This window comes from Lynx canadensis, chromosome D4, assembly GCF_007474595.2.
Source record: "Lynx canadensis isolate LIC74 chromosome D4, mLynCan4.pri.v2, whole genome shotgun sequence".
Classification (NCBI taxonomy): domain Eukaryota; kingdom Metazoa; phylum Chordata; class Mammalia; order Carnivora; family Felidae; genus Lynx; species Lynx canadensis.
Genome location: NC_044315.2, coordinates 1,853,565 through 1,997,743, shown reverse-complemented (window position 1 = coordinate 1,997,743; position 144,179 = coordinate 1,853,565). Strand labels below are relative to the sequence as shown.

At 40.2% G+C, this 144,179-nt stretch overlaps 2 protein-coding genes and 1 pseudogene across 14 annotated transcripts; all 3 read right to left on the bottom strand.

The window, feature by feature from the left end:
* Positions 1 to 859: 859 nt before the first annotated feature.
* On the bottom strand, positions 860 to 1,393 carry LOC115499193 (60S ribosomal protein L21-like). The gene has a single exon (XM_032595660.1). The coding sequence runs from the start codon at positions 1,374 to 1,376 to the stop codon at positions 894 to 896; it is 483 nt and encodes a 160-aa protein (XP_032451551.1). The 5' UTR covers positions 1,377 to 1,393; the 3' UTR covers positions 860 to 893.
* A 27,053-nt stretch (positions 1,394 to 28,446) lies between these two features.
* Positions 28,447 to 84,296, bottom strand: ZNF169 (zinc finger protein 169). 13 transcript variants are annotated; one of them, XM_030292926.2, is made up of 8 exons: positions 67,933 to 68,031; positions 66,567 to 66,653; positions 66,291 to 66,485; positions 56,138 to 56,277; positions 44,210 to 44,407; positions 43,788 to 43,914; positions 43,214 to 43,309; positions 28,447 to 30,165 (listed from the first exon to the last, which is right to left on the bottom strand). In XM_030292926.2, the coding sequence occupies exons 5-8, from the start codon at positions 44,267 to 44,269 to the stop codon at positions 28,649 to 28,651; spliced, it is 1,800 nt and encodes a 599-aa protein (XP_030148786.1). In that variant the 5' UTR covers positions 44,270 to 44,407; positions 56,138 to 56,277; positions 66,291 to 66,485; positions 66,567 to 66,653; positions 67,933 to 68,031; the 3' UTR covers positions 28,447 to 28,648. The 13 variants fall into 13 exon arrangements, with proteins under 13 accessions (XP_030148786.1, XP_030148787.1, XP_030148791.1 ...); XM_030292927.1 differs by having other exon boundaries at positions 44,210 to 44,356; XM_030292931.2 differs by having other exon boundaries at positions 28,447 to 30,162; positions 44,210 to 44,356.
* Positions 44,593 to 46,883, bottom strand: LOC115499190 (annotated as a pseudogene).
* Positions 84,297 to 144,179: the final 59,883 nt, after the last annotated feature.

Below are 144,179 nucleotides of genomic sequence, written 5' to 3'. Positions count from 1 at the left end.
CTTACCAGATACACTCTAGTTCCATCAGCGTTGTTGCAGGTGTCCAGATTTGATTCTTTTTCATCGCTGAGTAATACTCCATTGTGTGTATGTGTATATACGCATCTTCCATATCCAGCAGTCAGTGGACATTTGGGCTCTTTCCATAATTTGGCTGTTGTTGATAATGCAGCTATAAACATTGGGGTGCGTGTGCCCCTTTGAATCAGCATTTTTGTATCCTTTGGATAAATACTTAGTAGTGCAATTGCTGGGTTGTAGGGTAGTTCTGTTTTTAATTTTTTGAGGAGCCTCCATACTGTTTTCCAGTTTGCTTTCCCATCCACAGTGCAAAAGTGTTCTCCTCTTTCTGCATCCTCACCAACATCTGTTGTTTCCTGAGTTAATTTTAGCCGTTCTGACAGGTGTGAGGTGGTATCTTGGGTTATCTTGGTTATCTTGGGTGGTATCTTGGGTTCTGCTTTTTGGGTGTTGAGTTTTATAAATTCTTTACATGTGTTGGATGCTACTCCTGTATTGGATATGTCATTTGCAAATATCTTCTTTTTTTTCATATGTTAACGTTTATTTTTGAGACAGCACAAGCAGGGGAGGGCAGAGAGAGAGGGAAACACAGAATCCAAAGCAGGATCCGGGCTCTGAGCTGTCAGCACAGAGCCTGACGCGGGGCTCAAACTCATGGACTGCAAGATCATGACCTGACCCAAAGTCGGATGCTTAACTGAGTCATCCGGGTGCCTCAAAACCCACAAAATTTGAATAAAGCCATCCCCCAGTGAATTCGGATATAAAGTTTGCTTTAAATACTTCTTTGGGGAAGACAATACCATGCTGCTACTCAATTGAAAGAAACACTTTTACAGTCTTGAAGTCTTTTATTTTTTTTACATTTATCATGCCATGAATTCATAGGGAATGGGTTCCAACAGCTCAGGTTCCTTTCCATTGGTTCTCACAAAGTGTGCTTCTCTGGGTGGGGCAGGGTGGCGCTTCAGTTGAACCCAAGTACCTTTCTCCTTGGCTTCCTTCTTTTTCTGATCATTTTCCTTCACACACTTCAGGAAGCTGTCTCGGCTCTTTGAGTGCTTAATGTGCTCGATATGTACATTAATTCTCTTAGCAAGAATCTTGCCCTTAACTTGTTTGTTTACAACAGTGCCAACAGCATGCTGGGTAACATTGTAGACTCTTCCAGTTTTGCCATGGTAACATTTGTGGGGCATTCCTTTTTGAACAGTGCCCATTCCCTTGATGTCCACAATATCACCTTTCTTGTAGATTCGCATGTATGTTGCCAAAGGAACACCTCCATGTTTTCTAAAAGGCCTAGAGAACATATCGCCAGTACCTCTCCTCTTTCCCTTTGTGTTGGTCATTTTGGCGAATTACTGGAAGATGGCGGTTCCGGCCGAAAAGCAAATATCTTCTATTCTAAAGGTTGTCTTTTAGTTTTGTTGGTTTTTTTCCTTCACTGTGCTGAAGATTTTCATTTTGATATAGTTCCAGTAGTTTACTTTTGCTTTTATTTCCCTTTCCTCAAGAGGCATATCTAGAAAGAAGCTGCTATGGCCTATGTCAAAGAAAATACTGCCTATATTCTCTTCTAGGATTTTTAAGGTTTCAGGTCTCACATTTAGGTCTTTAATCCATTTTGAAATCATTTCTATGTATGGTGTAAGAAGATGGTCCAGTTACGTTCTTTTGCATGTTGAGCCCAGTTTTCCCAACACTGTTTGTTGAAGAGACTGTGTTTTCTTATTGGATGTTCCTTGTTGCTTTGTCAAAGATTAATCGGCCGTATAGTTGTGGGTTTATTTCTGGGTTTATGTGTCTCTTTTTATGCCAGTACCATACTGTTTTGATTACTATAGCTTTTTGATAGAACTTAAAGTCCAGATTGGCAATGCCCTCCAGCTTTGCTTTTATTTTTCAAGATTGGTTTGACTGTTCAGGGTGTTTTGTGGTTCGATACAAATTTTAGGACTGTTTGTTCTAGTCCCGTAAAAAATGCTATTAGTATTTTGATAGGGACTGCATTAAATGTATAGATTGCTTTGAGTAGTATGGACATTTTAACAGTATTTGCAGATGACATGATGCTGCATACAGAAAATCCTAAAGACGCCACTGAAAAACTGCTACAGCTGATAAATGAATTCAGTAAATTTGCAGGATACAGAATAAACGTGCAAAAATCTGTTGCATGTCTATACACCAACTGTGGGAGATGCAGGAGAGAAGCATCAAAGGAAAAGACTTCAAAAGGGAAGGGCTGGGGGCACCTGGGTGGCGCAGTCGGTTAAGCGTCCGACTTCAGCCAGGTCACGATCTCGCGGTCTGTGGGTTTGAGCCCCGCGTCAGACTCTGGGCTGATGGCTCGGAGCCTGGAGCCTGTTTCCGATTCTGTGTCTCCCTCTCTCTCTGCCCCTCCCCCGTTCATGCTCTGTCTCTGTCTGTCCCAAAAATAAATAAACGTTGAAAAAAAAAAATTTAAAAAAAAAAAAAAAAAAAGGGAAGGGCTGGAGAAGGTGCAAGGCCTTAGGACATGTTTACACAGCTGACCACGGCTGCGACTAGTAAGGAACGCCTAAAGCCATTAACATTGTCCAAGGCCAGATCCTCCTTCACAGCTGACACTTCCTAGTGTTATAGAAACCAATTAACTCGAAATTCAACCTTGAAAAACTAAACCATTAGATTAACACACTTGCTTAGCTGACTTTATGCACGTAGTCCTTATCGATTATCCTAATAAAAAGAAGCTTCATTGTGGAGTCAGGGCCTCATTCCGACTTGAGTATGAGGACCTTCACTTAACTGCACTTTGTTTGCAGACTCATCTTTTGCAACTCCGGCCATACTCCCCCTCAACGACCAACAAGGAAGCATCAGAAAGAGAAATTAAGAAAACAGTCCCATTGACAGTTGTAGCCAAACTAATAAGATACCTAGGAGTAAATCTTACCAAAGAGGTGAAACACCTGTACTTTCACCTGTACTGTGAAAACTATAAAACACTGATGAAATAAATTGAAGATGACACAAAAAATGGAAAGACATTCTGTGCTCATGGATTGGAAGAAAAATATTGTTAAAATGCACTGACTGATTTTTTAGGGACTCTTGGGTGGCTTAGTCGATTGGGCATCTGACTTTGGCTCAGGTCATGATCTCGCAGCTCATGAGTTCGAACCCTGCATTGGACTCTGAGCTGGCGGTTGGGAGCCTGGAGCCTGCTTCAGATTCTGTGACTCCTCTCTCTGCCCCTACCCCACTCGTTCTGTGTCTCTTTCTCTCTCTCTCTCTCCTTCACATTCTGTGACTCCGTCTCTCTCTGCCCCTGTCCCTCTCATTCTCTCTCTCTCTCAAAAATAAATAAGCATTAAAATTTTTTTTAATGTCTTGACTAATTTTTTTACAGAAATACTTATTTTTACTTCCTTTGTGTTTTCCTGACTCCATACTGTCATTTTTGTTGTTTGCTTTCTACTCAGAGTTCCCTTTAATATTTCTTGAAGGGCTGGTTTAGTGGTCATGAACTCCTTTAGTTTTTGTTTGGCTGGGAAACTCTATCTTTCCTTCTGTTCTGAGTGATAGCCTTCCTAGATAGAGTATTCTTGGCTACAATTTTTTCCCATTCACACGTTGAGTATATCATGCGACTCCCTTCTTGCTTGGAAAGTTTCTGTTGAAAAATCCCCTAATAGCCTTATGAGGGTTCTCTTGTTTGTTACTGTCTACTTTTGTATTGCTGTTTTAAAATATCTGTTTTTATCACTATATTTTGACAATTGTATATCTTGGAGCAAATCTGCTTTTGTTGATTTTGTTGGGGGTTCCCTGTGCCTCCTGCATCTGGATATGTTTCCTTTCCCAGATTAGGGAAGTGTTCAGCTTTATTTCTTCAAATACATTTTCTGTCCCCTTACTTTCTTCTAGGATGCCTATAATGTGAATATTACTATGCTTGATGGAGTCACTGAGTTCCCTGAGTGCCTTCTTGTTTTGCATAAGTCTTTTTTTCTCCCTTTTGTTCAGTTTGATTACTTTTTGTTACTCTTCTAGGTCATTATGTTCCCCTGCTTCTTCCAGCCTGCCATTCATTCTATTAAGTGTGTTTCTCATTTGTTTATTGAACAATTTATCTCTCTGTTACTCCTTATCTCTGTGTTAAGGGTCTCACTCATGTCTTCCACTCTTTTCTCAAGCCCAGTAAGTATCCTTATGATCACTGCTTTAAATACTCCCATCAGGCATGTTACTTATATTTGTTTTGCTTAGGTCTTCAGCTGTGGCCTTGTCCTGTTGCTTCATTTGGGATAAATTCCTCTGTCTCCTCATTTTGCTTATGTCTCTGTGCCTGTTTCTGTTTGTTAGGCAAGTCAGCTGAGTCTCCTGTTCTTGACGGGAATGGCCTTATGAAGAAGAGGTGCTGTAGTGCCCTGCAGTATAGTGTCACCTGTTCCCCAGGACCTGGTGCTTCCGGGAGTGCCTCTAAGGTATGCTGTTTGCGCTATGCTGTTGAGTACGGGCTGCTTTATTCTTTGGGCCAGTTACTTGCAGAGCTCTCTTTGCCTGCTGTGGGCAGTGTTTGGTTCCTGGCTTGAATGTGGCGAGTTTTAACTGGGTGCTCCCTGGTCTGCTTGTGGAATGAGCCCTGTTGCCACTGCCATGGGAACCAAGACTCTGCAAACCTCCTGATTGGGAGATACATGTGAGCAGGGGTTTGGGCAGGTCTTCATGAGGAGGGGGCCTGCCAAGCTGGGAATGAGGCTGTTGACTGGGAAGAGTGGTTCTATCAGAGGGTGTGGGGGTGGGACTTGGTGTAAACAAGTTAGGTTGTGAGTGCTGATACTGCACTGGTTCCTACAGTTTGCCCTGTGCTTTTGCTAAGGGGTAGAGGAGGGAAGTGGCTCTGGCCAGTTCCTTTGTTCCCAGAATGTTCCATGAATGCTGCCTCTCTGAGATGTGCTCTAAAATGAGCACATAACCTCCCCACTGTGTGCCCCAGGCACTCTTCAGATTCCTGGTTTTTTTTCTTTTTCTCTTTTAGTTATTTAAATTCAAGTATTGGCATACAATGTAGGCTTGGTATCAGGAATAGAATCCAGTGATCCCTCACTTGTGTATGACACCCAGTGATCATCACAAACAAGTGTCTTCCTTAATACCATTCACCCATTTAGCTCATCCTCCACCTCCCCTTCAACAACCCTCAGTCTGTTCTCTGTACTTAGAGTCTCTTATGGTTTGTCTCCCCACCCCGCCCCGTTTTTATCTTATTTTTCCTTCCCTTCCCCTATGTTCATCTGTTGTGTTTCTTAAAGTCCACATAGGAGTGAAATCATAGATATTTGTCTTTTTCTGCCTGACTTATTTTGCTTAGCATAATACACTCTAGTTCCATCCACATTATTGGAAATGGAAGGTTTCATTCTCTTTGATTGCCAAGTAGTATTCCATTGTGCGTATATGTGTACGTATATGTATGTAGGTATGTGTGTATACGTACATATACACCACATTGTCTTTATCCATTCATCAGTTGATAGACATTGGGGCTCTTCCCATAATTTGGCTATTGTTGATAGTGCTGTTATAAACATTGTGGGTGCATGTGCCCCTTTGAATCGGCACTTTTGTACCCTTTGGGTAAATACGTAATACTGCAATTTCTGGATTGTAGGATAGTTGTATTTTTAATTTTTTGAGAAACCTCCATACTGTTTTCCAGAGTGGCTGCACCGGTTTGCATTCTTACCAACAGGGAAAAGTGTTCCCCTTTTTCTGTGTCCTCACCAATATTGGTGGTTTCCTGAGTTGTTAATTTTAGCCATCTGACAGGTGTGTGGTGGTATCTCATTGTGATTTTGATTTGTATTTCCCCAATTATGAGTGATGTTGAGCATCTTTTCGTGTGTCTGTTAGCAATCTGGACGTCTTCTTTGGAAAAGTGTTCATGTCTTCTGCCCATTTCTTCACTGCATTATTTGTTTTTTGGGTGTTGAGTTCTTTATAAATTCTTTATAAATTTTGAAAACTAACCCTTTATCTGAGATGTGATTTGCATATATCTTCTCCCATTCCATAGCTGCCTTTTAGTTTTGTTGATTGTTTCCTTTGCTGTGCAGAAGCCTTTTATCTTGATGAGGTCCCAATTGTTCATTTTTGCTTTTGCTTCCCTTGCCTCTGGAGACATGTCTAGTAAGAATTTCCTGCGGCCATAATCGAAGAGGATGCTGTCTATTTTCTCCTGTAGGATTTTGATTGTTTCCGGTCTCACATTTAGGTTTTTCATCCATTTTGAATTTATCTTTGTGTATAGTGTAAGAAAGTGCTCCAGTTTCAGTTGTCTGAATGTTGCTGTCCGGTTTTCCCAGCACCATTTGTTGAAGAGAGTGTCTTTTTCCCATTGGATCTTCTTTCTTGCTTTGTTGAGGATTAGTTGGCCATATGTCTGTGGGTCCATTTCTGGGTTTTCTGTTTTGGTCCATTGATCTATGTGTTTGTTTTTGTGTCCATACCATACTGTCTTGATGATTATAGATTTGTAATACAGGTAGAAGTCTGGAATTGTGATGCCTCCAGCTTTGGTTTTCATTTTCATCATAACTTTGGCTATTTGGGGTCTTTTCTGGTTCCATATAAGTTTTAGGACTGTTCTAGCTCTGTGAAGAATGCTGGTGGTATTTTGATAGGGATTGTGTTGAATGTGTAGATTGGTTTGGATAGTATCGACATTTTAACAGTATTTGTTCTTTATGAGTATGGAATGCTTTTCCATTTCTTTGTGTCTTCAATTTCTTTCATAAGCTTTCTATAGTTTTCAGTATACAGACCTTTTACCTCTTTGATTAGGTTTACTCCTAGGTATCTTACGGGTTTTGGTGCAATTGTAGATGGGATTGATTCCTCAATTTCTCTTTCTATTGCTTCATTGTTGATGTATAGAAATGCAACTGCTTTCTGTATGTTGATTTTATATTTTGTGACTTTGCTAAATTCACATATCATTTCTACCAGTTTTTTGGTGGAATCTTTTGGGTTTTCCATAGTGTCATGTCATCTGAGAAGAGCGAGAGTTTGACTTACTCCTTGCCAGTTTGGATGACTTTTATTTATTTTTGTTTGATTGCTGAGACTAGGACTTTCAGTATGATACTGACAACAGTGGTGGGAGTGGCCATCCCTGTTGTGTTCCTGATTTTACAGGGAAGGCTGTCAGTTTTTCCGCATTGAGGATGATATTAGCTGTGGGCCTTTCATATGTGGCTTTTATGATCTTAAGGTATGTTCCTTCTATCCCTACATTCTTGAGGCTTTTTATCAAGAAAGGATGATGGGGGTGCCTGGGTGGCTCAGTCTGTTAAGCATCTGACTTTGGCTCAGGTCATGATATAACAGTTCATGAGTTCGAGCCCCACGTTGGGCTCTGTGCTGACAGCACAGAGCTTAGAGCCTACTTCAGATTCTGTGTCTCCCTCTCTCTCTACCCCTCCCTCACTCACACTCTTGTCTCTCTCTCTCTCTAAGATAAATAAACATTAAAAAAATAAAAATAAATAAAAATTTTTTAAAAAGATGATGATAAAGAGGTCGGAAGAAATTTATTTTTTTAATTTACATCCACGTCAGTTAGCATATAGTGCAACAATGATTTCAGGAGTAGATTCCCTAATGCCCCTAATGCATTTATCCCATCCCCTCCCACACCCCCTCCAGTAACTGTTCTCCATATTTAAGAGTCTCTTATGTTTTTGTCCCCCTCCCTGTTTTTATATTATTTTTGCTGCCCTTCCCTTCTGTTCATCTGTTTTGTGTCTTAAAGTCCTCATATGAGTGAAGTCATATGATATTTGTCTTTCTCTGACTGAGTAATTTCGCTTAGCATAATACCCTCTAGTTCCATCCACATAGTTGCGAATGGCAAGATTTCATTCTTTCTGATTGCTGAATGATACTCCATTATATATATATATATACCAAATCTTCTTTATCCATTCATCCATTGTTGGACATTGGGCTCTTTCCATACTTTGGCTCTTGTTGATAGTGCTGCTATGAACATGGGGGTGCAGGTGCCCCTTCAAAACAGCATACCTGTACCTGTTGGATAAATACCAAGTAGTGCAATTGCTGGGTCATAGGGTAGTTCTATTTTTAATTTTTTGAGGAACCTCCATACTGTTTTCCAGAGTGGGTACACCAGTTTGCATTCCCACCAGCAGTGCAGAAGAGATCCTCTTTCTTTGCATCCTTGCCAACATCCTGTTGTTGCCTGAGTTGTTAATGTTAGCCATTCTGACAGGTGTGAGGTGGTATCTCATTGTGGTTTTGATTTGTGTTTCCCTGATGATGAGTGATGCTGAGCATTTTTTCATGTATCGGTTGGCCATCTGGATGTCTTCTTTGGAGAAGTGTGTGTTCATGTCTTCTGCCCATTTCTTCACTGGATTATTTGTTTTTTGGGTGTTGAGTCTGATAATTTCTTTATAGATTTTGGATATTAACCTTTTATCTGATATGTCATTTGCAAATATCTTCTCCCATTCCATTGGTTGCCATTTAGTTTTGCTGATCGTTTCCTTTGCTGTGCAGAAGCTTTTTATTTTGATGAGGTCCCAGTAGTTCATTTTTGCTTTTGTTTCCCTCGCCTCCAGAGACGTGTTGAGTAAGAAGTTGCTGCGGCCAAGGTCAAAGAGATTTTTGACTGCTTTCTCCTCAAGGGTTTTGATGGCTTCCTGTCTTACCTTTAGGTCGTCATCCATTTTGAGTTTATTTTTGTGTATGGTGTAAGAAAGACGTCCAGGTTCATTTTTCTGCATGTCACTGTCCAGTTTTCTCAGCACCACTTGCTGAAGAGACTGTCTTTATTCCATTGGATATTCTTTCCTGCTTTGTCAAAGATTGGTTGGCCATATGTTTGTGGGTCCATTTCTGGGTTCTGTCTTCTGTTCCATTGATCTGAGTGTCTGTTCTTGTGCCAGTACCATACTGTCTTGGTGATTACAGCTTTGTAATACAGTGTGAAGTCCGTTTATCGTCATTGTCTTGAACTCTCTGTTGGGTAAGTCACTTATCTCCCATTTCATTAAGTCAGTTTCTAGAGATTTATCTCATTGCTTTGTTTGGAACATATTCCCATTTCTTCACTTGACTGTCGGTGTGTGTTTTGTCTCACAGTTGAGTGATTGGCCTTGTGCAGGAGAAGCTCATCAGTCAACCTGGCCTGAGCTCCTCTGGTCTCTTAAACCTTTGTGATTGTTCCAGGTCCTGTCTTTGTTCTTGGTGGCTTCCTGTGGTTGAGGGTATGCCAAGAGCCATCAGTTTCCCAAAGGCATGGGAAATTGCCACTTGCCTGTCAGGTTCCCGGTAAACTATTAGTTGCCTACCCCTTCCAGCTCCCTTAGGCTAGTTGGAAGGCCAGTCATCAAGCAGCAAGTGGGAAAGTCAGGACATTGAATATACAATCTAGCCTCTGTTGGGGAGAAACCACGAGATGGGTTTTTTGCTTACATATTCTGTACTGAAACAAGGGAAATTATGCATTGCTGTGAATACTTTTGCACCCAAATACAACCTCCACCTTTTTTTCAATTGTCCCAGGGACTACCACATTTCATCATTACATAGAGATGGTGATTTGGGCTCCAGTCCCTGGAATGGCAGCTGAAAGAGTTGTGATGCTAGATATATGGACAAGCTCCTTTCAGGAAAAAACCTGCAGATTTGATTTTACTGTTTAAAGTGTCCCCTCCCTGTGCTTTATCAGGGTATCAGGAGGATCCCAGTCAGCTACCACATGTAGGCTAATTAGAAGCCAGAATCTTAGGCAGCATCTAGGCAGATATGCACTCCTATTTCTTCCAGGTGGTAACTGGGAAATGGGCATTTTTACCTACACCCACTGTGCTGAATCTGGGTGCACAGATACAGGAAATCCTTGTAAGCCCATTTAAAAAATGCTGGTTTGCTATAATCCCATGAGACTCATCAGTGCATGCCCTATTGGCTTTCAGAGATAGTTGCTTTGATCCTTCACCCCTCAAGTGGAAGTTATAAAATTTGGGCTATTAGGTGGGTAGGCAAGCTGCTTTCAAGGATATGCAGGTGACTTAGTTATATTGTTTCAGCAAGCTGGAAAAAGAGGGCAGGAGAAGAGCCCCCTGGCTCTTCTGGGCTCCAGAGAAGATCACAGTCAGCTCTAAAATTCAAGTTGATTAGAAGCTGAATATTCAGGAAGCAACTGGGAATGTATGCAGGGCAGTCTTCTTCAGTGAAAACTTGGGAGATAGAGATTTTTGTCTGCTCTCTCTGTGCTGAGCCCAAAGGGATAGCTAGGGGGAGTGTTCATGTACCTGGCAACAGCTGCTTCCCTGTTTGCTATACTTCAGTGGAACTTGTGAATCCAAGACCCACCGGCTCTCAGTGCTAGGTAATTTAGATAGATCTATGTCCCTCAGGTGGCATTCTCAAAAGTTGGGGCACTAGACACGTGGTCTAAACCCTTGTCTCCTCAGGGAGAAATAGGAGTTGGGGGTTCCGTACTGATTAAAAAGCAATAGGCCAAGGTAGGGTTATGGTAAGAGTGTGTCACAGCCTTTCCTATCCAATTTGATGTGGGTATTTTCTTTGTCACCTAGTATGTAGGAGTTACTCAACTAATTTATGGGTTTCTCTTTGAAGGAATTAACCTTTGTGTAGTTGTATATTTAGTTCATCTATAGAAGATTCAGGAGCTTCTTGGGGTGCCTGGGTGGCGCAGTCGGTTAAGCGTCCGACTTCAGCCAGGTCACGATCTCGCGGTCCGGGAGTTCGAGCCCCGCGTCGGGCTCTGTGCTGATGGCTCGGAGCCTGGAGCCTGTTTCCGATTCTGTGTCTCCCTCTCTCTCTGCCCCTCCCCCGTTCATGCTCTGTCTCTCTCTGTCCCCAAAAAAATAAATAAACGTTGAAAAAAAAAAAAGATTCAGGAGCTTCTTATGTCACCATCTTGGTGATATATACCTATTGATTTTTTGAAAAAGGCAACTCTTGGTTTCATTGTCTGCTTTTCTGTTCTTTATATCTGTGCATATTCTTTATCTGTGTTTATTATTGTCATATACTAGTTTTGAGTTTAGTTTATTCTACTTTCTTAAGGTGAAATATCAGTTTGATCATAATGTGTCTCAACGTGGGTCTCTGACTTTATCTTATTTGGGCTTTGTTTAACTTGTATTTTTATATCTATGTATTTACAAAACTAGGGAAGTTTTTGTTTTCTTCAGATAAGCTCTCTGGCTCTTTCTCTCACTCTTTTTATTCTTTCTGGACTCACATAATACATATATTAGTTTGTAAGATGGATAACCATAATTCACTTAGATTCTGTTTACATTTCTCTATTCTTTTTCCCTTTTTACTCTGAGAATTGATCACTTCACATCACTGTCTTCAAGTTTGTTGATGCTTTCCTCTGCCTGTTCAAATCTGTGTTTTAACCCCTTTTATGAAATTTTCAATTTAGTTACAGTTTTTAGTTCTAGGCTTCTGGTTAGTTCTTTTTCATAAAGTCTTTTTGTTGATATTCTCATTTTGCTCATATCTTACTGGTTTTCTTTAGTTCATTATTTGTGTTCTCCTGTTCCTTGAGCATATTTAAGATAGTTGTTTTAAAGTGTTCCTCTAGTCAGTCCAAAGCCTGTATTTCTTTAGGAATGAGATTTATTGTGTTTATTTGGGCTTCATTTTCTTCTTTCTTTCTAGTTTTGTGAGCATTGTCAAAACCTGGATATTTGAAAACCAGCCACCTCACCTAGTCTTTACAGACTAGATAGATACATATACAGAGGAAAACCTTCACTATCATCTAGCGTAAAGACTTGAGTTCTTCTCAGCTTCCTTCTGAGGATGTGTCTTCCCTCAGCCTGTGTATATTCTTTCCTTCTCAATTATTCTGCATCCACAGCTGGTTCTAAAAGTCTTAATTTCCCTAAGAATCTCTGCTGGATTCTTGAGCCCTAGATGTTGTATCTACCACTAATCTCTGACCTCCAGGTGTGTGCAAATCTTAAGTTCTCATAAAGTTTTCATGTGCCATGGCATCCATCACTGCTTTCACCGCCACTAATCTGCTAAAATATCATGTCATTTCTGTCTCAGCTCCAAGTCATGTGAGACACAAATTAGTGTCTCAGACAGCTTCTGACAAGTCAAACATTGCAGTCAAGCAGCACTCTTTTCTGCCAAGGGTGAAACAGTATTGGTTGGCATCACCCTACTGCACCATATCTCACCAGAATGAGCTAGGACAAGAGGGAGCAAAAATAATGTGAAATTTCCTGTCCTCTTGAGTGTGGCTCTCTCTTGAATGGGTGTTCACTTGGTTGCTTCAGATCATTGACTGATCTCTGGAGCTCCCACAAAGCTATTTTACTCAGTCGTTATCTACTTGATGTTTTCTGTGGGAACAAAGGCCTGGAGATTCCTTGTTTGTCATCTTGCTTATGTCACTCCTTTCCATTAAAAAATATTAGCTTTATATATACAGTTTGATTCATTTGGACCTGCAAACATGGTATCATCACTTGAGTCAAAGTAATAGCCCTATACAATAGGTCCTAAAGTAAACTTGTGTGTCTGTTTGGTGTTAAGAACACTTAACATGAGATCTAGCCTCTAAAATTTTTTGAAGTTCATGATACATACTGTTAACTGTATACATCATGTTGTGTAGGAAATCTGTAGAGCTTATTCATGTATTGTAACAGAAACTTTATTTCCACTATTGTATGGTCTGTTTCTCTGAATTTAACTATTTTAGTTAAGTATCTTATGTAAGTGGAATCACATAGTATTCCTGTGTGACTGGCATATTTCGTTTATCATAATGTCCTCCAGTTTCATCCATGTTGCCACAAATGGCAAAATTTGCTCCTCTTTTAAGGATGAATAATATTCCACTGTGTATATACCACATTTTGTTTACTGTTGAGAGATACATGGGTGTTCATTTGGTTCACTTGGTTGCTGCACATCTCTGAATCGTTTCTAGGGCTCCCACAAAGCTGTTTTTACTGTGTCCTTTAGTAACTTGATGTTGGCATGGGGATACAAGGCCTAGAACTTCATACTGTTGTTTTCTGAATGCTTTCTAAAATTTGTATTTTTTAAATTTTCAGACAACATTTAAGATTCAAACCTTTGACAAAAGTGTATTGAACACCTGGTCACCCTGAATTTTGCTTTCTGTAAGTATTTCACTGAGAATATCCAGTGGTGATATTTTGAATGTACGTATTTCCACATCATGCCACAGACTGCTAGTGCCTTTTCATTCATTTGTTCATTCATTTATGTATTTATAGCATGAGCAGGGGAGGGGCAGAGAGACTGGGAGAGAAAATCCCAAGCAGGCTGCATGGTCAGTGCAGAGCCCAACATGGGGCTTGATTCCATAACCCTGGGATCACAACTGAAGCCAAAACTGAGTTGGACACTCAACCAACTGAGCTCCACAGGTGCCCTGTTTGTGCCTTTTTAAAATGACTAAAAACAGAATAGTTGAGTCCATTCATGTTAGGTTATCAATTCCAGAACCCCAGAAACCAGTTCAGATTGACCTTTTGTTAAACTGGAAAATAAAATGAAATTTAGTGGTTGCTCTGGTGCTGGAGAAAGGGAAGGAAATAAAACCATGAAGTCAAAGCTTTAAATTCCCAGTTAGAACTACACATAAGTGACCTGAAATTATCTATCTCTGCCCTAAAAGAAATGTTTATCTCCTGTAGCCAAAGAGCTGACATTTCTGAAAACAAAACCCAGAGTCTCATTCTGAATTACTGTGCAGGTTGAGTTTCTCACTTTGTATGGTGTGTTCTGTTAAAATGTGGACATTTATTGAGGAGGAATGGATCCCTGAAAATTGGAGTGAAAACATACAGAAAGATTCTGATGAAGCTAGAGGCATTGAACCCCTATATTACACTGACTCTTTTCTGCTAGTAGAAATAGCCATTCTGTCACCATCTGAGATTAATCCTGCTTTGCATGAATAAACTGTAATGTCTTTCTCTAAGGAAGTTATCTCACAAGATACTGCTGATTTTTTTCACAATTCACCCCCACCACTGTCCTTGTTTATGGACTTGAATTAGACTTCAGTTTCAGCAGGCCACAGGGTGAGGTCAAAAATGTGACTCGGAGGAGGGGGATACTACACTCCAAAAAACTGTATGGGTGTTTCATTATATACAGACATAAGTTTAGGAGTATGTTGGAAATTTTATTAATGGTGTAGGATAATGGTAGAAGGAACATAACGTTGTATCAGGCCTAATGTATTGGTAAAGGCCCACTAAGAGATTTTAAACTCAGTTATTGAGTGGATAGACAGGGCTCTAACAATTTGGTTGGTTGGTTGGTTGGTTGGCTGCAACATGGAACAAAAGGTGGCCTGTGCTAAATGAGGTTGAAATGCCAGAGCTTTCTTGATATACTGTAAAGTATTCATAGATTTAGGGAGATTGTTTAGGGAGGATGTCAGGATTTATCATGGTCTCACCTCAGGAGGGACCAGAGGGCCCAACTTTCACTACAGCTGTTAAGAAAGAAATCTGTGAGCACGTCCCGAGAATCCTTGGAGAGCATCATGGTCATTCTTCTCTGTAGGTCAGAAATTACAGTGGGAACTGTAGCCACTGAATTGGGATCCTTTAACTTTAGTTTAAATTGTGGTAAGGGCACATGATGTAAACTCTATCCAGTTAATATATTTCTAAGTATACATCGCAATATTCTTAACTAAAAGTACAATTTGTACATATTTTTAGGACTTTTTCACCTTGCATAACTAAAACATTATGCTTGTTGAGCAGTAACAATATGTCTGTATATATCTTCCTACCTCCATACTCATTCAAAGAACATTCTGCTTCCTTCATCTGTAAGCCTCACTGGTTTGTGTACTTCATGTAAGGAGAATTGTAAAGTATTTGTCCTGTAACTGACTTATTTTGTCATATTTTTGCATATAGCAGGATTTGCTTATTTTTTAAGCTGAATGGTATTCCATTGTATATGTACTTTTTCTTAATTTATTCATCAGTGGATGTTTAGATTGCTTCCACATTTAGGCTATTGTGAATAATGCTGCAATGAACATAGAAGTGCAAATATCACTTTGCTGTCTTGATTTTAATTCTTTTGGATAAATACGCACAAGTAGGATTGCTGGATCATATGATAGTTCCATTTTTAACTTTTTGAGCGGCTTCCATGCTGTTTTCTGTATTGGCAGAACCACTTTACAGTTTCACCAACAGTGCACAGGTGTTCCAGTTTGTCCACATTCAAGTCAAGACTTATCTTTGAACTTTTTAAAAAATAATGGCCATCCTAACAGGGACGAAATGATCCTATTGTGGTTTTGATTTGCAGTTTCCTGTTGATTAGTGATGTTGCACCACAGTTTCATATACCTCTTAGCCATTTGTATGTCTTCTTTGGAGAAATATCTATTAAAATCCTTTGCCCATTTCTAAATTGGGGTATTTGACTTTTTGCTATTGAGAGTTGTAGTTTCTTCTATATTTTGGATATTAATCCCTTACCAGATAGATTATTTGCAAATATTTTCTCCCAGTCTGTCAGTTTGCCTTTTCATTATGTTGTTTCTTTTGCTGTGCAGAATCTTTTTTTATTTTGATGTAATACATTTGTCTATTTTTGCTTTTGTTACTCTGCTTTAGGTTTCATATTCAAGAACTCACTGCCAAGACTGATGTTATGAAACTTTCCTTGTGTTTTCTTCTAGTAGTTTTACAGTTTCAGATCTTAATGTTTTTCAAGTCTTTAGTCCATTTAGAGTTGATTTTTGTGTATGTGTAAAATTAGGGTTCAACTTTGTTCTTTTGTACGTGAATATACAGTTTTTCCAACACCATTTATTAAGGAGACTATGCCTTTCCAATTGTATGTTCTTGGCACCTTTGTTAAAGATCTGTTTATTGTATATGCATGGGTTTCTTTCTGGGTTCTCTATTCTGTTACATTGGCCTATGTCTGTCTTTTAGCCAGTACTGTTATGTTTTAATTGCTGTAGCATTGTAATATATTTTGAAATCAGGGATTTTGATGTCTTGTGCTTTATTTTTCTAAAGATTGTGTTCGCCCTTTGGGGTCCTTTGTGGTTCCATATGAATTTTAGGATCATATGTTTTACTTCTGTAAAAAAAAAAAAAAAAAAAAAAGTTCGTATTTTGGTAAGGTTGCATTGAATCTGTAAATTGCCCTGGCTAGTGTGGACATCTTAACAATATTAAGTTCTGTTGTCCATGAAAACAGCACGTATTTCCATGTATCAGTGTTGTCTTTAATTCCTTTCATTAGATTTTTTATACTTTCTAGTTTATAAAGCTTTCACCTCTTTGGTTAAATTTAACCTTAAGTACTTTTTTGTTCTTTTTGATGCTGTTGTAAATGGGATTCTTTTCTTAATTTTCCTTTCCTATATTTCATTGTTAGTGTATGGAAACATAATTGATTTTTGTATGTTGATTTTGTGTCCTTCAACTTTATTGTTTCTAAGAGTTTGCGGACTCTACAAACAGATAATTTCACTTCTTCCTGATTTGGGTGCTTTTTATTTTAATTTATCTGGCTGAGACTTCCAGAATTATGTTGAATAAAAGTGGCAAGAGTGGGCATTTTACCTTCTTCCTGATCTTAAAGATTACAAAGCTTTTAGTTTTTCACCACTGAGTATGGTTAGCTGTGGGCTTTTCATATATGGCCTTTATTATATTGAATTAATTTTCTTCTATTTCTGTCTTGTTGACAGTTCTTGTCATGGAAGGATGTTGAATTTTTTAAAGTCCTTTTTCTGCATCTGTTGAGACAATTGTATGTTTTTTTGTTCTTTCATTCTGTTAATGTGGTGTGTGTATCACACTGATTGATTTATATATGTTGAACTATCCTTGCATCCCTGGGATAAACTCCACTTAGTCATGGCATATAGTGCTTTCAACAACCATTTAATGTGCAGCTTGCTAGTGTTTCATTGAGTTTTTTTTTATATCTGTATACATTAGGGGTATTGGCCTGTAATTTTTTTCTTGTAGTGTCTTTGTCTACTTTTGATATCAATGTCATGCTAGCCTCATAAAATTAGTTTGGAAGACTTCCCTGCGTTTAATATTTTGCAGGAGTTTGCTATGGTCTACATGTGTTCCCTGCCACACCCCATTCACATATTGAAAACTTAATGGCCAATCTGATGGAATTAGTAGGTGGGGACTTAAGATGCTTGGGTTATGAGGGCAGAGCCATCATGAATGGGATTAGTGCCTTTAGAGAAAAAAAGACTCCAGACATACCTGTAGCTCCTTCAATGTGAGAACACGATGAAAAGGAACTAGCTTTGAACCAGAGAGAGGGCCCTCATTCAACTATGCTGACACCATGATCTCAGATGTTCAGCCTCCAGAACTTTGAGCAATAAATTTCCTTCATTTATAAGTGACTAAGTCAGTGCTATTTTGTTATAGCAGTGCAAATGGCCTAAGAAAGCTTGAAAAGGATTGTTGTTAATTCTTCTTCAATTGTTTGGTAGAATTCATCTGTGAAGCCATCTGGTCCTGGGGTTTTCTTTGTTGAGATGATTTTGATTACTAATTCAATCTCTTTATTGGTTATAGGTCTGCTGACGTTTCCTATTTTTTATTTAGTGTTTGTAGGTTGTATGTTTCTAGGAATTTATCTGTTCCTTCTAGGTTATCCAGTTTCTTGGCATATTGGCATATAATTGTTCATAATAGTCCCTTATAATCCTTTTTATTTCTGTGGAATCTGTTTTAATGTCTACTCTTTCATTCCTATTTGATTTATTGGAGTCTTAGTGTTTCTCAGCTTTTTGGCTAAGATCAAGTGATCTTATTGGATCTTATTGGATCACTTATTGGATTTATTGGAGTGTTTTCACTCACACTTGCAAGCTGTTTGTTGGTTTTCTGTCTAGATGTTCTATCCATTGTTGAGAGTATTGAAGTCCCTTACTATTGCTATGTTGCTGTTGTCTCCCTTCTGTTACATCATAATTGCTTTGTGCATTTATGTACTCTGATGTTAGGTGAACTTAGGTTTATAATTGGTTATATGTTCCTGGAGAATTGATTCATTTATGGTTATACAATGTCCTTTTTTGTCATTTGTGACAGTTTTTGACTTAAATTCTATTTTGTCTGATTTAAGTATTCCTACCGTGCTTATCTTTTGGTTGCCTTCATCGTGGAATACTTTTTCCATCTCTTCACTTTGAGCCTGAGTGTGCCTCTTAAATCTAAAGTGAATTTATTGCAGACAGCATGTAATTGGGTCTTGTGTTTTGTCTTATCCATTCAGCTGCTCTTTTGACTTGGGACTTCAAATCCATTTACATTTTAGTTAATTATTGGTTAGGAAGAACTTAGGATTGCTGTTTTGCTAATTGGCTAATTGTTTTTCTGTCTTGTAACTCCTTTGTCCCTCTTTTCCTCTCTTGCTGTCTTCCTTTGTGTTTCACTTTTTGTAGTCAACATGCTTTGATTCCTTTTCTTTAAGCTGATAACAGAACTTCAGTTGTGTGCAAAATATGTATACATTTACTTCTCTTCCTACACAGTGTTATTGACATCAAAATTTACACCTTTTATATTGTGAATCTCTTAACATATTTATATATTTTTATATGTCTATTACTTCTATACTAGAATTAAGTGATTTTCTCATCATTATTACAGTATTTCAGTAGTCCATATTTTTCTACATATTTACCTTGACCAGTGAGTACAATACTTTTATTTGCTCTCCTGTTGCTGTTTAGCATGCTTTCATTTCACCTTAAAGAATTCCCTTTAGCATATCTTGTAAGGAAGGCTAGTGGTGATGAACAACTTCAGCTTCTGTTTATCTGGGAAAATCCTGATCTCTCCTTTGCTTTTAAAGGATAGTTTTGCGGGGTGCCTGGGTGGCTCAGTCGGTTGAGCGTCCGACTTCAGCTCAGGTCATGATCTCGCAGTTTGTGAGTTCGAGCCCCGTTTTGGGCTCTGTGCTGACAGCTCTGAGCCTGGAGCCTGCTTCAGATTCAGTGTCTCCTCCTCTCTGCCTCTCCCCTGCTCATGCTCTGTCTTTATCTCTCAATAATAAATAAAAATGTTAAAAAAAAAAATAAAGGATAATTTTGCTACATACAGTGTTCTTAGTTGGCAGTTTTTTTCTTTTAGTGCTTTGACTATATTGTCCCACTACCTTCTGGACTGCAAGGTTTCTACTGAGAAATCTCAAATTTTATGGGAGGTCCTGTACATGAAAGGTTGCTTTCTTCTTGTTGCTTTTGAAATTCTTTGGTTTTGGCTTTTGACAATTTGATTATAATGCTTCTTGCTGTGGACTTCTTTGGATTCCTCTTACTTGAGTCTGTTAAGTTTCCTGGAAATGGATGTCCATTTCCTTCCCTAGACTTGGGGAAATTGGGGCCATAAGTTTTTTTTTTTTTATTAAATTCAATATTCTGTGCTTGACAATATTCTGTGCCTTGACATTTGAAGCCATCAGGACCTCATATAGTATACTGGCAAGGTCTCCTCTCCACTCTTGTCCTGTCAAACAACCTTCCTTATCATAAAGACTAGGCATAGTGCGTTATTCATGAGAAGTAGGTTTCAGTTCCTTGACAGTCCATAGAATTACTCAAACAAAACAATAACACAGTCCTGTGGAAACCAGAACACTGTACAGTTTGTCTCCCATCATGGCAGGATCAGTGCTTTGTTCCTAGTGGAGTAGACACTTAGTCTATTAGATATGGTTTTGCATTCCCTGCATACACTGCTTTTGCCAAAACTATCATCTGTGGATTTACAGAATGTTTTATCTACCATCATGGTATTCCATACAGCATTGCTTCTGGTCAGGGAACTCACTTCACAGCAAATGAAGAGTGAATGGGCTAACACATGGAATTCACTGGTCTTACCATTTCCCCACCATCCCGAAGCAGTTGCCTTGATAGAACAATTAATTGGCCTCTTAAAAACTCATTTATAGTGCCAGGCTAGATGGCAATACTTTGCAGGGTCAGTACAGTGTGCTCCCAGAAGCTATATATGCTGTAAATCTGCCTTCAGTATATAGTGATGTTTCTCCCACAGCCAGGATTCACTGGTCCAGGAATCAAGGGGTGGAAGTGAAAGTAGTTCTGCTCACTATTAGCCATAGAGATTTGTCAAAAATTTTGCTTCTACTAGGAAACAGCAGTAATTCTACTGACCTGGAAATTGCTACTTTCAGATCCTCATGCCTCTCAATAGGCAAAAAAGGAGGACAGCATACTGGGTGGGGTGATTGATCCTGATTATTAAGGAGAAATTGGGCTGCTACTACACAATAGAGTTAAGGAAGAAAGGGTCCAGAACAGAGGAGATACCCTAAGACATAAAGGTGTGATTCAAGACATAAAGATGTCATTCATCCTGTGATTAAAGTCCATGGAAAATTATAATTCAGCTAGAACTAATGGCCCATTCAAAAATGAAAGTTTGGGTCACTTCATTTGGCAAAGAAAATACGGAATGGGTAGGGGAATAAGGTAGGTGTAAATACCAGATTCAGCCACATGACCAGTGAACTCCATATAACCAAAAAGGAACTACCACTTCCCTGCAAAGGAGTTGTATCATGTTAGGCAGAATGACTTTGTTGTTGTTTTTATTTAGAGATTAAGTATGGTTTAAGGAGATGTATATAGGTGTTGACAAGGGGTGGGCTGTGATAGATAGTTCTATGTGTTAACTTGGCTACACTGTAGTACCTAGTTATTTAATCAAACACAAATCTAGGTATTTGTGTGAAGGCATTTTGTGGATGGTAATTAACATCTACCATCAGTTGACTTTAAGTAGAGATTACTCTTTGAAAGTGTGGCTGAGCCTCATCCAGTGATTTCAAGGCCATACCAGCAAAAACCAAGGTTTCTCAGGTAAGTTATGTCCTAAGCATCATTTTTGTTTGTTTTTGCTTGTGTTCCCCTCTGGGAATCATGAGTTTGTTTTCTGTATCTGAGTCTATCTCTGTTTCTGTTGTTGTTCATTTGTGCCCCCCAAGCATACCTCTCACTGGGTTTTCAGCCTCCTGGCTTGTCCTACAGATTCAGAACTGCTACCCGTGAATCATATGAGCCAATTCCTTAAAAAACACACATAAATCTATTGGTTCCGTTACTCTGGAGAATCCTAATACACTGAAGTTTTTTTTGTTTTCTGTTTCATTTAGTTTCTATTATCTTTCATGTTTTCTATGTTCTTTTTCCTTGAGCATTTACCTGTTATTTTTCTGACTTTCTGAGGGAAATGCTCATTTCCTCCAAATATTAGTGTCTAATGATGTCATCTTGGCTATTGATATCCCTTTAACATTTTAGTTCTCTGATATATATTGGGTTTAGTGTTACTCAGTTACAAACATTATTAGATTTACACTATGATTTCATTTCTGATGTGTTAATTAATAGAATTTTGTTTTCTAAGAGGTTTTTTATTATTTGTAATTTTATCGTATTTTGGTCTAAGAAAATGTTGTAAGGTCAGCTCCAATGTTTTGATTTTGGATTTTTGTTCATGTTTTATTTGATGATTTCCATTTTTCAACGTAAGTTTTGTATCAAACTGTATGATTTTCTAGAATTTCTGTGTTGGGGAGTGGGTATATACGTTAGCACAGTGTGTCCTATTCCAGGGAACCTGATGTTTTATTTAAGGGGAAAAACCCCTAAAGTTTTTACTTTACAATTTGTTATAGAAGAGCTAAAGTTAGCAATGGGAGGTTTCTAATATTTGTTGATTTCCCTCTATACCTTGAACATTCTACATGTTGTCTCACTTATTTCTTAAACAAAAAACCTAAATGGTAGATGTTATTATGACCAGTTTCAAGGGTGACAAATAATTGTCCTGTGGACAGAATAAATGTGAGTCGTGTGCTTGGCCTCCAATATCCTGGAGTCCTGTGACCGTTTGTGCCACCTTTTCTCTATCTGGACCATTTCTTCTGAGAGTTCTCAGCACACTTCAGTCTGATTCCTTCTGGAATGGAGCCAGGGACCCAGAGAGGGGGCAGTGCTGATTGCAAACCCTATCCCATCAGGAGACCCAGGAGTGAATAAATAGTGGCTTGCGAAGGAAACCAGAATCTTCCTACAAAAGACCCTCCGTTTTGTGCTCAGCTAGACCAACCATAGGCCAGAGCCTCCAAAAGATTTGGGGGATTTAATAGAAGAAAAAATTGTTTCCCATGTTTCCACCATCTTAAAAAAGGTGATTGGACTTTTTGTTCCCAAATGGAATAGAAGCAGCACCGCAGTTGCTTGGAATTGGGAAGATCCACGTTCTCTGTTCTGAACCTCCAAAACACACCACTACACAAACTTCCCTTGTGGCGTTCAGCTCTGCCCTGGTTGATATAAGGCCAGTGGACTTTATTAGAAATGTGGTGCTTATGGGGCCCTACAGATTAATTTTTTTCTCCTTTGTAAAGTTTTGAGTTTATTTACAATTACTGAAGTGCTTATTGGTCTGAAAAGTTAGCACAAGAGCAGTTGTAGATAAAAGTTCCTGAAAAAGAAACCAGGCCTAGATGGTTTCATTGGAGTAATTTACCCAGCATTTGGATTGGATGAATGGATGAATACCAATGCTGTGCAATCTGTTCCAGAAAAGAGGAATATTTCCTAACTTATTTCATGAGGCCAGTTCTACCCCGATACCCAAAGCAGACAATGTTAAAGTATAAAACGATAGACCAATATCTCATGAAGATGAATGCAAAAATCCTCAAAAACATTAGCAAATAGAACCCAACCATGTATAAAAAGAATGATACTATGAATTTAGTTTTCTTAGTGGTTATGTAAATACTCAGATTCTATCTATTTGATTTAGAGTTTTCAGATGTGTTTTTTGAGGAATTTGTCCACTTCAAAGATACATAGTTCATGACCGTAGTAAAAATTGTTCATAGCACTCCCTTGTTACCCTTTTGATGGCTATAGGATCTGTAGTAACAGATATCCTACTTTATTCCTGACTTTGATGATTTGTATTTATGCTCTAATTTTTGTCATTCGTACAAAAGGTTAGTCAAGTTTATTTTACTTTTTGGAGAACCGGCATTTTGTTCCCTCCATTATTCTATGTGAACTACACTGATTTTTGTTTTTATTATTTCTGTCCATCTGCTTTCTTTGGGTTTACTTTGCTCCACTTTTTAAGCTCTTTAATATAAACTTCTGTCACTGATTTGAGTCATTTTTGTATGTATAATGTGAACATTTAGTGCTATCAGTTTTCTTCTCATGGTGTTAGCTGCATCCCTTAATTTGCTATGTTGTATTTCATTTTCATTCACTGCAGTGTATCTGTTATTTCCTATGAAACATCTTCCTGTTTGACCATGGTTTAGCACTATGTTGTTAAATTTCAGAGTCTTTGTAAGTTTTCCTTTTGTCTCTGTTATTGATGTCTAGTTTGATTCCATTGTAGCTAAAGAATATACTCCTTATGGGGAGCCTGGGCAGGTCAGTCATTTAAGCATCTGACTTTTGGTTTCGGCTCAGGTCATGATCTCATGGTTTTGTGAGTTTGAGCCCCACATTGGGCTCCATGCTGACAATGTGGAGCCTGCTCGGGATTCTCTGTCTCCCTCTTTCTCTGCCCCTCTCCCACTCACGCTGTGTCTCTCTCAAAATAAATAATAAATTAAAAAAAAACTAAAAACAAAAGAAAAATATATGATTTCAATTATTTTAAATTTAGGTGTATCTTATGAGTCAGGATATGTATGGACTGTCTTGGTGAATGGTGTTTGAAAAACATTCTGTTGTTTTTGGATGGAATGATCTATATGTCAGATCCTAGTTCTTGATCATGGTGTTCAGGTTTACTGCATCCTTGCTGATATTTGTTCTGTAGTCCTCAGCTCCTGAGAGAGCAGTGTTGAAGTCCTCAATGATTATGATGAATTTTCTCAGTTTCTGTTTCAGCTCTATCAGTTTTTGCTTCATGCATTTTGTTATTTGGTTCATTCACATTTAGGATTGTTATACCTTCCTGATGGATTGATTCCTTTATTACTATATAACATCCCTCTTTGTCTCTAGTCAGTTTCTTTGCTGTGAAGTCTACTATATTTGATATTAATATGGGAACTTAATGCCTTTTAAAATTCATGGTTGCGTGGTTTTGTTTTGTTTTTTCTTTTGAATCCACCTTCGCAATCTTTGTCTTTTGATTAGCGTAATTAGAACCAATGTCTAGATAATAAAGTAATTGCTGCTATGTTAGGGGTTAAGTTGGCCATTTTATTACTGAATTAAAATTTGTTTTCTCTAGATCTTATTTTTCTGTATCTCTTTTATTGCTTTTCTGTGGGTTATTTGTTGTTTAAGATTCCATTTAGATCCATTCCTCATGTTTTTTAGTGTATCTCTTTGTATAATTTTCTTAGTGGTTCCTGTGGGTATTACAATACACATATGTGCCTTATCACAGTATATCAGTATATTATCACTTGGAGTGAAGTGTGAAAATGTTACTTTTGTTTAGGCCCCTTTATTACCGTCCCCACTTTTAAGTCATTGTCTAGAGTATCAAGTGATATTACAACTTACCACATTTGATTTTAAAAACCTGTGGGTGGAAGGATGCCAATTTATATAGTTCTATTTGTGCTCTTTCCATGATTTTTTCTTCCTTCCTGATGTGCCAGTGTTTCTTTTATCATTTTCTCTATTGAAGAATTTCCTTTTAGCCATTTTTCAAGGTCAGGTCCGCTAGCAGCAAATTCTTAGTTTTCTTTCCCTGGGAATGTGCTTAATTCTACCTTCATTTTTGAAGGATAGTTTTGGTAGATATTCACTCTGCAGTCAACAGTCTTCTTTTAGGACTTCGAAGAAAAATGTTGTGCCACCTTCCTGTGACCTCCGTGATTTCCTGAGAAATCTGCTCTCATTTGAATTGTTGTCCCCCTATGGGTAGTAAGTCATTTCTCTGGGGTTGCTTTCAAGATTTTTTTTTTTCCTTTAGATTTCAAAATTTTAATTATGATGTCTTAGTGTAGATTTCTTAGGATTTGTTTTATTTAGTATTCATTTGGCTTCTTGAATCTGTATATTTATGTTTCTTGACAAATATGGGATATTTCTGGGCATTTCTTAAAAATATTTCTTCAAATACTTTCTCAATTCCACTTCTTTTCTTACTTTCTAGGACTTTGATGACACATGTTAGCTTTTTTTGTTTTTCTCCCAAAGATTCTGGCTCTTTTTCTCAGTCTTTTTTCTCCATTGTTCAGATGGGCTGAATTCAATTGATCTGCCCTCAAATTCTCCCCAATTCCATTTTCTGCCATAACAACTCTACCCTTAAGCCCGTCCAAATAGTTTTTAAATTTGTTGTCTAGTTTTTTTTTTTTAACGTTTATTTATTTTTGAGACAGAGACAGAGCATGAATGGGGGAGGGTCAGAGAGAGAGGGAGACACAGAATCTGAAACAGGCTCCAGGCTCTGAGCCATCAGCACAGAGCCCGATGCAGGGCTTGAACTCACGGACCGCAAGATCATGACCTGAGCTGAAGTCGGACGCTTAACCGACTGAGCCACCCAGGTGCCCGTTGTCTAGTTTTTAATTTAACAATTTCCCCTTCAACTTTGGTGTAACTTCTATTTTTTGTTGTTGCTGAGATACTGTATTTTTTTCATTTGTTTCAAGAGAACTTGTGATTGCTTGAAGCATTTCTATGATGGCTGCCTCGATATCCCTGTCAGACAGTTCCATTGTCATCCTTATCTCAGTGTTGATGTCATTTGATTGTCTTTTCTCATTTAAGTTGTGTTTTCCTGGTTCTTAGAATGATGAGTAACTTTTTATTGCATTCTGTACATTTAGCTGTTAAGAAACTCCGGGTCCTCTCTAAACCTTTCATTTAAACAGGGTGACCAGGCAGGCAGTCACCCTGCTTTAAAGGGTACCTCCCCAATTGCAGCCTACTTTTGTGGGCTCTGTTTGATCCAATGACAGTGTAGCTTTCAGAGTTCTTGCAATGCTATTTAGGTCTACTTGACTTATTTGGTACCACTATTCCTCCCACTTTTCACTGCTGGTATTAGAGTGTGGAAGGAGTTTCCCTCAAACGGGCTACTTGGTGTCTCCAGATAGAAGGGATGCTCTGGCCCCAAAGAAGAAAAAGCTTCACAGGTTGAGCTGCTAATGCGTCAGGATCCCCATGGTGTCTATCGGTAAGGGAGATGGGTCTCCAGATGTGGAGGAGGGTTTAGAAAGCAGCCATGTCCAGCTCCCCTCTCTCCTCAGCCGTTGAAAGGACCAGTATGCTTCTTGCATTCCACTTGAGGAAAGTGCAGCACTGCCCATTGCTTCCTGCTGGCTTCACACTCATGGGAAAGGAAAGGTCATGACCCTTAATGGCAGGGGTTGAGGGCCAGGTAGGAATTTGGGGGAGTCCAGAGAGCAGAGTGCTATGAACTGAATTCTCCCCAAAAGTCCTTGATGAAGTCTTTTCCCTAATGTGACAGTGTTTGGGTACAGGACCTAAGGAAGTAATGAAAGTTAAATGATGTAAGGATGAAGCCCTCATCTGCTAGGCCTGGCATCCTTATAAGAGTAAGAAACACCAGAGCTCACTCGCTTTCTGGCACACATACAGGGAAGGGAAATACCATGTGAGGAGAGCACACCATCTGCCAGCCAGGAGGTGAGGCTTCAGTCGGTCAGGGTGATCTTGGACTTCCTGTCTCTGGTTTTGTTATGGTAGCCCTGACAAAAGAATACAGTTTTGGTACTGAGAGTGGTGTGTTATCATAGTATATATGAAAAACTATGGAGGTGGTTTTAGAGCTGGGTGATGGGTAGAGGGTAGAAGAGCTTTGAGGTGCTTGGTAGAGAAAGCTGGGGTTGCTTGAAAGAGACTATGGTAGTAATAGGGGCATTAGAAGTGATTCTGCCCCAGCCTCAGACATAAACGTGGAACATTACTGGAAACTTAAGGAAAGGCATTCCTTGTTATTTATTTACATGTATATGGCAGCAAAGAATGTGGCCAAGTTGTGTCCCAGTGTTTGGTGCAAGGTAGAAATCTTAAGTAACAGAAGTGACAAATTCCTAGCAAAGTGATGGAAGGTGTAACCTGTTTCTTCTCATAGAAAAATGTGACAAGGGAGGTGAATTGAAGGAAGTGTTCGGCAAAAAGAAGCCAGAACTTGAAGATTTAGAGAATTCTCAGCCTGTCCATATTGCAAAATGAGAAAGCATGTTCTGGAGAAAATACCAGTGGTGTTGCTGGACAGTCATTTGATAGAGATTAGTTTGGAACCAGTCAACCCTCAGTGGAAACTGTGTGGCTCAACTAAGGATATGTAGATGGGACACAGTGAAGGTCAGGTGTCGGACCTCTGTGGTGTTATCCACCAAGAGGAGGAAACAGTGACCCTCATGGTGAAACATATCAGGTCTGCCATCCCCACAGTGGGCTCAGAGGGTGAATGCCTCCATGGTCTCACAGGGGCTGCATGCTGCTACAACAGCAGGACCAGAGGGCAGAGCATCCAACCAGAGAATTTTCTCAAGCCATAAAACGTAACAGAATTTGCTTGCTAGGTCATAAGATGTGCTTGAGACCCATCAATTTTTTCTTCTTTCCCCCTGTGGAAAGGAATGCAAAGTCTACATCTGTGGTAACTTGTCTGGTTCACAGATTCACAGCTGGAGAGGAACTTTGCCTCAAAATGAAATATACCCCTAACCTCACCCACACTTGATTTACATGAGATTTTGGATAGAGTCAGTGCTGGAATGGGTCAGCACTTTGGGAGCTTTTAAGAATATGGATGTGAGGGGCGCTTGGGTGGCTCAGTGGGTGGGGCGTCTGACGTTGGCTCAGGTCATGATCTCGCGGTCTGTGAGTTTGAGCCCCGCATAGGGCTCTGTGCTGACAGCTCAGAGCCTGCAGCCTGTTTCAGATTCTGTGTCTCCCTCTCTCTCTGACATTCCCCCATTCATGCTCTGTCTCTCTCTGTCTCAAAAATGAATAAACGTTAAAAAAATTTTTTTAATATTCTGTGGATGTGAGAACATGAATTTTGGGGGTTTGGAGGACTGAGTATTATGGACTGAATTGTTCCAAATTCATACACTGAAGCCAGAACCCCCCAATGCAACCTTATTTGGTCATAGATTGGGGGCTCTAACCTAGTAAGTCTGGTATCCTTAGAAGAGGGGGAGACACCAGGAAAGAGCATGCACAAAGGCCATGTGAGGACACAGTAAGAAGGCAGGCATCTGCCAGCTGAGGAGAGAGGCTTCAGTAGAAACCAAAGTACACACATTGATCCTGGACTTCAGTCCCAAGAACTGTGTGAAAACTGTTCTTCAGCCATCAAGTTTGTGGCGTTTTTTTAATGGCAGCTTTAGCAAATCAAAGCCATCGCTAGTACAGAAAATAAACCATAAATGAATGATCTTACAATCATTGAAAACACATTTTTTTCCCCTCCACTGCATTTGAAGAAAGTGGAACATTTCCTAGTGCTTTCTGCCATCTTCACAACCGTGAGGAAAGGAAAGGTCAGGAGAGCAGCTCTTGAGGTGGGAGGCGATGGCCAGACTTGGTCCTCCTGTGTCTGTGGAGGTGAGACTTCTGGCTGAAGCCTCGGCCACACTCCCTGCACACATACGGCTTCTCCCCTGAGTGGGTGCGCTGGTGTCTGATGAGGGCCGACCGGAAGCCGAAGCCACGCCCACACTCACCGCACACGCACGGCTTCTCCCCTGAGTGTGTCCTCTGGTCAGAGGTGAAGTGAGACTTCTGGCCCAGTCCTTGCTCACACACTCTGTACACATCAGTCGCCTCCCCTGAGTGTGTCCTCTGGTGTCTGGTGAGAAGCGACTTGAAGCCAAAGGTACGTCCACACTCCGGGCACAGGTAAGGCTTCTCCCCTGTATGTGTCCTCTGGTGTCTGATGAGGGTAACCTTCTGGCCAAAGCCACGCCCACACTCAGGGCACAGGTAAGGCCTCTCCCCTGTATGTGTCCTCTGGTGTCCCATGAGGGAGACCTTCTGGCTAAAGCCGCGGCCACACTCAGGGCACAGGTAAGGCTTCTCCCCTGTGTGTGTCCTCTGGTGTCTGACAAGGGTGACCTTCTGGCGAAAGCCATGCCCACATTCAGCACAGATATAAGGCTTCTCCCCTGAGTGTGTGACTTGGTGACTGAGGAGCAGTGCCTGCTGCCTGAAACCACGCCCACACTCAAGGCACAAGAAGGGTCTTTCACTCGAATGTGAGCTTCGGTGTTGGAGGAGCGATGCCTTCTGGCAAAAGCCTCTCCCACACTCGGGACACACAAAGGGCTTCTCCTCCAAGTGTGTCCTCTGGTGCAGGATCAGGGCGATCTTTTGGCGAAAGCCTCGCCCACATTCCTGACATTCGAAGGGCCTCTCCCCAGAGTGTATCCTCTTGTGGTTGGTAAGTGAGGACGTGTACCTGAAGTGGCGGCCACACTCCCGACACACATAAGGCTTCTCCCCTGAGTGTTTCCTCTGGTGGATGGTGAGGGAGGACTTGCGGCCAAAGCCTCGCCCGCACTCCCTACAGCTGTAAGGCTTTTCTCCTGAGTGTGTCCTTTGGTGCTTGGTGAGGTCTGACCTCTGGCAGAAGCCTCTGCCACATTCGGGACATACGTGATGTTTCTGGAGGCTTAAGAGACTGGATTTGGGACCAAGTCCTAGTCTGTACTTCCCACACATGGCTGCTCCAGATGCTGAAAGGTCTGCTTCTTCAGGACCCATCCCCTGGTCTACTCCCCCAGCTCTTTTGCCTTCTACCCAGTCTACTGGCCGACCCTGAGAGGATCTGAAGAGCACCCGGGAAACCCCACTCAGCTCCAGTCTCCCTTCTATCTCTTCCTCATCTCCTTGTTCACTTGAGCAGCTTGGAGCTTCCGTTGAGATGGGGCTTCCTGCACATGAGCTTGGGAAGATCTGAGGAAGGTGACCGCACAGCACGTACTGTTGAAGGAACTGTGGACTGGAAAAGGCCACCGGGCAGGAATGGACACATGGCTGGAATTCTGTTCCTGGTTCTGCTGGAGAGAAAATGTTGGTCAGAATCACTACAGGCACCTTGTGAAAGGTTGGTTGTACCTGCCCAGCAGTCATTGCTCCGATGTTCTCAACCAAGACTTCCTTTACATACCTACTTTCCATCCTTTGCTGACACATTATTGCATATCTTACTACAACACAGAAGATACACATGATGAGGCAGCTCTAACACCAGCCCAGCCCTATAAACTGCTGCCATTAGAGTTACACATTTCCACCAATACGGTTCACTTGCAAGACATCATCAATGCTAATGCAAACGTTAATCCACAAATGTATATATGCTTCCACTAAGAAGCAACGTGACTCATGGGGGCAGGGAGCGCAAGATGGTGGAGTAGGAGGACCTCAGCTCACCCCATCCCATGTTTACAACTAGGTGTCACTCACATCCACATCAGTAAACTGGAGAGTGATCTGGCAGAACAGACTCCACAACTAAACAGAGAGCAGCCACCTCTGAGAGATTATGAAGGACAGAAACGGTCGTCAGGAGCTGCCCAAAAGGAGCAATGAGGAGCTGTGGTCATGGGGATGGGAAGCCCACACAGAAAAAGGAAATCCCCATAGCATCCTGCCTGGAAAACCAGAGGAGCTGAATTCTGTGAGTTTGTATACCCAGTGGGATTTGGAGCCTAGAGCTTTAAAAGTCAACCACTTCAGCACTGGGTGAGTGATAACCAGGGCCTGCCCCTAAAGTGCAGCCCAAGGAGAGTCACCACAGAAGCGACAGCTTGCACAACAGGAGGGAGATCTGTTTATGCTGATTTTGGAGTGTGCTGAGGAGACTTCTCTGGGAACAAAGGAACTGGCAGGTGACATTTTCCTTCCCCCACTCCCCCAGCATAAACACAGGGCCACCTGTGGGAAGTGGGGCTGCACGGACACTTGCTAGCACTGTGCCATGTCCATGTATTCTCCTGAGGACTTGCTCATCCTGCTGGCCTTGGCCCTGGGCTTATCACAAATTCTTTTAATACCCTGTGTGCCATGGCCCTCTGGCCTGCATTTCTTTGGGGGATCTGGTTTAGGATTAGCAGCTCAGTGCAAATTTTGCTAATGTAGTGTACATGCCCTGCCCAGTTCCTGCAGAACCCCAGGTCACAGCCACTCCTGTGCTCTGCACCCCTGGCTGTTGCCTTGCTTTGGGGGATTAGCCTAGGACACATGGCTCAATGCAAATTTTGTTAACATCATACATGCCATGACCGTCTATCACATGTCAACTGCCATGTGCCCGTTGTTGCCACCTCAGCCGCTTGCGTTACCCCTCGCCACTGCCAATGTGCACCACGCTCCTAGCCACCACCGTGCTTTATGGCATCTATAGCCTAGGACTAGTGGCTCAATGCAAATCTTGCTAATACTGCCATCCCACTCTTGAGCCCTCGTACGGTCACTCCACTTTCAGAGCCAGCCTGATTCAGTCTCCCTAACGCCACAGAGCAGGCACAGCCCATAACAGGCAGAATGAGTGAAATCTGGACTGAAAAGAAAAGCTACTCAGACACAATAGTAGGATGCAAGCAACACACATAGGAGACACCCCTGAAGCGCCAGCTCCTGGTGAACAGGGGACACTACAGGACCTCTTCTTCATAGAACCACTGCTTTCAAGAGCAAGAGACATTGCAGACTTTCCTAACACATAGAAACAGACAAGATGAGACAGAGGAATATGTCCCAAATGAAAGACCATGATAAAAACACAGTAGGAGAGCTAAGAGAATTTAAATTAATGACCATAAAGATACTCACTGGACTTGAGCAAAGAATGGAGGACATCAGTGAGATTCTTAACACAGAGATAAAAAATAACATATCAGAGATGAAGAACTCCATAAATGAAACCAGAAATACAACAGATGGAATAGGCAACAGGAAGGAAAGGAATATATCAGCGACCTGGAGGATAGAGTAATGAAAAGCACTCAAGCTGAGCAAAAGAGAGACAAATACTCCATAATGAGAATAACGTTAGGGAAGTCAGCGACACCATCAAACATAGTAACATTCACGTTATAGGGATCCCAGAAGAAGGGGGGGGGGATAGAAAATGTATATGAAGAAATAATAGCTGAAAATTTCCTAAATCGGGAGGGAAACAGATCCAGATTCAGGAGGCACAGAGATCCCTCAACAAAATCAACCCAAGGAGGTCTGCACCAAGACACATAGCAATTAAAATGGCAAGAAACAGTGGTAAAGAATTTAGAGATTGCAAGAGAAAAGAGGACAGGTACATGGGGAAACTCCATAAGGCTGTTAGATTTTTTAGCAGAAACTTGCTGGCCAGAAGGGGTTGACATGATGTACTCAAAATGCTAAAAGGGAAATATCTGCAGCCAAGAATACTCTATCCAGCAAGGCCATCATTCAGAATAGAAGAGAACAAGAATTTCCCAAACACTATAGGAGTTTGTGACCACTAAACCAGACCTGCAAGAAATGTTAAAGGGAATTCTTTCAGTGGAAAGGAAAGTTGATAAGTGAGAGTGTGAAAAGTAAACACAAAAATAGTAAGAATAAGTATTTCTGTAAAAAATCAGTCAAGACATTCATAAAAGGATATAAAATGGGACACCATATACCTAAAACATGGAGGGAAGGAGTAAAGAATGAGTTTAACATTGAGCAGCCCTCAGCTTAACACAGACTGCTACAGATGCAGAAAATGTTAGATACAAACTGAATGGTAACCACAAAAAAAAAAGTAATAGATAAGCAAAACATAAAGAATCTAAATATATCACTAAAGAAAACCAACAAACCACAAAAGAATCAGAAAACTACAAATATAACCGCAAAACAAGTAACAAAATGGCAATACATAACTATCAATAATTACTTTCAATGTAAATGGAATAAATGCTCCAATCAAAAGAATGACAGAAGGGTGACAGAATACATTAAAAAAAAAAAAAAACCCATCTATATGCTGCCTACAAAAGGCTCATTTCAGACCTGGAGACACATGAAGATTCAAAGTGAAGGGATAGAGAATATCATGCAAATGGATGTCAAAAGAAAGCTTGGGGTAGCAGTACTTAGACAAAATAGACTATAAAACAAAGTCTGTAAAAAGACAAGTACACTATATAATAATAAAAGGGACAATCCAACAAGATCTAGCAACTGTAAATAGTTATGCACCCAATATGGCAACACCCAACTATGTAAAACAGTTAATAACAAACATAAAGGAACTATGTTATAGTAATACAATAACAGTAGGGGACTTTAACATCCCACTTACATCAATGGACAGATCATCCAAACACAGAAAAGCAACAAGGAAAACAGTGGCTTTGAATGACACATGGGAACAGATGGATTTAACATATGTTCAGAACATTCCACCCTAAAACAAGATAGAATACACATTCTTTTCAAGTGCACATGGAATGTTCTCCAAAATAGATCACATATTATGCTACAAAACAAGTCTCAACAAATTTAAAAAGATTGATGTCATACCGTGCATTTTTCTCAACCACAACTCCATGAAACTAAAAATCAACCATAAGAAAAAATCTGGAAAGACCACAAATACATGAGGGTTAAATACTATGCTACTAAACAATAAGTGGGTCAACCAAGAAATCAAAGAATAAATCAAAGAGTACATGGAAACAAATGAAAGTGAAAACACAATGATCCAAAAACTTTAGGAATGCAGCAAGAGTTGTTCTAAGAGGGAAGTTTATAATACATCAAGAAGCAAGAAAAATCTCAAACAACCTAATCTTACACCTGAAGGAGCTAGAAAAAGAACAACCAAAACCCAAAACCAGCAGAGGGAAGGAAAGAATAAAAATTAGAGCAGAAATAAATGATACAGAAACTAAAAGAACAGTGAAACCAGGAGCTGGTTCTTTGAAAACATCAAGAAAACTGAAAAGGTTCTAGTCAAACTCATCAAAAAAAAAAAAAAAAAAAAAAAAAAAAAATCATAAGTTGGAGAAATAGTAACCAACAAATAACACAAACTGTAAGAGAATGTTATGAAAAACTACATGCCAACAAGTAAGACAACCTAGAAGAAACAGATAAATTCCTAGAAACATATAACCTACCAAAACTGAAGCAGGAAGAAATAGAAAATCTGAAGAGACCAATTATCAGCAAGGAGATTGAAATCAATAATCAAAAACTTCCAACAAACAGAAGTCCAGGACCAGATGGCTTCACAGGCAAATTCTACCATACATTTAAAGAAGAGTTAACCTATTCTCGAATTCATTTTGGGAGGCCAGTATACCCGATAGCAAAACCAGATAAAGACACCACCAAAGAGAAGAACTACAGGCCAATATCTCTGATGAACATAGATGCAAAAATCCTTCACAAAGTACTAGCAAAGAGAATCCAACAATACATTTAAAAAATCATTCACCAAGATCAAGTGATTTATTCCCAGGATTCACAGGTGATTCAGTATTTGCAAATCAATTTGATACATCACATCAATAAGAGAAAGTATAAAAATCATATTTCAGTAGACACAGAAGAATTATCTGTAAAAGTAAAGCATCCATCCATAATAAAAACCCTCAACAAAGTAGGTTTAGAGGGAATATAACATAGTAAAGGCCATATATAAAAAACCCACAGTAAACATCATCCTTAATGGGGTAAAAACTGTTTTCCCCCTAAGGTCAGGAACAAAACAAGGATGTCCACTCTCACCACTTTTATTCAACAAAACATTGGAAGTACTAGCCACAGTAATTAGACAACATACAGAAAAGGAATTCAAATTGGTAAGGAAGAAATAAAGCTTTTACTACTTACCAATTTGAATTCCTTTTCTGTATGTTGTCTAATAACATAGGTGACAGGAGAGTATACATAGAAAACCCTAAGGACTCCACCAAAAAGCTACTAGAACTGATAAAGGAATTCAGTGAAGTTGCAGGATACAAAAGCAATGTGCAGAAATCTGTTGCATTTCTATACACCAATAGTGAAACAGCAGAAAGAGAAATTAAAACCATCCTATTTACAATTGCACCAAAAGCAGTAAAATACCTAGGAATAAACTTGAGAGGTGCCTGAAAACTATAAAGCTAATATAAGAATTTTATATTATTCTATAAACTATATTTATAAAAAACTATAAAAAACTATTAAAAAACTATAAAAAACTTTATAAACTATAAAACTAATATAAGAAATTAAAGACAACATAAGGAAATGAAAAAAACATTCCATGCTCACAGATTGGAAGAACAAATACTGTCAAAATGTCTATACTACCCAAAGCAATCTACACATTTAATGCAATACCTATCAAATACGAACAGCAACAATCCTAAAATTTATATGGAACCACAAAAGACCCCAAATTTTATGAGAAACTGATCTTAAAATTTAAGTGGAAATGCAGAGAGCAGTCTTTAAAAAGAAAAATTAGGGGTACCTGGGTGGCTCCATTGGTTGAGCATCTGACTCTTGATTTTGGCTTGGATTTTGGCCCAGGGTCATGGGATCAAGCCCCATGTCGGGGGGGTGGGGGAGGAGGGGGTTGAGCATGGACCCTGCTTGGAATCTCACTCTCTCTAAAATAAAAGAAAACAGAAAAAAAAAAAAAGAAAAACTTCTACCTGACTTAGAGAGGGAGAATACTTCCACTACCTGACTTCAAGACTTCTCATGGTCCTACAGTAATACAGTGTGGTTTGTTTAAGGATAGGGCTATTCTATTGAAGAAATAGAACTGAAAGTGTAAAACAGACCCACACTTAGCCATTGGATTTTCAACAAAGCAATTCAATGAGGGGAAGGCAAGTCGTTTCAGCAGTTGATGCTAGAGCCACTGGGTATCCATATGAAAGAGTAAAATCTTGATTCCTGCCTGACACCATATACAAAAGTTACTTCAAGGTGGATCATGGACTTAAAAGCTAAAACTATATAGCCATTTAGAAAATATAAATTATCTTCATGACAATAAAAATTTTAAAGGAGAAAAATTAGACTTCCTCAAAATTAAACATCTGCTTATCAAAAGTAACTTTAAAAAATGAACAGAAAGGTTTCAGACTAAGAAAATGTTTGCAAAATGTACATATGACAAATTGGTATCCAGGATTAATAAAGAATTCATAGAACTCAACAATTTTAAAATGCAATAAACTGGAAGAAGATTTAATAAATACTTCACAAAGTAAGATATAGAATAAAGCACAAAGAAAGTGCTCAACACTTAACCATCAGGGAAATGGAAATTAAAGATCCCATGAGAAACCACTACACATCCATCACAGATAAGGTGAAAACTGTGGGGGAAGTTGTGAGACAAATGTCACTCTCTTCTTATGTGTTCATGGAAGTGAAATACGGTACAGCCAGTTTGGAAAATAGTCATTTGTCATAATACTGCATATAGTGTAACCCTGTGACCCAGTGTATCAAATTGAATGGTATCCCACCAAAATTCATTCCTACCTATAGGACTTCTTTTGAAATCCGGTTTTTGCAGATGTGATCAAATTAAGATGGGTCATACCAAATTAGGGTGAGCCTTAATCCAATGACTGGTGTCCTTACAAGGAGATAGACTTAGATACAGAGATGCATAGAAGGAAGAAGGCTGTGTGGTCACAAGGCATGGATTGGACTGACAAAGCAACAAGCCAAGGAATGATTGCCAGCAACCACCAGAAGCCAGGAGAGGTGAGGAACAGATTCTCCCTCCAAACCTCCAAAAGGACCCAACCCTGCCAGCAGGTTGATTTTGGACTTCTAACTTCTGAACTGTGAGAATAGATTTCTTTTGTTTTAGCCTTTCAGTTTGTGGTAAATTGTTACAGCAACCCTAGGAAACTAATACACCTGGCATTACTCTAGGTCTTTATCCAAAGGAAATGAAAACATAGGCTTACCAAAACAAAAACCTAGCGTAAGATTACTAATAACAGCTTTTTCACAATAACTAAGGACTAGAAACCATCAAGGTGTCTGCCAAGGAGAAAGGATAAATAGTTGTATATTCACATGATGGGAAGCCACGCAGCATTAAAAAGGAACAGGTTACTAATGTATGCAACAACATGGATGAAGTTCAAAACCTTTGTACTGGGTGAAGAAGCCTACACAAAAGAATACATATCATTCCATTCATGCAAAATTGTATAGTGGGCAAAATTAATCCATGATGAAATAAAATCAAGACCAGAGGTACCTCTGAGGGTTAGGGTGGGAGTTTACTGGAATGGGCCATAAGGAACTATCTGGAATGCTAGTAATCTGTATTTTGATAAAGTTTGAATTGTAGAGATAGACACATTGTTTGAACTCTAGCAAACTTAAGAATTTGCATTTCCTGTAAGTAAATTCTATCTGAAAAGAAGAAATACACTAGGTAATGATACACATCTACCCATTGCTCCTGTGGTCAGCCACCTTACATGACTCTGCTTAGCTGAGAAGAACTACCAGGGATTACCCTCTTAAAATGCAGTGTCTGAAGATGCTTAGCTGGACACCCTAGACCTGAGTCCGTGGGCCCTTGCCTGCCAACCACTCACATGAGCCAACCTAGGAAGAGATGGTCTCTTTCCCCTCACTTGTTAGACCATCTTTGCCAGATCCATTCAGTGGTCAGATCAGATCTTAACACACACTCACACACATCTGCCAACCACTTTTGGATAGAGATCGTCTGGGAAGAATGAACAGAGATGCAAGGACATGCCACAAAGACCTTGCAAAATGACAGCAACAGCCACCCATAACCAGAGGCCTCATAAGCTCTTTACCCACAGGGAGAACACCAGTCTCTTTTCCAAGGAAACTAAATCCTTTATACAGTGCACAGACTCAGATATGCCCAGCTCTCCATGAGAGGAACTGCTTGCACTAAACCCCTCACTCTTACTAACCAAGGAGATATTTCTAGAAATCTGTCAGAATGGCCAAAATAAAAAATAGGGCTAATACCAGATACTGGCAAGAATGTGGAGAAACAATCATGCAGATGTTGCTAGTGGGAAGATAAAATGGTGTAACCATTCTAGACATGGCTATGGTGGTTTTTAACAAAACTAAACATTTATTTACTATATGACTCAGCAACTGCACTCTTCAGCATTTATCCCAGAAATAAGGCCTTAGGTTCACACAAAAACCCGTATAGAAATGTTGAAAGCACCTTCATCTATAAAAGCCCCAAACTGTAGTAAACAACTGAAATATCCTTCAGTGGGTGAATGGTTTAACAAACTGTGGTACATTCATACTATTGAATACTAGTCAGCAATAAAAGGAATGAAGTATTGGTACATGCTACAGTTTGGATGGATCACAAGAGAATTATGCTGAATGAAAAAAGACAATCCCAAAATGTTAACATACTATATGATTTCTTTTATATAACATTCTTGAAATGACAATTCATAAGAAAGAGAACAGATTAGTAGTTGCCAGACAGGGCAGGGGAGGAGAGAGAGAGTTGGCTGTGGCTATAAAAGAGCAGCGCAAGGGATCCCTGTGATGGAACTATTCTGGATCTTTGGATATACTGGCAGTTACAGGAATGTACATGGGATAAAATTTCATAGATCTAAACAAACGTATACCCACACATACAAAAGAGTGAAGGTAAAACTGGTGAAACCTGAATAAGGTCAGTGCATTATGTTAACAAAAATACAAGCCTGATTTAACAAGGGGAAAAAAAAAAAAAAAACGCCTTTCACCTCATATGTGGAATTTAAGACACAAAACAGATGAACATAGGGGAAGGAAGAAAAAAAAAAAGAGGGAGGCAAACCATCAGAGACTATTAACTTTAGGAAACAAACTGAGAGTTACCAGAGGGGAGGTAGGTGGGAGATGGGCTAAATGGGTGGATATTGAGGGCACTTGTAATGAGAACTGGGTATTAGATATAAGTGATGTATCACTAAATTCTCCTGAAACCAATATTACCCTATATGTTAACTAACTAGAATTTAAATAAACTTGAAACATAGAAAAAAAGGACTGCACTTGTCAAGAATGACACATGGAATTGTTTTGAATCACTCTATTGTACACCTGAAACTAATGTAACACTGTATGTTAACTAAAATTAAAAACTTTATAAAAGACTAAAAAAAAATAGATCATAAATGATCACCTCAAAAGATGCCCAGAAAACATTTAACAAAATCCAACATCTATTCCCAATAAAAACTCTTAGCAAAGAAGGAACAGAAGTTTGTTGTGCTCATAAAGGGCAGCTATAAAACTTACACTTAGGAGAAAGCATTCCCCCATAAGATCAGGAACAAGGAAAGGATGTCCACTCTCACCATTTAAATTGATCATTGCACTGGATGTTCTCGCCTGTGCAATGTGGCAAGAAAAAGAAAGACATACTGAATGTAAAGAAGTAAAACTATACTTATTCACAAATAACATAATCATCTATTAGAAAATCCTATAGAATTTGACAAAAGCTACTAGAACTAAAAAGTAAGTATGCAAGTTTACCAGATACAAGATGATTATCCATAAGTTAATTGTGTTTCTCTGTACTTTCAACAATTGAAAACAATGTGAAAATAGCTTCTGTAGTATAAAAAAATACGAAATATAGAGGGATAAATCTGAGTAGAAATGCATAAGACCTCTGTACTAAAAATTATAAAACAAGGCTGACAAAAATTAAAAGAACTCCCATAAAAATGGATATACTGTGTTCACATATTGGGTGATGCAGTGTTATTTCCATGTAAATTCTCTCCAAAATAAGGTAGATTTAATTCATTCCAAATCAGAATCCCAAGTAGGGTGTGTGTGTGTGTGTGTGTGTGTGTGAAAATTGCTATTCTAAATCCATATGGAAATTCAAAGAACCTAGAATAATTAAAACAACTTGAAAAAGAAAAAAACGTTGGAGATTTATACTGTCTGAACTCCAGACTTATAAGGCTAATCAAGACTGTGTGGTATTGGCATCAAGGTAGAAAAAGGAGTGAAAAAAAAAAAATAGAATCCAAATATAGACCCATACACATTTGGTCAATTCATTTACCACAAAGGTAAATAGGCGATTCAATAAACAACAGGTTGCCTTTTCAATAAATGGTGCTGGAAAATTTAGGTATTTGTATGCAAAAATAAATGTACTTAAATCCAGAGGTGGTACCAAGTATAAAAATTTATTCACAATAGATTATAGAGCTGAATATAAAATAAAAATTGTAACACTTCTAAAAGGAAAAAAAAATGAAAATCTCTTTCACCTTAAGTCAGGCAAATATTTCTTAAACACACTACCAAAAGTGAAATTTGTGAGACAAAAACTTGGACTTCATCAAAATTAGGAATTTCTCTTTGAAAGACTATTAAAAGATTGAAAAGGTGGGGCACCTGGGTGGTTCAGTCATGTAAGTGTCCAACTCTTGATTTCAGCTCAGGTCATGAGCTCACAATTCATGAGATTCAGCCGCATGTCCAGCTCTGTGCTGACAGCACAGAACCTGCTTGGGATTCTCTCTCCCCCTCCCCTTGCCCACCTCTGTCTCTCTCAAAATAAAGAAAAGAAAAGGAAGCCATAGGGAAAATATCTGTAAATCAAACATCTGACAATGACCTTCTATACAGAATATATGAAGAACTTTCAGAACTCAGTAACAAAAATATAAGAAAACAATTTTTTTTAATGGGCAAAAGATTCAAAGAGACATTTTACCAAAGATGTACAGATGGCAAATAAGCATATGAAAACATCATCATCAGCCACTAGGAAACTGTCAGGCAAAACCACAGATGCCACTACACAGCTATGCAAATGTCTAAAATGAAAACAATACCAGGGTGCCTGAGTGGCTCAGTCGGTTGGGTGGCTCAGTAGGTTGAGTGTCCGACTTTTGATTTCAGCTCAGATCATGATCCCAGGGTGGTAGGATCGAGCCCTGCATCCACACTGAGCATGGAGCCTGCTTAAGATTCTCTCTCCGTCTGCCCCTCTCCCCCCCTTCACATGTGCTCACTCTCTCCCTCTTTCTCACAAAAATAAGAAACTTTTCATTTCTTTGCCAAGTTTTGGCAAAGATGTGGAGCATCGGGAACCCTCATACCTTGCTGGTGGGAATGTGAATAGCATAGCCACTTTGGAAAATAGCTTTTGAATACTGTAAAAAGTTAAATATACACTATATCCTATAACCCAGCCATTCCCAGTTCCGGGTATTTATCCAAGAGAAATAAAAGACTTGTCATGAACATCCATGCTGATTTTACTTGTATTAGTCAAAACTGGAGACTACTCAAATGTCTTTCAGTAGATGAATGGTTAAATGAATTGTGCTATCTATGTAATGGAATACTATCCAGCAGTAAAAAGAAATGAACTATGATACAAACAGCATTATGGATGAAATTAAAAATAATTATGTTGAGTGAAAGAATCTGGTATACATTCTATATATTTAACTTACATTAATTCTGGAAAATGTGAGCAAATCTATGATAGAGCAGTGGGTACCTGAGTCTGCGGAGGAGGGAAAGACAAAAGGATAGGAGATAGGGACTATAATGAGGCACAAGGAAACTTTGAGGTGACAGTTAGGCTTGGTATTTGGATTGTAGCAGTGATTCCATAGCGGTAGCCAAATTTTACACTTTAAATACATGTAGTTTTTTATATTAAAGTATTTATCCCTAAACTATTATACCATAACATACCATAATACATACTATACCATTATTATAGCTTATATAATAGTTTCTCTTTAAAAAAAAAAAAGACAAAAGCACTGATTTTGCTATAAAGTACAAGTCTAGATATATGGTTGTATTTAGAAACAAAATGCCAGGAATGTTGAAAACAAAAGAATAAAAAAAATCAGGAAAAAATTTATTCTTACCTCGTCATTCACATAAAATTAATTCCCACTGGATTAAAGACCTACATGTTCCCAGAATTTATATGGAATTTCTACAAATCAATAACAGAAACAGCCCAAATGAAAAGGAGGGAAACCCCATGAACAGACAAATCACAGAAGAGGTAAATGACCAAACAACATAGGAAGAGATACTCATGCTCCCTGAAAAGCAAAGCTCCTCTGAGATTCAAAGCGAAGGGAAGAAGTCTGACAATACTTAGTATTGGTGAGGATGTGTGGGACAAGAACCTCTGAGATTCACTGCAAAGGGAAGAAATGTGACAATACCCAGTATTGGTGAGGATGTGGGACAAGAACCTCTAGGCTGGAAAAATTCTTGCCCCTGTTTGTATGGAAGTAACAGGAGTATGTAGATAGCATTATTTAATAGCCAAAATTGGAAATAAGTGTCCAAAAGAAGGGAACTGGTAATGTGTGTTAACAGGATACTCACACAAAGTTAGTGAAAAAGCATGTTCCAGAAGGATGTGTACAGGACAATACTACGTGCAGAGTTTACAAACATGCAAAACAACACTATATGGTTGAAGGACCCATCGAATGGGGAAAAAGAAAAAGGGCACATGAGAATGCTAATGCACAAACTGGATTCTTGGCTGGGGTGGAAGAGCAGGACACAACAGGGAAGGTGTGGGGGCTGTTAACTGGTGTTCTAACATCTATTTCTTAGGCTGCAGGGAAGGCACACAGGCACTCATATAATTCTACACACCCTGTTGTAATCTTAATCCATCATAAAAGAAGCAAGCTTATGGGAATTTATGGAGTAAAACCAATGCACTAAGAAATTCACATGTTATAAAAAAAACTAGATAGTGTCTCCCAGAGACAGCAGACTTAGTCTCAGAAGGCAAGTGCTATGCAGAATATCAGGCCAACCAACAAAAGCCCAAGAACAAGGAGATCCTAGAACTGGAAAAGGTGCTGGAAAAGAGACACCACATGAACAGAATGAGCCTGCAGAGGGGAGGGGAGGACGGCCAGGGAAGCCCTCTCTGGGTAAGCAGGATATCATGGAAGGGGGGCCCAAAGAAGAGCCCTCCCCAGGGGTTCATAAGCACTCCTTCCTCATCTGCTAAGCACCTCACTGCCTGGTCTCCTCACCAGCCCACTGCTTCCCACTCACCTGGACAAAGGTCCAGAAGACATTCGCTCTCCTCTCTCCAGGGCTCATCCCCTTGCTCCAGCTGGGTGATGAGTTTGGGTTTGGAAAAGGCAATTCCTACTCACAGGGAAAGAAACCAAGGTGACCCTGGGTTAGTGGTTTAAAAGGCTATGGCAGAACTCAGAGTCAGCAGGGGAATGCAATAACCCAGAAAGCTGGGGGGGGGGGGGGGGGGGCAGTGCGCAAAGGCTCTCTGAGTGCTGAGAAAGGATGACTAAGGGGAGGGGGAGTCCCGGATCTAAAGTCTCCCCTGTGGTTAACTGAATACCAGTATTCCCAAATTTGAGGCAAGATCACTTTGGAGGAAGGGCCCAATCTTGGAAGAGTCCTGGCAATTCAGTGTCACATAGCTTCACCCCCACCCCCACCCCCGCCACACACACACCTTCACTATTTCAGCTGTACAGAATCCAAACACTCTCTAGGGATATAGGGAAAATATTGTTTTTCTTTTTGACCCAAAAGTATCATGGCTACTACATAAAATCTTAAGATATTCACAGGCAGTCTGAGACCTGAGACAAGACATCCTTACCCAGCGACACCAAGTGGCTGTAGTTCTCCAGCATTACATCCCGATACAGGGTCCTCTGAGCAGGACTCAGTAGCCTCCACTCCTTCTGGGTGAAGGCCACAGCCACATCCCTGAAGGCCATTAATGCCTGTAACACAAACACATTCCTGCTCACCCAGAAGCAAACCACATGCACTAGTCAACCTAAGCTAAGCCACTAACTAGGGCCAAGGCAGGAAGAAAGGCTGGTGTGGGGCCCCAGGTGAGATTCAAAGCCCCTGCTTTTAACCCAAAATCTAGTGCCGTGTGTTCAAGACTATTAATCCCCTTCTCACATTGCTCATGGGTCTAGTTAGGGGGTCCTCTCTTTTCTTCTCTTGATCTTATGTCTATGATACTGCTATATAGTAGGTCTTGAAATCAGGTAGAATGATTCCTCCCACCTTATTATTCTTTTTACTCTGTTGACTGTTCAAATCCACAAATGTGGTATGTCTCTCCATTTATTGTCTTCTGATTTCTTCCATCAGCATTTTGTGATTTTCAGCATACAAATCCATATGTTTTGTTAGATTGACACCTTAGAATCTCTTTAAGTGATTTCAATGGTATTTTTAATTTCAGTGACACTATGTTCATTGCTAGGATACAAAAATACAATTGTTTCTATCTTTATCTTAAATCCTACAGCCTGGCTGAACTCACTTAGTTCTAGGATTTTTTTTCCTCCTAGATTCCTTTAGATTTTCTACATAGACAAGCATGGCATTATTTCTTCCTTTATAATCTATAATCTATATGCATTTTATTTCCTCTATTTTTTTGGTGCCAATTTTAAATACAGTTTTAAGACATTGCATTTTCTACTTAACAATACAGTGCTTATAAAGTGTAATGTTGTATTTCCTTTCCTTGTGCACGTATTCCATATTCAAGTATCAAGAATGCCCAGTTTATTAACTATAGCAGCTCAACTTCACTGCCATGGAATTTGCTACAAATTTGGGTCGTTCAAATGTTTTGTGTGAAACAATGCTAAACCTATTCTCAGGTTGGCTTAATCAACCTCTTCAATGGTGGGCCCAGAGGAGGCACCACCAGAGGGGGCAGCCCCACCACCAGGGAAGCCTCCAGGCATTCCTCCAGGCATGCGTCCTGCACTCTGGTACAGCTTTGTAATGATGGGATTGCAGACCTTCTCCAGCTCTTTCTGCTGATGTTCAAATTCTTCCTTTTCTGCAGTCTGGTTCTTATCCAGCCAGTTGATGATTTCATTACACTTATCCAGAATCTTCTGTTTGTCCTCATTATTGATTTTACCCTGAAGCTTTTCATCTTCAACAGTTGCTTTCATGTTGAATGCGTAAGATTCAAGTGAATTCTTGGAGGACACCTTGTCTCGCTGCTTCTCATCTTCAGCTTTGTACTTCTCAGCTTCCTGGACCATGAGCTCAATGTCTTCCTTGCTCAAGTGACCTTTGTTGTTTGTGATGGTGATCTTATTCTCTTTTCCTGTCCTCTTATCCACAGCAGAGACATTGAGAATGCCATTAGCATCAATATCAAAGGTGACCTCAATCTGAGGAACGCCATGGGAGGCAGTACGTATGCCTGTGAGTTCAAACTTGCCAAGTAGGTTGTTATCCTTGGTCATGGCAGGCTCACCTTCATAAACCTGAATGAGCACACCAGGCTGGTTGTCAGAGTAGGTAGTGAAGGTTTGGGTCTGTTTAGTAGGAATGGTAGAATTGTGCTTGATGAGAACAGTCATGACTCCACCAGCAGTTTCAATGCCAAGAGAAAGGGGAGTGACCTCCAACAGCAGCAAATCTTGAGCATTTTCAGATTTGTCTCCGGGAAGGATGGCTGCCTGGACAGCTGCACCATAAGCGACAGCTTCATCAGGGTTGATGCTCTTATTCAGTTCCTTCCCATTGAAAAAGTCTTGTAGAAGTTTCTGAATCTTGGGGATACGTGTAGAACCACCCACCAAGACAATATCGTGGATCTGAGACTTGTCTAGCTTGGCATCCTGAAGAGCTTTCTCTACAGGGTCCAGGGTGCGACACAACAGGTCAGTATTTAATTCTTCAAACCAGGCATGAGTAATAGAGGTATAGAAGTTGATTCCTTCATATAGAGAACCAATCTCGATACTGGCCTAGGTGCTGGAAGAAAGTGTATGCTTGGCATGCTTGCAAGAGGTACAGAGGCGACGGACTGCCTTCTTGTTCTCACTGATGTCCTTCTTATGTTTGCGCTTGAACTCTGCAATAAAATGGTTTACCATTCGGTTGTCAAAGTCTTCTCCACCTAAGTGGGTGTCTCCAGCAGTAGCTTTGACCTCAAAGATCCCATCTTCGATAGTGAGGATTGACACATCAAAAGTGCCACCTCCCAAGTCAAAGATCAGCACATTCCTTTCGGCTCCAACCTTTTTCTCTAAGCCATAAGCAATAGCAGCAGCAGTTGGCTGCTGTACTTTGATGATTCAAAGTACATTAAGACCAGCAATAGTTCCAGCATCTTTGGTAGCCTGATGCTGAGCATTGTTAAAATAGGCAGGTACTGTGACTACAGCATTGGTAACAGTCTTCCCAAGGTAAGCCTCTGCGATTTCCTTTATCTTTGTCAAAACCATAGAAGACACCTCCTCTGGATAGAAACTTTTGGTCTCTCCCTTGTATTCTACTTGGACCTTGGGCCTGCCAGCATCATTCACCACCATGAGGGGCCAGTGCTTCATATCAGATTGGACAACAGCATCGTCAAATCCACACCCAATCAGGCGTTTGGCATCAAAAACTGTGTTGGTGGGGTTCATTGCAACTTGATTCTTTGCAGCATCACCAATCAATCGTTCAGTGTCAGTAAAGGCTACATAACTTGGGGTGGTTCGGTTTCCCTGATCGTTGGCAATTATTTCCACTTTCCTGTGCTAGAAGGCACCCACACAAGAGTAGGTGGTGCCAAGACCGATGCCAACTGCAGGTCCCTTAGACATAGTTGCTTCATTATGGGCCTGGCCTGGCTTGCGAAGGAAACAGCTACCTGGAGAGCAGTCAATGATCTGTTTCCTCTTGCTTTATTGCAGAACTTGTAGCACAATGAGAGTGGTCAGAACAGACATCTTTGCCTTATTCTTAACATGAGGAGAAAAGCATTATGTCTCACAGTGTTAAGATAAGATGCCACACCATACCCTCTATGATGGCTACTACCAAAGAAAAGGGAGAGAACACGTTCTGGCATTGTGGAGACATTTATGCATTTCTGATGGGAAATGTAAAATGGTGTGGTTTTTGTGGAAGAGTCCAGCAGTTCCTCAAAATGTTAAACATACCACTGACCCTGCGATTCAGCAACTCCACTCCTAGCTATCTACCCCTTGTATATACTTGTACAGCAAAGTCCCTAACATAATGGCATTATTCACAATAGCTCAAATGGCCATCAACATAAAATGTGGTGTATGCATACAATGGCATATGTTGAGCCTTAGAAACAAAGGAAATTCTGATACATTCAACACCAAGGATTAGCGTTGAAAACGTTAAGTGAAATATGCCAGTCTAAGAAGGACAAAAAGTGTTTGATTCCACTTACAGCAGGTAACCAAGAATGGGCAAGTCCATAAAGTAAAACAGAGGTTACCAAGAGCTGGGAGGAGTGGGGAATGAGGAAGGAGTCCATGTTTAATGGACACAGTTTTAGCTTGGGAAGATGAAACAGTGCTGGAGATGGAGAATGGGAATGGTTTCACAACCGTGTGCATGTACTTAACACCACTGAACCGTGCATTTAAAAATGGTTAAGGGGCACCTGGATGGCTTGGTTGAGTGTCTGACTCTTGATTTTGGCTCAGGTCATGATCCCAGGGTCATGGGATAAAAGCCCATGTTGGGCTCCACACTGAGCGTGGAGCCTGCTTAATGCTCTCTTTCTCCCTCTGACCCCCTCTCTAAAATAAATTTGTGAAATGGTTAAAACAGTAAGTTGTTTTATATATATAGTTATATATTATTACAAATAAATATATATATAGCAGTAGACATGTTTATATATATATAAGCAACAAAAAATGTTAGATATATATTTTTTTGTAGATGTTCCTACTCAAGTAGAGGAGTTCCCCTGCATTCCTTTTGTTCTAAGATTTTTTTTCCCCACAGTGGTTATTGAATTCTGACAAATAATTGATTTTACTGCATCAACTGATATAATCATGTGGTTTTTCTTTTTTAGTCTGTTAAAATGGTGGATTACACTAAGTTTCAAATATGGAACTAGTCTTGCATGCCTAAAGTAAACTGTACTTGGTAATAGTGTATAATTATTTTGGTATTAACATAATACCTGCTTCACAGAGTGAATTGGGAAGGGTTTGTTTCTTCCTCTTCTATTTTCTGGAAGAAATCACGCAGCACTGGCACTAAGTCTTTAAAGATTTGGCAGAATTCCACAGTGAAAACATGTGGGCCTATACATTTCATTTGTAGTAATTTTTAGATTGCAAATTGAACTTCCGTAATAGCTATAGAGCTGTTCAAATTATTCCATATTGGGAAATTTTCAGTAGTTTGTGTGTTTCAAGGAAGCAGTTCATTTCATGTAAGTTGTGAAATTTGTAGGCTGGTATTCTTTTGATGGCTTCAGAGTATGTAGAGATACCCTTTTTTCATTCTTGATGTAGTAATTTGTGTCTAGTCTCGTTTTTCTTAGTCTTGCTAGAGGTTGTTTCAATGTTATTATTTTCAAAAGAACAGCTCTTTCTCTGTTTTTTTCAATTTCACTGATTTCTGCCTTTATCACTATTATTTCCTTCTATGTGTTTCTTGAGTTTATTTAGCTTTTATTTTTCCAGGTTCCTTAGAAGCTTATTGATTAGAGACTTTTCCTCTTTGGTAACATACACATCCACTGCTACAGGTTTTCCACTCAGGACTGCTTTAGTTGTACTCCACATACTTTGATACATTGTATCTTCCTCTCCATTCTCTTTTCATGGAGAATGTTTTATTTCCCCTTAAAACTTCATTTTTGATGCATGGATTACTTGGAAGTGTGTAGTTTAAATATTTTCTAAGTGTTTAGAGACTTTTCTGTCAACTTTCTCTTACTGACTTCATGTTTGATTCTATTATGGTCAGAGAACATACCTTGTGTGGTATCAATTCTTTCCATTTGTTAAGATAAACAAATTTCTTATGTTTTATGGCCCAGGATATGCTTATCTTGGTATATGTTTTTGTGAGCATTTGAAAAGAATATGTATTCTGCTATTTGGGGGTGAAATGTTCTGTAAAGACTAGATTCTATTGGTTGATGGTGTTGACAAGCTCTTCCTGATTTGGGGTTTAGATTTTCCACCATTGAGAGAAGGGTGTTGAAGTCTCCACTTGTTGATTTGTCTATTTCTTTGGGTTTCCTCTTCACATGTTGTGAAACTGTATGTGAGACACACACATTCAGGATCACTGTCTTCCTGTAATTGATCACCCTCTGTGTCTGGTAACTTTCCTTGCTCAGAAGTCTACCTTACTGATTTAGTATAGCCACTCCTTTCCTTTGATTAATGTTTGCATGTTTCTTTTCATCCTTTTAACTTGCCTAAGCTATAATATTTGAAGTTTCATTTAGGCAGCACATTGGGTTTACTATGGCTTCTTTTTTTCTTACTCTGTTATGCCAATTTCTCTCTTTTGGTTGGTGTATTTAGACCATGTTGTTTGTTCTTTTTGCTTGGTTTTCTTTTTACTGACTTCCTTTGGGTTATTTGGACCTTTTTCTTTTTCCTTTTTAGAATTCTATTTTGAAATATCCAGCGCTTTCTGTGTATCTCTTTGTATATAGCATTTTTAGTGGTTACTCTGGGAGCTCCATTACATATGCATAACTAATCAGTCTACTGGTATCTTCATTTTACGAGTTTGAATGAAGTACAGAAGCTTTATCTCCTATTACATCCTTTTGCCCTTACTGTCATTTTAAGTGTTTCCTCTCTATATATTTAGAATCATAGCAGAATGTGTAATAATTTTTGCTTCAACCATCAAAATTAGTTCAGAAAATTCATGTGTAAGAGGAGTGCCTACTATATTTACCCATATTTTTCCTGTGTTTTCTTTCTTCCTGATTGTGTCAGGGGTTCCCAAGACCACCCCCAGGTTCGATGTTCACTAGGACTCACAAGACTCACATGGTTGCACACTTGGCTATAATTATAACAAAGGGATACAAAGCAAAATCAGCAAAGGGAAACCATACAAGAGACAAAGCCCAAAGGAAACCAGGAACAAGCTTCCAAAAATCCTCTCCCAGTGGAGTCACACATGACCCACTTAAATCCTCCACCAATGACTGTGACAACATGTGCTAAATGTTATCTAATGAGGAAGCTCATTAAAGGCTCAGTGCCCAACTTTTTTAGTGGGGGCTAGTCACACAGGCACATTCAACATAACCCTACGGTTTGCATAGTTTTAGGCACAGTGAGCCATTCTTATCAGTTCTGGGAATGGTGCCAACCCTCTAGAAATGCAAGATCCCAATGCCAGCCAAAGGATAATCTTGCAAGCAGGATTTCCTAACAATAGCAGTCTCAGGCCTATTATGTTAACTCCTTACTGCACACAGATGTTCCAAGGTTCCCTCTCTTATTGTTTCCTTTTTGCTTATAAAATTGCCTCTATCCGCTCTCCTAGGGACAAATTCTCAGTTTCCCTCCATTTGAGAATGTCCTGAGTTTCCCTTCAATTCCTGAAAGATATTGTCATTTGGTACAGGATTTGGGGTTGACAATTTCTTTCAGCACCTGAAGAACATCACACCCCTTCCATCTAACCTCTGTGGTTTCTGGTAAGACATCCACTACCATTCCAATAGTTTTCCCTATAAGAAAATGTGTTGTTTTTCATTGGCCACTTTCAAGATGTTTTCTTCATTTTTAGGTTATGGAGATAAATTGTAATGTGATTTGACATGGATTTCAGTGGGCTTATCGTGTTTAACATACATTCAAGCTCTTTGAATCTTTAGGTTTCCGTCTCTTGCCAAATTTGGGAAGTTTTAAGCCATTAGCTCTTCTAATACTGCCCACCTTTACTACTTCCAGAACTACAGTGACACAAATGTTATTTTGCTATACTCCCGTAGTTTTTGAGGCTCTCTTCATAACTTTTTTCCCAGTATAATTTCTATTGTTCTGTGTTCCAGTTCAGTGATTTGTTACCTCTAATGTGCTAGTAAGCCATCTACTAACCATTTTCTTTCAGGTATATATTTTCCAGTTCTGAAACCTCCACATATGTATTCATTATATCTACTTCTTCAGAGACTTTCTAATTTTTCATTTATCTTGTGTTCTTTTAGCATAGGTATCCAGTTGTCCAAGCACCATTTGTACAGACTGTCCTTTTCCAATTGTATGGACTTGGTACCCTTGTCAAAAATCAATTGACCATAGGGCGCCTGGGTGGCGCAGTCGGTTAAGCGTCCGACTTCAGCCAGGTCACGATCTCGCGGTCCGTGAGTTCGAGCCCCGCGTCGGGCTCTGGGCTGATGGCTCGGAGCCTGGAGCCCGTTTCCGATTCTGTGTCTCCCTTTCTCTCCGCCCCTCCCCCGTTCATGCTCTGTCTCTCTCTGTCCCCAAAATAAATAAACGTTGAAAAAAAAATTAAAAAAAAAAAATCATTGACCATATATGTGAGGGTTTTTCCTCAGGCTCAGTTCTGTTCCATTGATCTATATGTTTACCCTTATGTCAGTAGCAAGCCGATTTTGCCACTGTTTGTAGCTTGGTACGGAGTACTGAAATCAGGCAGTGTGGTTCCTCCATACTTTTTGCTTTGCAAGACTCAAGGGTCTTGTGATATTCCAAATGAATTTTAGGATAGTTTTTTCTATTTCTGTAAAAATAACCACACACACAAATGGAATTTTGATGGGGATTGCTTTGAATCTATAGATCACTTTGGGTAGTACTGTCATCTTAGCAATATTAAGTCTCCCAGTCCATAAGTATGGGAAGTCTTCTCATATACTTTGGTTTTCTTTAATTTCAGCCATATTCTTTGGGTGTCAGTGAACAAGTCTTTTGCCTCCTTGGTTAAATTTATTGCTGAGTACTTTATTCTTTTGGATTCTGCTATAAGTTGTAATTTTATTAGAATGTATTCTTTGGAATTTTATTTTATTGGAACTTAAAAAATATATACTTCCTGTTCGGATAGTTCATTGAAAGCATACGGAAATAAAACTGACTTTTTGCATGTTGATTTTGTATCCTGCAACTCTGCTAAATTCATTTATTAGCTCTGACATTTTTTTCATGTGTATGGATTCTAATGTTATATGGATATGAGAGAGTGGCTCCAGTGAAGGTATCATTTTACTTCTTTTACAATTTAGATGCCTTTTCTTTTTTCTGTGTAATCATTCAGGCTAGAACTGTCAGTACTGTGTTGAACAGAAGTGGCAAAAGCTGGCATCCTTATCTCATTCATGTTCTTCAGAAAAAAAGGCATTCAGTCTTTCATCAGTAAATATGATGTCAGTGTGAATTTTTCATATGTGGCCTTAATCATGTTGAGGAAGTTCCCTTCTATTCCTAGTTTACTGAATGTTTTTTTTCCTGAAAGTATGTTCAGTTTTGTCATTTGCTTTTTGTGCCTCAGTTGAGATCACGTGGCTTTTATCATACATTCTCTTAATGTGATGTATTACAGAATTGATTTTTTTTTATTTTTTTTAATGTTTATTTATTTTTGAGACAGAGACAGAGCATGAACAAGGGAGGGTCAGAGAGAGAAGGAGACACAGAATCCGAAGCAGGCTCCAGGCTCTGAGCTGTCAGCACAGAGCCCGACGCGGGGCTCGAACTCATGGACTGTGAGATCATGACCTGAGCCGAAGTCGGACGCTGAACCGACTGAGCCACCCAGGCGCCCCTGCAGAGTTGATTTTAACAGGTTGAAACATTCTTGCATTCTGGGAGTAAACCTCACTTGCTCAAGAGGTACAATACTTTTTTTTTTTAACGTTTATTCATTTTTGAGACAGAGAGAGACAGAGCATGAACGGGGGAAGGTCAGAGACAGAGGGAGACACAGAATCTGAAACAGGCTCCAGGCTCTGAGCTGTCAGCACAGAGCCCGACGCAGGGCTTGAACTCACGGACCAGCTGAAGTCGGATGCCCAACCGACTGAGCCACCCAGGCGCCCCAGAGGTACAATACTTTTAATACGCTGCTGAATTAGCTTTGTGCATATTTTGGCGAGGATTTTTGCAATTGCTCATAAGAGATATTAGCCTGTAGTTTTCTTTTCTCATAGTGTCTTTGTCTAAGACTTCTGGTATCAGAGTAATGTTGTCCTCATAGAATGAGTTAGGAAGTGTCCTCTTCAATATTTTGGAAAAGTTGGAGAAAGATTTTGTTAATTCTTCTTTATATGTTTGGTAGAGTTAACGAGTAAAGCCATCTTTACTTGGTTGTGAGCTTTTCTCTGTTGGGAGGTTTTTTATTATTATTGATTTAATATCTTCACTATTTCTAGGTCTTTTCAAAATTTCTATTCTCTCCTGAGGTTTGGATAGATGGTGCATTTCTAGAAATGTATCCATTTCACCTTGGGTAGCCAATTTATTGGCATACAGCTATTCCCTTGTATAAGTATTTACTTGTAACACTTCTTAAAAAAATTAACAGTAATGTCTCCAGTTTCATTTCTGATTTTAGTAACTTGGGGGGTTTGGTTAGGCTAGATAAAGGTTTGTCAGTTTTATCTTTTTCAGGAACCAGCTTTAAGTTTTGTTGCTTTCTCTATCATTTTTCTGTTCTCTATTTTATCTCATCTTTCCTCTTTTATTATTTGCTTCCTTCTTCTAGTTTGGGTTTAGTTTGCTCTTCTTAAATTGTATAATTAGGTTGCAGATTTGAGATCTACTGTTTACATGATGCATCTACAGCTATAAAATTCCCTCTATGCATTGCTTTTTCTGCATTCCTTAAGTTTTAGTATGTCAAGTTTTCACTTCCATTGTCTCAGTGTATTTTCTACTTTCTCTTGTGATTTTTCTTCTTTGATACAAAGGTTTGAGTGTGCTATTCAATTTCCACATATCTGTGAATTTTCCAGAGTTCTTTCTGCTGTTCATTTCTAGTTTCATTCCACTGTGATCAGAAGTTACTTTGCATGATTTCAGTAATTTCAAATTCATTAAGACTTACCTTGTGGCCTAATGACCTATCCTTTCAGGTACAATTAAGTGAAATATATATTTTGCTGTTGTTGGATAGATGGTGTGTGTGTGTGTGTGTGTGTGTGTGTGTGTATTAGTGCAGTTCAAGTTGTATATTGCCTTTGATCCTCCTGTCTGGCTCCTCTGTTATAGAAAGTTGGTTATTGAACTACACCCATTATTGTAGAACTAGTTTTCTCTTCAATTCTGCCCATTTTTACTCCGTATATTTTGGGACTGTACTATCAGGTAGTTATATAATTGTTATATCCTCTCTTCATAGTGAACCTTTTATCAACATATGATATCCTTCTTAATCTTTTGTAACTTTCTTTTTAAATTGAAGTATAATTGACATACAATTTCCCATTAGTTTCTGGTGTATATCATAGTGTTTCCCTCTGCTATACATTGTATCCTCATGAATTATTTATAATTAGAAACTTCTTAATCCCCTTCTCCTTTTTGGCCTACTCTCAATCCCTCCCCACTCTGGTGACCAATAGTTTTGTCTATCTGTGAGCCTGTTTCCATTTTGGTGTATTTTTTAGACTCCACATGTAAGTGAAATTGTACAGTATTAGTCTTTCTCTAACTTATTTCACTTGGCATAATACCTCTAGGTCCATTCATGTTGCCACAGACAGCAAGCTCATTCTTCTTTTATGGCTAAGTAATATTCCCGAATGTGTGCGTAAACAACTTCTTTATCCACTCATCTGTTGTTGGGCACTTAAGTTGCTTCTGTATCTTGGCTTTTATAAATAATGGTGATGCATATATCCCTTTGAATGGGTGTTTTTGTCTTATATGGATAAATACCTAGAAGTGGAATTGATGGATCATACAGTTCTATTTTTACATTTTTGAGGAGTCTCCATACTATTTTCCACAGTGGCTGCACCAGTTTTTATTCCCACCAACAGTGCATGAGGGTTCCCTTTTCTCCACATCCTTACCAACATTTGTTATTGTCTTTTTGATAAAAGCCAGTTAGACTGGTGTGAGGTAGTAAGTCATTATGGTTTTGATTTGCATTTCCATGATGATTACAGATGCTGAACATGTTTCCAGATGTCTATTGGCCATCGGTATGTCTTGTTTGAAAAAATGTCTATTCAAGTCCTCTGCCCATTTTGAATCAGGCTGTTTGTTTTTTGTTTCCTGGGTTGTTTTGTTTTGTTTTTTTGTTTGTTTTATTTGAGAGCGAGCACGCAAGCGAGGGAGAGGGGCAGAAGGAGAGAGACTGAGAATCTTAAGCAGGCTCCACACTTAGCATGGAGCCTGATGCAGGGCTCAATCCTGGAATCATGACCTGAGCCAAAATCAAGAGTCAGACACTCAACTAACTGAGCCACCCAGGCACCCGTTTGTTTTTTGAGTACTAAGGTGTATACACTCCTTATATTTTTTGGTTATTAACCACTTCTAGGATGTAGGATTTGTAAATATCTTTTCCCATTCAGTACATTGCCTTTTCATTTTGTTGATGGTTTCCTTTGCTGTGCAGAAGCTTTTCAGTTTGTCATAATCCCATCTTTTAATTTTAGCTGTTGCTGCCCTTGCCTGAGGAGAATGGTTCAAAAAAATATTGCAAAAACCAATGTCAAAAAGCTTACTGCTCACATTTCCTTTTTTATGTTTTATGGTTTTGGGTCTTACATTCAAGTCCTTAATTCATTTTGACTTGGTTTTTGTCTATAGTGTAAGATAGCAGTCCAGTTTCATTTCTACACATGTAGCTGCCCAGTGTTTTCAACACTATTTACTGAAGAGACTTTTTCACACTGTATAATCTTGCCTCCTTTATCACAGATTGACCGTATATGCATGGGTTTATTTCTGGGCTCTCTATTCCATTGATCCAGGAGTCTGTTTTCATTAACCTTCTTTTGATTTAAAATCTAGTTTGTCTCATAATACAGCCTTTTTTTTTTTTTTGTATGGAATACAAAATCTTTTGCAATATTTTTTTTCCATCCTTTTACTTTCAACCTCATTCTTTATAGTAACTCTCTTGTAGGAAGCATATACATAGATCTTGGTTTCTTAATCCAGTCTACTAATCTGGACCTTTTAATTGGGAAGTTTATTCCATTTGCATTTAATATGAATACTGAAAAGTACTTACTTATACCATTTAGTTGTTTGTTGTGTCTTTTGTTCCTCCATTCTTGCCTTTTTTTATATTTACTGATTTTTTTTGTAGTGTCACACTTAATTTCTTTCTTCTCTTTTCAGTTTTTCTTTTAGTATTTTCTTAGTGTTTACCTTGTGGATTAAAATTAACATAGTAAACTTGTAAAAATCCACTTAGTTTCAGTAGTATATACTGTTTCTATACTTTTTAATCCCTCTCCTACTTTTGTAATTGTCACAGATTGCATTGTTACACACTATAACCTTGACATAGATTTATAATTTTCTTGTCTGTTTGCCTTAAATCATACAGGAAAAGCAGAAGTTACAAACCAATAAAAAGTACAATATTGGCTTTTTTTAATGTTTATTTTTTAGAGAGGGTGTGTGCACAAGTGGAGGAGGGGCAGAAAGAGGGGGACAAAGGATCTGAAGCAGGCTGCACACTGACAGCAGAGAACCTGATGCAGGGCTCAAACTCATGAACTGTGAGATCATGACTTGAGCCAAAGGTTGGATACTTATTAACTCACTGACCCACCCAGGCGCCTGCAATAGTGCCTTTTACATTTGCCTATGACGTTACCTTTTCTAGCATTCACTTTTCTTTCTTATGGTTTAGAACTACTGCCGTGTCCTTTCATTTCATCCTGAAGCATTTTTTGTTTTTAATTTTTTTTAATATTTATTTTTGAGAGAGACAGAGACAGAATGCTAGTGGGTTAGGGTCAGAGAGAGAAGAGGCACAGAATCCAAAGCAGGCTCCAGGCTCTGAGCTGTCAGCAGAGCCTGATGCGGGGCTTGAACCCACAAGCTGTGAGATCAAGACCTGAGCCAAAGTTGGACGCTCAACCAGCTGAGCCACCCAGGTGCCCCCTGAAGCATTTTTTGTAGAGCAGGTCTACTATTAAATGAGCTCTCTCAGGTTTTTTTGTTTTCATTGTCTTAAGTCTGCAAACCTCCTAATTTCTCCCTCATTCTTGAAGGATATTTTGCTGGATATAGAAATCTTAGGTGGGACGCCTGGGTGGCTCAGTCAGCTAAGCGTCCAACTTCAGCTCAGGTCATGATCTCGCGGTTTGTGGGTTCGAGCCCCGCATCAGGCTCTGTGCTGACAGCTCGGAGCCTGGAGCCTGCTTCAGATTCTATGTCTCCCTCTCTCTCTGCCCTACCCACCTTGTGCTCTCTGTCTCTCAATAATGAATAAATGTTAAAACATTTTTTTAAAAAAATCTTAGCTGACAGTCTTTCTTCCAAGACCTTAACTATGTCATCCCACTTACTGGTGGTCTCCATGGTTTCTGATGAGAAATCAGATCTTATTGAGGATCCCTTGTAGGTAACAAATAACTTCTTGCTGCTTTCAAAATTCTGCGTGTATGGGTTTTGAGAATTTGACTATAATGTGTCTGGGTATGGATTTTATGGAGTTTATCATGCTTGGAGTTTACTAAGCTTCTTGGATGTATATATTTATGGATTGGGGTTTTTTTTTTTTTTTAATCAAATTTGGGGAATTTCTGGACATGATTCCTGAAAACTTTCCCTGTCCTTTCCCTCTGCAAGCGTATGCAAGTACATCTGTTGGTGTCTCACAGGTCTCTCAAGTTCTGTGCATTTTTCATTATTTTCTTTCTGCTCCTTGGAGTACATAATCTCAGTTGAACTATTTGCAAGTCAGTGTCTCTATTTTGACTATTTAAATAAGCTGTTAAACCCCCTAACAAATTTTTCACTTCAGTTTTTGTACTTTGCAGCTCCAAAAGTTCTCTATGGCTTTTTATAATTTCTCTATCTGTTCAAACATTGTTCACCTAGTTCTTTTAGTTCAGTGTTCATGGTTTCCTTTAGCTTTTTGTGTATATTTAAACAGTGCAGGTAGTTTAAAATGCTGTAGCACTCTCCTGCCATAAATTAAGAGCTGCTTCACCAAATTTTCCACTTTTGACTAGGTTCCAAAGTTCGACAAAAGTTAATTCTGGCAGATTTTAGCAGCTCATTAGTTGCTTTGGGGCAGGCACAGAACCTCGCACTTCCCTTACTCTGATATTTTGATGTCACAGTGTTTCTAACTGTATGATCCCGTTTATACAAAGTATCCACAACAGTTAAATCCATAGAGACACAAAGCAGGTTAGTGGTTGTCAGTATCTGGAGAGGAGCAAATGAAGAGTAATTGCTTAATGACTCCTTGGCTGCACAACACTGTGAATGTCCTAAATGCCACCGAACTGTACATGTAACGAAATTTTTTTATTTTTATTTTCTAGAGAGTGCACATGTAAGTCAGGGAGAGAAGCAGAGGGAGAGAGAAAAGGTGAGGTGGGGGGAGAATCCCAAGCAGGCTCCATGCCCAGTATGGAGCCTGACATAGGGCTTGATCCCACAACGCCGGGATCATGACCCAAACCAAAATTAACAGTCAGATGCTCAACCGAGCCACCCAGGCACCCCTGAACATTTTTAAATTGTTAGTTTTATGTTATGTGAATTGCACATCAATAAAATTTTTTAAAGTCACTTTCAAGGAGGAGATCTGTTTCGAAGGGCACTTTCCATATCCTAGTAGACGGCTCAGAATAGTTTCAACAAACTGGAACAGAGGCTACTTACATGATTCTCACCATCCTATACACAATCACTGAGTTTCCTCAGAATCTCCCTTACGCTTGCTGGTGTCAATACTCTCATGTGGAATTAAGCCCTATGTGGGCTTAGCACATAAAAGCTTCCTCTATGTCACTTGTAGCTATGGGCTTTCTCCCTCTATCAATTCTGACACTGAACAAATCCAGAGAGTCACACTGACTGTATTTACAGGGTTCTCTTCACCCCTCTGTATTTTCACTTATGGATTGTCTATTGTTAAGTCATAAATTTTTACTAAAGGCTTTTCCACATTCATGACATTTATCGGGTGCTATGGAGTGAACTATGTCCTTCTAAAATTGATACGTTGAAGTCTTAACCCCTAATGGGGACAGTAGCCTCCCAGGAAGTCAGGTTAAATGAAGTCATAAAGGTAGGACTCTGGTACAGTTGGGCTGGTACATAAGAGACCACAGCTCCCTATCTCTCTGTCTCTGCCATGTGAACACACAGCAAGAAGATAGCCGTCTGCAAGCCAGGAAGAGAGACCTCACAAGGAACCGAATCAGCCAGCACCTTGATTTTAGACTTCCCAGCCTCAAAACCTGTGGATAATAAATTTGCTATTTAAGCCACCTAGTTTATAGTACTTGTTAAGGCAGACTTCTCAAACTACTACAGATTTTGGTATTGAGAGCAAGGAGCCGCTGTTAACACATACCTAAAACTGTGGAAGCAGCTTTGGAACAGTGTGATAGAGGCTGGAAGACTGCTGAGCCACATAGTAAAAGAACACAAGATTGACATGAAGGGACTGCTAACAGAAATAACAGGAGTTAAAGGTGATTCTGATGAGAGCTCAGAAAAAAAAGAGCTGGAGAGAACACTTCCGTTTTAGAGAATACACAAATAATCATGAAAATAATACTGGCAAAAATATAGACATTAAAGGCCATTCTGATGTCTCAGATGGAAATGAGGTACAGGTTACTGGAAACCATAGGAAATATGATTTTTGTTATAAGGCAGTAAAGAACTTCACTGAACTATGTTCCAGTGTTTTGTATAAGGTAGACCTTGTGATTAATGAGACTGGATATTTTAGCTGAAGAGATTTCAGGGCCAAGTGTTGAAGAAATGACTTGGTTTCTCCTGACTGCTTACAGTAAAATGTAAGAGACGTAAGATGAGCTGAAGAAAAAAATTGTTAAGCAAAAAGGAACCCAAGCTGAAGATGTGGAAAATTCCGTTTATCCCCATTGCAAAAAGAGGGAGAGAGAGGGAAGGGGAGAGAAAACTTGTTCTGAAGAGAACACTGAAGGTGCGTCTGAAAAATAATTTGATGCAGAGATTAGTATCGATGTAAACCATGAATTTAATCAGCCACCTAGAAGCCAGGAATTGAGATGGAATTATACCAGCAGAAACACTGCCAGCTGGGATTAAACAGAGGAAACAAGACAGAATGAGCAAGGCTGCAGACACCCGTTATCTTTCAAAAAGGGGAAAGAATGACCCTGAAGGCAATTCAGAGGTTGTCTGAGCTGCCAATCCCACAGCAGGCCCAGGGGCAAGGATGCCCATCACTCCTCAGTTTGGCAGGGCCTTCTCAGAAAGCCACAGAGGTGGGGTCACCCATCTGACCTAAAGGGACACTCAACCCAGCGGGTCTGGAGGGTAGAACATCAAACCACGGAGGATTATTCATCAGCATTAAGATTTAGGGGCGCCTGGGTGGCGCAGTCGGTTAAGCGTCCGACTTCAGCCAGGTCACGATCTCGTGGTCCGTGAGTTCGAGCCCCGCGTCGGGCTCTGGGCTGATGGCTCGGAGCCTGGAGCCTGTTTCCGATTCTGTGTCTCCCTCTCTCTCTGCCCCTCCCCTGTTCACGCTCTCTCTCTCTCTCTGTCCCAAAAATAAATAAACGTTGAAGGAAAAAAAAAAATTAAAAAAAAAAAAAAAAAAATTTAATACATTCTCCCTTGGTAGGTTTTAGACTTGGTGGGACCCATCACATTTCTCCATTTTGGAATGGGAGTATGTATCCTATGTCTGTCTACCATTTTATTTTGGAAGTATATAACTTATCTAGTTTCACAAGCTCACAAGAAGAGAGGGATTTTGCTGTAGGATGAATGATACCTAGATTCATGCCTGACCTATATCTGACTTGGATGACATTTAGATGAAACTTTGGACTTTAAATCTGATGCTGGGTAAGTTAAGGCTTTGGAGGCTGTTAGCAAGAAATAATGTATTTCTGGGGCACCTGGGTGGCTCAGTCGGTTCAGTGCCCAACTCTTGATTTCAGCTCAGGTCATGATCCCAATCAAGCCCCACATTGGGCTCCACACTGAGCATGAAGCCTGCTTAAGATTCTCTCCCGCCCCCCTCTCCCTCCCACCCCTTCAGATAAATTTTAAAAATAATTCATCTTCATGTGAGAAGGACATTGAATGGGGGGGGAGGGGGTTCCAGGGGTGGAATGTTATAGCCTGAATTATATACTGAAATTTCATATACTGAAGCACTGACTCCAATATCAGTGTTTGTAAAGAAGTAACAAAGGTTAAGGGTGGGGCCCTGATCAAACAGGAATGGTACCTCGTAAGAGGAAGAGATACTTTAGCTCTCTGTCTCTACCATGTGAGCAAACAGTGAAAAAAGCAGCCATCTACAAACGAGGAAAAGTCCTCACTAGGAACTAAACTGGCCAGCACCTTGATCTTGGACTTTACAGCCTACAGAACTGTGAGAAAATAAGATTTGTGTTGCTTAAGCCACCTACTGCGTGGTATTCTTTTATGGCAGCCCTAGCAGACTAATGCGTGGGGTTTCTTTCCAGTGTAAACTTTCTGATGCTGAATAAGGTTTGCATTTTGACACATTTATCACATCCGTAGGGCTTCCCACCCGTGCGGGTTCTGTCGTGGACAGTGAAAGCTCAGGCTGAAGCGCTCCCCACAGATGCTGCATTTTTATGGCTTTTTCCCCATGCTTCAGGTTCTGTGACACTGGCCAAACTGTGGAAACCCCTCCCACATTTATCACATCTGCTGGGCTTCTCTCTGCAGTATTCTTTGTTGTTGGGCCAGATGTGAGCTACAGATCAAGTACCTCCATGCTCCATACACTCATAGGCTTCCCCCTAGGAGTCTGTGAGAACAAGGCATGAGCTCTAACTAAAGGCTTCCTCAACCTTCCAGAATTTCTAGGGTTTCTCAGGGGGGTGCACTGATTCTGAAAGAGATTTAAGCCGGATTTGAATCCTTTCTTTTCCTACATTTGTTGCATCCATAGGGTTCCTCTCCAGTATGAAATTTCTAATACTGAAGATTCGAATTCTGACTGAAGCTTTTTCAACATTTGGTACACTTGTAAAATTTCTCTCCAGTGTGAATCCTCTGATACTAAGTTTTGAACTTTGAATGAAGAACTTACTGTCACACACAAAAGGTTTCTCTCCAGAATAGATTTCCTCATGCTGCCTAAGCTCAAAATTGAGTAGGAAGCTTCTGCCACAATGAGACACTGTGAGTTCTTCTTTCTGAAGTCTCACTCTGTAGGAAGGTCTGCATTTAGACTGACATTGTTTACATGCTCATCACCTCCCTGGGCTCTTGCTCACATGGAATTTCTCTTGTGGAATATAGGTGCTTGCCAGGAACACAAGAGTCCCTTGGGGAGAGACTTGCAGAAATCTAACCTGAGCCAGTGTCACAAGCAGTCTCCACACCAGGTTCCTGAGGACCGTTCCTCAATGCCAAGAAGAAACCATCATCTGAGATTTCTTCTTTCACAAAACAAGACTGTGTGTCTCCGTCTTTATTGTACAGCTGCCTGTTTTGATTTAGGTTGTGTACATGAATGTTCTCCTACTTGAACATGAGTCCACTGAAGGCAGAGCCTGTGAAGTTTCTGTCCTGAAGTTCTCGTTTGCATTAGGCAAAGGATGCCCTGCCTTCTGGCCAAAGTGTCTAAGACCTAAGAAATGCAGATCCAAAGGGGCTCATCAGCCAAACTGGCAATCTAGCACTGTGGCCACACAGTCACCTCTGTCCGTGTCTGAGAAAGCAAGCAGGTGTTGGCTCTAGTCACTTTGCAACTGCTAACCCCCCTTGTTCATCCTCGGTGCTGACCCTTATAACCTCACCATCAGTCACAGACCATAAGCTTCAACGTGAAGAAGCAGAAAGTCAGATGGAGGGAGAACACGGAAGCCCAATAAAGCAATAGGCTGTCCTCTCTTGATCCCTCTGGCGATATCCAGGATGCCAGGGTTGAGGCTAGCACAGAGATCCTATCCCAGGGGTGGTAGAGGGCACTGCCAGAGTGCCGCTGGGGCAGAGCCACCAGATTGGCCTCCCACAAGATTTAATGATCTATTTCTATCATTCTATTTGAAATAGTCTCTTAATTTTGCAATTTCTCCTTTGATGTAAGGATTAGTGAAGAATGTGTCGTTCAGTTTCTAAATATTTGAGATTTACTTAGATATCTTATGGGTCCCTAATATAATTCAACTGGAGTTACAGAATATACACTGTATTCTTTAAATCCCTTCAAATTCACTAAGTCTGTCTTGCTGAGCATACCAAATGTACTTGAAAAAGTATATTCTGCAGTTGTAGGGTACAGTGTTCTATAATTTTTGACCAAGATGATGCATTTGCTAGTTTTCTTTAAATCCTATGTCTTTACTGACTTTTCACCTAGTTGTCCTATCAGTTGCTCAGAGGGGTTAAATCTCTTCTTAAGGGTATAATTGCCTTTTTCTCCCTTTAATTCTGTCAAGTATTTTAAAGCTTTGTTATTAAACACATACATATATAATCGTCATGTCTTCCTGAAGCTACTCTTTTATTATCATTCTGAAATGGTCTTCTTTCCCTTTGTCATGAAGTGGATTTTATTGATATTACTACATTTTCCTGTTCCACACTGAGCATAGTTAAAATAGAGACTTTGAAGTCTATCTGATTATTTCATCCACAGGATGAATTCTAGGCTGTGAATTATATCTCTAAAAAATTAAAATTTGAAAGATGGGTAAGATTCAGAATAATCAAGAAAAGAATAGAGGGCTGAGAATCTAAAATGAAGCATGTAGGAAAGTAAGGAACACAGATATCATGAGAAGAGGAAGAGAGGGAAAAAGCCCATGATGTGGGTGAGAAGCACCTGGCAGGGGGAAAAGGTAGCTAGTGGTAGAATACAAAGCAGAGGTGTTCTAGTATCCTGCAGATGGTTTTGAAAGCCAACAAAAAAAGAACACAGACACACTTTTATTACAGAGTTGTAGCTCATAAAACTCAAAATACTCGTGTCATCTTACTTGGTCATTTGTGTTGAGAATAACTGACTGTAATCCTCAAATTCATTTCATGAACAAAATTACCCACAGAAACAGGTTCTCAGACATTAAGAACAAGTTAAATTTGCAATGACTGAGAAGTAGTGGGATGGGATGGTGAAAATCTGAATGTTTTTAACCTGTAACGAGTCATAGATTTGAATGTGAATGTAAGTGGTTTCTTCATCTTTAAAGATCTGACACTGGGGTAGTCACTAGTTTTAATACAATTTTATCATTAAAATCTATCAAAAATGTCCACAGACCAAAGATATTAAGTTCCAGTGACAGGACATGTCTATCAACTGATGAATAAAAAACAAAATGTCATATATCCATACAATAGAATGTTACTTGACCATGAAGAGGAATGAAATATTACTGACTCGGGCTACAACATGGATGAACCCTGAAAATATGCTAAGTGAAAGAAAACAGATACAAAGACTACATATTATATGATTCCATTTATATGAAATAACCAGAATAATCAAATCTATAGAGACAGAAAATAGCACTTGCCAGAGGTCAGGGAAGGGGAGAAGAGTGACTCCTAATGGGTGTGAGATCTCTTTGGGGGTTATGAAAATATTATGGAATTAGATAGTAGTAAGGGTTGCACTACTGAACTATACACTTTAAAATGGCAAAATGTGGGGCGCCTGGGTGGCTCAGTCGGTTAAGCTGCTCAGGTCATGATCTCGCGGTCTGTGAGTTTGAGCCCCGCATCAGGCTCTGTGCTGACAGCTCAGAGCCTGGAGCCTGTTTCAGATTCTGTGTCTCCCTCTCTCTGACCCTCCCCTGTTCATGCTCTGTCTCTCCCTGTCTCAAAAATAAATAAAACGTTAAAAAAATTTTTTTAAATAAATAAATAAATAAAATAAAATGGCAAAATTTATCAGATGTGAATTATACCTCAGTAGAAAGAAACTTTTAAATGTTTAATTCCATTTGAAGAATGATGACTAATTTATAATTTCTTAAAAATATCATGTATAGAACTAATACCTTGCTTTTTTTTTTTCAACGTTTTTTTTTTTTTTTTTTTTTTTTTTTATTTTTGGGACAGAGAGAGACAGAGCATGAACGGGCGAGGGGCAGAGAGAGAGGGAGACACAGAATCGGAAACAGGCTCCAGGCTCTGAGCCATCAGCCCAGAGCCTGACGCGGGGCTCGAACTCACGGACCGCGAGATCGTGACCTGGCTGAAGTCGGACGCTTAACCGACTGCGCCACCCAGGCGCCCCTAATACCTTGCTTTTACCATATAAATTCTAATTTATATGTAGCACAGTAGGGATTATGAGGAAAAGCACTGCCATTCTGCATTGTATAGTAATGTGCTATCTTGTGGGAAGAGGTCTATTGTGCATTGTTTTATTAGAGATTTAATGGTCAGGAGGAATTTTCTCATTTAGGTTTTCACCACTGAAAGAATAAAAGTGCAGTTTGTCTTCAAAAAAAAAAAATGTTTAATTCCAACGATAGGTAAACCCTTAAGTAAGATGGGAGTCTTATAAGAACGGAGGCTGTGGGGCACCTGGTGGCTCAGTCAGTTAAGCATCTGACTTTGGCTCAGGTCATGATCTCAGTTTGTCAGCGCAAAGCCCACTTCAGACCCTCTGTTCCCCTCTCTTTCCCATGCTCCATGTGCACACGTGTGCTCTCTCTCAAAAATAAACACACACACACAAAAAGAATGGAGGCTGTGCTATAAGTATCACTATTTGTTGACCAAAGACTCCTTCACACAGCAGACATTCAAAACAAATTTTAAGATTCAGTAAAATAGTGCTAATTTCATACTAGCTAAGAGCCTTTAGGGCCAGCCCCAATCTATGCCACAATCCTAAAGCACATTACAATTTCTCCTATTAAGCCAGACCCTTTAGACATGCGTAAATATCATGTGTGTGTATGTAGTCAACAATATATTCAATTAGAACATAGATCAGAATATTCTGTATAATTCAGATCAGCCACATACCTAAGTATCTGGACATGTAATTTAAGGAATCCTAAAATATGTAATTTCTATGCCTCAAATAACAAACTTAAGCCCCTTTGTTCTTTCATTCTTTCAAAATAAGTTAAAATTATGGTCCCTTTATGAAACAAGCCAGTGCCATGTTCCATTTTGGCCAAGAATGCTTCTCTATTAACACCATAAATGGTAAAGTGAAATATAAAAAAGTTCTCTCTTACCTTAAGGAACACTCTGAACTGCATGCACTACATAAACATGTTCTCTTAAAGGTATACAAGATTTGACAAAGGAGAGACGCACAGTTCTCAATGGTTCTGATGACGTCAGTCATTTTTAATTTGTACATTAACAGGCAACTGTCCACCATATGAACCCAGTATTAAGATCAAGTTGAGATTTTCTGCAAAGAAATTCTACACTTGATATGACAGGCACTGAAAAACTGAATGACACTATTTTGTGTAATTGATATAATAAGCACAAAAGTGTCTTACCTGGTATCTATTTAGGGGGTTAGTAAATGTTAACTTTATCCAATTATGTCAAGTTCACATGCTGCCTAGTCTTAAGGATGAGAAAATCTGTCCGAAAGGACATATATTCACTCAGTTACAGTTAACAGTTGAACAACATAGGGGGATAGGGGTGCCAACCCACCATACAGCCAGAAATCTGCGTATAACTTTTGACTCCCCAAAAACTTAATAGCCTATGATTAACCAGAAGCCTTACTGGCAACATAAACAGTCAATGAACACCTATTTAGTATGTTATGTATACTATATACTGTATTCACACAATAAACTAAAGTATTAAGAAATTGGTTTAAAAAAAGAAATTCTTAAGGAAGAGTAAATATGTTTATAGCACTGTCCTGTATTTACTGAAAAAAATCCACGTATAAGTGGACGCACAGAGTTCAAGTCCATGTTGTTCAGGGATCAACTATACCGCTTATTTCCAAATCCTTGATTTCAACATGGCAAACTCCTTCAAAATCCAGCTTGCTCTAAGTTCAAGCCCCCACTCCTCAGCCTGCCTTTGTAGATTCTGGCCGAATCTGGCTCAGAGCAGGTCAAGGCAAAACCTTCACAGGCCAGGAAAATGAGTGAGGCAGACTCTTCAGCCATGGTCAGGGGGTGAAGGCATGACTGCACTGTGGAGACACTGTTTGGCTTCAGCTACTTGTCATCCACCAAAAGGGTGGACTCTGGAGAGTGGTAAGCAATCTTTTCTCAAAGAGGTTGGCAATCCAGACCTTCAGACACAATCTTCCAATTTTTAGGTGTGGAAAACTCATTTAAATATAAAGCATGGGGCTGGCCAAACTAAACGTATCCGTGATTCCCAAGCAGACAGCAGGTCTGCATCCTCACCTCTACACAGAGAAAACTGATGACCAAAGGCCACTGGCTGTTCCAAGCTTTCCAAATAGTGAGGGACAGCCTGCCCAGTCACCCAGTCTCTGATATGTACCAGACTTGCTGTCACACTCCCACTGGAAGACTTTCTCTCAGTTCTTCAACTTGCCAAGTCCATCAGAGGCAGCTCAGGCAACTCTGAAAAGAGCTTTCTCCTGAAAGCCTTCCTTCGATTTTTCAGGCCTTGGGAATCACTGGGCACATAAGCATGAATGTCCTATATTTGTATGTTAATTGTACTAATTATAGTCACACTTTACTACTTGGTGAATGCCTGAGTCATGAATGGAGCAGAGTCTGAGAAAGGGCTCCAGGTTAAGATGGGCCACATCTCCAAAATCGGGGCTAAATATGACCTAACACCACCAGGGGAGCTCCAAGGACAAGGAAAGGCAAGGAGTCCATCCTGCAAGAGCTAGGAAGAAATCTCAGGACTCACCTCATCCCTGGTCGTCAGGGGCCCTGGGGCCATATTCCTGGTCAGCTGAGTGCTCTTTCTAGAGAAGAGTCAAGTTGCAGAGGTAGAGCTGGGGAAAGAGAAGAAAGTGAGGGGGCGCTTGGGAGGAGTACCCTTCTATTAGCCTCCCAGTTCAGGGGAGATAAGCAGGTTGCAGAGGGCATCAGAACAGCCTATTCTTAACCAGTGTCCTGTTAAAAAGGCCCCCCAGAACTAGGCCAGCAGCAGGCTCAGCCCCAGTCTCCAGTTGGGAATCGAAGCCTCCAGCCCCCTACAGCTAGGTGAGACTTTTATCACTGTGGGGTTTCTATTAAGCAGGAAAGGGCCTCAGAATACCCACAGGAGAGCACTCACGTTGAAAGCCAAAGTGACCTACCATGGGGAAAACAGAAACTCTCCATCTATATCTGCCCTAAAGCTAAAGGACAAGTCCTAGGAAATCCAAACAGAAAGAGTGCTACAAGTCTCCACAGAATTTGAGGGGAATGTGAAGCAGGGTGGACACCATTATCTGGTTGCCCCCCTCATTTATATATCCAAGATTGAGTTCCCAAGATTTGAAATGAGACTTGAAATTTAAGAGGCAGTCAGCAAATGGCCCAGGTCTTCAGCACGACAATATCATGAAGAAATAGGAGAGGGAAACCTTTCCTTAGGCAAAGATATTTACAAGATAACCATTCTTCAGATGTCCTTATATGCTTTGACTAGGTCCTATTTTGCACAGATGAACTGGAAAGCATTTTGGGGATTACAAAGGACACTTCAAGAGGAAGTGGGTGTCAGATGGTATTAATTATCATGAACATGGTTAGCTGTGATCATGATATTCTGCACATGGGGAAAACAAATTGTTATTAAGTGGTGCTGAAGTACTGAAGAGTGAATTAACATATGTTTAATCTTTTTAACATGTGAAGCTTTCAACAAGTTAACAGCATAAAAAGAAAGAGAGCTCTTGTAGAAATAAAAAAAAAGACTTTAGATATACAGCAACCAAATGCAACACATGGACACTGTTTTGGCAGTTTTGAGCAATCCAGGAAATATGAACACTGAATGTCAGAGAACAGTAAAGGAGTGACATTAATTTTGTCAGGTTCACAGGTTAAAAACAGGCTGTGCTGACAGCCTCTGCAAATAACTGTGGTCGTGCTTAAAGAAAGGGTGGAAAAGCCACCAATCACAGTACTGCTTAGTGCTGAGAAAACAGATGCTGTCCCTGAAGAACGGCAACAAGGCAAGGATGTCCCCTCTCATCTCTCCTATGAACATCACATTGGAAGTCCTACCTAACCTAAGAAGACAAAAAAAAGAAATAACGGTACACAGATTGAAAAGGAAAAAACAATACTACCTTTGTCTGCAGATGACCTGATTGACTATATAGAAAATACCAAAGAGTCAAGAAATTTCTGGCACTAAGAAGTGATTATATTGAGGCTGCAGGATACAAGGTTAGTAATATGAAAAAATCAACTATTTGCCTATATACCAGCCACGAACAAATGGAATTTTAAATTAAAAACACCACAACACTTATATTAACACCCAGAAAAACGAAATACTTAGGTATAAATCTAAAACAAATTTGCATAAAATCTGTGTGAGAAAAATTATAAAACTTCTTTAAAAAAATCAAAGAATATCTAAATAAATGGAGAGATATCAGTCAGTTAAGCATCTGACTCTTGATGTTGGCTCAGGTAATGATCTCATGGTAATGGGATCAAGCCCCATGTCGGACTCTGTGCTGACAGCATGGAGCCTTCTTGGGATTCTCTCTCTCTCTCTCTCTCTCTCTCTCTCTCTCTCTCTGCCCCTTCCCCTCTTGTGCACACGCATGCTCTCTCTAATAAATGTGCATAGCAGGGTACAACAGAACCTATTCTTCATAAGGCCATGACTTTCAAGACCAGGAGTTGTATGTAGCTGACTTTCCTAACACAGAGAAAATGCACAGAGACTTAGACAAAATGAAGAGAGGAGTATGTCCCAAATGAAAGAACAGGACAAAATCACAGCAAGAGAGCTAAATGAAACAATGATAAGTAATATGCCTGATAGAGAATCTAAAGTAAGTTTTATAAAAATTCAAATACTCACTGGACTTGAGAAAAGATTGGAGAACTTCAGTGAGACCCTTGACAAAGAGATAGAAAACATAAAAGAACCAATCACAGATGAACTTAACTGAAATTAAAAATACACTAGAGAGAATAAGCCCTAGACTAGAGGAAGCAGAAGAACGGATCAGTGACCTGGAGGACAAAAGTAATGGAAAGCAATCAAGCTTAACAGGAGAAAAAATAATAATATGAAAACAAAAATGAAACAAAACTCAGCAACACCATCGAGAGTAATAATATATGCATTATAGGGATCCAAAAAGAAGAAAAGAGAGAAAAGGGAACAGAAAATTTATTTGAAGAAATAATGGCTAAAAATTTCCCATATCTGGGGAAAGGAACAGAATTCCAGATCCAAGAGACACAGAGAGTCCCCCACAAAATAAATTCAAGACACACAGTTATTAAAATGGCAGAAAATACTGATAACAAGAGAATTTTAAAAGCATCAAGAGAAAAAAGTTACCCACAACAAAACCCCAAAAGGCTATCAGCTGATTTTTCAGAAGAAGCTTTGCAAGCCAGAGGGAGTGGCATGATATATTCAAAGTGCTAAAAGGAAAAAACCTGCAACTAAGAATCTGGCAAGGCTAGGGGCACCTGGGTGGCTAAGTTGGTTAAGCGTCTGACTTCGGCTCAGGTCACTATCTCGCAGTTTGTGGGTTCGAGCCCCGCATCGGGCTCTGTGCTGACAGCTCGGAGCCTGGAGCCTGCTTTGGATTCTCTGTCTCCTTCTCTCTCTGCCCCTCCCCCACTTGTGCTCTGTCTTTCTCTATCAAAAATAAATAAATGTAAAAACAAAAAAAATTTTTAAAGAATCTGGCAAGGCTATTATTCAGAAAGGATAAATAGCTTCCCAAACAAAAGTTAAAGAAATTCATGACCACTAAACCAACCCTGTAAGAAATGTTAAAGGAAACTTCATGAGTGGAAAGAAAAGGCCATAACTATGAGTGGAAAGAAAAGGACAGAACCAGGAGTAAGAAAAGTAGGAAGCATAAAAGCAGTAAAATTAAGTACACCTATAAAAATCAGTCAAGGGATTCACAAAATAAAAGGATATAAAGAATGACACCATATAACTAAAACATGGGAGGGAGAGGAATAAAGAACGGGTTCAAACTCCTACAGCCATCAACTCATTATAAACTGCTGTATGCATAAGATGTCATCTATAAACCTAATGGTAATCACAAATCAAAAGCCAATAATACATATGCAAAAAAAAAAGGAAGTAATCCAAATATATCACTAAAAAAACCCAGAAAACTGTGAGAAGAGACCAAGAGAAAAAAGGAACAGAAAAGAACTACAAAAAAAATCATAAAACAAGTAACAAAATGGTAGTAAGTACATACCTAACAATAATCATCTTGAATGTAAATGGACTAAATGCTACAATCAGAAGACACAGGGTGGCAGAATGGATTAAAAAGAAACAAAAAAAAAAAAAAGCAAGATCCATCTATATGCTGCCCAAAAGAGCCAGACACACGCAGATTAAAAGTTAAGGGATGGAAAGGCATTTATCATGCAAGTGGTAGTGATAAGAGAGCCAGGGCACAGTGTTGGAGAAAGTATGCCAAGCCTGTTTTTAACCTGTGAACCTGACACTGTGCCTTGGCTCTGACACTGGCCATAGCAACATTTTTCTAGATATGTCTCCTGAGGCAAGGAAAACAAAAGTAAAAATAAACCATTGGAATTACATCAAAATAAAAAGCTTCTGCACAGCAAAGGAAATAATCAAAAAACCTAAAAGACCTACTGTATGGGAATATATATACTGGCAAGGTATGTATGCAATAAAGGGGTTAGTATCCAAAATATATAAAGAATACAAAATATATAAAGAACTAATACAACTCAACACCAAAAAACAAAACAAAAACAAAAACTAGTCCAATTACAAATGGGCAGAGACAAGAACAAACATTTCTCCAGAGAAGACAGATGGCCAACAGACACATGAAACGATGCTCAATATCACTCATCAGGGAAATGCAAATCAAAAGCCACCTTACACCTGTCAGAATGGCTAAAATAAAAAATACAGGAAACAACAAGTGTTGGCAAGGATGTGGAGAGAAGAAAACTTTGTGCTTTATTGATGGGAATGCAAACAAGTGCAGCCACTGTGGGAACAGTATGGAGGTCCCTCAAAAATTAAAAATAGAACTACCATATGATGAAGTCATTTCACTACTGGGTATTTACCCAAAGAATATGAAAACAGTAACACAAACAGATATATGTACCCCTATGTTTGCTGTAGCATTATTTACAAGAGCAAAGATATGGAAGCAACCTAATTGTCTATTGATGGATGGATAAAGAAGATGTGATACACACACGCACGCACATACACACATAGTGGAATTAATCAGCCATAAAAAAAGAATGAAATCTTGTCATTTACAACAAGAATGGATCTAGACGGTACAATGCTAAGTGAGACAAACCAGTCAGCAAAAGACAAATACCATATGGTTTCATTCATATGTGGAATTTAAGAAACAAAACAAATGAACAAAGGCAAAAAAAAAAGAGACCAAAAAAGACTTTTAACTATCGAGAACAAAGTGATAGTTACCAGAGAACAGGTAGGTGGGGGGATGGGTGAAACAGGTGAAAGGGATTAAGAATACACTTATCCCGGTGAGTACTGAGTAATGTATACAATTGTTGAATCACTGTATTGTACACCTGGAACTAATACAACAGTGTATGTTAACTATACTAGAATTTTTAAGAGAGAAACCCCTCAAAATGGGTTTCTCATCTAAATGTGAGAACTGAAACCATAAAATTCCTAAAAGAAAACAGAGGCAGTAATTTCTTTGACATCAGCCATCACAGCATTTTCCTAAATATGTCTCCTCAGTCAAGAAAAACAAAAGCAAGAATAAACTATTCAGACTACATCAAAATAAAAAGGGTTTTCACAGTAAAGGAAACCATCAGCAAAACAAAAAGGCAACCTACTGAATGGGAGGAGATATTTGCAAACAATATATCCAATAAGTGGTTAATATCCAAAATACATAAAGAACTTCTACAGTACCACAAAAAATAATTTTCTTAATTGTCAAAGGACCTGAATGACATTTTTCCAAAGAAGACATACAGATGGTCAACAGACACATGAAAAGATGCTCAACATCACCTATCATCAGGGAAGTGCAAATCAAAACTACAATGAAATATCACCTCACACCATTCAGAAAGGCTAGTATTAAAAAGACAAATAACAAGTGTTGGTAAGGATATGATGAAAAAAGAACCCTTACATACACACTGTTGGTAGGAATGTAAATTGGTACAACCACTGTGTACAACAGTATGGAGTTTCCTCAGAAATTTAAAAATACCATATGATCTAGTAATTTCACTATTATTTACCCAAAGAAAATGAAAATGCTAACCGGAAAAGATACATGCACCCCTATGTTTATTACAGCATTATCTAAAATAGCCCAAATACGGAAACAATGTGTGCCTATTGATAAATGGATAAAGAACAAAAACACATGAACCAATAAAAAACAGACTCACAGAGAACAAAATGGTGGTTGTCAGAGGGGAGGTGGTGGAGGTAGAGGCAAAATAGATAAAGGGGATTAAGAAAAACTTCCAGTTATAAAATAAATAAGTTATGGAGATGAGGAGTATAACATTGTATGGTGACAGATGGTGGCATTTGTTGTGGTAAGCACTGAATAATGTATAGAATTAAGTCAATATGTTGTACACCAACCGATAATAATAATGTATGGTAATTATATTTCAGTAAAATTTAATAAAAAAATGTTTTAATTCCTAACAGATGCATACTGAAGTATTCACTGGTAAAATGATATCTGGGATTTGCTGCAAAATACTTCAGCAGAGAAAACCAAAAAGGAAGAGGGGAAGAGCAGAATGTTGACACCTGCTGAAGCCGATGCACAGATGCTCTTTGAAAATTCTCGCTATCTTTGTATTTGTAAAATTTTCATAATAAATTTTAAATTTAATAATCCCATTTCCCTCCACACCCTCAAAACTAAGAAAAGTAGAAGAAACTTTAAAAGTAGTGTCATTAATGTCACCAACAGAAGTTCATGTCATTAGGGGCTGAGACCAAGGATCAGGAAAAAATTTGGGGGTGTGGGGAGCCTGGTGGCTCAGTTGGCTAAGTGTCCAACTTTGGCTCAGGTCATGAGCTCACGGTTTGTGGGTTCAAGCTCCACATCTGCCTCTGTGCTGACAGCTCAGAGTCTGGAGCCTGTTTCAGATTCTCTCTCTCTCTCTCTCTCTCTCTCTCTCTCTCTCTCTCTGCCCCTCCCCTGCTCGCGCTCTCTCTCAAAAATAAACATTAAAAAATTTTATGAAAATGAATTTAATTAGCATTAGATGTATGAGACAGTCTAAAAATAGAGCACCTCTCTTTTTAAATTTTCATTAACTTTGAAAGTTAAAGAACAGCTAGCTCCGTGGTAAAAGTTATTTAATCCTCTACTGTACCATTTACCTTTCTACAAAATGAATATTCTACCACATAATGTGCAAGATGGCTGAGGAAATAAAAATATGGCCAATACAAGACTACTGTTCTCACAACAGCACTTCTCACCATCTTTGTTTTGGCAACACCACAAGGCCCTGAGAATACAGCAGAGTGAACGTATGGAGATGCTGAAAAGCTCCTGAATGAAGGCAGAGGATGTGCCCGAGGACACCCTGTGCAGGAATGTGTCCTTTCAAGAACAAGCCTGGCTTCCTGGGAATCCACCTGCAGCTCTGAGCCCCACAGGGCATACTACACACACACTAAAGTCCACACCACAAGTACAGGAGGAGGTGGTGCCCATCCACAACAGGCTGCCAGGGCCCTAGGAGTCCTCCCCTCCCTAACAGGCAGTTAGTTCCCTCTGGATTGAGGGGGAGTAGGGAGGGGAGACGGCTTCAGGGCCCACCTGGGCACACCAGAAGTAGTTCCCACCTTAGGAGTCTCTCCTGGCCCAGAGAGCAGGCTGGAAACCTCCAAGTGTGCAACTGGGTTCCACTCCACTAAAGTACTGGAAGCAGGCAGGGAAGGTAAGGACCACCCCAGGAACAGAGTCGGGGTGTGGGTTTTAGAGCAAGCCTGCTCTCGACGCATGCTGACGCCCAGTAGATTAATCCTCTATGTGCGGGGGGGGGGGGGGGGGCGGGGGGGGGGACGGCTTAGTAAAAACACTCGTGAATGTTTTCGAGCACTTAGCATGGGTCAGACACAAGTTTTAACTCTTTCCACACTCCACTCCAGGAGGTTCGGTACCTTGCCCAGGATGAGTCAGTGAGAAAGGGGCAGGTCTGGATTTGAACTCTCCCTAAAAGGAAGGGGGGTCGGGGGCTCCGACAGCAAGCCTGGCATAGGCCCGTGGGCAGACACAGTGCCCAAAGAGATGTACACTTGGGGGTTGCAGGCTGGGGGAGAAAAGATAGGGTTCTCATTGATAACTGGTGGATCAGACTGATGAACCCATAGAACTTCACGGCTACTCCTGGGTACGCTCGAGTTTCATTTTCACAAAGGAAAGTTTAAGGCCGGAGTTCTTACCATTCATTCCCTCTCCCACCTCCGGTGACTAGGGGATCTAGGGAAAGTGCTCTGCCCGGTAGGGTCCACTCCGATGGCACCACCCCATGCTCCTGGAAGGGCCCCAGGAGGGGGCGGACACAAGCGGAAAGCGCCGAAGGGGACCCAAGGGCTCCCCCACGCAACCCGGGGATGTCTGACCCCGCCGGGCCCTTCCAACGCCCCGAGGAGCCCACGGTCCCGAGGCCGCTGACCCGAGTCTCCGCCCGGGCTGCCCCCACCATCGAGGCGAGGTTGGGTATCTGCCCCAGGCCAATCTTCTTCCAAAACCTGGGGGCAGGTGGCCAAGCGGCACCCGCATCACCAGAGCCGGCTTCGCCGAGCAGCGCCGCCCCACCGCCCGTGTGCCCCAAGCCACCCAGGCCAGCCCGGCTCCTCCAGGACGGGACGCTGGGCCCCCAGCCCCGCCTGACGGCGCTTCCCCCAGACTCCCGCCCACAGCCCCTCCCAGGTGGGCCGCCCCAACCCCGCCGGGAAACCCGAACCTCCAGCAACCCGCGGCGACAGCGAGCCGACCCCGTCCGCTCTCGCCCGGCTCTCCCCACCGCAGTGTCCCGGAACGGCGGCAGCGGCGGAATCACTCACCACAAGCGCGCAAGGACCGTCACCAGCCACCAGCGACGCCGGCGGGCGCCGGACAGCACTACCCACAGTGCTCCGGGGTGCGCTACCCACAGTGCCCCGGGACGCGGGACTGCGCTACCCACAGTGCCCTGGGAGAGGGTCTTCAATACCCACAATGCCTCAGACCACAGCGCGCTGCGCCGCCGCCTCCGGACAGGGCGGGGTCTAGGGCGACCTCATCTGGTGCTTGCCCCTGAGCTCCATGGGATGCCTCAACTGGAAGGATTGGGTTACAGTCCGTTCGTTGGGCTCTTGAAGAGATTGTGAAAAGTCAGGTGAGCAAAATCAAACTGACTTTCAGGTGCAAGAGAAGGGTGGTTTAGGTGAGCAGAAGGTCGTCTTAATTTATAGAGCCTTGTAATTTTCGTTTAATAATAATAGAGTCAGTTACCTGGATGTGTGCTTGTCCTCCATCCTGAAGATTCACCCCTGTGAATCTTAATTTGAATAACAGTATGAAATAAACGAACTTCTTAAAAAATGCCAAAGGTACTGGCATTTTTCTGTGTTAAAGAAGGTCATGAAGTTTTTTTTAAAAAAACATAGGGGTGCATGGGTGGCTCAGTTGATTGAGCTTCCAGCTCTTGGCCTCGGCTCAAGTCATGATCCCAGGATCATGAGACTGAGGCCCCCCACCCACCCTGTGTCCGGCTCAACTAGCCCTGAGGAATGAGGATGGTATGCACCATGAAAATGTTGTAAAACTGGCCAAACGGCACAGATTTGTCAAACCACCTGACTGGTAAAAGGGGTTCACAGGTGAATTCTCCCAAACATTTAAAGAAGAGTTAATACCTATTCACCATAATCAAGTGGGATTTTTTTCAGGAATGCAAGGAATATTCACAAATATTTACTATTCACAAATCAATGTGATTTGCCACATCAAGAGAAAGGATTAAAATCATATGATCATCTCTATATATGCAGAAAAAGCATTTGACAAAGTACAACATCCATTCATGATAAAAATTCTCGACAAATTTTTAGAGGGTTTAGAGGGAAGATACCACAACTTAATAAAGGCCACATATGAAACACCTGCAGCTAGCATCATATACAATGGTAAAAAGCTGAGAGCTCTTCCTCTAAGGTCAGGAACGAGACAAGGATGGCCACTCTTGCCACTTTTATTCAACATAGTACCAAAAGTCCTGGACACAGCAATCAGACAAGAAAAATAATAGGCGTTCATATTGGCAAAGAAGAAGTTAAACTGTCACTATTTGCAGATGACATAATAGTATACATAGAAAATCCTAAAAGACTCCACCAAAAAACTAGAATAAGTCAGTAAAGTTGCAGGATACAAAATTAATTCCCAGAAATTGGTAGCATTTCTATTCCCTAATAATGAAGCAGCAGAAAGAGAAATAAAGAAAACAGTCCCATTTACAATTGTACCAAAAAAGAATAAAATACCTAGGAATAAACTTAAAGAGGTGAAAGACCTGTACTCTGAAAACTATAAAACATTGATGAAAGAAATTGAAGATGACACAAATGAAAAGATATTCCATGCTCATGAATTGTAAGAATGAATTGTAACAATGAATTGGAGGAATAAACATTGTTAAAATGTCCATAATACTCAAAGCAATCTACAGATTTAATGCAATCCCTATCAAAATACCAATAGCATTTGTCACAAAACTAGAAGAAATAATACCAAAATTTGTGTAGATCCACAAAAGACCCAGAATAGCCAAAGCAATCTTGAGAAAGAAAAACAAAGCTAGGGGTATCACAATTCCAGATTTCAAATATACTACAAAGCTGTAGTAATCAAATCGGTATGGTACTGGCACAAAAGCAGACACATTAATCAATGGATCATAATAAAGCACCCAGAAATAAGCCCACTATTATACAGTCAATTAATCTACAACAAAGGAGGCAAGAGTATACAGTGGGGGGAAAAGATATTCTCCTTAATAAATAATACTGAGGGGCAACTGCGTGGCTCAGTTGGTTGGGCACCCAACTTCAGCTCGGGTAATGGTCTCGCAGTTCATGGGTTTGGGCCCCGCGTCTAGCTCTGTGCTAACAGCTGTTATCCTGGAGCCTGCTTCCGATTCTGTGTCTCCCTCTCTCTCTGCTCCTCCCCCTCTCTTTCTCTCTCCCTCTCTCTCTCTTTCTCAAAAATAAACATTATTTTTTTTTAATTTAAAAAAATAAATAATACTGAGAAAACTGGACAGCCACATGTAAAAGAATGAAACTGGACCACCATGCAAAAAAATAAACTCAAAATGAATTAAAGGCATAAATGTGAGACCTGAAACCACTAAAAATCCTGAAAAAAACAGAGGCAGCAATTTCTCTAACATAGGGGATATTTTTCTAGTTATGCATTCCAAGAGAAGGAAAACAAAAACCAAAATAAATTATTGGGACTATACCAAAATAAAAAGGGTTTGCATAGCAAAGTAAACCACCAACAAAACAAAAAGGCAACCTATTGAATTAGAGAAGGTATTTGCAAATGATACATCTAATAATGGGTTAATATCCAAAATACAGAGAGCATATATAACCAAACACCAAAAAAAAATCCAATTTAATAAATGAGCAGAAATTCTGAATAGACATTTTTCCAAAGAAGACATATGTATGGCCAAGAGACACATGAAAAGATGCTCAACATCACTGATCATTAGTAAAATGCCAATCAACACCACAATGAGATATCACCTCACATCTGTCAGAATGTCTAAAATCAAAGAGATAAGAAACAAGTGTTGACAAGAATATGGAGAAAAGGAAACTTCATACACTGTTGATGGGAATGTAAACTTTTATAGCCACTGTGGAAAACAGTATAGAGGTTCTGTAAAAGTTAAAAATAGAAATATTATATGATCCGATAATTCTACTACTGAGTACCCAACAAAAACTAAAATACTAACGTGAAAAGATACATGCACTCCTATGTTTATGGCAGCATTTATCTATAAGAGCCAAGTTATGGAAGCAACCTAAGTGTCCATCAATAGACAAATTGATGAGGAAGATGTGGTATGTATACACACACACACACACACACACACACACACAATGGAATATTATACAACCATTAAAAAAGATGAAATCACGCCATTCATAAAAACATGGATGAACCTAAAGAGTATCATGCTAAGTGAAATAAGTCAGACTGAGAAAGACAAATAACATGATTTCACTGTGTGGAATCTTAAAAAAAAATGAATAAACAAATAAGCAGAATCAGAACTTTAAATACAGAGAAGAAATCGATGGTTGCCAGAGAAGAGGAGAGTGAGGGCATAGGAAAAATGGGTGAAGGGGAGTGGGACATACAGGCTACCAGTTATGGAATGAATAAATCATGGGAATAAAAGGTGCAGCATAAGGAATACAGTCAATAATATGATAGTGATGTATGGTGACAGATAGTAGCCACACTTACGGGGAATATAGCATAATGTATAAACTTTTCAAATCACTATGCTGTACACCTGAAACTATTATAATAGAGTGTGTCGATTACACTGAAATAAATAAAATAAATTACTTTTGGTTAAATCAGTGCACATGAGGAAGGACCATAGTCGTGTGTGTGTGTGTGTGTGTGTGTGTGTGAGAGAGAGAGACAGAGACAGAGACAGAGAGAGTGTGTGTGCACATGAGCAGGGGAGGGACAATGGGAGAGGGAGACAGAGAATCTTAAACAGGCTCCACACTCAGCATGGAGCCCACCACAGGGCTTGATCTCACAACCCTGGGATCATGACCTGAGCCAAAATCAAGAGTTCACACTCAACCAACTGAGCCACCCAGGCACCCCTGACCATAGTCTTTTTAAACATAAAACTAGCTGGAGTACCAGTGTGTGTTGGGGGAGTATTCTCAAAGTATTTTGATGATGGGGATCCCATTTCTTAGAGATTTTTCTCTACAGCAAAGAGAAAAATCCTGAAAAAAACACAATTTCAGCAGGAACAGTCTGGGTCCAGAAGGAATCAGACCAAAGCCAGCATGGTTCCAGTAGGAACAGGCAATTCCAAAAAGAAGTTGGATTGAAGGCTAAATAAGTACTCTCAGAAAAAATAAAGCCTTAAAACAGATCCTGAATAAAGCCTAGAGAGCTGGAACACAAAGAGAGAAGAGCTCAAAATCCAGGAGAAAATCTACCCTCAAACTAAAGAGCCAGCAGGACCCAAGGAGCCTGGTTTGCTCTGAGGGGACCAGCACCCATTTGCTTCCTACTCTTGGAGTGGTTTAGGGTCTTTGCTGGATCTCACTTCTGATTAGCAAATAATGTTAACCTTAGGAATAAGACAGCCGGTTATTTAACCAGCAAAAGCTGGGTTTATTTGGGAACAGCATAGGATTGCAATCTGGGACAAGCAAGCTCCAGCAAATGGTAGGCGAGCCCAGAAATTAAAAGAATGAAAAGTTCTTCTATAGAGGAAAGGGGGATTTGGGAGGAGATGTTGTAAACTACAAGTCCATTGGTGTAAACACGGAGCTGAAAAGTGTAGTGGCTTCTCATTGGCTGAACTGTGACAGTCTCTCATTGGCTGGGAAGTTGCTAGGGAGGAAGAAATCTTACTTTCTCCTGCTGGGTTAGTAAATTAGTAGCTACAGTAGTGTCTACTTGCAAAGTGCACCTCTTCCTGTTGGGTCTGCAGTTGACCATGAGTGGTAATTCGGGAGGGTGTGACAGTTCTCCCTGATGTCCTCCTGACTCAATGCTAAACCAGAATTCCTTTTATTAATTTTTACAAAGTAAATGTGAAAACACTTAAATCTATAGTAATTAAAACTAAAATTATTTGACTAATACAAAAAAAAATCACTGATTTGATGTAATAGAACAGAGAGCTCAGAAACATCAAGGTCTTTATAAAGAGACACACCTCTTTTTCTAGGAATTTAACAAGTGTTTTCAAGCTACTTCCTATTAGCTTCTGCTCAAAATGAAGTAACAGGAACCAGATTTAACCTCCTGCCTAAAATAACTTTTAAAAGGACAAAATATACCGGAAAGTAGGTTTGAAGACATTGGATTAAGACAATGAAGAGCAGTGACCCTTGGGAGGTCAGTAATAAACCAGGTGAGCCCTTGAACTTTCTGGATGGAGAGAAAGTTCAGGTCACAGTCCAGAGAAGGGAAACCCAAGTGGGGATGCTCCTCAAGGGTCAGCTGAGTGCTGACCAACACACGTGTGTGCAGCCCCGAGCAAGGAACCACTGGATGGGATTAGAAAGAAATACTGTGAACTCACATAGGCCAGAAACCGCCCCTGTTCCCACCAGATAGAGTGAAAAATCTTCATAATTCACATGGCCTGGAATAAAGTACTCAAAAGGTTTTGTCTCAATAGTGGGGCAAAATTAGACCTGAATGCTTGATAGATAATTCTTATATTAAATTTGGGGGAGAAAACATATGTCTTAGGAATCTTAGAAGTCGCTTTCATTTTTACATGAATTATGTATTCAGAATTACACATATTCTTATATAAATAAAATGTTAAAGAAGACTGAATTCATGGTCTCCATAAAGTGAGCTGTACACTTAATACGATCCAATCAAATAGCATTTGCATACGTTTCAACACCACAAAGCAATTATCTGGATGACTATATTTTCAATACAATGGTGACAAACAATAGAGCTTAATTTTCTGTATCATTAGCATTTTAATACAAAATTATAATAATCAGTGTGATGATGGTCTGAGTCAGCTGAACGGAACTAAAGGGAACTAGGAAGGAGACGGAGAAAGAGAGAGGAAAAGTGAGACAGTTTCAATTCAGTTTGAAGTGGTTGAGAAAATAGTTATTTGCGGGAAGTTAAGTTGGTTCACAAAAGAAATGTAAAAAGAGAAATCAGAGACATAACATGATGAAATATAAATGATTTTGCAAACCACTCTGTTCCGTCTGGTGGTGTGGAAGGGCTTTGCATGAATTACAACAAAGCAGAGACACGAAAAGAAAGCCTCAAGACAGCAGCACCAGGACAAATGTGCTCATGCTCGTACACAGAGATCTCTCTCATCTCACTGGGCTGAAGTTCAGTGGAAGTGACTGAGTCTGCTATGGAGAAAGAGAAGGTACATTTCTGGAACTTCGTTACTGGTGGCTTAAGTTTTGAAACCACAAAAGAAAGTCTGAGGAACCACTACAAACCATGGGGAAAATTTACAGACTGTGAGGTAACAAGGAATCCTGCAAGCAAGAGCTCAAGAGTATTGGGTTTTGTAAGTTCTTCATACATGGCAGAGATTGGTGCTATCATGGCTGCAAGATCTCATTCAAACGATGGGACAGCGGTTAAGTCCAAATGTGCTGTAGCAAGAGAAATCCAGAAAACCTGGAGCTCATGTAACTATGAAGAAGCTGCTTGTGATGGAATTAAAGACAATACTAAAGAACATCAACGTAGAGATTATGCAAGGAATGTAGAAAGCTTTATACCATTTGAGATCATTGCTGATAGGCAGACTGGAAAGAAAAGAGGCATTGGTTTTATTCCTTTTGATGACCATGATCCTGTGGATAAAATTGTACTGCAGAAATACCATACCACCAGTGGGCTTTGTGCAGACAAGAAACACGGGAGGTAAAAAGTTCTAGGAATGGCAGAGAAAGGTATTTTGCTTTGAAGGGTTAATGCAGAGGCAATGGATCAGGAGGCAAGTTTAGAGCAGGTTCTTGTGGCTAAGGAAGAAGACGTGCATTTAGGGATAGCTATAATGGGTATAGAAGAGGATCTCGGTGGCAGTTCTGGAGGCAGTACTGGTTATGCGGGACAAAAATGAAGATACAGTGATGGAGGACCTGGATGTGGGAACCGGGGTGGGGGCTACATAGGTGGTTTTGACAACTATGTAGAAGAAATTATGGAAGTGGAAAATACAGTGACTTCGGATATTGCAACTAGCAACCTTATGACTATGGTCTAGTGAAGAATGGACATTTTGGTGGCAGCAGGAACACAGGGAGAGCATATTGTGAAGGAAACTATGGTATAGGAAGGAGTGGAAGAAGTGAAGGTTGTGCAGGAAGAACCCAGTACTGACTTTCTTCCTATTTTCCATGGGCTTCACTGTAGCCACTGAGCCGAGAAGGAATAAAACAGCTTTGGGCTTTCAAAATAACAATATTTAGAAAACTTATATCACAGGCATGCATAAATATGGAATGATATGGTCATACTTCCCCCTAACATGTAATTATCCTGCATACAAATGAAGACACTAACCCTTTTTCCAAAAGACAATGCAAAGACCTTAAATGATGTTTACTGTTCTCCTTTGATATCACATAACTTAAATACTATAATGTAAAATTAACAATATTTAAAGACTATAATATAAAGTCAATGCAGCTTACATTACATGATAAGGGGATAAGAGAACAACAAAAACAAAGATACTGTATTATGTACACACACACACACACACACAACCACAACCACAAACATGTTCATAACAAAATAAGGAAGAAACATTCATGCCAATTACAGTTCTCATTTCTGTAACTGAGCACATGGTTGCAGCTGATATTGATAACTACCTTTATCACTGCCCATTCCATATTCTCTTTGCCCTCAGCAAATATCTCAGCTGCTCATGGTTATTTACCTGGTGGGGTGACCCAAACCTTCATTCCTGAAGTTTTTGGGCCAGTAGCCAACCTGCCTAGATTGCATTGTTGTACTTTTCCATTGACTTTAACCACAGATAATGGCAATACTAAGATACCCTGAGGAATCTCCTCTGTTCCATATATACTCTTCCTTACCTCTATTGTGGAGTTGTTCAGCTTCTCCGGGTAGTCCAAATCAATCAGCCCAGCCAGCATAGCAACTCCTTTCTCTCAGAGGCATGAGGAGTCAGAGGCATGAGGAGTCCAAAATGGCCAGATGGCAGTCTTAATTCCCAGTTTGATAAGATCATTGTTATATCTCCTGGTGGAAGTATTCCTGCCTTTGGAACTAAGACTTCTAGGCCAGCAGAGTATAAGACTGTGGGTATAAGAGGCAAAAATATTGTTAGCAGGTTATTAGGGGTAGTTGTGAGTGATGCCACTCCCAATTCCATCCCTAGATTCCTGGACCTGTGAATCCTGGCTACGGGAGTAACAGCACCATATATTGAGTGGTGATTCAGAGTATATTTAGCCTTCTAAAGAATCTTGTCTCATTCCTACAACGTATTGCCACCTGACTGGAAATGTGGTGTGAATCACCACCCCTGCATCTTCCCAGTCCTTGATGGTAGCACTAATCTCAGAAATCCCTCCAGGAATTCAGTTCTACTTTTACTTTACTATTTTTCTAAGTAGAGACAGTTCTAGTGGCTTCCACTTGGCCTTTCCCACCATGGTAGCTCTTAATCCACAAGTCAGGGAATCCATGTGAGAATTCCTCAGTTACTGAGTCTATTTTAATGATGCATTCTAGAACTGGGGAAATAACCACAGGATGGTTTGGGGACCCACTTGGCCCAGTGTGAGAGAAATATGAGCCAAAACTCCATTTATCATGTAACATGCAAAATCCCTGATTTTAACTGGTAGACACCAGTGACATTTGAGTCTCCTGGAATTGGTGTCAGTTCAGAGCCCCAAAAAGTCTATTATTATTATTCCCTTTTCCCCAGTACAGAGTTAGCCTGGTAAAGGCTATAGGTTCCTTTGGGAAAGGCTGGGAAAATAACTAAAATAAATTTTAGCAGTATACCAGTATACCAGCAGTATACCAGTGTCCTTCCTCAAGGGAACCCATTCTTCTTTCAAGAATTTCTGGATCTAACTCAAGTCTGGTAATCTACTCAGGGGCTGTGACTCCCTATCTTTATTATTCAGGTACAACTTTTGTTCACTTGACCTAGAACTTTTCTCCTTATACAGACCAAGTAAAAACGTAGTAGGCTTCCAATCTACTTCACTTCTAAGGACACCACAATCAACTAGCCAAAGTCATAGGTCTGGAAGCAGAGAAGGGTGGTAGGGGTGGATTCTGAAGAGAATCAGCATTGTTTTGCAAGGCAACTGCCTCAAGGGACGCCATCAACAGTTTCCTGAGACAACACAGTTAGTCTCCTCAGACTGGGTGAAGAGGTTGCTACTACTGGCAAACAAGGCTTATCAGAATTTAGGTGCTCAGTGTCCCCAGATTCATCAAGGTCTTTCCACACATCCCCGTGCCAACTTTCAGAATCTCATTTCTTCCTAATCAAGAGACATCCTGCAAAGCTGGGAATTCAAAATGCGCTGTAAGTCATCCACTTGCAAAATGCAATTCTGGGTTTGATTTTCGGCAGTCTTAATCCTGTGGCTATAGGAGATAAGAGCCTCTTTCAGGAAAGACATAGACACTTTCAGGTCATTTATCTGGCACTTGAGCCAGAAATTTAAATCCCTGAACTCATCTGTTTCTTTCTCCACTTTGTTCAGTGATATTAGGAGCAACCAGCAAAGTTCATTATACTCATTAGTTTGACAAAAGTGTTTGAAAATATATACATTGCCACTTAGATTCTTAGTTCTTATAAGTGTTTTATTAGAAGTATCCAATGATGTGGTTTCATTCATATGTGGAATTAAGAAACAAAATGAAGAAAAAAAGAAACTAAAAAACAGACTCTTAACTACAGAGAACAAACCAATGGTTACTGGAGAAGTGGGTAGGGGGTGGGTGAAGGGGATTAAGAGAACTAAGTGAAGGGGACTAAGAGTATGTGTATCATGAAGAGCACTGAGTAATGTATACAATTGTTGAATCACCATAATGTAGACCTGAAACTACTATAACAATGTATGTTGACTATACCGGAATTTTATTTTTATTTATTATTTTTTTAAGTTGGCTTCACACACAGCACAGAGCCCAACATGGGGCTTGAACTCACAGCTCTGAGATCAAGACCTGAGCTGAGATCAAGAGTCAGATACTCAACTTTTTAAGAGATATGGGTGCCCCAACTATACTGGAATTTTAAAAAATAAAATAAGAAGTATCCAATGATGATATTTTATATATCTCTGTTGCCAAATCACATCATGGCTTTCTTTATTAACAGAAATAGAATAATTAGTATCTTTAAGTCTTATCAGGTTAGAGAGCCAATTTTAGAAACCCTAGAAGCAATTCAGAAATTTCATCCTTAAGATTCTATTCCTAGACGATTCTGGGAAGATGGTGAAGTAGGAAGCACCAGGAATCTGTCTCCTCATCCAAACAATTGCACTGGAAGAATCTATCTAATGTAATTATTTGGAACTCTGGAGTCTGTTGAAGGATCACAAGTTCCAGGGGAAGATTGGACAGTAAATTGTGGCCACGTTCATTCAACTCCAGCTCTTAGCACAGTAACAAATATCCCACATACCAGGAAGCTGTACTCGTGTTCCTGTAGCAGCTTGCACAGAGCTTGTGAAAGTTGAGGTAGGCAAAAAGAACTCTGTCCCTCAAGTATTGGAGTTCTGTGCTCTGATTGCTGCTTCTGAGTTCAGAGGTGCAAAGAGGTGGGCAGCCATTGTTGCTGCACTGCCCCCTATTGTTGCAAGCCCCTCCCCACTCTGGCTCAAGTGACTTCCAGAAGATTTAAAAGTCTAGAACTCATTATTTTTCCTTCATTTTTTGCTTTTCTCCCTTGGGAATGAGATATTAATGACTAGGACATTCAAAAACAACTGCATATATGGAGAACATTACAAAGTGACAGTGTATGCCCAAGGAAAAGCTCAGAAAAGACATAAGAAGACATTAGGTTTATACCTCAGGTAGACTTTTGGCATGGAGAGGCTATAAAAATTTTAAAAACCCAATAACAATAACAGAGCAGCAAACCCTAGGGAAGTGGAGGGATTCAATTTTACCAGATTTACCACATTATTTTACCAGATTTACCACATTATTAAATTCAAATGTTTAGTGTTCAACAGAAAATCACAGACACACAAAGAAACACGAAACTATGGCCCATTCAAAGGGAGAAAGAAATAACAGAATCTGCCCCTGAAAAATACTTAATGGAAGATATATTAGACAAATAATTTGAAACAGTGGCCTTAAAGTTGCTCAAAGAACTAAAAGAAGCTGTGGAGAAAATCATGAAAACAAGGTGTGAACTAAATGGAATTATAAAGAAATATAAAAAATAAATAGAAATAAAGAAATAGAAAACCTAAATTTAAAGAAAGAAATCCTAGAGCTAAAAATACAGTAACTGATATGAAAATTTTATTGTAAGGATTCAAATACAGATTTGAGCAGGCAGGAGAAAGAATCAGTGAACTTAAAGACAGAACATTGGAAATTATCAAGGTTGAGGGGCATAAAGAAAAAAGTTTGAAGAAAAGTTTAACAAAACCTAAGAGATCTATAGGACACCGCCAAAAGTACCAACATTCGCATTGTGGGAGAGGAAAGAAAGAGGAGAGAGAGAAAGGGACAGAAAGAATATCTGAAAAAATAAAAGCCGAAAATTGCCCAAATTTGAATAAAGACATGAATATGAACATCTAAAAAGTTTCACAGACTCGACATAAGATGAACCCAAAGAGACCTACACTGTGACACATTATAATTAAACTTTCAAAAGACAAAGAATAAATCTCGAAAACAGCAAAAGGGAAGTGAATCATTACATACAAGGGATACTCAGTAAGAAAATCTGCAGACTTCTCATCAGAAGCTTTGGATGCCAGAAATAGTAGGTCAATATAACCAGAGTGCTAAAAGAAAAAAAAAAAAACTATCAACCAAGAATTCTACATCCTGAGGGAGAAATCAAGACATTCCTGGATAAATAAAAGCTAAGGGAGTTTATGACATTAGACCTGCCCTGCAAGTAGTACTCAAGGGAGTCCTGAAAGGTGAAACAAAAGGATACTAGACTAACTCAAAGCCATATAGAGAAATAAAGGTCTCCATAAAGGTAAATACATATACAATTATATAAGCTAGTATTATTGTAACAATGGTTTATAACTATACTTTTTGTTTTCTTCATGATTTGATACTAATACAATTAAAGAAACAATGATTATTAATGTAAGCTGCCATTATAACTTTAGTTTGTAACTCCAAATCTTGTTTTCTACATAATTTGGGAGACTAACTCACTTAAAGGAATTAGTAGTTTAGGTTTTCAGACACACGATGTATAAGATGTAACTTTGTGACGTCAACAGCTGAAAGGGGTGGGGTCAGAGTTGTAAAGGAACATAGTTTCTGTGTTATTGAAGTTAAATTGCCATAAATTCAAATTAGAATGTTATAACTTAAGAATGTTGAATGTAATCCCCATGGTAACCACAAATAGAATAGCAAAATATACACAAAAGGAAATTAAGAAGGAATTTAAATGGTTCACAACAAATAAATCAACTAAACACAAAAGAAGACATGGATGTAGGAAATGAGAAACAACAACAACAACAACAAAACCTATATGGCATATAGAAAACAATACAATGACAGAATAAATTCCTTCCCTATCAGTAATTATTTTAAATATGAACAAATTAAACTCTCATATCAAAAGCCAGAGATTGGCAAAATGGATAAAAACACATACGCTGTCTGTAAGAGACTAACCTGAGATCAACAAACAAGTTGAAAGTGAAAGGCTGGGAAAAGATATTTCATGTAAAAAATAACCAAAAGAAATAAGGAGTGGCTATATTAATATCAGACAAAACAGACTTTGAATTAAAAAGTTTACAAGAGACAAAGAAGGACACTATATATTAATAAAAGGTTCAATGCAATAAGAAGATATAATAATTATAAACATTTACACACCCACTGATAGACCATTAAAATATATGAAGCAAAAACTGACAGAATTGAAGGGATGTATGGACAGTTCTTCAATAATAATTAGAATTGTCAATACTCCACTTATAATAATGGACACAAAAACTAGACAGAAGAAAATAGAGGACTTAAACAACACAGTATACCAAATAGACACATACAGAATACTCAACCCAACAATAGTATACACAGTCTTCTGAAATGCACATGGAACATTCAGGATAGACCATATATTAGGCCACAATTTAGTCTCAAAAGATTTCAAAAGATACCTATCACACAACGTATCTTTTCTGACCACAAGAGGATAAATTAGAAATCAATAACATAAAGAAAACTTCACAAAATTGTAGAGACAAAACCACACACTTTGAAACAACCAATGGATCAAAGAGATATCACAAAGGAAATTAGAAAATAGAGATGAATAAAAACAAAAATACAACATACCGAAATTTATGGGACACAGCAAAAGCCTGTTAAAGGAGAAATTTATAGCTATAAATGCTTCCATCAAAAAACAAGAAAGATCTTAAATCAACAATCTAACCTTACAACTTAAGGAATTGGAAAAGAACAAACCAAACCCCAAGCTAGCAGAAGGGAGGAAATAATAATGCAGAGATAAATGAAATAGAGAATAGAAAAAAAATAGAGATCATCAATGAAACCAATATATCATTCTTTGAAAAGATCAACAAAACTGACAATACCAGCAGCATTTTTCACAGAACTAGAACAAACAACCCTAAAATTTATATGGAACCACAAAAGGCTCCAAATAGCTAAAGAAAATTTGAAAAAGCAAAGCAAAGCTAGAGGTATCACAATTCCAGACTTCAAGTTATATTGCCAAGGTGTAGTAATCAAAACAGTATGGCACTGGCACAAAAATAGACACATAGATCAGTGGAACAGGATAGAAAATCCAGAAATGGGGGTGCCTGGGTGACTCAGTCGATTGAGCATCTGACTCTTGATTTCGGCTCAGGTCATGATCCCAGGGTCGTGAGATCAAGCCCTGCGTTAGGCTCCTTGCTGAGTGTGGAACCTGCTTATGACTCACTCTCTCTCTCTCTCTCTCTCTCTCTCCCCCTCTCTCTTTCCTTTTGCCCCTCTCCACCACTCATGCTCTCACTCTCCCTCCCTAAAATAAAAAATAAAATAAAATAAAATAAAATAAAATAAAATAAAATAAAATAAAATAAAATGGAAACGAAAAGAAAACCCATAAACAAACCCACAACTATATGGTCAATTAATCTCTGATAAAGCAGGAAAGAATATCCAATGGTAAAAAGACAGTCTCTTCAACAAATGATGTTGGGGAAACTGAATAGTAACGTGCAAAAAAATAAAACTGGGCCACTTTCTTACATTATACACAAAAATAATTTCAAAATGGATTAAACACTTAAATGTGAGACCTGAAACCATAAAAATCTTAGAAGAGAGCACAGGCAGTAAGGTCTCTGACATGAGCTGCAGCAACATTTTTCTAGATATGTCTCCTGAAGCAAGGGAAATAAAAGCAAAAACAAACTATTGGGACTGCATCAAAATAAAAAGCTGCACAGCAAAGGAAAAAAATCAACAAAACTAAAAGGCAACCCATGGAATGGGAGAAGACATTTGCAAGTGACATATCGGACAAAGGATTAGTATCCAAAACATAGAAAGAACTTATACAAATAAACCCCAAAAACAAAGAATCCAATTTAAAAATGGGTAGAAGACATGAGCAGACATTACTCCAAAGAAGACATCAGATGGCCAACAGACACATGAAAAGATGTTCAACATCACTCATCATCAGAGAAATGCAAATCAAAACTACTATGAGATATCACCTCACACCTGTCAGAATGACTAAAATCAATCCCATTTCCACCAGCAGTATATGCAGGTCTCCATATCATCACCTATAAATATTATTGTCTTTTTTATTATCACATCCTAGTGGGTGTGAAGTGGTATCTCATTGTGGTTTTGATTTACATTTGACTACTAGTTTATGATGCTGAGCATCTGTGTGCTTATTGTACATTTGTATATCTTCTTTAGAGAAATGTCTATTCAAATCCTTGCCCATTTTTTAACTGGACAATCTTTTTATTATTGAGTTGTAAGAATTCTTTACATACTTTAGTTTTAAGTCCTTTACCAGACATATGATATACAGAAATTTTCTCTTAGCCTGTGGATTGTCTTTTCACTTTCTGATGATGTACTTTAAAGCAAAAATATTTTAATGAGTGAGGTCCAATGTATCTATTTTATGCTTTGGTGTCATATATAAGAAACCATTGCCTAATCTAAGGTCACAGAAATTTATGCCTATGTTTATCCTAAGAGTATTGTAATTTTAACTCCTATATGTACATCTTCAATCCATTGTGAGTTAATTTTTGGGTATGGTGTAAGAGGAAGTTCAATTTTTTTCTATTCCATGTAGCCATCCAATTCTCTTGGCACCATTTATTGAAAAGAATGGTTACCCCCACTGAATTTTCTTGGATGTTTGTCAGAAATCAGTGAATCACATACATTCAGGTTTATCTGTGGACTTTCAATTTTATCCCATTGATCTACTGTCTACTTTATGTCAGTAACACCTTGTCTTGAGACAGTAGCTTTCTGGTCAGTTTAAAAATAGAGAAGTGTGAATCTTGCAAGTTTGTTCTTCTTAAGATTTTTTTGAAATCTAGGCTCCTTGAATTTCTATATGCATTTTAGGATCAGCTTATCAATCTCTGCAAAGGAGCCAGCTGGGATTTTAATAGAGGTTGCTTTGAATCTGTAGATAAATTTGAGTAGGACTGCCATCTTAAAATAAATCTTCCAATCCATGAATATGGATTGTTGTCCCAACTCTTTAGATCTTCCCTAATTTATTTCAACAATTTTTGTTGTTTTAAGCATATAAGGTTTACATTTCTTCCATTAAATTATTCCTAAGAATTTTATTCTTCTGATGGTCTTATAAAATGAAATTGTTTCTTAGTTTTATTTTTGGATTGCTAATTATAAATTTATGGAAATAAAACTGATTTTTATATCTTGATCTTTTATCTTACAACCTTACTGAACTCACTTATCAGTTAACTTTTTAGCAGATACCTTAAAATTTTCTGTATACAAAGGTCATCTACAAATAGAGAAAGTGTTATTTTTTCCTTTCTTATATGGGCCTCTTTTATTTCATTCTTTTTTATGTTTATTTATTTATTTTTGAGAGAGAGAGAGAGAGAGAGAGAGAGAGAGAGAGAGAATGCATACGTGAGTTGGGGAGGGGCAGAGAGAGAGGGAGAGAGAGAGAGAATCCCAAGCAGGCTCCATGCTGTCAGCACAGAGCCCAACGCAGAGCTCAATCCCACAACCCTGGGATCATGACCTCAGCCGAAATCAAGAGTTGGCCAGGCTCTCCATTTCATTTTCTTAACCTAATTCCCCAAGCTAAAATCATTAGGGAAATGTGAATAAAAGTGGCAAGAGAGAGCATCCTTGTTCTGTTCTTGATCATAGGAAAAAAAAAAACATTCAGTGTCTGAACATTTAGTATGATACTAGCTGTTGATTTTTCATATATGCCCTTTACTAGGTTGATAAATTTACCTTCTCCTCAAATTTGTTCAATGTTTTTATATTGAAAGTGTGTTAAGTGCTGTCAAATACTTTTTCTAAGGCTATTAAAATGATCATGTAAATTTTGTCCTTTGTTCTATTGATATGATATACAATGTTCATTAATTTTCAGACATTAAATCAAAGTTTTGATGCCTTTCTGAGAATAAATCCCACCTGGATGAGGTACATAACACTTTTTATGTGTTGTTGGATTCAGTTTGGTGGGTGTTTTATTGAGGAATTTGCATCTATATTCCTAAGAGGTATTGGTCCATAGTTTTCTTTTCTTTTTTTAAGATTTATTTATTTTGAGAGAGAGAGAGCACAAATCAGGGAGGGGCTGAAAGAGAGGGAGACAGAGAATCCCAAGCAGGCTCCATGTTGTTAGCACAGAGCCCGATTCAGGGCTTAAACCCATGAAACCATGAGATCATGATCTGAGCCAAAACCAAGAGTTGGATGCTTAACCTACTGAACCATCCAGGCGCCCCCATAGTTTTCTTTTCTTGTGATGGCTTTGGTTTCATATCAGGGTAATGTTGGCGTAGAATGAGTTGAGAATGTTTTCTCCTCTTATTTTGGGGAAGAGTTGATGAAGAATTGCTATGCATTCATCCTTAAATTGGTAGAAATCATCAGCAAAGGCATCCGGGCCTCAACTTTTCCTTTGTGGTCAGTATTTTGATTACAGATTCAACATATTTTCTTATTATAGGCTTATTCACATTTTCTCTTTCTTCTTGAATCAGATTCAGTAGTTTGTATCATTCTAAGAATTTGTTGACTTCATCTAAGTTGTATGATTTATTGGCAAACAGTTGTTCATAGTAGTTCCTTATGATCATTTTTCATTTCCATAAGGTCAGTAGCAATATCCCCTCTCTCTTCATGTTAATTATTTCAGTATTCTCTATTTTTTCCTTGATCAATGTAGCTAACCATTTGTCAATTTTGTTAATCTTTTCAAAGATCCAACTTTTGGGTTTTGTTTTTATTTTCTTTCCCATCCCCCCAAATTCACATGTTGACATCTAATCACCAATATGATTGTATTAAGAAGTCATTATGGGGCGCCTGGGTGGCGCAGTCGGTTAAGCGTCCGACTTCAGCCAGGTCACGATCTCGCGGTCCGGGAGTTCGAGCCCCGCGTCAGGCTCTGGGCTGATGGCTCAGAGCCTGGAGCCTGTTTCTGATTCTGTGTCTCCCTCTCTCTCTGTCCCTCCCCCGTTCATGCTCTGTCTCTCTCTGTCCCCAAAATAAATAAACGTTGAAAAAAAAATTTTTTTTAAAAAAAGAAGTCATTAGGTCATGATAGTGGAGCCCTCATGAATTGGATATAGTGTCCTTGTAAAAGAGACTCCAGAGAACTCCTTCACCCCTTCTACCCAGTGAGGACACAGTGAGAAGACAGCTATCTATGAATGAGAAAGTGGGTCCTCACCAGACACCACATTTTCCTGCACCTTGATCTTAGATTTCCCACCCTCCAGAACTGAGAAAGAAATGTTTAAGCCGCTCCCCTCAATCCAACTTTTGGTTTCATCCAACTTGTCGGCTGTATTATTACTATTTACCATTTCACTGATTTTCACTCTCCTTTCATTATTTCCTTTCTGCTTGTTTTGAATTTAATTTGCTCTTATTTTTCCAGTGTCTTAAAATGGAAGCTTATTAATTTAGTATCTTTCTTCAGTTGTTTTTTTTAATGTTTATTTTTGATAGAGACAGAATGTGAGTGGGGGAGGGGCAGAAAGAGACAGCGACACAGAATCCGAAGCAGGCCCCAGGCTCTGAGCTATCAGCACAGATCCCCACGCGGGGCTGGAACTCACAAACCATGAGATCATGACCTAAGCCCAAGTGGGATGCTTAACTGACTGAGCCACCCAGGCACCTCTCTTTCTTCAGTTTTAATATGGGTGTGTACAGTTATCAATGTTCATCTAAGTACTGCTTTAGCTGCATCTTTTAAGTTTTGGTGTATTGCGGCCTTATTTTAATTCATCTCAAAGTACAGTGCTTTCTGACTCCCATTGTGGTTTTTCTGACTTATTGGTTATTTAAAAGTCTGTTTAATTTCTACATATTTGTGTATTTCCAAACTCTCAGTCTGTTATTAATACTAATTTTACTCCATTGTGGTCAGAGACATATTTTGTATTATTTAATCCTTTAAATTTATTGAGGCTTGTTTGAAGACTTTGTGCATTTATCCTAGTTCTTGAGAAGAATGTGTATTCTATTGTTGGGTCTGGAGTGTTCTATAGATGTCTGTTAGGACTATGTGGTTTATAATCTTGTTTCAGTCATCTATTATCAATATTCTGACTAGTTGTTATATCCATTATTAAAAGTGGCATATTAAATTCTTTAACTAGTATTGTTGAATTGTCTATTTCTCACTTCAGTTCTGTGAGTTTTTGCTTCATGTGTCCTGAGTTTTGATGCTAGATGCATCTATATTTATAATCATTATAAATTCCTGATGGATTGGTCCTCCTGACATTATAACATATATCTCTTTTTATCTATTAAAAGTTTACGTTTAAAAGTCTATTTTGTCTGAGATTAGTGTAGCCACTTCAGGTGTCTATGGTTGCTGTTCAATAAGATATATCTTTTTCCACTCTTTTGCTTCCAAATATTTGTATTTTTAATCTGAGGTCTGTATTCTGTAGACAGCATATTTTTGGATCTTACTTTTGTATCCAGCCTGACAATGCCTTTTGATTGGAATGTTTAATCCATTCACATTTAACCTAATTATTTTGTTCCATATGTATCTATTTTATTTTCTACAGAACTCATGTGGTTTTTATTCCTTTTTCCTCCTTTACTATTTTCTTTTGCATTAAATATTTTCTAGTATAATATTTAATGACTTACTATGTTTTAAAAATTCCTTTCTTAGTGGTATCCCTAGGACTTACCACATATATCTTATTAGAATCTACTTCAGATTTATACTAACTTAATTCCAATTAGATACAGAAATGTTACTTCCATGTAGCTCTATTCTGTTTTTTATGCTATCAGTCTTATACATATTGCTTTTATATATGTTTAAAAACCAACATACTACATCTAATTTTATGCCTATTATATAAGCTGAGAAAAGAAAGGAAATATAAATTTCTAGAGTTTTTAATATTAAAATTGTATATAATATTAATATTGTTAATATTGTTATATTAGCCTTTCTATTCACCATTTTTGGCTTTCTTAATTTGGTTCAACTTACCATTGGATGATTTCCTTACTCCAATACAGCTTTGCTCTGAGCTACTACCTTTGTGCTGTTGAATATATTACATTTCTATATGTTATATATTCAACAATATATTTATTTTTATAATCAGTTAATAGGAGGAGAAGAAATGTGAATTTATACTCTTTTATAATTACATAATTACTTTTACTGTTGCTCTTTGTCTTTTTCATGTGGATTCACATTACCATCTGTGATCAGCCTAAAAGTCTTCCTTTAATATTCTTGTAAGTTGAGTATATTAGCAATGAATTCTCTCTGTTCTGAATTCAGTTCTTGTGAATGTTTCTTCTTGTGGATGTATTCGCTTCTGGGAATGTGTTTATTTCCCCTTCATTTGAAAGATGATTTTTCTGATTATAGAATTCTTGTTTCATAGTTTTTTTTCTTTTGACACTTTGAACGTGTTCATTTGTTCTGGCTTCCAAAGTCTCAGCACTTTGATGTTATCACTTTGAATATGTCAATATGTTCTGGCCTCCAATATTTCTGATAAGTCACCTAGTTAAGTCTTGTTGATGTTCCCTTACATGTCATGAGTTGGGAGGGTTGATGCTTTCAAATTTTTCTCTTTGTCATTCGAGATTTTTGCTATTACATATTCGGGTATGGATCTCCTACTAGGAGTTCATTAAGCCTCTTGGATATGTGAATACATGGTTTTCATCAAATTTGGAAAATTTTGCAGCCATTATTTCTTCTAATTATTTTCTGCTCCTTCCTCCTTCACCTCTTTGGTACTCCTCTTATGCATATGTTGGTGCACTTAATGGTGTTCAATGTTTCTCTGAAGTTTTGTTCATTTTTCCTCATCCTTTTTTCTCTATACTATTCAGATTGCATAACCTCTATAAATATATTTCTAATTTTTCTTAGTCTTGTCATTTAAAATCTACGGTAATAATTTTCATTCTTGTAATAATTTTTATAATTTTTTAGAATAATTTCTTGTGGTAATTTTCATTCTTCCTGTTGCACTTTTCAACTCCAGAATTTCTATACGGTTATTTTTAACAATTTCTTTTTTATTGGTATTGCCTATTTGGGCATTGTTATCATAGTTTCCTCTAAGCATAGTTTTTTCTTTAGTTCTTTGAACATATTTAAAACAGCTGCTTTGAAGTCTTTGCTAAATCTGACATCTGGGTTCTGTCACAGGCACTTTCTTTTGCTTGTTATTTTTTCTGTGTATGGATCACAGCTACATTTTTTTTTGCAAGTTTTATAATTTTTTGTTGAAAATTGAACATTTTAGGTAATATAGTGTAATAATTGAATGCTGATTATCCTACCCCCTCTATGGCTTGTTATCATTTGCTTGTTTACTTGTTTAGTGGTTTGGGCTAGACAAATTTAATGAATAGATGATTCTATTTCCTCTGAAGTTTGAAGACCCTGATGTAACTCCTCAGACAGTACAGCACTGGGTAATCACACAGTTACCCTGGAGTGACAAAAATTTTAGCAAGGTAACTGCTGAAAAGGAAAGGCTTTCCTGATCTCCGTGTTACACTCTTTCCCTTGCCTCATATTACACCCATCTGTTAAGCTCCACTAATTGCTGGTTTATCACTCTATTGTTTACAACAAATTCCTGGGGCAAAAATTGCCCCACAGTCAGATATAATAAATTCAGGAAGAGTGTTTTTCACGATTATTTATTTTTGAGAGAGACAGAGTGTGAGTGGGGGAGGGGCAGAGAGAGAGGGAGACACAGAATCTGAAGCAGGCTCCAGGCTCTGAGCTGACAGCTCAGAGCTTGAACCCATGAACTGTGAGATCGTGACCTGAGTCAAAGTCAGACACTTAACCAACTGAGCCACCCAGGCGCCCCAGGAAGAGTTATTTTTTGAGACCAGTAGTTGAGGTTTGTTTTAACCCCTGGAAGTTCCTTCCTAGCTGTCTTTCCCTGGTTCTCTCTAGTAAACTAGCTGGTCTACAATTAGCTTGTTGCTATCATTGTTTACCACCAAGGTTTTGTGTTACTGTCCCACAGAACTGAGGTCCTATTCATTCTTTATCATTTCTATTCTCATTTCATTTCTATTTTCTCTATGTTGTTAAGATTGTGTAATTTCTATTTATTTCATTGACTTCATTAATCCTTCCTTCTAACATCCAATCTATTGTTTTGCCCATCAATGGGTTGTTAATTTCAGTTATTATATTTCAGTTCAATAAATTAAAAAAAATTTTTTTAATGTTTATTCTTTAGTTTTTGAGAGAGACAGAGAGAGAGAGAGACAGAGCAAGAGCCGGAGAGGGGCAGAGAGAGAGGGAGACACAGAATATGAAGTAGGCTCCAGGCTCCGAGCTGTCAGCACAGAGCCCAACACAGGTCTCAAACTCACAAACCATGAGATCATGACCTGAACCGAAGTCTGACACTTAACTGACTGAGCCACACAGGTGCCCCCAATAATTTTTAATGCTTATTTATTTATTTTGAGAGAACGTGATCAAGCACAGCAGGAGAGAGGTAGAAAGAGGAAGAGAGAATCCCAAGCATTCTCTGTGCTGTCAGCGCAGAGCCCAACATGGGGCTCTAACCCACAAACCATGAGATCATGACCTGAGCTGATTATCCAGAGTCAGTCACTTAACCCACTGAGTCACTTTGGCACCGCTCTTTTTTTTTAAGATTATGTATTTTTCTACTGAGACTTTCTAAATTTTTTCATTTGTCTTGAGAATTTATAATTACTTAGTGAAGCATTTTTATGATTGCTGCTTTGAAATTCTTGTCAGTGGTGTCAGTGTGACCAAGTAAGGAGCTAATATTTTATCCTTTGCCTAGTGGAATCAGGAGGTACTATAATTCAAGTTACAGAAAATCAAAGATGAAGAAAAAATCCTTAAAGAGGCCAGAGGAAGAAAGCACCATGTATATATAGAAACAAAGACAAGAATTACATCTGACTTCAGAAACCATGCAAGCAAGAAGAGAGTGAATTGAGTGTTGATAGAAATAAAATACCAACCTAAAATTCTGTACCTTGTAAAATTATCCTTCAAAAATAAAGGAGAGATAAGGAAATATGAGTGCCACCTCTTGCTACATAGAGTGGAATGTGGGTGTAAGATTAACTTCATGCTCAGCCCACTAACTCCATGGGGATAGTGGTAGTTCTAATGGTGTTTGGCTGCGGTAAGGTATATACTGTCAAAGTTTTTTTTTGCTATCTTCCCAAGCCATATTTTTCTCAGTCCTTTGGCTAGAAGAAAAGGATTTTCTTGCAGCAAACCCTAGGGAAGAAAGAGAGTCTGATTCCAGAGTTGCCACATTATAAGATTCAAATGTCCAGTTTTTAACAACAACAATAAAAAACTACAAGGCACATGGAAAAAAAAAACATGCCCATTTGAGAGAAAAAATTAATCCACAGACAGTGGCCCTGAAGAAACACAGACATCAAACTTACTACCAAATGCTTTTTAAAAATTGTTTTGAAGATACTCAAAGAGCTAAAAGAAAACATGGACACAAAGGCAAGAAAACAAGATTTTTGACAGGGGTGATTTTGCCAAGGGTGCCAACATTATTCAACGGAGAAAGAATGATATTTTTTCAAATGGTGCTGGCAAAATTAAATATCCACATGCAAAAGAATAAAATTGGATCCTGACCTTATACCACATACAAATATTACCTCAAAAATAGATCAAAGATCTAAACATAACAACTAAAACGATATAACTTTTAGAAGAAAATGTTGGGGAAAGTCTATGTGACATTGGATTTAGCAACAATTTCATGGGTATGATTCCAAAAGCACCAGCAACAATAACACAATTGGACCTCATCATAATTAAAAATTTTTGTGAAAATCAAAAGAGTGAAAAGGCAATCCACAGAATGGGAGAAAATTTTTGCAAATCATATACCTGATACGAGATTAGATCTACAATATAAAGAACTCCTACAACTTAGTGACAAGAAAACAACCCCGTTCAAAAATAGGCAAGGCTTGAATAGACATATCTCCAAAGAAGACACACAAATGGCTAACGACCACATGAAAAGATGCTCAACGTCATTAGCTATTAGGGAAATATGAATTAAAACCACAATGAGATGCCACTTCACACCTTCTAAGCCATAATCAAGAAACTTAAAAACAAGAATTGGCAAATATGTGAATTTGTACCCCTGTGCATTGCTGGTGGGAATGTAACATAGTGCAGCTGCTGTGAAAAACAGTTTGATGAATAGTTTTATTTCTCAAAAAAGTAAACAGAACCACCATATGCTACAACAATTCCATTCTTAGGTATATACCCAGAGAGTTGAGACCAGGGACTTGAACAGATATCTGTACACCAGTGTTCATAGAAGCATTATGCACAATAGCCAAGTGTCCATCAACAGTTCAATGAACAAAATGTGCTATATACACACAATGGAATATTCAACCATAAAAAGAAATGAAATTTTAATATGTGCTGCAACATAGATGGACCTTGAAAACATGGTGAATATATTTAGTGCCACCGAATTGTACACTTACAAACGGTTAAAATGATAAGTATTATGTTATGTATCTTTACCACAATAAAAAACTGTTTTTTTTTTAATCAGTACAGCGCCTGAACTATACCAGCGCTAGAGTCACTGACCCCTCACACACTCACAATTCCACATATAACTTTACTCCCAAAAAACTTACCCACTAATAGCCTACTGTTGACCAGAAGCCTTACCAATAACATAAATAGTTGATTAACACATATTTTGTATGTTATATGTATCATATGCTGTATTCTTAAATGTTTTAAATTTATTTTTTATTTTCGAGGGAGAGAGCATGCACACACAAGCTGAGGAGAGGGGCAGAAAGAGACAGAATCTTAAGCAGGCTCCATGCTGGGCTCCAACATGGGGCTCAATCCCACGACCCTAAGATCATATGCCGTATTCTTACAATAAAGTAAGTTAGAGAAAAGAAAATGTTATTAAGAAAATCATAAGGAAGCGGAGTGCCTGGGTGTCTTAGTCAGTTGCGTGTCTTCACTCTTGATTTAGGCTCAGGTCATGATCCCAGAATCGTGGCATTGAGCTCTACATTGATCTCCACGCTGAGCATGGAGTCTTCTTAAGATTCTCTCAGATTCTCTCTCTCTCTGCCTTTTTCCATCTCTAAAATTACATATATATGTATATATATGTATATATATGTATGTATATAATTTCATATATATGTATATATATGTATATAATTTGATATATATATGAAAGAAAAATAAGGAGGATAAAATACATTTAAAGTAATATATTTATTGAAAATATTCCATGTATAAGTGGACCTGCACAGCCCAAAACCATGTTGTTGAAAGTTCACCTGTATATTGCTGGCCAAACAATGACAGGATGTCTAATTTTATTTTATTAAAAAAAAATTTTTTTAATGTTTATTTATTTTTGAGAGAGAAAAAGAGACAGAGCACAAGCAGGAAAGGGGCAGAGAGAGAGGAAGACACAGAATTTGAAGCAGGCTCTAAGCTCTGAGCTGTCAGCACAGAGCCCGACATGGGGCTTGAATTCATGGACTGTGAGATCATGACCTGAGCTGAAGTCAGATGCTTAACCAACTGAGCCACCCAGGCGTCCCTAGGATCTCTAATTTCAATTGGTTCTACAAAACTACCTCAGAGGTATATACTATTGTTAGTTTCATTTGTTTCTTTCCAGAACTGTTTAACAATTACAAACCACGTCACAATGAATAGTCTTGAATATGCCTCATTTTTCACAGTAAAAACTGTTCTGTAAAATGCATTTCAAGAAATGAAGTTTTTCGAGTCCTATGGTTTTTATGTATTTTTTAAATATTTTGGACACCAGCTTTCCAACATGGCTATAGGAATTTACATTACCACACATTTTACCATTTACATTTCCAACACACATTGGCCAAAACAGACATTATTCAACTTCTTTAAACTTTTTTTCTATCTTTATTATCCCTAAGTTTTCATTTCCTTAATTATATTTCATCACTGAAATATGATGGTGTTGACCACATCTCCTCATGTTTATACTTCTGTGAATTGTCTGTTTATAAATTGTCCTATTTTTGTTTTTTTTCTTTAAATTTTTAAACATTTATTTGAGAGACAGAGCACAAGCAGGGTTGGGGCAGAGAGAGAGGGAGACACAGAATCCGAAGCAGGCTCCAGGCTCTGAGCTGTCAGCACAGAGCCTAACACAGGGCTTGAAGTCATGAACTGCGAGATCATGGCCTGAGCCAAAATTGGATGCTTAACCAACTGAGCCACCCAGGTGCCCCTGTCATATTTTTCTTTGAACTTGTGTGCCATTAGGTCCTCCAGGAAGCAGATACTGAGATAGAATTATGGGTGGAAAAGGGCTGATTAGGGAGTACTTTTCCTGTGAAAAGGAAAGAAAAATAGCAGGACCAGGCAAGGGGCTGCCAGGACAACACAGGCTGGGCGGAGATGGCTGGCCCACAGACCACGGCATTGCTGAGTCAGTGATGGGGCCACCCCAAGAAAAGTGTGGCCTCAGCTCCAGAGTTTAAGTGAATCTGAAGGAGTCAGAAGCTGAGGCCATTTGCTAACCACACCCTAGAAGCTGCCTTTTTCTCAGTGAGTTGCTGATTTTCTTTATATATTATGATTTCGAATCTTCTGTTGTATAAGTGTTTTCTTTTGTGTCCTAGCTTGTGTCTTTATTAGATATGCCTTCCTCACATTGATATTATAAAATATATTATTGATATTATAAAAATATTCTCCCATATTTTCTTCTAATTCATTTAGACACTTAATCTACATATAATCCATTGTATATGGTATGAATCATCCAGGTAGTAGAGGTGAATATTTTCCAAAATAGCCATCCACTTAGCCTGATAGCCTCTGCCAAGTTCTGGGTCTTAACCACTTATTTGGTAGGCTGTCTTAATTTTATATTCCTGATCCCTGCACTTCAGTAATCAAAACTCCACAGGAGTGACATAATAGATAAAAATCAAGAACAAAAGCACAGTTTATAAACCGTCCCATGACTCACAAAAGAAACTATCGAACCAAAACTACGATGTCTGTTGGCAACTCTGTACAACTCTTGTAACAACAGTTTGTTCTGACAGACCCAAATGCGTTCTGGGATAGAACCACAGATGAAGCCCAAGAGGAACCTGAAGAAACTTGTGCATTCTAAAAAATAGATCACTATTTATTAAAGTCCCTAATTTATAAATTTGGACTAATCCCTGCCAATGTCATCTTATGACCAACTCCAGCCCCCAGACTTACTCTAGCAACCCCCGCCCTGCCCCATTCTGAGATGCCCCACACAGTTCCGTATGGTCTTTGTTCTCCCCGTTCTGCATTGTAACAAATATGACTTTGACTACAGGTGTGTTCCTGATGGTCTTTGGGCAATGACTTTATCAATTTTTAAAATTTTAATACTAAACCTGAAAACAAAAAGGATACTATCCCTTGACCAAAAAAGATGACAACTGTTTGAAAGCAGAGGACTAGAACAAGAAGCAGTTAATGGAAGACATGGTCTCATACAACAGCTGCAGCCCAGAAGCAATGCTGGAGAATTCCACCCTAGACAGTGAGACCAGAACAATGGTTTTCTTGCCCCATAGTGAAGAGGCCAAGAACAGGAGCACCCTAAGGACAACAGATAGGAAAACTGGAGAAACATTTCATCAACGTTAAAAACGTTTGTTCATCGGGGCACCTGGGTGGTTCAGTCGGGTAAGCGTCTGACTTTGGCTCAAGTCATGATCTCACGGTTTGTGAGTTCAAGCCCTGCATCAGGCTCTCCACTCTCAACACAGAGCCTCCTTCAGGTCCTCTCTCCGCCCCTCTCTCTCTCAAAAAATAAACGTTTTTTAAAAAGTTTGTTCATCAAAAGACACCGATAAGATTATGAATAGACCACAAACCACAGATGTTTGCAAAGCATGTTTCTGACAAAGGTTCTGTATCTATGAACATACAATGATATCTTAGTATTCAATAAGACAAGCAGCTCCATTGAAAAATGGACAGAAGATTTGAAAGGCACTTCACCTAAGAATGTATACAAATAGCAAAGCAACACACGGGCAGCGTGCATCAGTCAGGTGTTAATTTAAACCCTGGTGAGATACCACTACATATCTACTAGAATCGCTAAAACTAAAAAGACTATCTGTACCAAGTGTTGGCAAGGGTGTGGTGCAACTGGAACTCTACTTGCTGGTGGCGATGCAAAATGGTGCAGTTACATTAGAAAAAAGTATGCCAGTTCCTCATACAAAGTTAAATGTTCACTTAACACATGACCCAGCAATTCCACTCCTATGCACTTACCTGGGAGAACTGAGAGATTGAAGACATATACTTGAATGTTCATACTAGCCCCAAACCAGAAATGAACCAAACGTGGATCCAGTGGAAAAAGTTTGGTGTATCCACAGAATAGAACACAACTGAACAATAAGAAAGAGTTCTGTTTTGATACATGATTCATAAGAGCATGGATGAATCATACAATCCATAGGCTAAGTGAAAGAATCCGGCCAGAAAAGGTTACACTTTATATCATTCCATTCGTGTGATATTCTGGAAAAGGCCACAACATAAGGGCAGAAAATAGATCAGTGAGAGATCAGAGGCTGGAGGTGGTGGCGAGGGGATTTACTGCAAGGGGCCATGAGGGGCTCTATGGGGAGATGGAAATGTTTTGTGCCCTGATTATAGTTGTGGTTACACAACTGTATACATTCTTCAAAACTCATCGAATTGTACAATCAAAATCATGAATTTATTGCATGCAGATTATGTCTAAATAAAACTGATTATTCCTTTTTAAAAAGCTATCCCTGGGGCACCTGGGTGGCTCAGTTGGTTAAGCATCCGACTTGGGTTCAAGGTCACGATCTCGTGGTCCGTGAGTTCAAGCCCCGCATCGGGCTCTGTGCTGACAGCTCAGCTGCCGGCTTGCCTTGTATTCTTTGTCTTTCTCTCTCCCAAAAATAAACATTAAAAAAGCTACTCCTTAGGTATTAAAATTACAAATGCACATATCCTTGGGCCCAGTAATTCCATTTCCAGAAACATTCTACAGATACACTTGCGCATGTGGAATAATTTGAACACGGGGTTATCACACCATTGTTTGTGATGCCTACTGAAGGGGAAACAGGGTAGTTAGGGGAGCAGATGGGAGGGAAACTCTTTCTTTGCTTTTGTATTTTTTGGATTTTAAATCACTGAATGTATTCATTACTTAGTTTAAAAAGAAACAGTATTCTTTTTTTTTTAAAGAAATTTCCATGGTCCAGGAGAGAGGTGCTAGTGTCCTGGTCAAAGGTCTCCTTCCCTCAGGGCAGCTGTTTATTTATCATGTGGCTCCAAGCAGGCCATTCCCCTTCATCTCCACTCTGTGAAAGGGCTCCTTGTTTCTAGAGCCCTCGCACATGTCTGGCTATCATCCTGGGTCTTTCAAAATCCCAGGGTACCTCTGCACGTTGGCTCTTTCTGCCCTCTTTTCTCTCACACTAGTTTAAGGGCACCCCAGAGCAGAAAGCAGGTAACTTTCTCTTCTTTGGTGCCAGCACAAAACCTGGCCAAGGGTGGGTACTTGGGCTGCTATGTGATGGCGTCACCACCAGATGGCAGCATGGCTCTGTTTCAGGAGGCCAGGTCTCAGCTGCTGAATCTGTCCAATATGGTAGCCACTAGCCTTGTAAAGGTTATTGAGTGCTTGAAATGTGGCAAGCGAGTCCTAATTAAGATTGTTTTACATGTAAAATACTCATGGGCTTTTGAAGGCTTAATATGAAAAAATAACGTAAAGTACTTCATTAATATTTTTACATTTGTTACATATTGAAATAATATTTTAGATAGGAGTTTAAATAAAATACATTAAAATTTACATCTTTTTTTCTTTTTGCTCTTTTTAATGTGACTACCAGAAAATATGAACTTACATATGTGATTCACATTCCATTTCTACTGGACGGTGCTGTGCTAGACCCTCCATAGGACCGCCCAACAGGATCTGCACGGAACCGAAGACGGACTGCTGCATGGCACGTGGATGTCACAGAACTCCTTCCCCATCCCAGAGCTCCAGGTCACAGCAAGGCCCTGGAGCAACAAGGGGACTCTGACCATCTTGCCGGCTCCTGCTCTCAGTCTGGTCTCATGGGGAGCCCGTGCAGGAGAAGGCCGCCCCACTAGGCGCTGGCAGGGCCAGCCATATGCAGCACTTTTCCTGGATTCTCTCCCTGGCCTCTCTCATCAGCCCAAGTTCAGGGTAGAAATAGGATCAGAGAAGTGGAGAGATCTGCCCAAGTTCCCCAGCAGTGACTCGCAGAGCTGTCACAAGATGTCATCAGATGCAGACTGTGTCTTCCCCTGCATCACATCGCTCCTAGCCAACCCACCAGGGCCACCAAGGCTGCAAGCAGGGAAGGAACCATCCTCAGACATGACTGAGCTAGAAACCTGGGCCGCCAGTCATCTCAGCTCTGCTCTGCTCCTGGGTTGCCTGGGAGATCCTGGTGGCAGAAACGGCGCGGCTTACCTCTCAGGTGATGCCCACATAGTGAACGCGGGGAGAATAGCTGGTTTGTGTCCTCAGACCGCACTGTCTGTGGGTGGGACATGCTGGAGGAAAGACTGGCTGAGACAAGGCCTGAGCAGAAGGCCTTACTGGAGGCTGGCTTCATGCCATACCCTGTGCTGTGTGTGCACTTCTCTTACATTATCTCACTCAATCCACATAGGACCCTTCCAAAGTAGGTGCTGTTAAGCCCAATTCACAGTTGAGGAAACTGAGGCATACAGAGATCTGTGTGGACAAGCAGGATAAGCTGAGACCTTGCGGTCACAATCTGTGCCTTTCTCGGGTCTTCAGGCTGTGGTGTCTCAGCAGCGAGTATGCAGACATTACCTTTCTTTTTTTTAAATTTTTTTTTTTCAACGTTTATTTATTTTTGGGACAGAGAGAGACAGAGCATGAATGGGGGAGGGGCAGAGAGAGAGGGAGACACAGAATCAGAAACAGGCTCCAGGCTCCGAGCCATCAGCCCAGAGCCTGACGCGGGGCTCGAACTCACGGACCGCGAGATCGTGACCTGGCTGAAGTCGGACGCTTAACCGACTGCGCCACCCAGGCGCCCCCAGACATTACCTTTCTGACGGCAGGTGAGGCTCGGCCTCCCAGAGCCCATGAGGGGAACAAAGAGGGAGGGGAGCATCTAGAATCCACTCTGAGTGACCTCTGCGACGGTTGCAGCAAAACCAGGAGAAAGATGCCCTGCAGGGGACTCAGATGGCCATGTCTTTTCCCCCCAAACCACATGGGTGGACTCCTCCTCACCTGCCGAACAAGAGCCAGGCATCCTAGACCTGCACGCATGGTCCAAACGGTCCAGCTGTGGGTGACACTCTCACAGCACACATCTTCTGTGCACCCCAGGCAGCCTGCTTCCTGATTTCCATACACGTCATCTTGCTTACCTGTCCCCTGGCCTCTGCTCCCATTACTTCCCTCCTAGAAATGTTCTCTCCCACACGACTTGTAGCAGCCCTCGGCCTGTCCTCAGCTCGCCCACCATTCAAGGCACAGCCAGAGCGCGCATGGGCTAAACATAGCAATGAGGCACGCCTGACAGGTAAGTTTGTGTGGGACCGTCAGGAGACTTGAAAGCTGAGGTAATTAAACTTGAGAGAGCTCCTGGCGATGAAGAGCAAGCAAAGGTTTGGGTGCAGGTGAGAGACCTTAAGAGCATTCTTTTTTGGAATATGTAACAAAGGTGAGGCAGAGAGCCCGGGAAGCTATTCAGAGACCACAGAACTCAGTGATTCCAAATGATGCCTTGGGCATCCCAGACGTGGGCTGCAGCCTTAGTCCCGATGCAAACCGTCCACATGGCCCTGGGCAGGTCACTTCCAGCGTGACAGGCAAACATCACAAACTTAACGCTTCATTCTTACAATTACTCTGTGGGATTATATGCTATTTTTATCCCCCGTTTAAAATAAAGAAACCAAGGCTTTTGGATGCTGTACTATCTAACACCACATATCTGGTAAGAGTCAGTCGCAGGAATCCATAGGCCACATCTGTAATAAGAATAGCAGTCATTTAAACGTCCAACTCCTGATTTCAGCTCAGGTCGTGATCTCAGTTTGTGAGTTCAAGCCCCGTGTGGGGCTCTGTGCTGATAGTGCACAGACAGTGCTTGGGATTCTCTCCCTCCTTTTCTCTCTGCCCCTCCCCTGCTCACATGCATGCATATGCTCTCTTTCTCAAAATAAATAAACTTAAAAAAAAAAAAAAAGAATGGCACAGATGCCTAAGTGACCATCAGGGCACCTATCATATACTAAGCTTCAAGTGAGAAATGCAGCCCTGAACCAAAGCATGGATGTACTGATGGAGAGAAGCCCTAGGCTCCACAGATACTGAAGCTGCAGAAAAAAAGCACTTCATCATTAGCAAAGACATGTATGCAGACTGTACATTTTATCGAGCTCATTCACGTCTGTTATTCCAGAAGAATCTCCCCAGAGATTCATGAGCAGACAGAGCAGGGAATTTCATCGCTGCTTTACAAGAAGACAAGCAGAGGCATTTCTGGTAGAGGCAGCAGCACAGTATTCCACGGTGCCCGCTGCTGTTAGGGCTCGGGGACCGCCTCAACCTCAGCAAAAGGGGAGGATGGCAGGATGATGGGGTGGAAGTGCCCCCTCATAAACTGGGACTGGGACTCAGGAGACACTAGGAGCTTCCACTCCTGCTTAGGACACAGCAAGTCACGGGGAAATATCTCTCCTACCCTTAAGATCAACAAAAGCCAGATACCCTACAAAACCATGCGTTTTTAAACAATTTTTAATGTTTATTTTAGAGACAGAGCACAAATAGGTGAAGGACAGAGAGAGAGAGAGGGAGACACAGAATTTGGAGCAGGCTCCAGGCTCTGAGCTGTCAGCACAGAGCCTGATGTGGGGCTCGAACTCACAAACCACAAGATCATGACCTGAGCTGAAGGCAGACACTTAACTGACTGAGCCACCCAGGTGCCCCTAAAATCATAGGATTTTTTTCTTTGAAATGATGGTTTAGCCCATAAGAAAACTGAGGTCACCAAGAAATCCGCTAAGCTAAAATACGAAAAGTGACAGACTCCTCTTGAAAGAAAAGGCACCCCAGTTATTTTAGCATTGCAAGAGCAGCAGGAAGAAGGGGAGGGTGCCACAGACATGAGTAGGAAGACTTTCTGAAGGCCCAACTGGGGCTGGTTTGACAGTTTGGAATCTTCAGGAGCCCCAGACATAAAGGGAGCCTACAGCCACCACACAGGCTTTCACTGAACACTCTCCAGAAAGACGGGGGCAGAGCAACAGAGCTGAAAGAGACCCCCTTGAGGCACAGACACTCATAGACTGCTAGGGAAAAAATGGGGACAAAAAGCAAAACAGAGGAACTCCACGGGACCTCTGGGTGTTCCACTGGTATGGCGCTAGGGTGGTCCGCAGAGTGGGGACGGGCCAGGGGGCCGAGAGAACTGGCTGAGGGGGCAGGCAGTGTCTGCTGAAGTCTGGGGGACAGGAGGAGGGCGGAGGGGACTCTGAGACAGCGGCGTCTACAGCGGTCAGCTTCAAGACGGGGAAGATTCTGGATCCAGGGAGGCTCCAGCAGTGGGGCAGAAAGACAGAAACTACAATACCTATGACAACTATTTCAAGGAATCCAGTGGAAAGAGAGGACAACATGAACAATGGGAAATTCTAGCACACGGACGAAAACTACTTTTTTTCCCTTCAAAAAGAGCCAAAAGGAAATGCTAGAAGTAAGAGATACATCAGAGAAGAAAAAAATCTTTCAATGGACTTACCAGCACAACACAGCAGAGGAAAGAATCAATAAATTCAAGACAAGTCAAGAGAAAATATTCAAATTGAAACATAAAAAAGTAAACAGTGAAAAAAATAGTTAAGGAGATTTTTTAATTAAACAATAATACATCACAGTCAAGTGGGTTTATCCTAGAAATGCAAAGTTCATTTACCATTTGAAAGTCCTTGTAACACCCCACATTAATAAACTGAAAGAGGGAAAAAATTTTAAACAGACACAGAAAAAGTAACTGACAAAATCCAATCCATATGTAATTTTAAAAGCTCTCAGCAAACTATGAGCAGAAGGAAACTGTCTCAACCTGTGAACCCATACTTGATATCATACTGAATGAAAGGTTTTTGCTCTAATAACAAAAAGAAGAAAACAATGTCCACTCTCACCACTTCTATTCAATACCAGTGGAATAACTGTAAAACAATAAATAAAAGGCATCCAAAATGGAAAGGAAAAAGTAAAAATGTCTTTGTTCACAAATGGCATGACCATCTATGTAGAAAATCCAATGATTAGTTTCAATGAAACTACTAAGTTTAGCAACTTGCAAAAAATATTTTTAAAAGTGTGTTTTCTAATGAACCCTTTTTATGAAGAATGATCAGAAATTAAAGATTTTATTATAATAATTACAATATCATCAAAAGTATAAAATTCTGACAGATAAACATGGACAAAATATTTGTAAGATATAAAACTACAAAACATTGCTTTTAAAAGACATTTTAAAGATACCCTGTTCATGCATAGGAAGACGTAATGTTATTAAGATGTTAATTCTTGGGGCGCCTGGGTGGCTCAGTCAGTTAAGCATCCTACTTCAGCTCAGGTCATGATCTCACGCTCCATGAGTTCCAGCCCCGCGTCGGGCTCTGTGCTGAGAGCTCGGAGCCTGGAGCCTACTTCAGATTCTGTGTCTCCCTCTCTCTGACCCTCCCCTGTTCACACTCTGTCTTTCTCTGTCTCAAAAATAAATAAACATTAAAAAAATTTTTTTTAAAGATGTTAATTTTCCCTAAATTGACTTACTGATTCAATAAAACTCCAATCAAAATACCAGAAGATATTTTTGTAGGAACTGACCAGCTGATTCCAAAATTCATATGGAAATGCAAAAACCTATAAGAGTCTAAACAACTTTTAAAACACAGAACAAAGTTGTAATCTCAAGACTTAGAAAATCTAATTTCAACACTTACCAAAAAGCCACAGTAATCAAGACAGTGTGGTATTGACATCAAGATAGGCAGATAGTAAATGGAGCAGAATTGAGAGTGCAGAAATAGATCCACACATATACAGAAAACTGAATTTTGATAAAGATACAAAGGCAATTCAGTGGATAAAGGATAGTCTTTTCAACAAATAGAGCTGGAATAATTATATATCCATATGCAAAACAAAAAAAGGAATTTCAATCCATACCTTCTACCATATTAAAAATTAATTCAAAATAGATTATAGACCTAATCAGAAAACCCAAAACTATAAAACTTATAGCAGAAATTCAGCACAGTTATAGGATACAAAATCAAATACAAAAATGAACTGCACTTTTTAAAATGTTTGTTTTTTTAGAGAGGGAGAGAGAGACAGAACACGAGAAGAGGAGGGGTAGAGACAGAGGAAGACACAGAATCTAAAGCAGGCTCCAGGCTCTGAGCTGTCAGCACAGAGCCCAACGTGGGGCTCAAACCCAAGAACCACAAGATCATGACCTGAGCCGAAGTTGGACGCTTAACCACCCAGGTGCCCCGAAATGCATTTCTATACACTGACAACAAACATTTGGAAACCAAAATTAAAACCACAATACCATTTATAATTTTTCCAAAGAAACTGAAATAATTAGATATAAGTCTAATTAAACATTCACAGGATGGGGGGGCAGTTAAGATGGCAGCGTAGTATGGGGACCCTGAGCTTGTCTTGTCCCTGAAACACAGCTACATCAACATTGAACCACTTTTGAACACCTAGGAAATTGATCTGAGGATTAATGCAACAATCTGCATAATTTGAGTGAGAGATCTTGGCAGGTACGCAGTGTGAACTAGGGGAGAAAAAAGCCACAGAGCAGTAAAGGGTAGGAAGCTGACTTCAGAGAGAGAAAGAGAAAAGGGGAGATAATGAAGCGCGTTGGGATCATGCAAGAAAAGCACTCCCCCTGAAAGTAGCTGGAAAGAAGGAGAGAGAGAAAGAGTGAAAACACTCACAGGAGACTGGACGAGAAATCTGTTCCCCAAAACCACTGTAAGTGAAAAAGGAGAGGATTTCAATACTATCAGTTTTATTATTTATTTATTTATTTTTTTAAACAAGGTTGTATTTTTTTTTCAACGTTTTTTTTTTTATTTATTTATTTTTGGGACAGAGAGAGACAGAGCATGAACGGGGGAGGGGCAGAGAGAGAGGGAGACACAGAATCGGAAACAGGCTCCAGGCTCTGAGCGATCAGCCCAGAGCCTGACGCGGGGCTCGAACTCACGCACCGCGAGATCGTGACCTGGCTAAAGTCGGACGCTTAACCGACTGCGCCACCCAGGCGCCCCAATCAGTTTTTTTTTTAAAACAGAAGAGCGCAACATCTGCAGTTTTGGAGCTCAGTGCCAGGCGCTGCTCCAGTGAGGAAGAAAGGTGAATCCCCAAGAGTGGCCAGCACGGTCTGAGGCACCCCTATGCCACTTGGAGAGAAGCAGTTTCCCTGCTTAGAGTGCAATTGGTAGAGGCCCTATGGCCTCCCCATGGGTAAAGTCCTGGCAGATGCTGGAGAGCTGCTATGTTTACTGATACAGGAACAAAGACGTCAGCTGAAGGCGGCAAATCCTGGTGCCAGCTGTGTGTTGTGATTTGCCCTAAATTCTGAACCTCTGCCCCTGCACAGTCGTGTGGATGTTTTCTGGGACAAGTCAGTACCCAGCCATTGCTCAGTGAGACCCTCCCACAGAAGTTCAGGGCAGGTCCAAGCGGCAGGGGTCTCTGAAGTATGGGGTTTTGAAACACAGCCCCATCTGAGTTAAAACTCTGGAGAGAGGCACTGCCTAGCAGGTGGGCAGCTTGGACACAGACCGGATAGAGGCAGGGAGTTGACGGAAGCCTGAGACAAAGGAGGGGTGATTGATCGTGTGTCAGTGAGGGCATGAAATTCCTGCTCCAGAGACTAGAGAGCAGGGTAAAGCCATTTTCACTACTAGCACACCTGCACTGATCAACCCCAGAGAGCTAAGCAGTACCACTAAGTGGAGAATGGAGTCATTACACCAAGCACCACCCCCCCCCCCCCACCCAACCTGCGCCCTCCAGGCACATTTCCAGTAGGGCAAGTAAGCCTGAGAACCAGAGCAGCAGGCTCCTCCCCCAGAGGATCAGCACAAATCCCTCCCCCCAGGTTTAGTCTACAGATCACAGTGTGCTGCAAAGTTTCAGATCTACGGGAAACTGGGTCTAGCTTCATTTCAGTTTCTTTTTGTTTGTTCATCTTATTTGCTTCTGTTTTTGTTTATGTTTATGTTGAGGTTTTTTCTTTCTTTTTCTTTCTTGGATACAGAAAGAGTAAATTTTTGTTGTATTTTCTTTATTTTATTCTATTTTATTGTTTAAAATTTTTTTGTTTTAATCTTTTTTTCTTTAAAATTTTTTTTTATTTTTTTTCTCTTTCCTGTCACACTTCTCTTAACAAGCAGACAAAAACACACCTAGGATCTAGCTTCTTTATTTGATTATTTGGTTTTGTTTTTATTTTTTTAATTTTAATTTTTAATTTTATTTTACTAATTTTTTTTCTTACTCCAAAATGACATGGTGAAAGAATTCACCCCAAAAGAAAGAACAGGAAGAAATGATGGCCAGGGATTTAATCAACACAGATACAAGTAAGATATCTGAACTAGAATTTAAAACCACAATTATAAGAATACTAGTTGGGGTTGAAAAGAGCATAGAAGACACCAGAAAATCCCTTTCTGCAGAGATGAAAGAACTAAAATCTAGTCAGGCCAAAATTTAAAATGGTATAACCCAGAAACAATGAGGAATGGATTCCATGATGGGGAGGATGGATAAAGCAGAGCAGCAAATCAATGATATAGAAGATAAAGTCATGTTAAATAATGAAGCAGAAAAAAAAAAGAGGGAAACAAAGGCAAAAGATCATGATACAAGACTTAGAGAACCTAGAAACCTACTAAAGAGGAATAACATTCATATCATAGGCATTCCAGAAGATGAGGAGAGACAAAAAGGGGTAGAAGGTCTATATGAGCAAATTACAGGTGAAAACTTCCCTAATATGGAGAAGGATTCAGACATCAGAATCAAAGATGCACAGAATTCCCATTGAATTCACCAAAAGCTGACCATCACCAAGGTATATCATAATCAAATTCACAAAATACACAGACAAGGAAAGAATCATGAAAGAAGCAAGGGAAAAAGTCCTTAACCAACAAGGGAAGACAGATCAGGTTTGCAGCAGATCTGTCCAGAGAAACTTGGCAGGCCAGAGGGAGGGGCAGGACATATTCAATGGGCTGAATGGGAAAAATATGCAGCCAAGAATTATTTATCCAGCAAGGCTACCATTCAGAATAGAAGGAGAGATAAAGACTTTCCCAGACAAACAAAAACTAATGGAGCTCATGACCACCAAACCAGCCCTGTAAGAAATTTTAAGGGGGGCTCTTTGGAGAAAAAACAAAACAAAGACCAAATACAAGAAAGACTAGAAAGGATCAGAGCCACCAGAAACACCAACTCTGCAGGGAAGACAATGGCACTAAATACATATCTTTCAAAAATCACTCTGAATGTAAATGGACTAAATGCTCCAATCAAAAACAGAGGGTATCATAATGGATTCAAAAAAAAAAAAAAACAAAAACAAGATCCAACCATGTGCTGTCTACAGAAAACTCACTTTAGACCTAAAGACATGCTGCATGTTGAAACTGCATGGAGGGGAGAGAGAAACATCTATCATGCTAATGGACGTTAAAAGAAAGCTGGAGTAGCCATACTTGTATCAGACAAACTAAATTTTAAAACAAAGACTGTCACAAGGGATGAAAGAAGGGCACTGTATCATAATTAAGGGGTCTATCCATCAAGAAGAGCTAACAATTATAAATATGTATGCCTCAAATACATAAATCAACTAATAACAAACATAAACTCATTGATAATAATAAAATAATAGTAGGGGACTCTAACACCCCACTTACAGAGATGGACAGATCACGTAAGCAGAAAATCAACAAGGAAACAATGACTTTGAAGGACACACTGGACCGGATGGACTTAACAAATATATTCAGAATATTTCATGCTAAAGCAGCAGAATACACATTCTTTTCAAGTGCACATGTGGCATTCTCCAGAATAGATCACATACTGGGTCATATATCAGGCCTCAACAAATACAAAAAGATTGAGATCATACCACGCATATTTTCAGACCACAATGCTATGTAACCTGAAACGAACCACAAGAAAAAATTTGTAAAGACCATAAGTACTTGGAGGTTAAAGAACATCCTACTAAAAAATGAACAGGTTGACTGGGAAATTAAAGAGGAAATTAAAAAGTACATGGAAACCAATGAAAATGAAAACATGACAGTCCAAAACCACTGGGATGCAGCAAAGGCAATCATAAGAGGGAAAGATTTGGCAATCCAGGCCTTCCTAAAGAAGAAGAAATGTGGGGAGCCTGGGTGGCTCAGTTGGTTAAGCATCGGACTTGATTCCAGCTCAGGTCATGATCTTGCGGTTCATGGGTTCAAGCCCCACGTTGGGCTCTGCACTGGCAGGGTAGGGCCTGCTTGGGATTCTTTCTCCCTTTCTCTCTTCCCAAATAAACTATTTAAAAAGGAAGGAATGTCTCAAAAACACAACCTCACCTTACACTTAAAGGAGCTGGAAAAAAACAGCAAATAATGCCCAAAGCCAGCAGAAGAAGGGAAATAATAAAGATTGGAGCAGAAAGCAATGATACCAAAATCAAGGAAACAGAAGAGATCAATGAAACTAGGAGCTGGTTCACTGAAAGAATTAACAAAACTGATAACCCCCTAGCCAGACTTATCAAAAAGAAAAAAGGAAGGACCCAAGTAAAACAAATCACGAATGAAAGAAGAGAGATCACAAACAACACCACAGAAATACAAAGAATTACAAGAGAATATTATGAGCAATTATATGCCAACAAATTGGGCAAACTGGAAGAAATGGATGAATTCTAAAAACATAAAAAATACCGAAAATGAAACAGGAAGAAATGGAAAATTTGAACAGACCTATAACCAGCAAAGAAGTTGAATGGGTAAACAAAAATCTCCCAACAAATGACAGTACAGGGCTAGATGGCTTCCCAGAGAAATTCTACCAGATGCTTAAACAAGAATTAATACCTATTCTTTTGAAACTGTCTCAGAAAAACAGACATGGAGGGAAAACTTCCAAACTCATTCTATGAGGTCAGCATTACCTTGATTCCAAAACCAAAGACCACTAAAAACCACTAAAAACCACTAAAAAGGAGAATTACAGATGGATTTCCCTGATGAACATGGGTGCAAAAATTCTCAACAAGATACTAACAAATCAAAGTCAACAATACATTAAAGAATTATTCACCATGACCAGGTATGGAATTTACTCCTGGGTTGCAGGAGTGCTTCAATATCCACAAATCAATCAACATTATACATCACATTAATAAAAGAAAGTACAAGAACCACACGATCCTCTCAATAGAGGCAGAAAAAGCATTTGACAAAATATAGCATCCTTTCTTGATAAAAACTCTCAAGAAAGGAGGGATAGAAGGAACATACCTCAACATTATAGAGGCCATATACGAAAGACCCACAGTTAATATCATCCTCAATGGGGAAAAACTAAAAGCTTTCCCCCTAAGGCCAGGAACATGACAAGGATGTCCACTCTCACCACTGTTGTTCAACATAGTAATGGAAGTCCTAGTCTCAGCAGTGACACAAGAAAAATAAAGGCACACAAATTGGCAAAGAAGTCGTCAAACTATCACTCTGCTCATATGACCTGATACTCTACATGGAAAAACCGAAAGTCTCCACCAAAACAAAAAAACTGCTAGAACTGATACATTAATTTGGCAAAGTTGCAGGATAGAAAATAAACACACAGAAATCTGTTGTATTTCTGTGCACCAATAAGGAAGCAGCAAAAAGAGAAATCAAGAAATCAATTCCATTTACAACTGCACCAAAAATCGTAAAATTCCTAGGAATAAACCTAACCAAAGAGGTAAAAGATCTGTATGCTGAAAACCATGGAAAACTTACAAAAGAAATTGAAGACAACACAGAAATGGAAAAGTGTTCTATGCTTATGGATTGGAAGAACAAATATTGTTAAAATGTTTGTAATGCTCAAAACAATCTACACATTCAATGCAATCCCTATCAAAATAACACCAGCATTCTTCACAGAGCTAAAACAAATTTGTATGGAACCAGAAAAGACCCTGAATAGCCAAAGTAATTTGAAAAAGAAAACCAAACCTGAGGCATCACAATTCCAGATTTCAAGCTGTATTACAAAGCTTTAATCATCAAGACAGTATGGTACTGGCACAAAAGCAGACATGCAGATCAATGGAGCAGAACAGAGAACCCAGTTGACTCACAAATGTATGGTCAACTTATCTTCAATGAAACAGAAAAGAATATCCAATGGAAAAAAAGACTGTCTCTTAAGCAAATGGTACTGGGAAAACTGGACAGCAACATGCAGAAGAATGAAACTGGACCACTGTCCAGTACCATGCACAAAAATATATTTAAAATGGATGAAAGACCTAAATGTAAGACAGGAAACCATCAAAATACTAGAGAAGGCAGAAACCTCTTTAACCTCAGCTGCAGCATTTTTTAACTAGACATGTCCCTGGAGGCAAGGGAAACAAAACCAAAAATGGACTATTGGGCTGATGAAAAGCTTCTGCATAGCAAATGAAACAAGCAGCAAAACTAAAAGGCAGTCAACAGAATGGGAGAAGATATTTGCAAGTGACATATCAGATAAAGGGCTAGTATCCAATATCTCTACAGAACTTATCAAACTCAACACCCCAAAAACACATAATCCAGTGAAGAAATGGGCAAAAGACATGAATAGTCATTTTTCCAAAGAAAACATCCAGATGGCTAACAGACATATGAAAAGATCCTCAACATCCCTCATCATCAGGGAAATGCAAATCAAAACCACAATAAGATACCACCTCACACCTGTCAGAATGGCTAAAATTAACAACTCAGGAAACAACAGATGTTGGCAAGGATGCGGAGAACGAGGAACCCTTTTGCACTGTTGGTGGGAATGCAAACTGGTGCACTCTGAAGAACAGTATTGAGGTTCCTCAAAAAGTTAAAAATATAATTACCCTATGACCCAGCAACTACACTACCAGGTATTTATCCAAAGGATACAAAAATGCTGATTCAAAGGGGCACATGCACCCCACAGTTTACAGCAGCGCTATCAACAAGAGCCAAACTATGGAAAGAGCCCAAATGTTCACTGACTGACAAATGGATAAAGAATTTGTGGTATATATCATTCAAAAAGAATAAAATCTTGCCATTTCCAACAATGTAGATGGAACTAGAGTGTATTATGCGAAGCAAAATAAGTCAGTCAGAGAAAGACAAATATCAAATGATTTCACTCACATACGGAATTTAAGAAACAAAACAGATGCACATAGGGGAAGGGAAGGAAAAATAAGATAAAAACAAACCATTAGAGAATCTTAACTACAGAGAACAAACTGAGGGTTGCTGGAGGTGAGGTGAGGGGGAAGATGGGCTAAGTGGGTGATGGGCATTAAGGAAGGCACTTGTTGGGATGAGCACTGGGTGTTATATGTAAGTGATGAATCACTAAATTCGACTTCTGAAACCAATACTACACAATAAGTTAACTAACTTGAGTTTAAATTCAATGAATAAATAAATAACATGTACAGGATCTGTACGATGAAAATTAGAAAATGCTGATAGAAAAAAGAATTAAAAAAACACCTAAATAAATTGGAAAACTGAACACAGTAAAGATGTTAATTTTACCTAAATTGATTGTTAGGTTCAATGCAATTCCTATCAAAATTCCAGCAAGGTTCTGCGAATTTATTCTAAAGTTTAATGGAAAGGCATAGGGCCTAGAATAGCTAAAACAATAGCTAAGCAGAAGTGGGAGCTTACTATGTAGTTACAGTAATCAAGATAGTGTGATGCTGGCAGCAGGTTAGATACATAGATCAACACAAGAGATCCCAAAATAGACCCCAAAAATGCTCACCTGATTTCTGACAAAGTTGCAAAAGCATTGCAAGAAGAATAGTCTTTTGGGCTAATGGTGCTGGAGCAATTGGACACTCCTGGGGATAGGGGGAATGAACCTCACACTAACCTTCACACTTTATATAAAAACTAACTCAAAATGGATCACAGATTTGGGGTGCCTAGCTGGCCCAGCCATTGAGTTTCCGACGTTGGCTCAGTTCATGATCTCGTGGTTCATGGGTTTGAGCCCCACATCGGGCTCTCTGATGTCAGCATGGCTCCTGCTTTGGATCCTCTGTCCCCCTGTCTCTCTGAGCCTCCCCTTGCTCCCACTCTCTCTCTAAAACACAACAAACATTTAAGGGGTGCCTGGGTGACTCAGTCAGTAAAGTGTCTGACTTCAGCTCAGGTCACGATCTCGCTGTTCGTGAGTTCAAGCCACGTGTCGGGCTCTGTGCTGACAATTCAGAGCCTGGAGCCTGCTTCAGATTCTGTGTCTCCCTGTCTCTCTGACCCTCCCCTGCTCACATTCTCTCTCTCAAAAATAAACATTAAATAAACAAACATTTTTAAAAAATGGATCACAGACTTAAATGTAATACATAAAACTTTTACCAAAAAACAAAAACAAAAAAACAGAGAGAGAGAAAAGCCTTGAGACCTAAGACTAGCAGGTCTAGGCCTACAATTCTTAGCATTGACACAAAAAGCATGATTCATAAAAAGAAAAAACTCATAAATTGAACCCAATCAAAATACTTCCACTCTGTAAAAGAGAATAAAACGGCAAGCTTCCCACTGGGAGAAAATAACTTCAAACCACAAATCCAACAAAAGATATACATCTAGAATATCTTAAAACTCAAACTCAAACAACCCAATTTTTAAAAAGGTCCAAAAAATATGCAAAGACATTTCGCTAAAGAAGATATATGGATGGCAAATAAACACATGAAAAGTTGGTCAATATCACTAGCTATTAGGGAAATACAAATTAAAACAACGAGATATCACTACACACTTATCAAAATGGGCAAAATAAAAGCAGTGATAACACCAAATGCTGGTGAGGATGTGGAAAAACTGGACTGCTCATACATTGCTTTGTGGCATTTATCACAGAGAAACAGAAACTTATACTCACACAAAAACATGTGTACAAGTGTTCACAGCAGGTTTATTCCTAATGACCAAAAAATAGGAACAACCCACTGTCCTTCAATGAGTGAATGTTACTTATCAATAGGAGTACAACAGCTTGGATCGATCCAAGGGAATTATGCTGTGAAAAAAAGCCAACCTCAAATGGTTACATACAGATAATTCCACTTCATAACATTCTTGAAATGCTAAAATTATAGAAATAGAGATCTCATTAGTGGTTACCAGGGATGAGGAAGGGGGAGGAAAGAAGGTAGCTGTGGCTATAAAACATTAGCATCAGTGATCCTTGTGATGGAACAGTTTTTTTTCTTGACAGTGGTGCTAATCACATGAATTCTACATGTGATAAAAATTACATAAAACAACACACACACGCACACACACAAATGCAAATGAGGGCATGGAAAATGTGAAATCTAGGAAAGGTTGGTGGGTTGTACCGATGTCAATTTCCTGGATATGATAGTGGACACCCTAGGACACTGTTAAGAAGAATGGAAAAGAAATCACTGGCTGGAAAAAAGTATTGTTGGGGCACCTGGGTGGCTCAGTCAGTTAAGCATCTGACTCTTGGTTTGGGTTCAGGTCATGATATCATGGTATTGTGGGTTTGAGCACCATGTGGGGCTCCACACTGGCAGTGCTGAGCCTGCTTGGGATTCTTGCTCTCCCTTTCTCTCTGTCCCTCCCCTACTCACACTGTCTCAGTCTCTCTTAAAAGAAATAAAAATAAACTTTAAAAAAACCAATATTTGTAAACCAAGTATCTGAAAAATAACTCATATCCAAATATAGAAAGGACACTCAAAACTCAATAATAAGGACTCAAGTGACTCACTTGTTAAAAAGGGGGAAAGTTTCAACAGAAATTTTACCAAAGAAGATGTATGGATGGCAAATAGGCACATGAAGAGAAGCTCAACATCATTAGTCATTAGGGAATGAAAACCACAATAAAATGCCACCACACACCTACTAGAATGGCTAAACTTGAAGCCTTTCAAGTTTATAACTGGAGATGATGAAGTGATAGTTTTATGTATGCATACATAGGTCAAAACTTACTAAATTTAAAATTTTATGTCCAATTTTAATGTATACTTTTATCAAATTTTATGTACATTTTAAATATGTCATTGCATGTCAATTATTCTTCACTACAGTTTTTCTTTAAAAATGGAGTAAAGCCTCTGAAGTAATTGACACAATATCAGTCTAACCTATGTGTTATTGCAGTACAAGAAAAAGAATTGGACAGATGAAATATTTGAAGATATTATGGCCAAAATGTACAAAATTAGTGAAATATATCCACCCATAAATCCAGCATGATCTGTGAGCCACAAGTAAATAAATGCAAAGAAATCCACACACAGTCACATTTTAGCCAAACTGCTAAAAACCAAAAATAACAAAATCGTGAAAGCAGTCAGGAAAAAAAAAAAAAAAAAAAAGACAATGCATGTAGAGGAATGAGAAGAAAAATGACTGACATCTCATCAGAAACAATGACAGCCAGAAGACAATGGAACTACATCTTTAAAGAGATGAAAGACAGACTGTCAGCTTACAATTCCATATACAGTGAAAATACTCTTCAAAATAAGGATACTATTAGACAAACAAAGGCTGGAATATTTTGTCTCTAGTATATCAGACCTACACAAAATGTGAAAAGAAGTCCTTCAGGGTAAAAAAGAAAGGATACAGGGAGAAACTCAATTCTGCAGGGAGAAACAGAACACCCGACAGTAAAATCTTTTTGAACGACATGCCATTGTATCGGCTGGATATTCCAGAAAGCAAATGACAAGACAGAGTTAGGAATGCAAGAGGTTTATTGAAGGTGTTGTCTGTGAAAGATAAGAAGAGGGGTCAGAATTTGGCAGGGGAAGCCTTCAGACCACAATGTAAATTGAACATCTGAGGAAGGAATGGGAGAAGGAGCAGGATTTGGCAGGAAGATCTGCTGAAATTGTAGCCAATCTAACAGGGAGCTCCACAGCAAAGAAAACCCACCATAGGAGCGAGACACTGTGCCGGAATGGTCAAGTCCTGGCCGGCCCACCATGCTCGTTCATTGGCTGCGGGTTGCCTAAGGAACGATGGCCTCAGTTCTAAAGCTGAGGCAAGTCCTGGATGTTCTGTAACCAGAGGCTCTCATATAACTGCACTTCTCACAGGAACCATGAGTTTTTTCTTAAAGACAGCTCTGAGAGGCACACCTAGTCTATGGATTCCTAAACTGTATAAAGTGAAGATAGCATAACATGGGGTTTTACCCTATAGAGAAGTAACATATATGACAACAAAGGCACGGAGGTTGCAACTGGAAATATAAAGCTCTTATATTGCCCATGAAGCAACATAGCCTATTTTGTGATAGTGATAAGTTGCATGAGTATATTGAAATCTCCAGAGCAGTGGCCCCTAAATTTTTCGGTTTCAGGACTCCTTTAGATACTTAAAATTATTGAAGATGCCAAAGAATTTCATTTATTGGTTAAGCCTATCAATATTTATACATTAAAAGTTAAGATTGAGAAAATGTTTAAATATTTAAAAAATATATTTTTCAAAACAAAAAAAAATAGGGAAAGAGTGGCATTGCTTTACATTTGCAAAACACTCTTCAATGTCTGACTTAGTAGAAGACAAGTGCATTCTCATATCTACTTCTCCAGTCTGTGGTGAGAATACTATTTTTGTTGATAAAAATCTAGCTTCATACCAGTATGCAGTTGGAATGAGGGGATTTTCTTAATAGTGTTTTTTAATGGCTTTTTTTTTTTTAAGTTTGTTTATCCCGAGAGACAGAGAGAGAGAGAGAGAGAGAGAGAGAGAGAGAGAGGGAGAGGGGACACAAGTTGGGGAGGGGCAGAGAACAAGGCAGAGAGACAGAAACCCAAGCAGGCTCCACACCATCAGCGCAGAGCCAGATACAGGGCTCAAACCCACGAACTGTGAGATCATAACATGAGCCAAAGTCAGAGGTTTAACTAACTGAGCCACCCAGGTGCCCATTTTGTTTTGTTTTTTAGATAATAACGGACATTCTAATTAAAAAAAATTTTTTTTAATGTTTATTTTTGAGAGAGACAGACAGAACATGGGTGGGAGTGGGGCAGAGAGAGAGGGAGACACAGAATCCAAAGCAGGTTTCAGGCTCTGAGCTGTCAGCACAGAGCCCAACACCAGGCTCGAACTCACGAACCATGAGATAGTGACCTGAGCTGAAGTCGGACACTTAACCGACTGAGCCACCCAGGCACTCCTGGGTATTCTACTTTAATACTACACTGAAACACAGTAACTGGTAGTTTTTTTAAGGGAATGCAATGTAGAATCTGAATACCAATCAATAAATTCTCATATTGTTTACATTAAAAACCATTAGCCTAACAGTAATCAAAACAGTATGATACTGGTACAAAAATGGACAATCAAACCAATGGAACAGACTAGAAAACCCAGAAATAAAACCACACTTTTAAGGTCAATTAATCTAGACAAAGGAGGCAACAATATACAATGGAGAAAAGACAGTCTTTTTAATAAAAAGTGCTGGGAAAACTGGAGGGCGACATGCAAAATAATGAAACTGGGCCACTTTCTGACAGCATACACAAAAACAAACTCAAAATGGATTAAATACATAGGTATGAGATGTGAAAACTCCTAAGAGAAAACATAGACAGTAATCTCTTGAACAACAGCCTTAGCAATATATTTATGGATATGTCTCCTAGGCAAGGAAAACAAAAGCAATAATAAACTATTGGGACTACACCAAAATAAAACACTTCTGCACAGAAAAGGAAACCATCAACAAATCAAAAAGATAATCTATTAAATGGGAGAAGATATTTGCAAATGATAGATCCAAAAGGCGTTACTATCCAAAATATATAAAGAATTCATACAACTCAACACCAAAACAAACAAACAAAACCCACAAATAATCTAATTTTAAAATGGGCAGAGTATATACAGAAGGCCAATAGACACATGAAAAGATGCTCAACATCACTCATCATCAGGGAAATACAAATCAAAACCACACTGAGATACCACCTCACACCCGTCAGAATGGCTAAAATAAAAAACACAAGAAATAACACCTGGTGACTTAGTTGAGCATCTGACTTTGGCTCAGGTCATGATTTTGCAGCTCGTGAGTTTGAGCCCCACGTCAGGCTCTCCACTGTCAGCCTCTCAATGCAGAGCCCACTTTGGATCCTCTGTCTTCCTCTCTCTGCCCCTGCCCCACCTTGTGCTCTCCCAAAATAAATCTTTTTAAAAAAATGTTAAAAACAGAATTATCATATGATCCAGTAATTCCACTACTGAGTATCTACGCAAAGAATACAAAAACACTAATTTGAAGATACATGCACCCCTGTGTATTGCAATATTATTTATAATAGGTAAGATATGGAAGCAACCCAAGTGTCCATTGATAAATAGATAAAAGATGTGATACACACACACACACACACACACAAACATAATGTTACTCAGCCATAAAATAATGAAAATCTTGCCAGATGGATCTAAAGGGTATAATGCTAACTGAAATAAATCAGAGAAAGACAAATACTGTCTGATTTCACTCATATGTGGAATTTAAGAAATAAAATAGATGAATAGAGAAAGAGTGGATAAACCAAAAAAACCAGACTCCTAACTATAGAGAACTGACAGGGAGGTAGATTGGGTGGGGGTAGGGGGGGATTGGGGGGTAAACTAGATGAAGGGGATCAAGAGTACACTTTTCTTGATGAGCACTGATTAATGTATAGAATTGTTGAATCACTATATTGTACACCTGAAACTAATACTGTATATTAATTATACTGGGATTAAAATTCTTAAGAAAATGGACATAGGACTTCAACAGACATTCTCCAAAGAAGACATACAAACGGCAAACAACTACATTAAAGAGTGCTCAACATCACTAATTATCAGTGAAATGCAAATGAAAACCACAATGAAGTATCATCTTACACCTGTTAGGATAGCCATTATCAAAATGGCAATAGATAACAAGTGTTGGCAAGGATGTGGAGAAAAGAGAACCCTGTGCACTGGTGGTGGGAATACATAATGGTGCAGCCACCATGAAAAACAGCATGGGGAGTCCCTCAAAGACCTGAAATTAAAACTACCATATGATCCAGTAATCCCACTTCTAGGTATCTATCCAAAGGAAATGAAATCAGTATCTTGAAGAGATATCTCTTCCATGATAACTGCAGCAATATTCACAATAGCCAAGGTATTGAAACCATCTCTGCCCCTTGACAGATTAAAATGTGGCATATATGTGCAATCGACTATTATTTAGGCATGTGAAAGAAGGAAATCCTGCCATGTATGACAATGCAGAAGAACTTGGGAGGACCTGATGCTAAATCCAATAAGCTAGATGCGGGGAGACAAATACTGCAGGATATCACTTGTCTGTGGAATTTTAAAAAGTTGAAACTTAGAGAAATAGAGTACAGAATGGTGGTTGTCAGGGGTTGGGACATGTGGGAAATATTGGTCATAGGGTTAACTTTCTTCAAACTTCAGTTAACTTTCAGTTATAAAATAAGTTATAGAAATCAACTGTACATATGGCAACTACAGTTGATAATGTATCATATACCTGAAATTTGCTGAGATTAAATCTGAATAGGTTTTAACACACACGGTATGTCTATGAGGTGATGGACACGCTAATTTGTGGCACTGGTTACCAGGTGTGTTTACATCAAAACACCAATTGTACACCTTAAATAAGTATGATTTTTTGTCAATCCCCATCGTAAGTCAAGCTTATAGTCAGGGCTCAACCAAGGCCTTCGGATGCCAGAGACCCACTCTTCAGCATCCTTATCTCAGCCGCAAGGGTCCTTCCCAGCTGATAACCTGGGCACCTTCGCTCCTCTCCTCTCGCAGGCCGGCATGCCTGGGGGCTTGCCCTGCACTTCCTGACCTGGGTGGGATCCGGTGATTTCCTCTGCAGGGAACAGCACACCCACTCCCTGTGGTACAGTTCATTCTTCTCACACAACTTGAGGTGTGGAGGTGAGCAAGTGCTGGCGTTGCCCCAGGAGCTCAGTGATGTCAGAGTAGGTGGGCCTGAACCCCTCCTAGGGCTCTTGGTCATCACACAACTGTGTTCAAAGGGAAGCAGCAGCGTTCTCCTCCACAACCTTCCTAAGGAACCCTCTTCCCCTCCACCACTCCTTACATTATCAATGGTTGGACCAAGTCACAACTTATCCCTAGACCAAGAGCTAGGACACACCTCCCCCACCCCAGGTAAGATTCACACCTCAGTGAATCCAGGACCCTGCAGGAAGCCCTTTGGGGCTGTCCTCCAGCCACCCTGTACCGGCTCCCTGGAAACTTCGCATATCCTGGGGAAGGGCGGCAAATGCGCCCCCAGCCCCTGCACTCCCCCTAGGCCACCCAGGGAGCCCCACCAGGGCCTGTCCCAGATTGCTGAGCCCCAGCACCTCCCCAGAACCATTCCCACCCTTACTGCCTGCTGGTTAAACCTCCTTTCCGGGTGGAGAAAACAGCTAATCGCAGTGTCCTCCACCTGCTGCTACAATGCGACTCCCTGCCCTCAGTCCTCCGGGTTTACCGCTTGGCAAGTTTACATGAAATGCAAAAAACCCCTCATTTCAAGTGCCCACTTTTGCCACTTATTCTCCAGTTGATTTGGCGCTCAGAATCAAGCATTTGTCCCCTAGTCCTTGCTGCTTCCATGGGGCAACGAGCTAAGCTTCTTAGCCTAATTCCTGCCGCAGAAGAGTTTCGAGCAAGGGGAGAAAAGGCGCTTTAGGCTGCAACAAGGAGCTCAGGTGGTGGTGGCAGGGAGCGGCCAGGGCCCCTGAGCTCTACTTTCTGCCCCGTTTTGCCACGGACCTAAAACCATCCTAAATAAAAGGAGAGTCTGTGAAAGGGTTAAAGGCCTTCTGAGCTGCACCAGGCGGGGAGGTGGCACCTGGCGAGGGCCCCACACAGTCCTGGGGGCAGAACCGGTCTCAGCCGAAAGGGTGCCTGCCAGGTGTGAACACTGGGGGTGGGACCGAGCCCACTCATCCTCTGGCTGCCCCTCTGCTGCGGTGCCCTGCATGCGTGTTGTCCCACCACCGACCCACTGGGCCAAGCCACACGCCTAAAGCCACTCCCCAGCCTGCCCCGTGTGACACCCACTGTGGACACAGGCGTCACTAGGTGGCACTGCCGAGAACTCTCCAGAAGGCTGGCGGCTGAAAGGTCTGCCCTCCCCTTCCATCCTCAAGCCTGAGAAGGGCGATGGCCAGTTTAGGGCAGGCAGTCGTCATGATGAAGAGGCGACACCTTAACAAGGGAAACCATGTGTTAGATGGCAGAGAAGCTAGAGTTCGGGGCATCTGTCAGGACGCCCCCTACAGGCTGTAGGCAGTCAGTCTTGGGAGTTGTGTGAAACATGATTAATAGCGGATAAATGCAATTACTCTGCCCCACACCCTCTGACTTAGGGAAAAATAGCCTTTAAGTCAACCTAGAATTTTTAGTTAAGGGTTTCAAGCAAGACGGAGGACTCCATAATCCGAAGGGATCGAATACAGATGCTTCCCCTAGGCGGCCGAGCAACCCCCACCATTGCCCAGGTCCCACCACTCCCCTCCTGCCAACATCCCAACAGTGGAAGGCAGACTAGGAAACATGAAGTGGGGAAAGCAAGGAACACCTGGAAAATCAGTTCAAGGAAACGGAAGAAAAAATGAGGGCTGGCTAGTGTGGCCCACCTGATTTGAGGATAACTAGAAATAATTTAGAATACTCTTACAGGCAATACTAGAAGGAATTTGAGATGTTGATTAAAATACCACCCTAACCTTACTATGGCCACTATCATTTCTACTTTCTGGCTCTTCCCCTATGCATTTTCCACTCAAATTAGTGTACAGGGGATTGACAATCTTGCCACTCATCAACTGAAATCTTTAAAGGGATACACAATGTAAAATGTGCCTTAGAAACCACACCCAACGTCAATTTACAGAGGAAGCTAAAGCCCCAGTCACAGGTATGTACTATGCCTAGAAGCACCTCCTGACCTTTTCCTCCACTGAACATCCTCTAAGGGGACAGGATATGAAACTCCACTGAAATTCCCTTGCAAACTTTCCACCCTGGAGTCTTTTAATTATAGTTTAACATAGCTTGAAATAAATTATATCTAGTGCTGGGATACTAATGCACACACATCCCAGGCTCAATGTTTGAACCACACTGGGGAATTAAGGGAGGGACACACCAGTTTCTGCAAGGTACTGTCTGCTTGAGTCGATGCAGAAAAATCACTGCCAGACAGTGGGGCATCCCAAGCACATGCAACTGTGTGTGGAGACATGCAAGCACTTGTAAAAATGGAAATGCCAGATACGGCTCAAGTTAGCTTCATTAATGTGCCTCTGTGAACAGATCAGCAAATTATTATGAATAAAACAATGAAATCAAGTACTTTAACAGATCTTAAAACAAGCCTACATACAAATAAATGTATCTAGTTCTGCAAGGACAGAGGTGAAAGAATGATTTTAAAACAAGTCTTAAAATAGTATTTTATTGAAAAGATATTTAACAAAATATAGTAACTCCACTACTCAGCCCTCGTACACATTTGATTCAGCCACAGGGGTACATATCATAATGGCGCCCAATGCGACGATGGGTTGCCACAATATGCAACACCAAAGAGCTGCCCCAAATCCTAAGTCCAGACCCAGACCTACTGCAAAAAATATTTACAAATACAGCAAACATTTCCACAGCCTTGTTATATGCCTTCATTCAGGTTTAACAGAGGCCACAGAGGGGGAAACAGCTGGCAGTTTCTAGATCAGAAACAGGAACTTCACCATAAACAAAAAGCCTGTTTGCCATAACTTCCCAGTGACCTCAAAGCCAGGCACATAAGCACCTATTTCTTCAGAGTCCTAACTTCTCACGAGAGGACTCGCAGTTACTGACGTTGGTGCCATGCTGCACGTTTGTAAGTCACTAACGCCAGCATCGCTTCCTTGGGTCTTCCTGCAATGTTTTCACTCGTAAGAGGACATGCAGGTCAAACCAAGGTGCCAGGAACCCGCAAGCGTGGAATGATCAGGCCCTAAGAAAGGCAGCAGGTCGTATAGTTACCTCCTTGTGGGCACAACCCCTGCCCTAAAACTATGCAACCCACTACCTCTTCCTAGGGGCCCACGTCCCCGCTGGGCATCCACGTGGCAGGTGCACGGCACAGTAACCTGTTAGGTCAAGGCCATCCTGTTTGGCTTTCAGTTCAAATTCGAACCAATTACGATTTCTTCACTGATGCTTTCAGAAAGGTACTGGCCACGACCCTGGTAAAACTCACAAATCCATTTGCTTAAAACCAAACCTCTTGTCACAAAGGCACAAAAATGTAACTGCATCCAAAGATGCAAATCGCAGAAGCCTAATACCCAGTCCACCATACGTTGTTGGAACCACAGACTTTTAAAAACATTTGAAGTATTACAATTTAAGTATCAAATTTCACAACATCCCCAGCCTCTCTTGGTACCCCAGACAATTAGATGATACTCATGTGTACATGCTGTTTGCCACTTCTACCGGAGCACATTATCACACCAAGTCCCCTCTGGAGCCCACGGTTTTTGACCTAAGTGTTTTCATAAAAATGTAGCCGTTCTCCACAATTTGATTTACTTACTGGGTTGCGCTAAGTAAGATCTGAAGTGGGTCCTTGTTTAATTAACGAAAGATACTGATTCATGTTTCCCCAGACCTTAATTATTCGGCTGCAGAACAGCAGGATATCCACACTAGGGGCAGTACGTGCGTCGGAAAACCACAAAACCCCATGACTCCAGTAGACACACAGTGAGAATTATCCAACTTGTCAGCTTCACAAAAATTAAGCCGAAGAGAATTTCTTGAACATTCCTGCCTTTCTTTGGCACACCAGAAAGCAACGAACGTAAGAGGTTTCCCCCATCTGTCCAGTGTATAACAAGGATCAATTCTGGACCACGCAGGTATCCATCTATATACACTAGGAACGAAATAAAAAGCATAAATCCAGCCCAAAGAGATCACCTGGGCCCGGCCCATCCAAGAGAATCGATGTTTTCTCTCATGCAAAGTTCCTGCTGCCAAATGCAATAAACTGGAATTATCCTAGACATTAAGGTTCAGGACAGATGGAATTATCTGGGAAGAGATGACCTCTCCCTCACCTCCACACTTTGCACCTCTTTTTCTTCTCCCACAACAAAATGAACAGCAAGTACTTAAAAAAGGGAGCTTTTAGCGTTGATCCCAAGGTAGGGTATGGCTTGACTACAGAAGAAAGCTGAAACACAGGCCTCCATGGGTGTTACAACTCAAGGAGCCCTTTCTGGCATTATCCTCCCATTTCCTCTGAAACAACACCCTGTGGATTTCCCTCTTTGACAGCTTCAGGAGATTCCTCTTTGCGAATGAAGGACCCCTTCAGGTTTGGGGCGACTAAGGTGAGGTCTTCGCAACTTATCAGAAGCAAGGGTAGAACCCAGGGCCCATTTCTCATTTCCCAAGCTGGAGATTAAGCTGTCCAAATCAACATACCAGTGAAACAGTGGTCACAACTTTGCCGAAGGCCACCCTCGAACCCAAACTGGGGGTGATAAGTGACCTGACCCCGGTTCAGCTCAGGCAGTGCCTTTCTGGTCTGTATTTACCACTGCCACACTGGACACGTGTGGCAGGATATAGAGTGATGAACCTATTCTAATTCCAGAGGGGCTTACTCCCCTATGAAAATTCGCTCTCTCCACTCTTTGAGATTTCTGTTTAACTTCAAATTCCTGAAAACATACCATATGTGAAACGGAAAAATATGTGATCACTGTCTCTATCGTAGTACACTATCCTTCTTGAACAGAGAAAATCAGCAACTGATGTAAACGAAGTACAAAACAATGTCAAAATTAATTCTTCTGAGTTTTAATATCGTCTAGATAAAACCAAAATGCAGCAAGTCTACTCCTCAGGGAAGGCAATAGATTGTATAGTTATCTCCTGAACAGGGTAAAATCACTACCCCACAACTATACAATCTACTACCTCACTCTGATAGAGCAATCTTTTCTTCTGGAATGGAGAACATAATCTTTCTCAAAAGAAAAATGTAACGTAAAATCATCAGCATCAATCAAATTAAAATATACAGTTACTCTTATACACAGAAATGAGAAAAAGAAAGTATTCCCATCACCATCTAGTCTACTTGCTCAAGTTTTTAATCTTTTAAACATGCAAGCAACTTGCACACCACAAAGAAATGCAGCACCACAGCATTTTTACACAAGTTAATTTAAAACACTGTACAATCAGTTATTAACTTTCTAGGAGGTCGCTGAGATGCAGATTGTTCTATCACGTTAGGAAAGACAGTAGATTGTATAGTTATCTCCCAGTGGTGGGTGTGACCCTAAAACTATACAACCTACTACCTCATCCCACAGTGAAGACAAGGTCCAGGGTAAATGCTGGAAAGGGACCACAGCTGAGCACCACAGGAAGGCTTTCTCCTCAGTAACCCTGGTTCCCCTGTGTGATTAAAGGAAAAAAAGAAAAGTATTAGAACAATTTCATTCACTCAACTTGAACTAAGTGTAACTGAACAAACCTGAAATCAGCATTTTAAGTTATAGCTACATGTATGATCTATGTGGTGCCCTCATTTCCCATTATGACTGAATAGTCATAAATGCTTTGTTATACGAATGTGCTCCCAATATACCATATATTTACAAGATTCAGAAATCACTTATTACTATCAACTTTTGATTTTTTACAGTTGCCACAAATGAAAATTCATAAAATCACATATCCTTCCATGAGACACAAACAAAATCCATTATAAAAGAACACAAGAACCTCTACTGAATCCTTATGCCCTCAAAACCCAGAAGTGCTGTACAGCTTGCATAATCTATGATTAAATGCATTTATATACAAAGGGAGGATATAAAAAATGTAAAAGGAACCTAATTTTTATTAAAACATTTTTTTAATACTTATTTTTGAGAGAAAGTGTGGGACAGAGGATCCGAAGCAGGCTCTGCGCTGACAGCAGACAGTCCAACGTGGGCCTCAAACTCCTGAACCGTGAGATCGTGACCTGAGCTGTCAGACACCTAACCGACTGAGCCACCAGGTACCCCTTGAGAACGTAATTTTTAAATTAACGTAATGCACGTAATTCCATGCCAACAAACACTACGTGGTCTTTGTAAAAGAAAATTAACTGGATCTCACCAGGATCCTTCCTTTAACTGGAAAGGTGCTGTGATGGTGTCAAAGGTAGGGACCAAGCTATCTAACACCTTGGCAAAATACTTTTGAACTAAGCAATATGATCGCTTTAGTTTTATCATCAAAACCTTAAAATCCAAATTAGTCTAAATCACAGTAAATATTAGTCTTCAATATACAGAGTTCATACTTGAGAGGTAGCCACTACAGATTATTTTTTTTAAGGCATACACTGATTTTAATGACAAAGAAAGTTACTAAGTAGTGACTTAGTGACCAAAACCTGTAATCAAAAACACTCTTTGGGGCGCCTGGGTGGCGCAGTCGGTTAAGCGTCCGACTTCAGCCAGGTCACGATCTCGCGGTCCAGGAGTTCGAGCCCCGCGTCGGGCTCTGGGCTGATGGCTCAGAGCCTGGAGTCTGTTTCCGATTCTGTGTCTCCCTCTCTCTCTGCCCCTCCCCCGTTCATGCTCTGTCTCTCTCTGTCCCCAAAAAATAAATAAACGTTGAAAAAAAAAAAATTAAAAAAAAAAAAAAAAAAAAAAAACTATCACTTCTTATAAAAAAAAAAAAACAAAAACCACTCTTTGACAATACAACTCAACATGGAATGGAATTGAAAGTCTAAAAATAAACCCCACAGAATGAGAAAACTGATTTTCAGTAACAGTGCCAAGTCAATTCAATGGGGAAAGAGTAGTTTTTTCAACAAATGGTGCTGGGACAACTGGATATCCCCACATGAAAGAATGAATTTAAATTTTTTTTAATTTATTTTTGACAGAGAGAGAGACAGCGCATGAGCGGGGGAGGGGCAGAGAGAGAGGAAGACACAGAATCCGAAACAGGCTCCAGGCTCCAAGCTGTCAGCACGGAGCCTGATGCGGGGCTCGAACTCACGAACTGTGAGATCATGACCTGAGCCGAAGTCGGATGCTCAGCCCACTGAGCCACCCAGGCGCCCCTGAAAGAATGAATTTAGACCCCTACCTCACAACATATGTAAAAGTTACTTAAGACAACCTAACTTAAAGAAGGGCAAAGGATTTAAACAGACATTTCTCCAACGATTAATAAGCGCACAAATGGCCAAGTGTCTAAGATGCTCAACATGATTTAGTAGTTATTAGGGAAACCTAAACCAAAACCACAATGGTATGCCAATTTCAAATCCACTAGGATGGCTCGGATCAAAAAGACAAAAGTGTTGATGAGGATGTGGAGAAATTAAAATTAGAATCCTCATATACTGCTGGTGGGAATGGAAAATGGCACCAGGTATTCTGAAAAAGTTTAGCAGTTCACTAGAAAGTTAAATAGTTACCACTTGACCTAGCAATTCCAAGCCATAGGTATATTCAGGAGAAAATTAAACACAAACACTTGTACACAAATGTTTCAGAGCAGCAATATTCATTCAGAATTGTCAAAAACCAAGCTTCAAATCCTGGCCCAGGTCACTCACTGCAACCAAAACCTTGTACAAGTAATTCAGCCTTTTTAGTCCCTCGGCTTTCTTAGCTGTAACTTCAGTACATTGGACTAAATGATCTGTAAGAATAAGGGGAAAGATTTACCATGCCGACATACATAAGGCCCCATTTGTCAAGCCCTTCACGGGTGCCATCTTATTCAATAGCCACCATCTCTATTTTCCATAGGCGGAAACTGGTGCTAAATTTAATAACTTGCCCCAGATTACAGATGATAGCACTGCATCTCCAAAGTTACTACAGCTGAGCTCGTTTACATTCTACATGGCCAGAAGATCCAAGGTATGAACATGCAGACAACTGTTCCTAAAAAGTCAAGCCTTTATTAGCCAAAACCTTTCCTCAGAACCCGCATGGTTCTTTTAAAAGAAATGACAGCCAACAGTAAAACTGGCTGGTACCTTTACCCCAACCCTCAACTCCAAATAATTTTCTCATTTAAAACATGTCTGAATCCTCCTCAAACATAGGTATCTAAAAATGAAATAAATGTACAATCTAGCTTACTCTGTACTATTTTTCCTGATCCAGCAATGTAAATCCAGTACCATATTGGTAGAAAGTAATGTGGCAATTTACATACCAAGGACTACTAACATATTCCTCAGTTTTGTGGGAAAATATACACAACATAAAGTTGGATGTTTATGAACAAGGGGTAGGGGAAACATATCTACTATGTAGCATCAGTATTCATTACAGCAGTCGTTTCCCTCTTTCCACAACCTACAGCAAGAAAAACATCTCATGTTTCTAAACAGTATTCATAGGGGCGCCTGGGTGGTTCAGTCGGTTAGACGGCCGACTTCGGCTTAGGTCATGATCTCACAGTCCATGAGTTCGAGCCCCGCGTCGGGCTCTGTGCTGACAGCTCAGAGCCTGGAACCTGTTTCAGATTCTGTGTCTCCCTCTCTCTGACCCTCCCCCGTTCATGCTCTGTCTCTCTCTGTCTCAAAAATAAATAAACATTAAAAAAAATTTAAAAAAAAAATGGGAACGTCACCTGATGCCATTTAAAAAAAATAAAAATAAAAAATAAACAGTATTCATACATGTCTATACCTAAGTATTACCAACACAATAAATTGTCTATGTTCACAAATCAACACTATCTCTTACTCTTATGTTTTCTCTTTCATTATACACAGTAAGTTGATTTTATGATCCACTGATGGTTCTCAGCCTCAGCTTTCCAGAAAGCATGGATAAGAGCAAATTTTGGAAACTAAAATCTGACAGCTGACAGGAGGCCGTGTTTAATTAAGCAAGCTTTCAGAAACACAGAACACAATCCATATACTAGAACTTAACACATTATGAAGACCCATGGAAATGTTCGTTAAGAAATAAGGTTAAGTAAAAACCCTAACATGTACACAATCACAACTATATAATGCTTGGCTACCAGGAAAGAGAAAGGAGTATGGGTAAGTAGCTAGCGTATTTCAGCTCTTGAAACTTTTCCTTCTGTAAAGTGTATTTCAGAATCAAAGACCTGATCTGAATCCTGGCTCTTTATTCCCCATATATTTATTTACATCATGTAATCTCTGAGGCTTTGTTACTTTAACTTACAAAAATCTGCCAAATTTTACATGGCTGTTAAGAGGGGTTCAAAATAAAATACAAAAAGCACCAATTACAATGCCAAGTACATAATGGATGCTCAGTTACCTGTTATTATTGGACTGTTAACTAAAACATTCTTGGACAAGATGCTATTAGCTAAAACTATGTGAATTTGATCTTTCAGATAAATTTTTGGGGAAGTAACACTTATATATCCACTTTCTACGCTTATTCACATACTATCTCAATCTGTAGCTTGACAGTCCTCACCGATTAAAAATTACTGTGATTGGGGCATCTGGGTGTTTCAGTCGGTTGAGCATCAGGCTTGGTTTCAGCTCCGGCCATGATCTCATGGTTTTGGGAGTCTGAGCCCTACATCAGGCTCAGTGCTGGCAGTGAGGAGCCTGCTTTGGATTCTCTCTCTGCCCCTCCCCTGCTAACACACATACTCTCTCAAAATATAAAGTTTTAAAAAATAAAAATTATGATTAAAAGTCACAATTGAACTTGGACAAAATGTGTTTTAAGAAACTGATTTTAGCACAACATAGCAGTATAGGGAAGGAATTCAGGCCAATGGCTTTGGGGTCAAGCAGGTACTCAGTGACTGTGTTTTTGGGTAAATTACGTAACCTCCTCAAGATTTAATTCTCTCATCTCAGGTTAGAGAACGAACATGCACACTTCATGGGGGTTGTTTTACGAACTGGGAACATGTGCAAAGCACCTTAATGACCCAGAAGTACTCAACAAGTAACTCTTCCTTTTTACCAAATTGTATCAATTTGAGAAACTGTCTCAGAGAAAGTTCCTTTTGCTAAATATACTTGTGATAGAAATACTTATGTTCAATGTAAAACCTGCTTTGTCAATTTACAATGTGCTATGAAGAGGCAAGTCTAGTTATTATGAATAAGCTTGTTTGCCTATATCTATACCTATTTTTAAAATCCACTTATTTCAGTAAATGACAGTGTATGATATTATGTCATACTATTTAACACACTACTTGTATAGTCAACAGCCTAAAGTCAGGGTTCTTAACCTGCATCCATAACAGGCTTCAAAAAGGGCTACAGTAACCCCCAGAAATTGTATATACAATTTTTCTGCAATAATCTACAGCTCTTATCAACATTTGCAAGAAGGTTTATGACCAAAAGGTTAAGCATCATAGTTTGAAAAACACATTTGAATACACATTCTGAAGGCTACATATTAATGAAGTAAAATATATAAATTTCACTTCTGCATTTATCAATTTTACAAATATAGTATTTTAAACAAACTAGCTTCTAAATTCTTAAAATATGCTAAACTCAGTTCAGTAACAGGCCTACTCTACCTTTGACATACATCATACCTATTAAGAATTTGAACTTGAGCTAAAATGTTGATGTTCTAGGGGTGCCTGAGTGGCTCAGTCGGTTAAGCGGCCGACTTCGGCTCAGGTCATGATCTCGCGGTCCGTGAGTTCAAGCCCTGCGTCAGGCTCTGTGCTGACCGCTCAGAGCCTGGAGCCTGTTTCAGATTCTGTGTCTCCCTCTCTCTCTGACCCTCCCCCGTTCACGCTCTGTCTCTCTCTGTCTCAAAAATAAATAAACGTTAAAAAATTTAAAAAAAAAAGAAAATTAACCTAATTCAATTTTTTATTCTACCAAACACTGTACTGAGGATCCATGTCAAATTCTATGTAGCAAAATACTTGGTCTTCTTTTCCAAAACAATACCTTTTCATTCACTTAAATATATAGCAGGTACATAGATGTTCTTGACTGTATCTTCTTCTTGCAATATCTCATTTTCTGAAATTTTTTAAAAAGGTAACTAATGCTACCTCAATTCCTGGTATTCCTTTGTAAATTTTCCAATGCAGAGTGTTAATTTGGGGCCAAGCTCTCTGCTACCACAACTGCATTCTATGCTACACCTGTATACTTACAAAAATTCTGCTATAAGTCCTACAATGTTATGCAAATATTAAGGGTGAGGCAGTGTTCCACTTGGGTGACTTGTTCTGCTCGACAGTCCTCCTATATACACCATTATTTCTCAATCCTTTAAAATCTGCTGTCTTCCTATCTTTCATTATACTGATATGTTCCCAGACTGAAAAATCACTGTATTCGTTACACATCCACAAAAGTTAGAAAAGGTTCTGGTAGGTTCTGGTTTTTAAATCTAGATTCCAGTCTCCTATAATTATCTATATTCTAGGTAGACAACTCATAGTCTACAATGTACAAAAGTGAATTCTAAGAAAACACGCTCCCTCCTATACATTAAGTTATCATGTAATTGACCAAATAAAAACTGGGGGAGAACACCTCCTAAGTGAACAGAAAGCTGGTATATAACTTCCTGATAATGAATACTGACACAAAGCAAAAAATAATGACTACTTAACAGAACAAAATACTCCCAAATCATATTCATCATTAACATGTCATTTTAAAACAGATCATCTAAAAGTCTCTTAAAATATTCTTAGAGCAACAAAAGTAACACTTCACAAAAGTGTAGTTGTCAGCTGACTCAGAATACGTATATCTTAGACCTAGAAAGAGCCTAAGAAATCACCTAATGCAATTTCCCCACATCTGAGATGAAGCTGTAGAGACAGGGAACATTTCTGCTGATATGAAACTGCAAACAGCTACAGAAAGCTAATTTTTAAAAAGCAGATAGACAATCCACTAGAATTGCATTATTCATTCGGTAGCCATCAACCACTTGTCACTCCTGAGCACAATAATGCAACTAGCCCAGATGTGCTGCAACCGGGAAATACACTCTAGATTTCAAAGATTTGGCACCAAAAAAAGGGGTCGGGAGTCTCGTTTTATCTGGTTATTTAATGAAGTCCACTCTTAAGTGATTGTGCAATGCTTAGAACACCCATACAGGCAAAGGGCAAGAGTGACCAGGCCTCCTTTTACTGCAGTCCTGAGGCCACATGAGGCAATGTTGACAACTCATTACTGGGGATCCAAATTCTTCTACTCTCATCTAGACATGGGAAAAAAAAAAAAAAAATCACTGGAATTAATATCCTGAGATCCTACTGTCTAAATAAAAGCTTCTCAGAATATTAAAAATTCTAAATGATTAAAACGTATCAGGTCATTGGTGACAAATCTATTTTCCTAACTCCTGAAAGTAAGAGTTAAGGGGACCACCCTCCACCAATATAAATGAACAGGGCTTTTAGTATTCCTTGCAGAAGACCAGTCCTATAAGGGAGAAAAATATCTTTGAGAAGTACTGTCTTTCAAACCTTTTTGACACCCTCAGAAAAAGAGATTTGGGGGGAAAAATATATATATGCACAGAACTGAATCAAGTTTCATGTAACACACTAATATTTTCTATTCTAGTTTTTTAAAATTCTGACTACCAGCCGCTGAAGAGGTTTCATGACCCAAGGAGTCAAGACCTACAGTTTGAAACAATGGCGTAGAGCTCTTAATACAAAACAATTCCCACTATTAGTAAAGCTATTACTGTATTAGCTATTGAAAGAAAGGCACAAATATCTAGTGTGCTGTACTCTAAACCAAGAAATACTAGTTCATGATAAAAATAAAATGCCCTTAAGGAGTAACCATTTGAGACTACCTTGTATAATATTGACCTCTTCATTCTAGAAGTCTGAATTCTGTCGTTTGCAAATGTCCTCTCATTTCTGAACAGGTGTTTTGTTTCCCTCTCCAGTCTCTCAAATTCTCCAGTCTCTCAAATTTAACAGAGCTTCAGTTTAGTGAAGAGGGAAGGACGCACGGCCCCTTTCAACATGAAGAAAAGGATCTTCTAGCTATCACTGCGAAATAACTACCCAAACGCATTACTTTTCCCACTATCAACCATAATTGCCTGTACCCAAGCAACACATTTAAAAATACTATTTAATGGTAACTGAATTCAGGAGAAATGGGAGAGATCTGTCTCAAAAAACTCACAAGTTTCAAGACAACACTTTTAGCAACTGTGTACAATAAATCAAACACCCTCACAAAACCCGAAGTATCTTACAAGTTTTTACTTCCTTAACTACACACTCCCTGAACATCCTATAAATGAACCTAAACTCCATTCAGCACAAAAACCTGGATACGATTATTTTCTAAACTACATACAAATCTAAAATTTGACCCTAAATCTCCTTACATTATTGCATGATTCTCAGGCCAACAGAAGGAAGTGCGGGGGACTGCTAACCGAGGTTTTCACTTTAGGAACTGAGGGCCAAGGCAGCAGTATTTACCAGCAAAGCTAAAAAGGAAAACTCATCGTCTCCTAATTTGCGGCAGGAACGTAACACTCACGGCCTCCCACCGCCTCTTCCCGCCGGCCGAGCCTCTCGCGAGCGAGAAGTCTATCCGAGAAAGAAGGGCTGGAAAGGAGCACACGCCCTCCCCTGACACGGAAGGCAGGGGGCCAGGCCTACTGTAAAGTTGGAGACGGAAGGCCACTGCTGGCCAAGGACAGAAAGGTTACGCATTCCTCACCGGAGCGCGCCGGGGACGGGCCCGGCCGGCCCGCCTGCAGGGCGACCAGCCCCGACTCAGGGCTGCGGCCGCCTGGCGGTGGCCCAGGTCGCCGCGCACGAGCCCGTCTCCCGGGAGCCCGCTTCCTCCCGCCGCCCGCCCCGCTCCCTCGCCAAGGACGGCCGCCGCAGCGGAGCCGGCCGCACAGCTGCTCCGGGACCGAGGCGGCGCCCCGGCCGGGCGGATTAGGGGCAGCGAGCCAGCCCAGGGCCCGCCTGCGCCCGCCCGCGCCGGCCCTCCCCCCGCACTTCCTACCTTCCTCCTGCATCCCAGCCCCCAAGGCCAAGGTCTCCCCGCCCACAAACCTGATAGCGGAGGTGACGTCAGGGAGACCTAGCTGTGCCCAGAGCCAGTCACGCCACAGCGGGAGGGCGGCGCCGGCCAATGGGCGCGGCCCGGGGGCGGGACTCCCCCCCCAAGTTTGATTGAAGTAGGGGGAGGGGCGGGGTGAAGAATGTGAAGAATGACCCCTCCCCCCGGTCCGTGAGGCGCTGGGCGGGAAGCGGAGGGGGTTGGGGCCGGCCGTCCGCGCCACGCGGCGCCCATCCCCCGCTCGCTCGCCCGCCCGCCCGCCGCCGCCGCCACCGCCGCCACGGCCCCCGCTTGCTACCCGCCCAGCCTGGCCACAGGCCCGCGCCGGCCGGCCCGCAGCGCTGCCCTCTTTTACCGCCCTAGGATTCGGAGGGAAGGAAAATGGCGACAGGCCCACCGCTCGCCCTCCATCTTCGTACCCACCTCGAGCTCACAGAAGAGGCCGCCGCCCGCCGCCGCCCTCCGCGGGGGAAGGCCTCAGCCATCGCGCCCACCGCCCGCCGCCGCCAGAGAGCCGCGCGGAGGACCCGGATGGAGGCGCGGGCGGGCGGGCGGCCGTGGCGGCCTGAGGGAAGGCAGTCGCGGGCGCCGGGAGGCCGAGGCGGGGGCGGGCACGAGGGCAGGCGCGAATCCATTGGCCGGACTGTCTGACTGACATGCGCCTCGGCCCCCCCTCGCCGCGGCCCAGCCAGGCCTCGTCGGGACCCAACTGGTGGGTGGCGGCTGGGCCCGCCCCGCGCTGGGCGGACGGCGGAGGGGCGGGAGGGGCCCAGCCTTCCCCACCCGCTTTCCCGTTTCCTATTGGACGAGCGAGAGAGTGGCTGCGGCGCCCCGCCCCCGCGCGTGATGGGAGGGGCGCCGTCACGTGGCAACCGAGAGAGCGCGCGGGGCGGCGGTTGCGGGTCAGAGGCCGGGCGGGCTGCTTCGGTGCCTCAGTGTAGCAGTATTGGGCGGCGGCGCGGTGGATGCAGGCTGCCCAGCTTTCGGAGATTTTGTCTCGAACACTTTTCAAAGCGAGCGTTAGTCTTTGCACTTCAAAGTCGGCCTCAAGGCGTAGATCCTTCAGGCGCGCTGCGACTTTCCCGGGCCAGGCCCCTGCATCCCCCGGGCCGGACCGCTGCGGTGGGTCCCGCTGCTCCCTGCAGCCCCGGGGCACGGGCCCCCTGCGGGGGTGGGTCCGCGTCTACTGCTGCAGGCCGCTGCACCCTCCGGACTCAAGGGCTGAAGTCGAAATGCCAGCCCCGAGCGCTGACCGCCTAGCGTTTGCCCCCGCGGTCGCAGGGTGCACTGCCCTTCCAGCTCTCGCAGTGCACCTGCCACAAATGCCAGAGTCGAGACAGTCGTTTGGAGGGCTGAAGGGGCTAGAGGAGGCAAACTGAGCTTGGGCCTGGAAGCGGGGCAGCACTGTGGGAGGGACTTCTGGGTGGAAAGAGGTGCTCAGAAGTGAGCCGAGAAGCCAGATTTGCCGTGGAGCGCGACGGAGTACTCACCATGACTGGGGGTGGCCCGAGTCGTGCTGCCCCAATGGGGGGGAGGAGAGGGTAGCGAGGAGGCAGCTCATACCTGGGCAAACAGGTGCCATGGGCTTCACCCACCACGGCCCCGGCTGGGGGCCCCGTAGCATTATGCGCCTTCTGACGTTTTCTTCACTTACCAAAAAGTTCTCGGCAAGTTTGGAAAAGTACATATGAAACACTTTGCCCCCTACTTTCCAGATAGTGCCCACCCAGGGACTCCAAAGTCCATAAGGAAAAGATTAGTGGATTTGACCATATATGTTAAAAACCAATTTAAAACGAAAACCTTACAATGAAAAGACCAATGACGCATTGGAAAAGCCAATTTTGTAAAATCTATAGCTGCAAAACATGAATTAAAATGTCTAGTGGTTAAGAGCGAGAACCTGAGCCAGAATGCTGAGTTTAAATCCAGTTCTAACTCCTGGACTATACACGACACAGTTTTGGGCACCTGCTTATTCTTCCTATGCCTAGGAAGGGTAAAATGGGGAGTACAGCAGTACTTCCCTTAGAGAACCCAACCTAAGGATTTAAATGAACATACTTACAAGGACTTAGTGCACATAAGCACTATAGGAGTGCTAATATATTATCCTTCATATGTAACATGGATTTTCTTTTCAAATCAATAGGAAAAAAGTGAACAGTCCATTAAAATATAGTCAAAGGATATGAACTGGCAATTCACACAACACACAAAATAAAAATGGCCAATAAATGTGAAAAATGTTCACCCTCAGTAGTCAATAAATACAAATCACAGCCATCTCCAAAGTTCATCATGGTCATCACTTAAACATGTCACAAACAACTATGACGGTAACATAGGTCACTATTGATATGGGAGGTTACCAGGATTATACTGCCATGCAAGAACTAAGGTTACAAATTATGTGTATGATATGACCCCATAAGTCTTTTTTTAAATTTTTTTAATGTTTATTTTTTGAGAGAGAGACAGAGTGCAAGTGGGGGAGGGGCAGAGAGAGAGGGAGGACCACAGAAGCAGGCTCCAGGGTGTGTGCTGTCAGCACAGAGCCAGACAAGGGGCTCGAACACATGAACACACGAACACGAGATCATGACCTGAGTCAAAGTTGGTGCTTAACGGACGGAGCCACCCAGTCGATACTGCCCACGCCCTGTAAGTCTTAAACTTAGCTCTGGAATTCCTGGTGGTTTTATGGTCTTTACCTATTTCTGGATTCTTAGCACTGAGTATGTACTGTTTTTCATGATCAGAGAAGAAAAATGAAGATAAAAGTGATCCAGACAGGTTAGTTTTATTTTTGTGCAGTAAACAGGAACTTGGTTTGTAGGTAACAGAAGTAAGGGTCCTGGGATGGAGCCGTGTGACTGTGCTCGGACTGAGGTTGAGGAGAAGGACGCACAGGTGAGATTTCTGGGTTCTGCCCTCCAGGGAAAGGCTTGCCTCCTCTCTCCCTCTTCTGGTTCCCAGCGGCCCTGGGGGGAATGGGGTATAGTGGAGAGCCACCTGGTGTGAACCCCAGCCCTGGGGTCATCACAGGGCATCCTCCACAAAAACTTTAGATGGTGACAGACATGACTTCCATCCAATCTGAGCCCCTGATGTGTGGACGCTTGCACAGGAAGATGCCCACACTGTGCTCTCATTCTGCAGGTGGGGCCTTAGAAGGTGCAGAGGGCGTTTTGTGGAAACACCTTACAGCTTTTGGAATAGCGCAAACGTGGGCCAAAGTCCCAGCTTCTGTTTCCCAGGACATACCCTTGGGGCACAGACGCCATGTTCAATTAGATGGCAACAGGGGAAGTGCTTTGGAACGGCTGGGTGGCAAACAGAGGGGGAAGCAGCAGGAAGGACGTGTATCCCTGGGCACGAGCGGAAGGACCTGCTGGCCACGCAGGCCAGCCTGCAGTGATGCTTGGGTTCAAGGTGGAGTTTGTGCCACAGCCTGGCCCCGGCCTCCCTGCCTGTTCCCCATGCTCGGGGGGCACGGCTGC

Coding starts and splice junctions, on each gene's coding strand:
- ZNF169 (XM_030292930.2), bottom strand. CDS start 44,269: ATGGAGAGACATACCACATTTGTGGATTTGAACAGTCAACAGAGTAAA. Junction 43,915..44,209: donor AGAGTAAAAAGAATAATAAG/GTGGGAGGAATC, acceptor TTTGTGTTACAG/GCATTAATGGCCTTCAGGGA. Junction 30,166..43,213: donor TCTTCTGGACCTTTGTCCAG/GTGAGTGGGAAG, acceptor TTTTCTCTCCAG/CAGAACCAGGAACAGAATTC.
- LOC115499193 (XM_032595660.1), bottom strand. CDS start 1,376: ATGACCAACACAAAGGGAAAGAGGAGAGGTACTGGCGATATGTTCTCT.